Source organism: Lissotriton helveticus, chromosome 5_1, assembly GCF_964261635.1.
Source record: "Lissotriton helveticus chromosome 5_1, aLisHel1.1, whole genome shotgun sequence".
Classification (NCBI taxonomy): domain Eukaryota; kingdom Metazoa; phylum Chordata; class Amphibia; order Caudata; family Salamandridae; genus Lissotriton; species Lissotriton helveticus.
Genome location: NC_136065.1, coordinates 1,481,639,573 through 1,481,783,751, shown reverse-complemented (window position 1 = coordinate 1,481,783,751; position 144,179 = coordinate 1,481,639,573). Strand labels below are relative to the sequence as shown.

Genomic DNA, 144,179 nt, shown 5'->3' with positions numbered 1-144,179 from the left:
ATTTACCACGTTTTCTCCGCTTGACCTGAGCATTAATCGATCTCGATTATCTGCCATTTTAGCCCCGCCCCATTGAGTAACATTAGCCACGCCCCTTTATTTGCCATGTTAGCCCCCCCCCCGAAATTAAGACCTAGTTGTGCTCCTGGTTAGTTGCATAAGATAAATATCTCTCTCTTCGACTCCTCTCTCTGTTTTATCCATGAAAGTAGGGAGGTTTTTGTCGAGACCTCTTGCGAAGCCCCAGGCAGGACAGTAAGTTGGGATCTGGACTCCGGGAGCCACTGAGGGGCGATAGGGACAGTAAGGATCACGAAGGAGGGATGAGGCAGCAGGCAAACGAAGGTAGTCGAGAAAGGACTGCAAGAATTTCACAAAACAAGGAAAAGTCCTTCCAAATACTTTTATCTGCGGATTCCGCGCTGCCTGCGCTCCACCACGAGTGCCCGGACAGTCTTGACAGTTGAAAGGATATGAATGGATAAGAGTCAAGTGACATCGGGGCAGGTACAAAGCTCTGCTCATGACCAGTGAGTGACAGTGAGAGTGAGTGACAGTGCCCCACGATATCTCGTCAGGAGTCATTTTGCATCAACCCATTTCTTCTATTTGCGCCGCCTAAAACATAACAATTAAAATGGGGAGAGGATGTGGCCAATATGGGCAGAGTTACTGACTTTGGAGCTGGGGAATCCGATTCCAGTCTCGGAGATTCTGGGCAAATAACTTAATCTCCCCATGCCGCCAAACAATGAATGTGAATGTGTCCTTAGCTGGTGCTCATGAAAAGCGCCAGTGTTGATTAAGTGCTGGGGCTGAGCAATGGAAACCGGTGTAAATCTAACTGCATAATATTTTTAAAAGAGCTGCTTGCATACCAGAGGATCAACAATAGTTGCTCTTGGAAATGCACCCCGAATATTAAGCTACAATTTCAAGCAGATGTCAACAGCAAGAGACTAATTATAGCGTAAGTAATTAAACAAACTGTGTGCGACACCACAAGGCTCTCACAGATCTGATTTTAATTCAATCTAGCATTTTCCGGTAGTTTGTACTTTAATATTTAGTTTATTCTCTGTTCAAAGGACACAGGTGTAACTAAACCCTGAAAGAAAGCGGACAACAAGGTGGGCTCTGTTAGCTAAGCGGAAAAAGCCTGCTTCCTTCCTCATACTCAGCCGCGGGCGAGAAACACAGGTCTGCTGCTGCGGGATTCTCCAGGAGGGTAAGTGGTGGCATAAAGTCCCCAGAGAGAAGCACACCTAACCCTTCGGCTAACCTGCATCTGGAGCCTGCTTTTTCAGGGATTTCCGAGCCACCACCTCGGTTCTGGGGATGAGGGGCCGAAGGGCACCAGAATGAGAGGGTCAGTCCCATTGAGGCGGAATTTCCACCCTGTTCTCTCTGGCTGTGTGAGACACGCATTGCTTTGAATTGTTTTCACATGCTTACGCTGCCTCAAAGCGCTCTGAAGAGGCCACAGGGGAGCAGAGCAGCGTTACAACAAACACCTAAACAGCCACTATCTGCCTTATCGCTGTGACTGCAGAGGCTGCAGGAGGAGGGGAGAGAGGAGGATGCCTGAGCCTGTTTCCCTTGCAGGAGCGAGCAGGAACCATCTGTAAATTACAAAGAGATGGTTTGAGAGCTCGCTCCCACAGCTCCGGGACACTCAATCGAGTAGCTGTGCGCTCTACAAATAAACTTTTAACATAACATAACAAGGGAATTGCCAAACGTGCACGCGTTGCCATTCAAAGCAATGCAATGCGTGCACGTTTTTGACTGCAAAACTGAATCGATTTGTAAAGGTATTTTTCCTATGCATGCGTGCTGTGTAGGCAAGACCTAAATAGGTCCAAACAATGAATTTGAAAGCACATTTTGTTAAATATGTTTTAAAAAAACTAGAATTTTAGACAAATGTCTGAAGGGGAACTTAGAAAATACGCCATTACTGCAATCTTCTCAGCAAATTTACGGAATATCCAGACTATTATGTCGGTGAATATAGAGCCAAAAAGCATAAGGCACCAATTGTGGTCCTCTGGTTGTGTCGGACTGGGGCAAAGTCACAAATTCAGTCTGACTGTGAAGGAGCACTGGTTGGCTTCAGGGACCCAGTTAGACCCACTGAACAAGAGAACCTTAAACACTAGTTGCGAAGCATAAAGAGGTTCCGAGTCAAGAAAGCGCATCACAGCCAAGGCAATGCAAGGTCCATGGTCAGAGATGTATATTGCAGCTTCGGTCCTGGGTAATGCGAGGTCCTGCACAATTGTCAAAGATGGCATTGATGAAGGGACCTGCGATGTGAAGCCCTGCGTTGAGGGTACGTCATCCGCTGACTGCTTACGAGAAAGCTGTGCGGTTTGCAATGCAGAGTCCTGCATTGTCATCTAGGCTGAGCCCAGTGAGGGGCTTGTGATGCGAGGGTGATGTAAAGTTCTGAGCCTGGGTAAGTCCATGAAGAAGAAGCAATACGTTGGGTCGGGTCTGCTCCGGTTTGCTCTGAGCAGCAGAGGAGGTGCGTCTGTTCTGCTTGGTCCACAGATGGACTGGCAGAGCACCATCAGGCCCACTTCCAAGGGTCCAGGACTGAGGAGGCACTACTTGACATAGTAGGACTCACTGTTGCAGATTCCAGATGCTGGTTTCAAGAACCTAGCACTTAGAGTCACTCTGGTGGTCCTGGGTTGCAGGTTCTTGTCCTTCCCACCCAGGCAAGCGGTAGCAGGGCAGTAGTTCTGCATAGTTGAGCAGTAATCATACAGGGCAGTAGTCCAACAGAGTGGCAGTCTTTCCAGCAGCATAGCAGTCCTTCTTCTTGGAAGAGTCTTCCACAGGTCCAGAAGTGTACTGAAGAGTTTGTGTCCGAGGTGCAACATTTACACCTGGTGGAATCTTTGAAGTGGGAGAAGCTTCTAGAGGATTACCTATGAACTGCTGAGGTTTCTGCCTCACCAGCTCTGGCTCAAGACTAACTACAGGGGTATGCAATCCTTTGTGTGAAGGTAGCACACAGCCTGTTCAGGTATAATTGGGGCTGTGGTCAGCTCCGCCCTCCCATCCTGTCAGTGATGGCCCATCTTGGCACTCCTAAGCTCTCTATTGTATGTGGCGGTTTAGGAGGAATACACAAAGACCAACTGTCAACTGCACCTAGTCATGTTACCCAGAGACAGAGTGTAAGCACTAAGGGGTTCATTATGATGTTGGGCGGAATCACTTCTGCCTGACACCGCCTTGGTCATGGGACTGACGACACCTGGTTGACAGTCTGACTACCCCATTAGGATGCGTCCAAATACTGTTTGGTTGCATTCCTATATTCCACTTTGGGAGCATGCATGACGGCCATAAACCGGCCATAATGCATGCTCCCGTAGTGAAATGAGAGGCGTGGTTCATCCCTGCGCCCCATGGCAGGCACCTCAATATGCCTGCCACAAGGTGCAGGGATCAACATGGGGGCACCATATGCACCCCCTCAGTATCCAACCAGAGGCCATGTACCAAAGGGGGCCCTGCTGGTGGCCCCCTAACACGCTTTCCGACATGGTTTCCAAGTCGGACAGACCAGCATGGAAACCATATCGGAAACCATGCATTGTAATCTCAAGGGCAGAAAGAGCCACCCTTGAGATTTCAGGCCGTATTCCGACTGGCGGACGGGCTCTCTGAGCCCGTCGGAAGCCAGCTGGAAAGACCATCCACTTTCCTTTACGACCGCCTCCATCAAAGTGAGGCAGTTGGAAAGGAATCCGACCGGCCCATTGTGATTTGGCCCTAAAAGCTCTGACCGAATGGCTAAGGCAGGGAAATGCCAACTTTCTAAAACCTTTTGGCAGACCTTAACATGAAGAATCCAAAGACACAGTTCACACATCGCATAGAGAGACAGAGTATTACATAATTGGATATTGAAATAATGATTAATAGCACAGACATCCAGACTAAAGTGTTTAAGAAACCACTTACAGGAATAACTCTTTATTGTATAGTAGTTTTCATCCTCCAACTCTTAAAAAGCATATACAGTTTTCCCAATTCACCAGCATAAAACGCATCACATCAAGTAGTGAGCATTTTCTCTCATCCATACATGAGTACAAACAGAGATTTCTTAATCATGGCTATCCGCAAGATGTGGTAGACCGTGCAGAACAAAGGGCGCGCCCGACTTCATTCTTCTCGCCAGTCAAGATTCTGACAGATACGTTGGAGGATACAAATTACACATGGAATATTACTTGGCGTGAAATAGACCGTATTTTCGAGGAGTTAACTGTTTTTAAAAGTGTAATCGGTCTTAAATATGTTTGCAAAATCATATGACAGCGCTACAAATACATACTGCGAGCCCTGAAGAAGTCCGTGAAAGGACGAAACGCGTGGCGGTTGCATAACGTTTTAAAAAAGAAAAATAAAGGATGAAATTTAACACGACCACATAGTATCGTTTCTTCATTGGAATACATTTGCATCTTGAAAACTGTTTATTTTTTATTATTTGACCTTTAAAGTGTGCTGGGATAACTTTGTCTGTTGTGGATTTGGGAAAGCCGGTTGGGTGACGACTGGCTACCCAACTTTTGGAAGTATAGGGGATTGTGCCTCAAGCCCGTTTTGCAGCTTTTGTATTTGATAAATAGGGATGCTAGGACATGGGCGGGTATCTAGGCTTTGATCCCCAAAAACCTGTGTAATTCAAACAATTAAAAGGGAGGCTCTGCTGATGAAGCAACCAAAAGTTGAACAAACTAGAGAGGTGTTTATTTCTATAGTTTCCATTAAGTTCACTGTCATCAAAAATATTATACTTATTTTTAATACTTGACCTTTAAAGTGTGCTGGGCTAACTTTGTCTGTTGTGGATTTGGGAAAGCAGGTTGGGTGACGACTGGCTCCCCAACTTTTGGAGGTATAGGGGATTGTGCCTCAAGCCCTTTTTGCAGCTTTTGTATTTGATAAATAGGGATGCTAGGACTTGGGCGGGTATCTAGGCTTTGATCCCCAAAAACCTGTGTAATTCAAACAATTACAAGGGAGGCTCTGCTGATGAAGCAACCAAAAGTTGAACAAACTAGAGAGGTGTTTATTTCTATAGTTTCCATTAAGTTCACTGTCATCAAAAATATTATACTTAAGCGGAGGGAGCTTTTACAGGGATATTTGCTAACCCTCCATTATTCACCACAACAGATCCAGAAATCTTAATTATGTTTTGTCTAGAGATGTGAAGAAGGAAGAGACTACATATAGGCATGATGAAATGCCACAATTGCAAACATTGTAACAACGTATTAGTAGGGAACACAATTTGGCATCCCCTGACAGGCAAGCAGATTACACTTAAATATACAGCAGATTGCAATACACAATTTGTTATTTATACCATTAAGTGCCCCTGTAGGCTTTTCTATATGGGAAAGACAGAGAGACAGATCAGAACGAGAATCACTGATCATTAGAAATTAAGCCTTGAGTTCACCTTTGGCAACACATTGGACTGAGTTCAAACACATCATTGCCCAAATGCGCTTCACCATTTTAGAAGTAGTGGCACAGACATCTGATAGGAATTTGTCAAAGCATGTATTACAACATGAGATCTATTGGATGCGGTTTTTGGACACTCTCAGCCCTAAGGGCATAAATGATAAATTGGAAATGTTATGTTTTCTCTGATTGGGTTACATTTCTGATGGATGTTTAGAGTTTGTCACTTAATGAACCATTATGCTCATGATTATTTGTATTTTTATGCAGATGCATGTATTGCACCTTTCAACTTGTTTGCTACTGGCACAATCTCCTGTGGACACAGTACTTGTTATTCAGGATTATGTTTTTTGAAAACATGGTATTTGTCGATTATATATTCATCATCAAATTGACCAGTAAGATATATGTTACATATTTTCAGCATGTCCTAACTATTCTCAGTTTTTTACTTATATTGCACGTGTAATGATCGAGGGAACATTATTTTTAGACTTGTGTTCTGATTTTCATCTAATTTTGATTCGACCACAAACTACCATCATAAATGTCAAATATACTTTTTTACATTTTTGTATTTTCTTTTGTTTGTTTGTTTGTCATACTTCATTGGGACTCTCTCTTGGTGTTTTTTTTCTCTCAACTCAAATTTATTTACCTGACGATCAGTCTACAGAGGAGTCTTTTCTGTCTTTCGTTTAGTCCATTTTCCATTTTGTTTATTTTTCAATTCCACGCTATCGGGGTCATGCGTACTACGTTGCACTCTCCACATAATGGAATTCAAACCGACTCGGAGGATCCACAAGTAAGAATTGTTTGACCATAACTAGCCACTGTTTAACTTCACAAGCATTTTTTATTGTTAACATTTACAGATGTGGTTCTGAATGGCGTGTCTCTGTTTTCTTTTTCTTTTTGTCGATTAGCGGTAATTGGATTTCAATAGTACTCACCAGCAGTGTGCTAAATGTACTTGAGTATTGCTCTGGTAAGATTTCGTTTCACTGGGTTTTCAGGTTTCACGTCACTTCGTGCAGTAAGACGTTTAAGGTGCGATGCACTTTTATTTAAAGGTATGGAGTCGGATTTAATATGGTCACAGGTTCAATCCCCTTTATAATTTTATCACCGGTTTCCAACACTTCAGAAAAGCAGTAATTGATTATCACTCAGGTGGTTTCAAATCTTTCACTACTCTTATACTGATGCCACTTGCATGACGGTGCATAATTTTTCCTCTTTCCTTTTTCTGTGGAAGATGTATGGAGTACCACCATGTGGAAGTCACTCTTTCTTTCATTTTTTAAATTTTTTTCTCATTTCACTTAGTTTTAGCTGGGTTATGACAATTTGCTAAGCACTGCATGTACATTGTGTCATGGCTAGTATTTATTTTCTATGAGGGTAGATGGCATATTCTCAATGAGGAATGTCCCTTTTGGGGCAAGGTTGTATAGTCACTTTGTTGCAAGTTCATAGCTTAATTTCCCTCTGTAATTAGGACTTTATGTTTTTGTTTAGAGATACCCCTGATGAAGGGCATTAGTGATAGCCCAAAATACATTGGGACACATTCTACAGCTAGCCTATGAAGAATGATGAGACTAGTCGATTGATAGAAACTATTTTTCAAAGATCCCGTCCTTCAAGTTAAAGAGACTTGACCTACGACAGCGTCTACGTGTGCTCAACTATATATGATTGTTGTACGGACATTGATATTCACGAGTGGCCGAGATTTCATTATCTGAATAAAATATATTGATGTACGTTTGAATCATTGAGTTTCCCTGCTTGGGAATCAGTAGTGCACACTGTGTCTGGAGCTATTGTGCCAGGTACTTCCTCCATTCAACTTTCTAAAAGTAACATTTTCAAATTTGCTATTCAAAATATGACTTCACCATAAAAGAGGATTTTTCATTACAATTCTAAAGACACAAAACATGAACTATTCACCTCCTTCCATTTAGAAGATATCTTTATTAAATGTAATAAGGAAACTCCAATGTTATCCTATGGAAGCGATTGGTCTTGCAATAGCGAAAAACAAATTTAAGACTTTAACAGGTAACACATAAATTCTGGGTAAGGTGATTAATTGAATTTCACTTAATGACCAATTTGTTCTTAGTGTTTTTAAACATACCAGAGGTATTCACTGAATGAAAAATATTTTGAATATACCTCTAGGTGTATTTTATATTCACTCTTGCCCCAAAAAACAAGGATCTAGTGTACTGTCCTGAGTTGAGATTTATAAGAGCTCCCAGGGATAGATTAGCTTTCCCTGGTTGAATCACCCGAGGTGGCATTGTTCCTATCCCGGTGTGAGAGGTCATCTAATGATGACGTATGACTCGATAAGTTGAGGATGAGACAACCTCTCAAAAATCTTTTGATAAACGACAGCCAGGACTAGTCATAAAACTCAAAAGGACATAGCTGACTCAAAAATCCCCTCAAGTATCTTTCTTGAGTTTAAAACTGCACACACAGACAGCAATGGCAGGTCTGCTATACATTTCAAGAAATATTTAAGTGGCTGGCACAATAACTGCTGCAAGCTCACTAGTAGCATTTAATTTGCAGGCCCTGTGCACATGTTGTACCACCTTACTGGGGACTTATAAGTAAATCAAATATGACAATTCAGGATACGCCAATGTTGCCATGTTTTAGGGAGTAAGCACACACACTTTAGCACTGGTTAGCGGTGGTAAAGTTCTCAAAGTCTTAAGGCCAACAAAAGCGAGATCAGAAAAATATGAAAGACCCCAAAGATACCAGACTCAGCTTCCAAGAAGGAATGAAAGACATTGCAGCCTGGATGAGCAACATCTGCCTAAAACTGAACTCTGAGAAGATGGAGGTCCACGTCCTTGAACCCTGCCACACTGCGTGAGACAGCCCTTGGTGGCCCCCTGTACTCGGAAACCTCGGCATCATTCTAGACTCCTCCGTCACCATGACTCGCCAGACCAACGCCATCGCCTCAACCTGCTTCAACTCCCTCCGCATCCTCCGTAAGACCTTCAAGTGGATCCCCCCGAATGCAGAAAGACCATCACGCATGCACTCATAACCAGCCGACTGGAAAACGGTAATGGCCTCTACGTCTGAATCAACAAAACCCTGCTACACAAGCTCCAAACTATCCAGAACACCGCAGCCAGACTCGTCCTCGGAACTCCACGACACAATCACATGACCCAGCACCTACAAAACCTCCACTGGCTTCCCATTCAGAATAGAGTAACATTCATGCTTCTCACCCACGCCTACAAATTCCTCCACAACATCGGACCCAAACACCTCAATGAAAGAGTTTCCTTCCGTGTACACAAAAGGAACCTCCGCTCCGCCGACCTCGCACTTGCATAGACCCCTCCCATCCGCAGAACCAGAGCAGGCAGTAGAGCTTTCTCCTACATCATGGCAAAAACCAGGAACGAGCTCCCAGTCAACATCAGACCCTCCCCTACCCTGCACACCTTCAGGAGGATCTTCAAGACCTGTCTCTTCGACTGATCCGGAGTTTCACCCTCCCCCTAGCGCCTTGAGACCCTCACGGGTGAGTAGCGCTCCTTATAAACCCCTGATTGATTGATTGATTGATAAGGCAAAATGTCTTGGGGGAGACCACCTTAAGGCTGACTAGTCTAACATGTGTCCCCCTCCAGCTGAAAGTGGGGATAACTACCCAGCCTCTTGGATGTTCTTACACTAAGGCGGAAGAACCTGGATAGGCCATCAGCAATGGCATGAGCTGACAAAGGAAGGTGTTCCATGGTAATATCCAATCCCTGTAGGGGGATGGACATCCTCAACAGTTTGGGATTTTCACCCCTCATTTGCATGAACCATCTGAGGGGCCTGTGGTCTGTCTGAACCCAGAAGTGAGTCTCAAACAAGTATGGTCTCAGCTTTGTCAGTACCCAGACCACAGCAAATGCCTCCCTTCCTGGTTCCCTGGGAAGTAGCCTCCTACAAATGAAGGCTCTGGGTTTGTCTAGGCCCTCCTCAATTAACTGTGCTAAGACAGACCCTATGACATGCTCTAAAGCATCTGTCTGCATAATAAACTCCTTAGATAAATCAGGAGTTCTGAGTACAGGTGCTGTACTCATGGCTTCATAAGGGTGTTAAAGGCTTTCTGGCAGGTATCTCTCCATATCACCTTTGTGGGCCGCTTCTTAGAAGTCATGTCTATTTATAGGCCAAAAATAGTGCCATAGCCCTTAATTAACATTCTATAGCTTACTGCAATGCCCAGTAAGGCCCTTACATCAGTCTGTACTTTAGGGGTTTGTCAGGGCCAGGATAGTTTCAATCTTGGCTGGGAGGGGCTGCACCTTGTCCCAACCCACAATGTGGCCCAGATATGCCACATAACTCTGCCCAATCTGGCACTTACTAGCCTTGACCATCATGCCTGCCTTCTGCAGGAGATACAGGTATTCTTCTAACTGTCACAGAAGGTCTCCCTCCTGGTAGGACCCAGTTGACGAAACTCTAAAGGGTGGCAGGGGCATTCTTTACAATAAATGGATTCACCCAAAATTGTAAGTGGCCTTCTGGGTCTAGAATGCAGACCTCTCTTTCACCCCTCAGTCAGAGCGATCTGCTAAAACCCTGATGCAAGATCAAAGGTACTGAGACAGTTGGCAGCGCCCACCCTGTCTATAAGCTAATCAGCTGAGGGATGGGATGTGCCTCAGTCTTAGTGACAGAATTGCGTCCCAGGCAGTCCACATCGAACCTGAGTTCTGGAGTGGTACCCAATGGGACAGCTTTGGGTAACAGCAACAGCACCATAGGGCTGGAATAGGGACTGCTAGGGGGCTCAACCACTACTATCTTGGAGACCTCCTCCTTTATTCTGGCCATCACCTTGTCTCTCTGCCTGTGCATTGTGTGCTTTACAGGCAGACTGGCTCCAGTGTCAATGTCACGGATGCACAGGTTTGTAACTCCAGGGGTGAAGGAGAAAGAGAAAAAAACGGCTCCACCACTTGGGCAAAGTCACTCTGCTGCCCTAAGGTTAGAGTAGGGTAGAAGTTAACACCTTCTACTGACCCATCGTGCTCCTGGGCAGACCAGAGGTCAGGGAGAGGATCACTCTCCTCTACATCTCCTTCAACTGTCACCAGGAACATGTTGACTTTGGACCTCACAAAGTGGGGTTTGAGGTGGTGGTGGACTCCGCCCTCTGCTTCACCTTGTATGGGGCTGTCAAGAAATCATGGGGAGCTCTAAGCTCTACAGGCTCCATAACCTATACTTTTTAGCTACGGTAAAACTCTACCAGAGTTGCCTTCTGGTCATACCAGCGGTCCGTAATGTATGGAAAGGGGGACCCAGGGCAATTAAGGTCCAGAACACAGGCCCCATTGTATGAACTATAAATAACGAGGTATCCTGTTCCTGGTAGTGAGAAAGAAGAAGGGGGGTGGCTCCCATAAGGAGCAAGGGCCCTCACACATCCGAAGGGTGTCTTGCTTCATCATAAAGCAGCTCCTCATTGGGCAGGCACTGCAATGCCCAACGGGCCCCGCAGGGGCTCTTTACCTGAGATCTTTTATAGACGGTGGTCTCAGCCGTGAATGAAGCGTGTGTGGGTGGGACGTTTGCTGTATATAAAAGAGAGTAGAGTCTTTGGAGTGTGTGGATTAAAAATAACTATGGAAGCCATCTAAACTAACTTTAGTTAGTGAGTTACATGTCATGGTTAAGAAAGTGATACTTGAATGTAGAGATGCTAGAGGTCTCATCAAGTATTTAAGTGAAAATAACGGTCAACATGTTTCATGCCCTATAGAGTCAAAATGATTGTGGCATTTCTTCAGGACCTATAACATCTACTAACTACTCAAACAGGGGTGGTTTGCATCTATAAAATAGAGTCTGGTAACCATACCTGGACCAAATACACCATCTGCAGTCAGTACACCATCTGTAGTCAGCTTCCTCTTCATTAGGGACCAGAAGTGGTAGACAAAGGGAGCCAAAAAGCTCCGGAGTCACGGGATGCACAGTGGCGTTGTGCCCAACTCCTAAGGAAATGTCCAGCCAGGAAGAAAGAACAGCAGGAACACCAAAAGACTGCAAGCAGGATCTGTGTTTTTCAAGGGTCGAGGTCACTTCTGGTTAAGAGAAGGGAACTATAAACATAGCCAAACCCAAGACAGACCCCTTTCACGCGGTTTACCAAATCGTCCGGCTGCCTGTGGCGGCAGGCCCAATCAAATCATACCAGAGCTTCATCATGCCCTGACTGGTCTTGAGATTGTCCTTAGCATGTTTCCCAAAGTGTTGCATTTGGTTGTGGAATGCCAGCATGTAGCTGACTACCTCCTGAGGGGGTGTCCCTGGTATTTGCTCTCACTCCTCTTGCAGAAGGCTGTGAGGTCCAGTAACAGGGTGTTGATAGAGCAGTTCGAATAGGCTAAACCCAACCGCCTTCTGTGGAAATAGTAAGCATGACAGAAGCATGTCCCACCTATGCCTCAGATAGGTCCTTTAAGGGTCTTGTTTAATCTTTCCATATGCCTCTTGGTTTCCGGGGAGTCACTCCACACTCATCCCACATGGATTTCAAGTATGCTGACATGAAGTGAGTGCCTCAGTCAGACACTACCTCTTTGGGGAACCCTACACAGGTGAAAATCCCCAAAGGGGCCCTGGCCATCTTTGATGCACTCGCCGACCTCAGAGGGATGGCCTCTAAGTAGCAAGTGGTATTGTCCACCAAGACCAGGAAAAAACTGTGGGCTCCACCTCTTTCCAGATGATGTGCTCTAGATCATTGCCCAACAGACAATCTACAGGCATGGCTCACAGCTACTTTTAGAGAATCTGAGGCACCCTCCAACCTAAAGGGAACCAAAGTCACTGGTAGGTGACCCTCACGTTGTCTCTGACTATGATGTGGTGGGTTGTATTAGGTAGTTCCTGTTCTTAGGGCACCAGCTGACACCTCACAGTAGTCATGCTGACTCCTGTGTCCCTCAGACTCTCCACCAATTGCTAATTGATGGTGAACCAGTGCCTATACTTAGAAGTATTTGAAGGCATATCAGCTTTTGGCACCCTCTCCTTATCCACCAGGGAAACTAGGGTAACCTCTGACTGCTCCCCAAAGCTAGCTGGGACCACCTCCTCCCTAAGCGCTACACTCGCCCATCAAGGTGTCTGCACACCGGTGGGTTTCTGTGCCCTCTTGGGACATTTGCAACACTCAGTACATTGGGGAACAAACATCCCTATCTGTTTGTCGAAGAATTCCTTCTTCTTTGATTCAGATTGAGCCTGGTTACCACTGTTCCCTTGTGAATTGTTTTGGGGCCCTTATGAGAACTCCTGACTTGTAAGTTTTTCTTCCCTTTCTTTCTTCAGGTGGGACCCCTCCTCACCCTTTTGGAAGTTCCCCTCAGATTACTTTTTGGTGCTGACCCAGAGGTCCGACTCCTCAGCAACCTTCTAGAGGTCAATCAGCTTGTTGGTCACAAGGTGCTGGCACAGCTCTGTAAAACAAATATTGAGCATGTGCACCATGAGAATCAGTCTGTACAGCCCATCATCGTAATTGACCTTACTGTCCTTCAACCATCCTTACAGTTTCTTGCTTGAGTAGTACAAGAAATCCACCCAAGGCTTGATTTGGCAGATTTTGGTGGCCCCTGAACCTCTGGTGATGCTTTTTAGTGTCATCCCAAATTTACCTAGCAGGATGGCTTTCATGGGAATGCTGCTGGTTTGGTCCTCTATTTCTAGGGTGCCTCCCCACTGAAGGCATATGCTTCCACAGACCAACCCTCAGGGCTCCTCTGGGATTTTGTGTAGTCTCAGGGTCACCTCATAAACTGAAAACCATCTGTCAATGTCACCTCCAACCACATAACTGGGTACTAGGTCTTTGGGTATATGGACTTTCCAGTACTCTTCAGACACTGATGGTGTGTTGCCACCATTGCTGCTGGAGTCTGATTGCTTTGCCTTAAGCTCCAGAAATCAGAGATTATGCTCATGGGTAATTCTCCTTAACTCCATGGCCAGTCTCTTTTCTTCAAGTGCCAGTTCTTTCTCCATTTATATTTTGATCATCTGCAACTGAAAATCCCTATCTGCCTTCCTGTACCCCAGTTCTTCTGTGGATAGGCCACTGCTTTCTGCTCTGTCAAGGATATCCAACTCAGGAGAGGGATCATCATCCTCCTCCACCGGAGGCTGCATTTCAGTGCTGATGCCAGGGTCTGATTCAGGTGAACCTCACACCAGACCCTCACAGCTTTCTGCAGCTCCAACGTTTTAGTGCCCTTCTTGGTGGGAAGCCCCCACTCCTTGCAGGATTGCTTGAGTTCAGCCACTGTGGAATTTTCCAAGTTGGCCAGCTTGAACTTCATCACTGCAGAATTGTTCGCAGGCATTCATGTAGTAACAAGAGTAGATTTGGAAAAAACAAAAGATAGCCAAAAAGAATTTGATAATAGGAGAGTTGACTCTGATCATCTGAAGCTTTGACTAGCTGTACTACAATCATGCAAGGGCATTTCAATCTGTAATTGGGCAAAGGATGCAGTTGTAAATGGCCATGGATATTGTACTTTGTCACACTTAGGCACGTAATGGCTGGTGTTAGACCTGGCATTTCTTGGCATGATTACCCGTTTTTGCCTCTACCTCCTCTATTTTTTTGGGGGGAAAACATATTTTGTTTGTCAAAATTACACATATGATGCAGACCTCTGAATCCCAGAGACAGCTGCTGCATGTACGATACAAAATAAATTTACTTTGACCATTTTACTCATTTAAAACAGAAGAATATGAAAGGCAATACATATAAAATTGATCCCTGCAAACACCCAACATCCCCCCTTCCCTCCCCATCCCCCAGTACACCGTCTCCTTATTCTGGAACAGCATATCTCTAAACCAGACTGCCATTTCTCTACATAAAAGCCCAGTGTCTAAGATATCGGATCCTGCCATAGAGGTAAGGGTAACCCAAAAGATAATGTAGAAAAGGGGGAAGGCCAACAGGTCACGGCTCCGAACCTCCCACTGCGGCTCCAATTCCAAGCAACGATAATCCGCCCAGCGCCTCCAAAACTTATAGTGCTTATGGGGGCACCCTCTAGCTTCAAAAAGGGGAATCTCGAGGCCCATACAGAAGTCCAGACCTTTCTTCCAGGTCGAGACCGAGAGAGCAACCACCGCCTTTCAGGCTCTAGCTATATCTCTCTTTGCTAAGGTAAAGCCTAGGCGCATAAGGTGTTATAGATGTTGCCCCTGATCCCTTCCATCACATGAAAGAGGACCAGTCTCGGTGAGTCAGGGAGCTCCTACCCCAGTTCTTCAGAGAATCATGCCAGGACCCACCTCCCAAATCGTGAAAGCGCTGTGCAGCGCCAAATAGTGTGTAGCAGGGTCCCCTCCTTGTGCCCGCAATAAAGACACACCAGGGAAGCCACCAAGCCCGCCTTCCAGAGCCTAACCCTGGTAGAATAGACCCTATGAAGGTATTTAAATGGAATAAACCGCAGGCTCACCGCAATAGCCGCCCCACGCGGGGAGGGCAAAAGCTTCTGTCCAGTCCTCTTCCTCCATCTGACCTACATCTCCATCCCAGGTCTCTCGCAGACGCTGCAAGGAGGGGGAACAATGCGTAACCAGAGATTGATTCATTTTAGCGATCTTATGGTCTTGGAGGCTGAATCCGGTAATGAGTCCAGGTCCTCCAAGCTGGGGGAGATAGCATGCCTAAATTGTAAATATTTGAAGAATTGGGTCTTTGGCATCTGGAAATCCTTCTGGATATCCTGAAAGGATTTTAAAATCGTGCCCTGCATGACGTCCCCCAGAGTGGAAATCCCAATGTTGTCCCAGTCTTGAAACCGAAAGAGATTCAGCAACTGCGGGAAGCGGCCATTGTGCGAAAGTGGGGTCTCCCGAGTCAGTCTATTCCACCAACCCGTGTTTCGCAAAGCCTGCCTCCAAAGCTGAAACACAATCTGCGTGGCAGACAGCAGGGGACGCCTCAACGGGGCAGAATAAAGGAGAGTGTGTAGGGAGTGGTCACCCATACAGCGCCGCTCCACGGCGTAGGCTGCGTCCGCTCTGTCCCCATACCACCACTCATTTAAGACAACTAGATGCGATGCAACACAATAAGACCAGATATCGGAGGTTGCCAGCCCCCCACAATAGGTAAATAAGAAGCATGTCCGGATCGCTACCCTCACCGCTCCCCCACCCCAAAGAAACTGGCCTAAGGCAGAGTTCAACTGCCAAAACCATTGCGGGGGAATTAGGTATAGATGATTTTGTAATTGATACAATAATCGCGGGAGCGACACCATCATAAAAATGACTGATCGTCCGTAGATGGACAGGGGCATATGGGACCAGGTCTTAATCCCCCCTCGCACATGCTCCCATACAGGTGCAAGATTGCGCTCCCAGGCAGTGGTGGAAGAATCGGTCAGATACACCCCCAAGTATTTCATGCCCACATACACCACCTGGACCGACGATGCCCAATTACCGACGTGCCCCAACCCCCCAAGGTGGATTTCCGAGGGTTCATATATAGACCCGATGTTCCCCCAAAGATCTGCATGATACGCAACAATTGGGGGCCCATGCGTTCCAAGTTGGTAAGAAAAAACAATACATTGTCTGCATAAAGGGTGATGCGATCAGAGAACCTGTGTGCCCACTCAAAGCCGGACACCTGAGCGTCCATCCGCACCCAGGCAGGCAGGGGTTCCATTGCTAAAGCAAAAAGATATGGGGAAAGCGGACACCCCTGCCTGGTGCCCCGCCCAATAGAAAATCCTGAAGAAGCGAAGCCTACAACACGCACTGATGCCTCCTCTATTTTTGATGCTGGTAATGCAAATGCAAATGCTACTAGAGGGCCTGCAGCACTAAAAGTGCCACCACCCAAGTAGCCCCAAGGAGCGATCTCAGGCCTGCCACTACTGTGCCTGCATGCAGTTTGTTAACTGCCTTGTTGTCCTGGTAAGTGCATCCACTTGCCAGGCATTACCTACCCTTTTTGTTAACATCAGACACCCCTATAGTTGACCCAAGGTACCCCCCTGGGCAGGGTGCAGTGTATGTGAAAGGTAGGACATGTACTGAGGTGTGTACCTTGTCCTGACCGTGAAATACGGCCAAATTAGTTTTTCACTGTTGCAAGGCCATCTTGTCCATAGGACAGAATGGCAAATGCTGTGTCCCATGTTTCCAGCATATCTACCCATAGGCATAAGATGGAGAGATGGAGTTCTGTGTGCCTGAACTCAGAATTGAATAATACATCTTTTTGTGAAGATGGTTTTTGAATTGTGTGTTTAGAAACCACTCTTTTAGAAGTGGCTGGTTTCTTGTCTTAAACCATCCTGTTTGCCTCTGCCTGGTTGTGCTTTGCCTGCCTGGATTTGGATGTGACAGGGTCCGGGAAGTGTCCTGACCCCAGGGAGGAGTAGGTGAGACAGCAACAGGCTGGCTGTGTTTGATGTGGGGGGAGGTGTAGCCCCCTGGATGTGAAGAGGGCTGTGTTTCTGCCACCGGAGGATGGCTCCACCTCCTGCTGAGGGTCTGGGCCCCAGACCCTGACTATCAAAGGAAGAGGGTGTGCACTGGCAGGAAGACACCCAGTTCTGGTTTGGACCGGGGTCAGAGCCCCCTGAACACAAAGACTTCAAAGGCATTTAGGGGTATAAATGTAAGAGCTGAAACCCCTGAACTCAAGACTGAAATCCATACTGAAAAAGGATTGAAACTACTTCATGATCAAGAGGAACCTGTACCAAAGAAGAACAGCTGAAGAGACTGAAGAGAAGGACTGCCCTTGCTGTGTGTTCTGGGGCTGGCCTACAGTTTGCTGATTTGACTAAGCAGAGGACAAGGGACTTTGCTGTGTGCGGTGTCCCCCTGCTTGAGAGGACTTTGCTGTGTGCTGTGTCCTGAAGTAACTTGTCTCCAAGGGCCCGAGGAGAGCTGGTTCCCTATTGTGGAAACTCAGGAACATAAAAGTTTTCAAGTGTGTCTCAGTGACGCTGTGTGAGTGTGCTTTTTGCACGCCTGAGACTGCTGTGGGGTCCGTGGTGCTGTTTATGAGGTGCCCCGTGACCGCATTGCCCCGCAGCGTGAAACATCATCCGCGCTGCTGCATTGCTGTTTGTGGCCCGAGCCGTCAAAGTAACTGAGGCTGTGAGTAAAGATCTCCGGCCTGAGCTGCAGCGTGCTAAAGGATTTCTTGAAGCTAAGGAAGCTACAAGATGAAAGGGATCATGATCGTTGTTCTTTGAATGGAATCTGCCCAAGATTGTCAACGAAGGAGAAGGCAGTGCCGTAAGCCGTCCGGCTACAGCGTCGCCTAGCAACAGAGCCGCAACGTGATCACGATCACCCAGCAGGTTGTCTGAGGACCCCCCAGGTAAGGCTTGGACTCCAGTCGGGAGACGCAAGCGTGTGTGGCCTGGGAAGGCGTGCCGGAGTGCTCCGATCTCTCTCCCGCTGCACCGTGTTAGATGCGCGGAGCCCCTGAGTGGCCCATACCTGCCCAGCAGTACCGGGGCAGCCCCTCTAAGCTTACAACCGTTGTCTATCCTGTTGGGGCTTAGTGGTGCACGAGTTGACCATGCAGATTAGCTTACTGCATAATTCTTGCATTACGAACTGTCTGATTCTTGCATTACGAATCGCATTATTATTGCACTACGAACTGCCTGATTGTTGCATTACGAATTGCATTATTCTTGCATTACGAACTGCCTGATTCTTGCATTACGAATCGCATTATTCTTGCATTACGAACTGCCTGATTCTTGCATTACGAACCGTATTATTCTTGCATTAACGACTGTCTTATTACTGCATTACGAACTGCATAGCATTGCATTAGGTCTGCATTAGAGATCATGAATTGCTCATTAATACCGAAAGAACATACAAGGGATTGCTGGCCCAATAACTGGCCAAGCGAAAGATTACGAATACACATATGTTGGATTTCTGTCATTTGGTCTCATTGTATTCCTTTTTATAAAGACATCGCAATTTTTATGAAACCAGTGTGGTGTCCATTTGTGGTGTTATCACTGTGTTAGTGGGAGTGTGGTTGCAAATACTTTACACATTGCCTTGGAGATAAGCCTGGTTGCTTGTGCCAAGCTACCAGGGGGGGAGCAGGGGTTATCCAAGAGTGTGTCCCTCCTTACCCTGACTAGAAGCAAGGGTCCCTATTTGGACTAAGGTACCTACCTCAGCCAACTAGAGACCTGTGCCCCTCTCATAAAATTGCTACATCCCTGGCATAACATGACTGCACCTCTGTTATATCATGGCAGAACCATAGTTATTAACTGTGTAGTAATTACAATGTACTCCTATTTGCTTAAATATCCTGCCATGTTTTATATTTTAAGCAAACACATATATCTTTTATCGTCGGTGATGTCACTTTCTGTGATCTCTTCAGTCAAAAGGTCATGTGGCATTTGCTGTAAATTCACCAGTGGCGCAGGTCATGGGGTTGCACAACCCATAATGTCAACTTTGGCAAAAGGGCATGTGGAGCCCCTTACCCTACCATTGACATTTTTAAGAATTGTCATCCTTGGGAGGGATCTGCTTGTTTAGTTGCTCTTGAAAGTATAGTATCTGTGTACCTTTTTCCAGAGAGCTATGTAACAGATACTCATCTGTTCTCTGGCAGTGACACGAGTGCTTCTCTTAGAGAAAATGTCAAAAAAAATATTCAAATGACATTTTTTGTCTATGTTTTGGCCGAAGACAAAACATATCCAAGTTCAGGTTGAGCATAACAGTAACACCGGTTTTTACTTCAATAAATTTATTAGCGGCCGAAAGGGCTTATATTTAAAAAATCCAATCGCATTTCCTGATGTAAGCATTATTTACAGCTTCCTCAGTCATTTTTTTGTCTGTTCAGTTGGTAAGTAGACAGACCGTACATGGGAAAACGAACATGGGAATCTACAGTGATCATCGCGAGGATGCTGCAGGACACTCAAGCATCCAGAACCCTGAGCAAATGTCTGCTCTTTTTTCCGTGAAAACGAGGTAACTCTGAAGACAGGCTATGAGAGGAGAACCTGTTCTACAAATCCCCAACTATAGACTATTAGCATTGCCAAGACCTAAGAGCCCCCACAACACAAGAGCATCCTTTCTCATGCACAGCTGCTGTGTTCCATCAATGTATTCATTTAACTCCTTCAGTGCTCTTGACGGCTCCCGGCCGTCATGAGTCACGGTAGGCGTGTGCTCATGACGGTCAGGAGCCGTCAGAATGCTGCCGCTCCCTCTACAGGGTGTTAATTCCCCGCCTGTGCGAGAGAATTAATCAGTGGGCGGAGTTCTGACGGCTCCTGGCCGTCATGAGCACATGCCCACCATGATTTATGACGGCCGGGAGCCCTCATGAGTACGGTAGCACCACGCCCAACCCCGCCCCCCCTCGCACCGTGGCGGAATTCACACAGTGGCGAAGGGGTTAAAAAGCAGCAAGATATTTTCTATAAGCAACATGGCACAAACCAACAAGGATAAGCGGTCACTACACACAGAGAGAAGGCAGCATGTACGATTAGTGTTAAAAATTATAGCAAGACATTAAACACAAGTGATGCTTTACTGTTCGAACCGCTGCAGATGATATTGTGTTTGCACCGTGTAGAATATTGGTGCAAACTCAATTACAAGCTGCACTCAAGGGATGGACCTTTAACCCCGGGTTGAGGTTTAACACCAACAGTTCAACAAAGCATTAATGATAGTGACGCACATTTGGTCTCACTAGGATGAGTGAGAGTAGTAGTTTTCCAAACCATGAGGGTGTATTGGTAGATTATCAAACTTACAAACTCACATGATTCAAATACAGCAACAATGAATTTTAATTGTATAGGTACTTTGCCCAGTATAATCCAAATTGATTCAAAATATAGCAAATACAGAGACAGACTGTTTAAAACTGTTTAAAGTTGTTCCAAGTAATTCATGCAGATGCACTTCTCATGAAAGTAAGTCCCTACTATGCAGAGAGTCCAAGGGTTGTGGAAATAGAGCAGAAGGTTTGGACTAATAAAGCCTCTAAAAGTCAGAATCAAATAAACATTTAGTTAGACAAGAAAAAATTAGCTTGAGTATGAGTAAAATTAGACATCTAGGGGCATATTTACAATGAAGTGACAGAGTGCAGCTTTAGCCTTCCTGGCTTACTGCTACACTCCGCCACTTTAGAAACGCAGGGATGCACCATATTTACAACAATATGGTGCAGCCCTGAATTTCCCCCTGCGCTGGCACTAAACTTAGCAGCCTAGCACCAACACAGGCGCACAAGGGTGTCTGGTTAAGGGGGAGAAAGGTCCCCCTTCCTGCGGATAAACAATCTTTAAATTATGTTTTGTAACTTTTATGTGTGTGCTGATTAATGCAGCACACATAGATGGTGCAAAATGTCATTTCTTTTTTTTTATTGTTTATGTGCAGGAAGGGATACCTTACTGTACATAAAAAAATCAATGGCAATTTGCTGTTTCTATGTGTGCTGCACAATGGAGAGGGTGGTTGACAGACTGGAACAAGCCAGAAAAACAGGTGGGGGAACATCAATAGCGCCTGCACCGACTGCCTTGGAACAAATGGTGGAGTCCACCCTTCAGCCGGAGAGCGTCAGTGGCATTGGAGACGTAGACAGTTTGGCCACAGGAGCCAACAGACAAGGTAAGAAGCATGCACAGCATGCTGTGCCCCCCTCCCTAACCCCATCCCTAATTACCCTGCAAGAATCCAACTCCAGTCCATACTTTGCCAATATCCAGCAATGCATCATGGGAGATGTAGTCCCAATCAAATAATAGTATAGCAGTCAATCAATCAATGCATTTCCAAAGTGCACTACCTACCCGTGAGGCTCTCAAGGCGCTGGGGGGGGGGGCTGGAGGGGGGTGGCTGCTACTGATCGAAGAGCCAGGTCTTGAGAAGTCTTCTGAAGGCCAGTTGGTCCTGGGTCTGTCGTAGGTTGGTATGGAGAGTGTTTCATGTCTGGGCGGCGAGGTAGGAGAAGGATCTGCCGCCAGCGGTGGTTTTCCGAATACGAGGAACTGCGGCGAGGTTGGCAGAGCGGAGGCTGCGGGTGGGGGTGTAGAAGCTGAGTCAGTCCACTGACCCCAAATGCATGTCATAAACATCAGTAGATAAGCAAGAGGGGGCTAGACAGTTAGATTAGCAGTCATTCATTTATTGTAAGGCACATGCTGCAACACAAGTGAGTAAATGGACATTCTTATCCTTAGGTGAGCCATCACGCCAGGCTGCAGAAGGGGAGACAGATGAGGCAACCAGGGAGCCCAACACAGGGGAGGAGGATGTCCTGTCACTTGCTGAGGTCACACCACCACCATCATCACCATCACCACCACCACCACCACCACCACCACCACCGAGAGCCAGGAGGCACACAGTGGCTAGCCTCCAGGAGATGGAGGGCTCAGAGGAGGAGAGCATGGGAGTCCAACAGACCCAGCATGATAAGAATGGACAAAGAGCAGGAACACAGTCCCACATGGAGCTTATGTTTATGTTTATGTTTTTGAGATTTTGTATTGCGCACAAATACCCTGGGGTGTCTCGGCGCATGCAGAACTTCCTAATAACAGAAGGCATCTAAAGGGATCACTGGTTGAATAACCAAGTCTTCAAGAGCCTGCGGAACATAATGAGAGTAGGGCAAGTTTTTATAGCCAATGGGAGGGAGTTCCACAGCCTGGGGGTTGCTACTGATGAAGCAAGATTTCACATATTACGTGACTTGCTTGAATTCATGAACCTCGAATAACATGTAACAATGTAATTCAACTTGTGTGTCTTACTAATTTCTTTTATTTTGGATGTGCGTGTATATTAGTGATGCTTGCCTATGTGTTTTACTAATACGAATAACCCTTGTCCTTAAAATGGCCGCCGCTTGGGGATTTTCTACTGCGCATGCGTTAGTCACACTCACGTGACGTGACGTAGTTGCAGTTCTGGTGGGAAAATGTGCGCATGCGTATTTGCCTCTTAAATGGCTGTCTGTATACTCACATGGTGAAGCTTGCGCTAATGCTCTCGTGTTATTGTCTGTTGCACTAATTCGTAATTGCATAGTATATTTTTATAGTAAGGAGTATAAAGTGGCTACTCATGGTATATAGTACATTCATTTATTTCTATGTTTTAATTTGTTTTCGCTTACTTTTCATGTACCGCGATATTGGGGGTCTGAGTGAGACGTGAACCATCTTGAAAGTCCCTTCTGCGCATGACACTGCCGCAGATAGAAGGCAACCTTGAGCAGTGGGACTCAGCCAGCTGGCAGCCAGAGTCAAGATGCTCCTGTGAACGCGACCTATGAACTAGCGGGATGGAGCTGCCCGGTTCCTTAGTTGTTACAATTGTTATTTCTCTATTGTATTCTCGTGAGAACCCCAAATCTGTTAGGCGGTTCCATAACATGCAAATATGAGCTTGTAGAAGTTTGTTCTGATTGGTGTGTTAACCTATCCTACTTGAGGACCAATCGAAATTGGGGATTCTGACACTTGCAACATTTGGGGGGTGGTACACTGACCCGAAAACAGTATATCTAGCCTAGGTTTAGCTAGAGAAATTGTCCGCCTTGTCTGAATAGCTGACCTGTCACTGACCCAACGCACTCAATAGGTGACTGATACAGAGGTGCTGCGGAGCACTCTGTCCGAAATATACCATAGACTTCGGAGGTTTTACTAAACTTTAAGTGCTGGCGGAGCACTTTGCTGGGGAGTTCGCTAACCCAATCGGGGTTCTGACTGATAGCTGCAGAGAGGGTGGAGCGCAGGCGTTGCTTCCAAACTGCGGGTGCTGGTCGTGCCTTGGTGGTACTGTCATGATCCTAATCTGGTTTTCCTGTCCTGTCCTGGGGTGTCCATTCTGCACCTGCTGTCCCATTGATGACTGTCCTTCCTTGGGGTATTTCCTGTCCTTGACTGATCCGTGGCCAGGGTTGGTCTTCACACCATTCTAGGTAAATATAGTGCTGAACTCTATACCGCACCTTCTATTTTTCTCTCTTTTTGCTTCAATAAAGACATACCTTTGCATAGTTGATTTTCCATGCTTTCGCAAAACTACTGAATGAAAGCTCATACGTTATTGCTGTTTTTCTTAGCATGTTCCTATGTTACCCTACCTTTTAGAGCACATTCTCTCCATACTGTTTTGAATCATAGATGTGGTTTATAATTTTCTCTTTTCAAACTGATTGAAGTAAAAGTTGCTAAAACTTAGCGTGTTCCATTTTTCCCCTTACCTATAGATGCATAGGATTATTCCAAACTTATTTAAACCTTTGTCGTATTTCCCAGTAGTAAATTCTTAGTATGTGCATAAATGTGCCCGTTATAGTTATCCAGTCTTGAATTCCATTCCTGAAACCTGCTTAGCATATTTTCATGTTCTTACCCTCTAATAACTCATAAATGGTTGCCCTTATATTTTTCCTGTATGGTTATGTACTTTTCGTTATTCTGATTATAGACTACCTTCTTGTTATCAACTGTATGCTCTCAGATACTGATTTCTAAGATAAACTTTTAAAACTTCCCAGTAGTCTGTGGTTATTTGATGAATACAAAGAAATAAAAGTCGATATTGTATTTTGCCTGCCTTTCTTTTACAGCTAGCTCCCTGATCCATTGTGGTCATAGGTACCCGTAAACGGTGGATTGGTAAGTCGGGTACACTAGAAATAAATAGGAAGGAATCAGGGTTACTGGTAGTAGAGTGTTAGGTCACCTGATCAAGGTATATGATAAATTGGAAATATATGGGCCTGGTACGTGAAATGGTGACATTATTTGGCCGGGTGACCTGCGATCTCTATCAGTAATTTTCTGGTAGCAGAGGTAATGGTTAGAGACTAGTTAAAGTTAGGTAGGACTAGTTAAGCTAGATAGGTTGGATGCTGCTAATAAAATTTTATTGCTGCTAAAAAGGTAAACATTTGGTGAACTGATCACTCACGTGAAATGCTTGCTTTGAAAAATTATGAAATGTTTTAAATTGTTTTTTTTACTGTTATATTGATAAATGTACTAATCCATTCGTAAGTAAATGTTTTATGTTTGTTGGGAATCCCCGGGGAATTGAATAGTGAGTGGTGAAGAGAATCCACTTGCTTTGAGGTCACTGGCCCAAGGAAAATTGGTGCAGGTTAGGCAGAACTGGAAGCACTGATTAGGGTTTTCTGTATATATGCTTGAATAAATGGTAGCAACGACTTCACTGGCAAAACTTCTATTGTGATATAAACCTAGTGAGGGTCACACCGGAAGGAGTAGCAGGCTCGTCGGAGCTTGGGTGACAGCAAAGGGGTTCGCTGGTGAAACTTTAGGCTCTGTATATATCCCGAAAAGAAGTGGATGAGTCGAAGAAGTAGCAGGTTCCCTAATGCTTGAGTGAAGGGTAGGCAGAAGAGATCTATCCGTAGTGCGTGAAAAGTAAATGGAAGTAGTTTACTTGCAGTGAAACAAATCTTACTGTCTAGACACTTGAGTACAGTGGCGAATGTGTATTCGTTGTTAAATAACCAAGCACTAGCACTTTAGAAAGAAATAAAGTTTCCGTTACCTTGTAAAGGAGGAAGGCAGTTGCGGAGCTGCTCTGATGTCACTCTGTGCCGCGCTGGGATTGGTAGATGCAGCGGGTGTGTAGCGGAGCTGGAATTGTAAAGGAGGGGTGAGTGCCGAAGCGTGAGAACTGTCTCGCGAAAAGGCCGCGCACCCATTGGTCGAAATAATTTGAAACCGTGCACTTCATTGGTCGCACGAAAATAAAAGACGCACTTGGATTGGGAGTGATTTTGTAAACAAAGTCGCTTGTAGGAAGTTATATGTGGCATTCGTATAGACCTGCGACTAGACCCTATCCAAGACTGTTAGGGTTTGAGAACGATCAGTGGAAAGGTCATAAAACCGACATTATGTACGGAAATAAGAGAAAATTGTCCCTTGTAAACAAAGTGAAGAATTATTTCAAGAAAGACAAGCCTATTAGAACTCGAGAAGGTGTTGTCATTCCACCACCGAATATTACCGCATCTTTCATGATGTTTGATAAAGGGTACCACTCGTGTGTATGGTTGGAAAACTGGGTGGAATACACCAAGGATGACGGAATTTTGGCTTTTCCGTTAGACAGTACATTTAATGGCAGGATTCTATTTAATTTGAGAACCCGAATGAATGATTTACATCCCAGACCTAGATTAACGCAGTGCGAAGCACTAGAGGAATGGGAGATTGAGGCTTTTGAGAGAGACAAGCCCCGCATGGATAAAGGTTTAACAAAATGGTATCCGAAACTGAAACAAGAGACCCGAGATAAAAAGATGAAACAGTGGAGACAGAATATGATTGTAGAAGGACTGTTTCCAATGATGCCAGTGGGTGGTCATCCTGGGGGGGAGAAGAAAACAGAAAAGTGCAAACATTGGGTGCCCATTGGGGAGTCAGATGATGAATTATTAGATGACCTGTTTATGAGAAGTCCGCCTCCTTATAATGAAAGAAATAGACCCTCTAGTGTAGGGAATACTTCCCAACAACCTCCGTGTCAGGAAGGGAATAGATCTGTAAACCCAAGAGACAGTTGCCAAATGCCTGCTTATAATGAGGGCCTAGGACCCAAAGGTGCTAGAGATACCTGTTCAAGACTACCATTTAGTGGGGAGTCAAGATACGCAGGTGAGAGAGATTTCAGTCCCCGACCACCCTATGAAGGTGAGGCAAGACCCCCAAATACAGAGAATCCGTTCTCAAGACCTCCATATACGGAAGAACCAAGATCCTTAAGCACAGGAAGTTTGTTCCCGAAACCTAATTATGGTGAAGGGCCTATTATGACGCACCCAACTGCCCCAACATTGACTCCGCAAATAGTACCTGAAATAAGCCTGGATAGACTACTGCAGGAAAGAGAGCGAGAGGCTCTAGCTCAACAGAGAACTGAGATAATTCAGAAAAATTCCCAGTTAAATACAAGTCCTGAAGCATTGACAATCCCGGTAACTATTGGACCAGTGGTTCCGTTGTATGGGGACCGACAAGGGAGTCCAAAAACTCCAGTTATTACCCCAATTATAGCACAGCCGAGACCAGAACCCTTAATCGTAGATGACCAGACCAGTGAATGCGAATCTGAGGTCTCGCTAATGGATCTGCCCATTAGGGATGCAGGAAAAAGGATGCAGAAAAGACATAATCCTTTCAACACGAGGGAGATTCAAATGGAATTGACTTCGGGTACTAAGAGTGTCACGTTAGTGACTCCTGAAGAAATTGAAAGATGGAGTCGAGAATTAGAAAAACAAACTCCACAGTCGAAACCTTTAGATCTCTACAAACTGAGAGTAGAAATAGAAGAACTGATGGCAGGAAACGTAGGATTAGACAGATTAAATACCTACTCTGAAGAAGAGCTGCTGTTCATCTGCAAGAGTCTTACCCGAAATGCCAGAGTGCTCCATGAGAAACTAACAGACACTGCAGCTAGTATGGGAATAGATATTTCAAAATCAAAACCATTGCAAAAACCGTACGGAGCAGATTTCTCAGACAAAGATTTGGAAAACCTGAATGTGTCAGGGAAAAAGGCCCAGGTCAAAGAATTATTGACAGTGCTGCAAAAATGGGGAGATGTAGAGAGATGGAAAGCCAGATGGGCCAAGAAAAAAGATGAGGCTAGATCCAAACAGGCGACTCCTGAATTTGTTCTAAAAGAAGCTGACAAACCAGAGCAGTTATACCCTATGCGCGAAGTGCCAGGTGGAAAGTATGTGCACGTTCCATGGTCCAGACAGGATATTGTGTCCTTTACCAATGACTTTCCAAAATTACGAGAAAAACCTGTGGATTGGTACAGGCAGGTGGAAAGATTTGTAAAGGTGCAAAAATGCCTATGGAAAGACCTGGATGGGTTTTTCGACATAGTGGTTCCTGTGGATTTATGGACCGAATGTAAGATTGCCATTGGTTGGCCTAGTGAGGAATACCCGAGGGACTCTAAAACAGGAGCTCCTTCTGATGAGGTAATGAAAAAATACGAACAGGTCATGTTACACTTGAAGAAAATGGTGCCTGCAAAGGAAACTGATTGGACCAAGATAGATAGGACCACGCAGGAAAGGGATGAGACTGTGCACTCCTTTTATGAAAGATTGTTACAGGTGTTTAAAACATACAGTGGTATAGATAACATCGAGATGAAGGATATGACTCACTTCATTTACAGGTTTGTAAACGGTTTAAGACCCGAAATTTGCCAGTGGATCAAAGATAACAAAATTTGTTGGCAGTCTAAGAAAATGGATGCAGTATTGCGTTATGCAAAGTATTGCGAGGATGAGATGGCAGACAAGCGAAAGGCCCTGAAAGAGAAAGTGATGTGGGCCCAGGTGAAATTGGCAGAACAACAGGAAAAGCAATTGAATAAAATGAATAAGAATACCCAAAATCAAAGCTCTGGGGGTGGGGGGAAGCCCAAAGTAAAAATGAGCAGAGAAGAAGCTAAAAAGAAATTTCCCTGCCACCAGTGCGGAGAAATCGGGCACTGGAGAGACGAGTGTCCATATTTACAGAATGATAATAGCCAAACCCCTGATTTAACTCCACAGACGCAGAATGAAAAACCAAGAAAGACCCAGCATCAGGTAAAGGCTAGTCAATTGCCCCGAGCGCCAAAACCGAATTATAAGGGAAAATCGCCACAGGGTGATTATATAAAAATCTGGGGAGGCAATGAGAATAGGAATGCAGCAACTTCGCAGTTTCTGGTAAATGACACATTTTTCTGTGACGATCAATACTGACGGGGCCTGAGAGGGGAGGACAAGGAGTGCGTATTTGGCGCCTCCTTGCCGTTAGACCAGTCAGGGCCATACATTGAAGGAAAGGTTGACGGAAATGATGTCACTTTTCTATTGGACACTGGTGCTACCCGTTCTACTGTGAGAACAGCGGACGTTCCAAACCTACCCCTCTCAGGAGAAGCAATCCAAGTAGTGGGTGTGTCTAATCAATTGATTAGTACCCCAGTTACTGAGCCCATGGAGATCACAATAGGGAACTTCAAAGAAATGCATAGATTTGTAGTGTGTGATACCAGTCCAGTAAACGTACTGGGACGTGATTTGTTGTGCAAAATGAACTGCACCATCTTTTGCTCACCAAAGGGCGTCGAAATTCAAACCCCAGATGAAGATGGCATATACAAACTAATGTTAATCAGACCTGACTCAGAAATTAAACAAATGACTATACAAGACTTACCCGAAGAACTCCAAAAGACAGTGAAACCAGAAGTATGGGATTTTACTGGAAAGGATGTAGGATTAATGGCAAATGTAGACCCAATCCAAATAGCTATGAAAGAAAATGCAGTTTACCCCAATACCAAGCCATACAAAATGAGTGCAGAAGTGAGAGCAGGAGTTGCCATTGAAATAAAAAGATTGCTAGAAGCGAACATCATACAAGAAGTGATGAGTAGCCCGTGTAACTCACCCATAATTAGAATCAAGAAACCTAGTGGCAAGTACAGGGTAGTGCAGGACCTGAGAAAGGTAAACAAGATTGTTGTTCCTTGCTGCCCTATTGTCCCGAACCCAGCAGTAATCCTGTATCAGATTCCCTGGGATGCTGAGTGGTTCACTGTGATAGACCTATGTCACGCATTCTTTTCGATCCCATTGCATCCAGACAGCAAATTTCTTTTCTCATTTGCTTTCGACAGTCACATGTATGTTTGGAATTGTGTCCCCCAAGGGTACACGGAAAGCCCCTCGATCTTTAATCAGATTCTGAAAAAGTGCCTTGAATCCTTAGTTTTACCTGGAAACTCTGTTTTGGTGCAATATATAGACGACCTCTTGGTGGCGTCTAAAAGTCATAGAGATTGTGTTGTTGACACCCTTGCCCTACTGAATCACCTAGGTGGAAAAGGACATAAAGTATCCCCTGATAAATTGCAGTTCTGTACAAAGTCAGTGAAATATCTGGGGCACCAGATAGAAAAAGGCATCAGAAAAGTCACCTCAGAGAGAGTCAGAATAATTCAAAAGATGCAGTTACCCCGTACTCAGAAAGAAGTCAGAATGTTCCTTGGGGTGGTAGGTTACTGCAGGCAATGGATTGTGGGATTTGCAGTCCTGGCAAAGCCTTTGATAAAAATGACAAAGAAAGGAGCCAAGGACCCAGTGGAATGGGATGATGAAAGCTTGACAGCTTTTACTAAATTGCGAGAATGTCTGTGTACAGCCCCTGCTCTAGGTATGCCTGACTATTCCAAAGAATGTGTACTGTTTTGTGACACACAAGATAATTGTGCACTGTCAGTCCTAACTCAGGAGCATGGTTTGACTAGACGTCCAGTCGCATATTTTTCTGCTACGTTAGATCCAGTGGCTGCTGGATTACCTGGGTGTCTGAAAGCAGTAGCTGCAACCTGCACGAGTTTAGAACAGATTGAATCCATTGTTATGGGACATCCTGTAACTGTGTATGTTCCACATGCAGTTGTAATTTTGCTGACCCGAACTAAGACCCAGTATCTCACCCCTAGTCGGCTGACTAAGTACGAGAGGATTCTCGTGGGTGCTGCAAATGTAGTCATTACTCGGTGTAATATCCTGAATCCAGCTACCCTGCTCCCTGACTCAATGATGGTAGAAGCAGAGGGAGAGGACGAGCATGACTGCATTGACCTGACAGAATTTAGTACTAAACCCCGCTCAGACATTAAGGAAATGCCTTTGCCTGTGGAAGATGAGGAATTTTTCGTGGATGGCTCATGCATGAGGCACGAACTTGTAGGCCTAAGTGCTGCTTATGCTGTAGTCTCTATAGACAGCATTAAAGAGGCATCCTGTTTATATGGAGTGAAGTCTGCACAAGTAGCCGAATTGATTACATTAACAAGAGCTTGCAAAATTGGGAAAAACAAAAGAATAACAGTATATACTGACAGTCAGTACTGTTATGGGGTTGTGCATGACTTCGGCCAATTGTGGCTACAGAGGGAGTTTCTAACTTCTTCAGGAACTCCCATCAGAAATGGAAAAGTTGTACAAGACTTACTGGAGGCAATCCAGTTACCAAAAGAATTGGCAGTGGTCAAATGTGCGGCTCATAAATCTGGCTTTGATCATGTAACTTTGGGAAATCAATTCGCTGATGAGGTGGCCAAACATTGTGCCAGAAATCGCATGTCTGTAAATATTAAACTGGGGGGAACAGGAAACAGCTGCCAACTTATGGTGTTTGAAGAGGTGCCTACCTGGGAAGAGTTGAGAGATTGGCAGCATGCTGTGCCATCGAAAGAGAAGGAAAAATGGAGGAAACTTGGTTGTCGACAGAGAAGTGAGGATGGTGTCATTGTGGGCCCAAATGGTATGCCTGTGTTGCCTAGACATCTGCTTGCTTCTATGGCCAGACTGATACATGGAAATTCACACACTGGTAGGGACGCCATGGTTCTGGTTTTCCAACAGACATGGTTTAATCCGAAGTTCAGGAAGGTAGCAGAGTCACTCTCCAGAGGTGCTTGACATGTCAGCAGTTCAACGCTGGGAAAAGAACAGTAGTTGAAATGGGTAAAATTGGAAAATCAGGAGGTCCCTTTGTAAGAGTACAGATTGACTTCATCACCCTGCCTTATTGTGAGGGAATGAGATATGTCCTTGTCATTGTCTGCCTGTTTTCAAAATGGGTGGAAGCCTACCCTGCCAAAAAGAATGACGCCATAACTGTAGCCAAATTGTTACTAAGAGAACTAATACCTAGGTTCGGGGTGCCAGTCACAATTGAATCAGATAGAGGTAAACATTTTCAGAATGAGGTAATCGATCAGCTCTGTAAAGCATTCAAGATCACACAAAAGCTGCACTGTGCATATCGTCCAGAGGCTTCTGGAGTGGTGGAGCAGATAAATGGCACTATAAAATCGAGATTAGGAAAGATGTGTGAATCTACCGGCATGAACTGGATAAATGCCTTGCCTCTTGTTCTGATGGGACTCAGAAGTATTCCAGACCGAAAAACAGGCCTGAGCCCTCATGAAATCCTGATGGGAAGAGTAATGAGACAGGCATGGGTACCAGGATACAAACTGTTAAACATTTCTGATGATTTGGTACTTGAGTACTGCAAGCAACTGGGTGACCAAGTGCGTTCTATCTCTCGCCAGATTGGGGAAGACGCCGTCGCCAATCCAACAACTCCAGTCCACAAATTGGTTCCTGGCGACTGGGTTGTACTCAAGAAACATACTCGTTCAAGTTGCCTGGCACCAAGGTGGGGAAAGAAACGCCAGGTGATACTGGTGACCACGACAGCGGTGAAGTGTGCCGGCGTTCCAAAGTGGATCCATGCCAGCCATACACAGAAGGTGATTCCAGACGAGAAAACTGACGCTGAAGGTTGTCCAGCTGAGGGGTCTCCAGATAATGGTCCTGAAGTAGCTGACGACGAACACCCGAGCACCAGTCAAGATGAGTGGATACCTATAATCGACCTGACTGACGACCCCATCAGAACAAGAAGTCAAACACGAGCAGACAGAGAGTGGGATAGAGAGGAAGAGATAGGCACAGGCGAAGATCCTCAGAATATTGAGATTCACGTCAAGTCTGAGGAAGAAGAAGGTCAGACAGGGACAGAGCAAGTAATCGACACACCTCCACAAACTCCTGCATTTGAAAAGGGACAGACTAGAACTAGTGAAAAGGTTCGAGCAGAAGAAAATCAAGGGATCGAAGTGCTTGAACAGGATCAGATAGAATTAGAAGAACATGTTCAGGACACAGAAATAGAGACACCTGAAAGCCAAAACCAGAATTCACCTGAACAAGGCCAGCTTAGTAACCAGGCAGAAGAAATAGAGATAAGACCTGGAACTAGTCAGACAGGAAGGGAAGAAACAGAAGTAGAAGTGCCACAAACCAACGAAAATAAAAGAGCATTAGAAGAAAGTCAAATCACAGTGCCAGCTAAAAGACTCAAGAAAAAGAAAAATATCGAACCAAGATATATTAAGAGACTGAGACTGAGAATAAAAACAGTAGAAGAGAAACTTGCAGAAAGAAGAAAAAGTCCTCGTATTACAGAACAAGCTGGAGAAAGCTCCAAAAGAAGAAGTGATCGAATAAAAAGACTGAACGAAAAATACCAAGATCCTGAATGGACATATTTAATTTTGGAGGATTTTGAGGATCTTGATATAACTGACGAAAGTGACGGAGAACCGATTGCTGATCAGTCTGCGGAAGAAGAAGACGAACTAACCTGAAGTTGCGCAGAGTAAGCTACCTGTGAAAAGTTACAAAGAGGGGTTGAAAACTTCTACTGAGCGAAAATGTCTGATTCAAATGTGAATGGAAGGCCTAGACGCAGTTGTTGCAAAACATGCTGCAAAGTATGTATATGTAGTGTAGCTATAGTGTTAATAGTTTGGATAGGACTAACAGTTTTCATTCCTTATATGGTAAGCAAAAATACTAATATTGACCCTACAGAGACTGTGACTACTGATACTGAAGAGCTGACAACACGAAGTGTAGAAAGACGTGAAAAGGCACTCAGACAAACAAAACGAGACTTAGAAGCACCAGATGAGGAAGGACTACATTACCACGGAATTAAGAACCAGACTCATTTAAATGTTTTCGCAAACTTGTTAGTGCGTTATGTAGAAACAATGGAAATAGAAGACTGCTATGTCTGCATGAAGCTACCCACTTCTGTAGCTGAAGGCGTGACTTATCATCACCTACCCTTGACCTATGGAATTTCTTGTAGTATTTTAGCAAGCTTATTCTACAAAAGAGGACCATTACAGTACTATTACTCTAATTCAGACGTGATCTTTTCTGAACTTCCTATACATGGAAATCTGAATCCTGTACATACTAAAAGTGACGTTACACGTTATATGGGAGAATACTTTCTGACTATAGGTACCATAGACTTAAATGACGCACACAGAGATAACTTGACCTGTTCATTACATGAACAAGAGAAAATGTTTCTAAATATGGCAGAGAAAAGAAGGGAGAGTTTCCAAAGAAAAGCAAATGATAAAAGACAGAAAACTCCTAAATGGGCTGAAAACATGGAAAGCACCTCAGATGGTGGGAGTGGTCCTGCTTTGTTGCTGGATTTCGAAAGAAAGGGAAAACTCTGTCTTCACCGTGAAAAGACTAGTTATTATAATAACATTTTCATTGGTTCCAGTCAATGTGAACACAATTACAAAGTAATTGGAGGTTGGGGTTTCAAAAATGGGTCAGAACCTGTGTTTCCCGGAATTTATTATATATGTGGAAGCAAGGCTTATTTCAAATTGCCGGATCACTGGTATGGAAGCTGCTACTTTGGCATTGTCTTCCCAAAAATATACCATGTGAATGAAATTGCTGGAAGCAATGAAAACACTAATGGCTTAGTGCGTAGTAAAAGAGAAAGCGTAGGTGAAATAATGGGTAGTATTTTTAGTGCACGGATACCTGGAGTGGGAGTGGTTCTGAACACACACAGAGTTTGCAAATTATCCACAATAGTGGATGTGTTGTCTACTGACACAGCTCATGGATTTCTGCTGGTCAATACCGAAATGGTTGCGATCAGATCTATGTTTTTACAGAACAGACTTGCTCTTGACGCCTCATTAGCGAAAGAGGGCGGAGTCTGCCGGATGTTGAAAGCGCAACATTGTTGCACTTACATTCCGGACAAAAGTGTGCAAATCCAAAAATATGTAAGGAACATTACAAATTTGGAAAAGGAACTTAAACCACTGGAGGTTGATAGTGCCTGGAAGAGACTTACTGATGGTCTCTCCGCTGTAGGTCATTGGTTTGCTAATTTAGGTAAAGGTTTACTGTTTAAGGTACTGATGCCAATTGGAGTGATAGGTTTCATCATATTCCTTATATTTGTCTGCTGCAAATGTCGCAAACACCAAAGGAAGTACACTATGAATAAGAGAGGTGTGAAACGGAGTGTGGATGTGCTCGAATTGGAAGAAATGAATAATCAAATTTACAAAAGGGTGAAAAATTCTCACGCTAACAAAGATGTGAAAGAGAAATTGAATCGCCTGTTGAAAGAGATTGAGATGCACAAAGTGTGAGAGAAGTTGGCATCTGGTTCCATTTGTTGTGATGATAGTAAATATCATCAAAGAGGGGATTGATGAAGCAAGATTTCACATATTACGTGACTTGCTTGAATTCATGAACCTCGAATAACATGTAACAATGTAATTCAACTTGTGTGTCTTACTAATTTCTTTTATTTTGGATGTGCGTGTATATTAGTGATGCTTGCCTATGTGTTTTACTAATACGAATAACCCTTGTCCTTAAAATGGCCGCCGCTTGGGGATTTTCTACTGCGCATGCGTTAGTCACACTCACGTGACGTGACGTAGTTGCAGTTCTGGTGGGAAAATGTGCGCATGCATATTTGCCTCTTAAATGGCTGTCTGTATACTCACATGGTGAAGCTTGCGCTGATGCTATCGTGTTATTGTCCGTTGCACTAATTCGTAATTGCATAGTATATTTGTATAGTAAGAAGTATAAAGTGGCTACTCATGGTATATAGTACATTCATTTATTTCTATGTTTTAATTTGTTTTCGCTTACTTTTCATGTACCGCGATATTGGGGGTCTGAGTGAGACGTGAACCATCTTGAAAGTCCCTTCTGCGCATGACACTGCCGCAGATAGAAGGCAACCTTGAGCAGTGGAACTCAGCCAGCTGGCAGCCAGAGTCAAGATGCTCCTGTGAACGCGACCTATGAACTAGCGGGATGGAGCTGCCCGGTTCCTTAGTTGTTACAATTGTTATTTCTCTATTGTATTCTCGTGAGAACCCCAAATCTGTTAGGCGGTTCCATAACATGCAAATATGAGCTTGTAGAAGTTTGTTCTGATTGGTGTGTTAACCTATCCTACTTGAGGACCAATCGAAATTGGGGATTCTGACACTTGCAACATTTGGGGGGTGGTACACTGACCCGAAAACAGTATATCTAGCCTAGGTTTAGCTAGAGAAATTGTCCGACTTGTCTGAATAGCTGACCTGTCACTGACCCAACGCACTCAATAGGTGACTGATACAGAGGTGCTGCGGAGCACTATGTCAGAAATATACCATAGACTCTGGAGGTTTTACTAAACCTTAAGTGCTGGCGGAGCACTTTGCTGGGGAGTTCGCTAACCCAATCGGGGTTCTGACTGATAGCTGCAGAGAGGGTGGAGCGCAGGCGTTGCTTCCAAACTGCGGGTGCTGGTCGTGCCTTGGTGGTCCTGTCCTGATCCTAATCTGGTTTTCCTGTCCTGTCCTGGGGTGTCCATTCTGCACCTGCTGTCCCATTGATGACTGTCCTTCCTTGGGGTATTTCCTGTCCTTGACTGATCCGTGGCCAGGGTTGGTCTTCACACCCTTCTAGGTAAATATAGTGCTGAACTCTATACCGCACCTTCTATTTTTCTGTCTTTGCTTCAATAAAGACATACCTTTGCATAATTGATTTTCCATGCTTTCGCAAAACTACTGAATGAAAGCTCATACGTTATTGCTGTTTTTCTTAGCATGTTCCTATGTTACCCTACCTTTTAGAGCACATTCTCTCCATACTGTTTTGAATCATAGATGTGGTTTATAATTTTCTCTTTTCAAACTGATTGAAGTAAAAGTTGCTAGAACTTAGCGTGTTCCATTTTTCCCCTTACCTATAGATGCATAGGATTTTTCCAAACGTATTTAAACCTTTGTCGTATTTCCCAGTAGTAAATTCTTAGTATGTGCATGAATTTGCCCGTTATAGTTATCCAGTCTCGAATTCCATTCCTGAAACCTGCTTAGCATATTTTCATGTTCTTACCCTCTAATAACTCATAAATGGTTGCCCTTATATTTTTCCTGTATGGTTATGTACTTTTCGTTATTCTGATTATAGACTGCCTTCTTGTTATCAACTGTATGCTCTCAGATACTGATTTCTAAGATAAACTTTTAAAACTTCCCAGTAGTCTGTGGTTATTTGATGAATACAAAGAAATAAAAGCTGATATTGTATTTTGCCTGCCTTTCTTTTACAGCTAGCTCCCTGATCCATTGTGGTCATAGGTACCCGTAAACGGTGGAGTGGTAAGTCGGGTACACTAGAAATAAATAGGAAGGAATCAGGGTTACTGGTAGTAGAGTGTTAGGTCACCTGATCAAGGTATATGATAAATTGGAAATATATGGGCCTGGTACGTGAAATGGTGAAATTATTTGGCCGGGTGACCTGCGATCTCTATCACTACCAAGAAGCGTCTGTCTCCCCATGTGGTGGTTCTGGTGCGTGGCACCGGGAGCATGTGTGTGGAGGCTGATCGTAAAGATCTTTTGGGAGCATAGATTCGGAAGGTGTCCTTCAGGAACCTGGGTCCTGAGTCATGAATGGCTTTATAGGCGATGCAAAGAGCCTTGAACTTTATCCGACTCTTTACTCTCAGCCAATGTAGGTGGTATATGGCTGCGGAAGTGGGATGACAAGTTGGAACGCCGAGCAGTATTCTAGCTGCCGCGTTCTGCACTGATTGCAGCTTAGATAGAACCTGCTCCTGAGCATTGAGGAAAAGGGCATTGCCGTAGTCCATTTTTGAGAAGACAAGCGTGGTGATTAAGGTTTTTCACGCAGTTGAGGGGAGATACGGCAGCAGCTTCTTGATTTTCCTCAACATATAGAAAGAGGATGCTGCCACAGCGTTGACATGATGCTTAAAAGACAGTCTATCATCGAACATGATGCCGAGGTTCCTGACCTCGGTGGCTGGCGTGGGGGGGGGACCCATATCACTGGGCCACCAGGTCGTAGACCACTCAGGAGAGAGCCTGCCAAAGGTCAGCACCTCGGTCTTATCCGAGTTCAATTTTAAGCTGTTATCCGACATCCAAGAGCTGATGGCCATCATCCCTTCCTGGAATCTAGCGGCGACTGCGGGACCATCTTTTTGAACTGCCAGCACCAGTTGGGTGTCATCGGCATAGGTGGTTAGCCGCAGGCTGTGAGCTTTTATAACCCTCGCCAAGTCCGCCACATATATATTGAATAATGTGGGGCTTAGTGAGGATCCCTGAGGGACCCCGCAAGGAAGAGTGAAAGTGGGCGAGTAGAAATTGCCCAGTTTCACCGCTTGAGTTCGGTTGGCCAGAAACGAGGCAATGAGATCTTTTGCGCGATGAGTTACCCCCATGGATACGACACGGTCGACCAGGATGGAGTGGTCGACCGTGTCGAAGGCGGCGGACAGATCAAGGAGCACCAGGACCGCCGCCCCCCCGATCCATGATGGTCCTGATCTTATCAGATGCCTTTATCAAGGCCGTTTCTGTGCCATGATATTTCCTGAACCCGAACTGAGTATCATCTAGAAGATCGTGATGGTCAATGAACTCAGATAGTTGCAGGTTCATGACCGACTCAAATATTTTGGCCGGGAAAGGTAGGCAAGCAATAGGCCTATAGCTGGCCGAGTCAGTGGGGTCTAGAGACGACTTTTTCAATAGCGGTTTAATAACTGCCTTTTTCCAGACTTCCGGATAAATGCCTGTTTGGAAGATGGAATTGCAAAGGTCCGTTAAAGGAGAAGCTATGACCTCAGTGAGAGTGTTCAGTATCGCTGGGGGGCATGGGTCAAATGGGGAGCCGGACTTGATAGAAGTAATCAACCTACTGATGTGTTCGGTTGAGACCGGAAGAAAGTTAGTGAACTTGGGTATGTGAGAAGGGGGATCAGGGGCAATGAGACGTGTAGGGAGGGAGAATGACGAGTAGAACCTGGAAACCTTAGTGAAAAAGAAACTGGCCAACGCATTACACAGGACTTGAGAAGATTCCGTCGGAGGGCCTGTAGGGGGGTTGGAAAGAGTGTCAACTACCTGAAACAGCTTTCTGGCTGAGTTTTGAGCTGACTCAATTTGGGCCAGGAAGAAGGTACTTTTGCATTTTACAATGGATTTTTTGTATAGTGCTAGGGCTTCTTTATAAGTTTGCCTGTCTGCAAGATTATAGTGCTTTCGCCACCGCCTTTCCAGGTTCCTACAGTGTTGACGCTGTAAGCGGAGATCCTCCGTGGACCATGGTGCGGATGGTGATGCCCTGTTAGAAATAAAGGATTTAGCAGGGACCACATGGTTCACTGCATCACAAATCCATTCCTGGTATCTGCTGGACGTTACGCTGGGATTAGTAGAGACCTCATACCGGGAGTCTACTAGAGTCTGGGATAGAAGTGAGTGATCCAGATTTTTTCAGGCTCTAGAGCTGATGGAAATGCAGGGAATAGGTTTAGAGACGTTGCGGTTGTTAGCCTGGATGGTGAAGATCACAGCAGAATGATCCGACCATACGACGGGACTGACTAAAGAGAGGGAAAGCTTGGGGTTGTTGGTAAACAGCCCATCCAGCGTGTCTCCTGCTTGATGAGTGGGGACGTCCACCAGCTGTGATAAGCCGGCCACGTGTAGATCATCTATTAGTTGGGTAGTGTCTTTATCCCCTAGGTCCTCTAAATGGAAATTAAAATCTCCTAGGATGGTAAAGTCCGGATGGCTTATAGAGAGTTCTACAAATTCTTCCAGGGTCAAAAGGAAGCGCAAGTGCGGGCCAGGGGGTCGATATAACAAAATCCCTTTAAAGGCCTGATTGTGGTTAAGTGCGATAGAGAAGGCACACGCTTCACAGTCTGGTCGACCTAAAGAGTCAACTTTAACTCTTAGGTCTGCTTTATAAATTATGGCTAAGCCACCTCCTCTCCCCGTAGTTCTGTCCTGTCTCACCACACAGAAGTCCTCCGGGGTGGCTGAACAGAAATCCGGGCCCGAGGACGCAACTCCCCAAGATTCAGTGATGAACAAGATATCAAGCTCCTGATTTATAATGAATTCCCTTATTTCCCAACAGTGACTCGGGTGAGAGCGGACGTTAATGAGTGCTGCTTGGATGTGGCGAATAGGTCTTGGGCCAGGGGTGAGCTTTACAGGGGAGGGACGGGGGAGAGCAAAGTTGCAGCCTGGACAAGCGGCGGGTACGGATATTAGACAGGTAGAGGGGGGCAGACATAAACACCGGTTACTAGGGGCCCCAGAATTAAGATCCATCAGCTGGGCATGGGAGTAGCGTATCCTGGTGATCTGGGCAGCCCAGTCTGCACGGCCAGGGGGAGTGGCCCTGGGCCCGGAGCCGGCGCGGACGGGCGCAAACGGGCCCGCCTTTGGCTCGCCTTCGGCACGACAGCGGCGCGCCCGCTGCGCTCGTCCGCTGCGCGTCAGCGGGGGCATCCTGCTTTTATGCCGGTAGGGTCGAGCAGCAGGACTGCTAACCTCTGCGGCAAACCGGAAGTGAGGAAAACACACTTCCTGTTAGGCGCTAAATCCCTCCACACTAGCCAAACGATCGGTGGTGGAACGGGGAAACACGCCGATGCACAAGGTAAATTATTAAATCAATTACAGTGTGACATGAGCAAATAAAGTGACAATTTAAAAGGTGAACGAACACTTCTAAGTGAGTGTCCGTCGGCGATATTAAAATTCAAATTCAATTGCAGCAGCGTAATGGTGAAACGCGCATGTGAGCAGGACAGTTTCAATCAGAGCTCCGCTCAGCGCAATGTGTGATTGGAAAGAATCCCCGAGCAGAAGGCTTCAAGGGCTTTTATGCCGGTAGGGTCGAGCAGCAGGACTGCTAACCTCTGCGGCAAACTGGAAAGGAGGAAAACACACTTCCTGTTAGGCGCTAAATCCCTCCACACTAGCCAAACAATCGGTGGTGGAACGGGGAAACACGCCGATGCACAAGGTAAATTATTAAATCAATTACAGTGTGACAGGAGCAAATAAAGTGACAATTTAAAAGGTGAACGAACACTTCTAAGTGAGTGTCCGTCGGCGATATTAAAATTCAAATTCAATTGCAGCAGCGTAATGGTGAAACGCGCATGTGAGCAGGACAGTTTCAATCAGAGCTCCGCTCAGCGCAATGTGTTATTAGAAAGAATCCCCGAGCAGAAGGCTTCAAGGGCTTTTATGCCGGTAGGGTCGAGCAGCAGGACTGCTATCCTCTGCGGCAAACCGGAAGTGAGGAAAACACACTTCCTGTTAGGCGCTAAATCCCTCCACACTAGCCAAACAATCGGTCGTGGAACGGGGAAACACGCCGATGCACAAGGTAAATAATTAAATCAATTACAGTGTGACATGAGCAAATAAAGTGACAATTTAAAAGGTGAACGAACACTTCTAAGTGAGTGTCCGTCGGCGATATTAAAATTCAAATTCAATTGCAGCAGCGTAATGGTGAAACGCGCATGTGAGCAGGACAGTTTCAATCAGAGCTCCACTGATGCCCGAAGACGCCGACCAAGGGCACACAGTCCTGAGGTAGAGGAGTCCAGTGTTTTTGCAGGTCTGGAGGGAAAGATGCTGAAAGTGCAGCGCCTGCAAGGTAAGACAATAAGGGCATTGCAACGCCAGATGGTGGCGAACAACAAACACATGCGCGACATGAAGGAGGTCATATACTGCCTGAGCAACACAGTGGCTGAGGGCATGCGGGACATGTCAGAGGCTGTTAGGCTGTTATGCAGAAAGATGGAAAGCGAACGTGGGGCAAGGCTCAGGGACAGACAGAGGTTGGATGGGTACACCAAGGCAGTGAACTGGCTATGCAATGCCACCCATGTAATCATCAGTCGCTCGGTGGCCATGCAGCTGGAGATGGCCAAGTGCAACTGTGACATCACAAGGGGATTGGTAACAGTCACCAGTGCCCTGGAGGTGCTGCAGACCTTTCAATTCTCTGCCACAGGATCAGTGGATGGGGTGAAAATAAGGAGATATCAAGCTGCAGCAGCATCACTCCCCCATTAAAGGAGTCGAGGAGGCGCAGAGGGAGGCACGGCCAGCCGCAGCACAGACCGCTAGGGAGGACAGTGTGCCTAGTGAACGCAGCAGTGCTGCACGTGGGTGCAGAAAATAAACCAGGCGTCGCCTGGCATTGGTAGATTGGTGAAGTAACCCATCTGACATAATGACGGGATTGTGAACATTGCATGGGGAGTATCTATGCCATGTTGGGGTTGTTGAGGCACTGTGAGGCCATCATGGTGTGCGGTGTGCTGTCCTATTGCCTGACTGAAGGTCAATTAAACACTGTCACGCTATTGCAGTTACTCGCTTTGTCTCATTACTTACTCAGATATAGTTGTGTGTGATCTCAGCCCATCTGTGTCTCCCATCTGGTGCTGCAGTGACTCCTGCTGTGGTGTGGTCGTGGACAATCCTCTTCCTCTGAATTAGTCAGTTTCACAGGTGTTCCTTTCCTTGTAGCTAAGTTATGCAGCATGGCACATGTTGCTATTATTTTGCAGCAGGTCCCAGGGCGGTACTGCCGTGCACCTCCACTTTTGTGCAGGCAACGGAACCTGCTTTTGAGGAGTCCGAATGTATGCTCCACCTCATTCCTCGTTGATTTATGTGCAACATTGAATCACCTTTCACTTGGGGTAGATGGGTTGAGGTAAGGAGTCAGGATGAATGCTCGCACCGCACATGCGCAATCACCTAGCTGTTAAAGGAAGAAAGATTATTCGCAGTCAGCAATAGATACATCAAAGGTAGACATTAGGGTGTGTCACTTTATTTACCTAGCAGGTATCCTTCTCCAAATTCACCCCCAGCTAGACTGGTATATATACCACTGTTCCTGAAGAAGTAGGAATCATGCGTGCTCCCTGGAAATGTTGCTACGATGTCGGTAATGATGTGGGACAAATCACATATGACCTGTATGTTGATTGAATGTGTTGATTTGCAGTTATGGTAGATGTACTCAGTAGCAGCGGGGGGCAGATTGGTATGTGGGTCCCATCAATGCACCCTACTACATGTGGCCACCACCAGCCACATCTATTACCCCCTGGTAACTGCCGATGCTAGCAGGTGCAGGGAACAGAGGACCTGCACATGTGGAGGTATTGCATGCGCCCTTGGTATCTGGTGCTGCAGGAGTGGGTGCAGGTCACGTATCAGTGGTTGGGTAAAGCCTGTACTTCTCATGGATTTCTGCCTCTGTGAGTTGGAATAGTGTGATGCGCATTCTGTATACGCATTCCTGTCGTCTCCAGATCCTTTGAGCTGCAGCTTGTATCCGTATCCGCCTTGCAATGACATAGAGGGCCGCAATTGTGTTCACGCAGATACATTCTGGGGCTGTTTATAAGCTGTGCACCTGGTTACCACCTGCTTTGAGTTAGTGGTAATTTGCGACTCTTATTTAGCAATTTTTAATGGAATTGGTATTAGAGATTTTAGGTACATTGTTCTGCGACTTTATTTAGCGATTCCTTATCTAGCGATTCGATAGTGAGTCGGTGTGGCATAATCGCTAAATAAGGAATCGCTAGGTTCCTTCCATTAATTTTAGCGATTCCTTATTTTGCGATTCGGTGTTTCTGTCTCTACATTACGCATGGGGTTTTAGCGATTGCAAACGTGGAAATTCAGAAAATTTCAGCGTTTGCGATCGCTAAATCACTACCTACATCTGGCCCTTAGTTAGGATTTAGGATAATTTACAATGAGGCTAAATAATAGCGGTGGGTATTTGCAAACCTGATTGGCATTGGAAGAATCGTCTTTGTCTGACCCTGCAGATAAAACAATTGAAAATTCTTTGAAATGGGCATATGTGGCATCACATTTTATCCACATGGTTGCAACCATTGTGAACTACTCATCTCAAACTCTCTTGAAAGACTTTAAACTCCTTTTTGGTTGCCTTCAAGATCAGAAATACCAAGTTGTGATCTTGGCAGATATGGAGCTTCTGTCTAAGTTTCTTTCAGATGTCTCACTTGATTGTGTTTAATCTTCTTCTGCGTTGGTGGGGGATTCTATTGCAGCTCTACATCTGTTATGGTTGAAGATGTGGTAGTTGGAGCAAGTCCAGAAATACTCCTTTTGCGGATTCTCTTTACCAGTGATAAATCCTTCTCTTCTCAACTAGATGAACTGGTGAAAATGGCAGCAAAGGAAAGAAAGCTGCTAGAACCATTTGGGCCCTTTGGGAATAAGTGTTCATTTGTGAACAAGCATTTAATCAGGCTCTTCAAAATAAACAGCGCTTTCAAGGCTGGGCTTGAGGCTGGGGAGCTGTGGCACCTGGAAAATCCTGACTACAGCAACTGCAGGGTATGCAACAGTCGCAAACAAAATAATGACAATTACTTTCTTACTGTGGGAGGAAGAATACGCCTCTTTTCTTATCTCTGGTGAGAAATAGTGTCAGACAGATGGGTTCTGTCAGTGATTGATCATGTGTATATGCTGCCAAGATCCCTTTTTTGTCTGCAAAGTCCAGTGCCCAAGCATCAAGTGAGACACCTGGCAATCAGGGGGTTCAGTTGCTTCTACAGAAGGGAGTAATATTATTAGTTTCCAAATTGGAAAGAGAAACTGGATTTTATTCCATGCTCTTTTTGGTGCCAATGGTGGATGGCAGTTTCCGTCCAGCATTGGATCCGAAGTCCCTCAACAAACATGTGAAAAGGTGAATCTCCAGAGGATAATTCCTCCAGTGTCTCAGTGGGATTTTCTCATGACACTAGACTTGCAAGATGCATACTTCCACGTGCCAGTTCACTTTCATTTGCAGAGTTTCTTTCACTTGCTTTGGGGGCAGACCAATTTCAGTTCAGGGTGTGACTTTTGGCATTTCCTCTACGCCTCGGATCTTCACAAAGATATTGACAGTGATAGTGGCACATTTACATTTACTTGGAGCACAAGTCTTTTCCTACTTGGATGACTGAAGGCTTCTCCCCTCTCCAAGGCAGGGGACGATGTGTCCAGAGTGTGCCACATTCTCAAGTCCCTGCGGTTTCTCTTGAATGAAGTCAAGTCACAGCTGTATCCCACCCGCAAGAAACAAATAATTGGAGCTCTTTTCAATACGGAGAAGGCACAAGTCTTTCTACCAGAGGATCAGATGATAACTCTGCAGCATCATCTTCAGATCCTTCTTCATTCTAAGTCATCTCCAGATCATTAGTGGTTGAAGGTTCAGGGCCTCATGTCAGCTTGTTTATGAGTGGTGCCTTGCCTTTGGCACATCTCCATTTAAAGCCGCTGTTCCAGCATGTTCTGGCGCATTGGTCTCCAGCCTCACTGAATTACAATTTCGGTGTCTAGAACAATAGTTCAGAGTCTACAGTGGTGGCTGTCTCCTTCAAATCTCCAGGAAGGGGTGCAATTTGTAAAGCCATTAACGTTCATTCTTACAATGGATACAAGTAAGTGGGGTTGGGGTGCAACCTTAAGAGAGAGGGAGACACATGACAGGTGGTCCATGTTGGAGGCTCACAATTCTGCCAATTGGGGAGAGTTAGCAGCAATTGGCAGAGCACTTCTCAGGTTTGCTCCTGATATAATGGGCCAGGCAGTTCTTGTGAGGACAGACAATCGGGTGGCGAGGTCTTATGTGAACAGGCAGGGGGGCATGAAATCCTCATCTCTGGCACAACTGGCCAATGAGATTCTCTCTTGAGTAGAAGTCCACTTAACCTCGATCAAAGCTACGTAAATTCCAAGAGTGGTCAACTTGAAGGTAGACAGCCTCAGTAGGAATATGCCTTCGTCTGTGGATTTTCATCTCAGTGTTCAGGCTTTTCAGATGATAACAACCAACCTGGGTGTAACCTCTCTGGATCCTGTTGCACCTCCAGTGAATGCTTTGTTGCCTCAGTTCTGCAGAGAGAAAGTATGTCCAGAAGCATGGGGGATAGATGCATTGGCAGTTCCATGGCCTCATGACCTCCTCTATGTCTTTCCTCCAATTCCCTACCTCCTGAGGGTGATTTAGAGGAATCGGAGGGAAGGAGGAACAATAATTCTGGTGGCACCTTTCTGGCCCACTAGACCATGGTTTCCATTGTTGAATCTCCTGACAATAGAACCTCCCCTGCAGTTTCTCTTCTCTCCCTACCCCCTCTGGTTCCCGGATCACTCTCTGAAGTAGATCAACCAGTTAAGATTGATGCCCTGCAAATTGAGAGTTGCAGCAATTAGGTTGTTCATGAGAGGTTGGCCAGGGCGTTCAGTCAGTGAAGAAGAATTGCACACTCAAAGCATACACTGGTGAAATGTTTGTATTTAGTGCTCCAAGAATTTCTGCTGTCCAGTCTCTGGGGATCTATTACATATTTTGGGGTGTTTGCGAGATGGCTTCTCAAAAGGTTTAGCGCTTTCCACTTTAGCTTACCAGTGGACTGCCATTAGGTCATGGAGGGAGTTTAGGCATGATATTTTGTTGGTCCATCCTTGGCAAAAAAGCTACTGAGGAGTGTTAGGTTGAGGAAGTCGGTTGCTTCTTGTCTGGTTCCCTCCTCGGACTTGTCAGTAGCTCTAGAGTGACATTGAAAGCGCCCTTCAAGCCTCTTGAGCAGGTGAGTTTAGTCTGGCTTTTTTTAAGGTGGCATTCTTTTTGACCATTACTTTGGCAAGAAGAATTCGAGAATTGTCTTCCTTGACTATCACCTATCTTTACATGAAGTTTTTTCTGGATAGGGTAGTACTGAGGCTGGATCCTAATTTCCGTCCAAATGTTCAATCATCTTTTCCTTGATCTCAGGAAATAGTCCAACCAGTTTTTCAGTCTGCAGACAACAATCCATCCTCCTTAGATATACGCCAAGCTTTTTTTAGTGTAGTTGGATCGTATTAAGCCCTTTAGATCCTCTCAGTCCCTTTTTATTCTTCACGGTTCTACATAGAGAGACAAAAAAAGCATCTAGTATGACTAGCAGTAGATGGGTCAGGCAGGCGATTGCTCAGACCTATTCTTCTAGGCAGGTAGATTTACCAGAGGGAATTGTGGCCAGGTTCACCAGAGCAGTAGTTGCTTCTTGGGCTGAGGCTGGTGGGGTTTCTCTACAAAATATCTGCAGGGCAGCTACCTGGGCCAATTCCAATATCTTTCTGTCACATTACAGATTAGATCTGTTCTCATGAAATGCGGACAATATTGGTGAATTGGTATTGAAAACAGTGATGAATGAATTTTTGTAAATATATTTCTGAATCAGATGCATACGGTTGTCTCATTAGTGATTTTTTTACTCGGGTACATCATCACATGTTAGGACCATGATGAGGAGGACTTCCATGGGGGTAATGAACTACCAGTGATCTTCATTACCCTTAGGAAAGTTCTCCTCCTCATAGTAGGTTTCTACCCTCCCTCTCTTACAGGACCCAATTCTAAATGCTTGGAAACAACAGAAAGTGGAGCTTCTATTTACAACCAACAGCTTTAAAACTTCTCCAGTCCCTCTTGGTTTTGTGACTTCAGGGAAAGTATAAAAGCAAATATAAAATAAGGAACGTTGTATAGTTGGTAAGAGTTAAATGTGATGATCTTGTTCATCTGAGTCGTTTGAATATGAACCAGAAGTGAGTTTTGTTGCACTCAATACTTAAAAGTCACTATGCTTTAACAATAGATGAGGGGGCTGAGGAGGTTTGAAACCTCAATCTGGTGTCAATGTATGGTTAAAAGTATTGTGAGAAGAAGGGGTGATTGCAGCACCAGAGTTAAATGCCAGTGGCAGGATTTTCCAGATAGCCAATAATCTCAAGATTCTTATCAAAGTTGGTAGGATTGGTATTCTATTTTTTACTGCCCATTTGAATAGAATGAGGCAGGTTCGCTGTGATTTCAGGTTGTGTAGGTGTGTCTGAGTGTGTCAGGTATGTTTGAGTGTTAGTATTTTCTTCATTTTCCTGTATGTTTGTGTGTACATGCAAATGTTCGTATGTGTAGGTTTGTATATGTGTGTGTGCGTGTTTCAGCGATAGAGAGAGGGAGGCTCTCCCTTGTGTGTTTTTTTCTGTACTTGCTACAGTGATGCAAACAGCTGATGCCCATTGAAAGATAGGGGATAGTATTTTCTCCTCCTGGTGGGGTCTCTAACCATCTGCTCTGCAATAAATGTTCTTATAATCTCATCCTGTCGTTTTGGTAATTTCATCAGCAGCGGTTCCTCTATGGGAGCGGAAGAGTGCCGCCCCCCTTCCCACCCAGCTGCAGAAAGCTGGAAAAACAAAATAGAAATGAAAAGATTTTATTACCATTTTAGTTATCTAGCTTTCTGCTGAACTGAGAGGACAGGGAAGGGCCAGTGTGCCATTGCTGCTGATTGGCAGCAATGGCGAGTGGCTTTTCAGTGTGAATTGGGCATGTCGGTTTGGCCAGCTAAATTATTACGGCCAAACAGACATGCATAATTCAACCTCTCCATCCCTGCTGTCATAGAGAGCCAAGTTGGAGAGCAGATACAGGCCTTCAGTGCCCGCAGCAGCCAATCCAGACAATACTCTCATGCAGCATGAGAGCAGTGTCTGGATTGGTTAAGGAGCTGAGTGACCTTGCTCTGGTGGAGTCAGGAGCCGGCTGGAGAACACTGAGGACAGGCCATGCTGCAGGCTGAAAAGGCAGGTGAACAAAGCAAACACAAGGAGATGATGGACAGAGCGCTGAAACTTTTCGGACACTCATCCCGATTAACAGATCTGGGTTGAATCCATCATTGTTCTGTAGCTCATTTTGCCACACCAGTTCAGACACAGCTATTTGCAAATCAGTCTTGATCCTGTGCCTCATGGGAACAGTCCAGCCCGCACTGCCAAGCCAAGTCATCCCTGGACCGTAAACAAGCATCCTGGGTCGGGTTTCTAGATAACAGCCGTCATCAGCCAGGCTAGCTTGAATCCAGTGGCAAAGTGAGCAAGGGACCCAAGTCTGGGCATACCCTGCCTAGTACAGGACATGCTACAGGCTGAAAAGGCAGGTGAAACTTTTTTTCTTCATTTTAAAATGTAAATGTTTATTTTATATTATTACATTTTATCTATATTGACTCACCATTTTCGTGGGTCACTAACCGCCACTGAATTTCATGACCATTTCTGAAAAAGAGGCATAGGCATTTGGATTTAATTACATTTTCCGTGGTAAAAAAAAAAAGACTTTCACTAGATCCTGACAAATGTGTAAGCAATGTTCACTGATATTAACTATACGTTATAACAAACTAAAACTGTCAGGAGTGCAAGGTCACCTGCACGTGTTTCTGTGCACGAGAGTCTGTGATTGGGTAGACTGTGTGTTGTCGGTGTACATATGTACCTCCAGGTATGTTTATTTTGTTGTGCATAGACGTTTTCAACAGTCTTACTCTGTCTCCTTGTGCGCATGTGTCACTATAGGTTTTATGCTTTTGTGTGCACGTACAACGCAAAAGCCACTCCTATTGCCTTTGTCAATACTTGTTCTTTAATGTTTCCAATGTATTTACTGTCATTTGCATCAATTTCTATAAAAAGGCCGTGAGTTTGTAACAGGTATCCACAAAGTGTTTGCAGTCTTTCTATATGTTTTTATCCTGTTTCCTTGTAGGCATTCTCTTACAGTATTGATAAAATACTATACGCCGTGCACTCAGGCGCGCAACACCCATTGGGCTCACCGGGCTTCAGCCCCCCCCGTCGTCTTCTTCAGCCCGGGCTAATTGACACGCACTGAGATGACTGCGCATCGGAGCTGAGAATGTCATTGTTATTGATGCATTCTGAGAGGCCCGGCAGCCCGAGCCAGCCAGCCTCTGAACAGTATCAAGTAAACCCCCAGCCCCCCCCTCTTGTTTTCCTTTACTAGCGCCGAGGTGATATCCTTGCCTGAAGGCAGGGATTTCACCTAAGCACTTGATGTGTTCAGCATGGGGTGGGAGTGGGAAGATGCACACAGCAGGGGGAAAGGGCTGGCCAGTGCAGGTGACGCTTTTCCTTTGTAAAGGAATTTCTGCTGGTGTCATATCCCAGGGTTTGCTGTCTGTGCACTTGTATGGATGTGTATTCCATACAAGTGCACAGACCGCAAACCCTGGGCTATGACGCCAGAAGGAATTAATTTACAAATGAAAAGCTTCACTTGCACTGGACATCCCATTCCCCCTGCTGTCCATGCACTTGTAGGGAATTCACATCCACAGCGCACCTCACCAGATAAATGGTGAACAGGGCCATGTATCTTTCTCTAAAGAGGAGAGTCCCCTCCGAATATGAATATGTAGTGTAAGTTTGTAGTGTTCATTTTTTGGGGTGCTAGTGGGTAATTTTAGGGTTCAGGGTGGGTTACGAATTGGGGTGCCAGGGGGTAATTGTAGGATTCTGAGTGGGTATGGGTTTTAGGGTGCCAGGGATAATTTTAGGGTAGTAATGGGTTTTGGTGTGCCAGGGGGCAATTTTAGGGTTCAGGACTGGTATGGGGGCCAGGGGGTAATTTAGGCGTTCAGGGTGGATGTGGGTTTTGGGGTGCCAGGGGTAATTTTAGGCTTCAGGGTGGGTATGGGTTTTGGGGAACCAGGGGTAATATTAGGGTGCAGCGTGGGTATGGGTTTTGGGGTGCCAGGGGTAATTTTAGGGTTCAGGGTGGGTATGGATTTTGTTGGGCAAGGGTGTAATTTTAGGGTTCCAGGGGTAATTTTGGGGGTCAGAGTGGTAATGGGTTTTGGGGTGCCAGGTGTAATTTTAGTGTTCAGGGAGGGCATGGGTTTTGGGGCTCCTGGGGTAATTTTAGGGTTCAGGGTGGGTATGGGAATTGGGGTGCCAGGGGGTAATTTCATGGTTTAGGGTGGTAATGGGTTTTAGGGGGCCATGGGGTTGTTAGGGTTCAGGGCAGGTATGAGTTTTAGGGTATGAGGGGGTGGACATTTTAGAGTTTAGGGTGGGTGTGGTTTTCGGGTGTCAGGGGGCAATTTTAGGGTTCACGGTGGGTATGGGTTTTGGGGTGCCAGGGTGTAATTTTAAGGTTTAGGGTGGTTAAGGGTTTTGGGGTGCTATGGAGTTAATTTTAGGGTTCAGGGTGGGTATGGGTTTTCGGGTGTCAGGGGGGCAATTTTAGGATTCAGAGTGGGTATGGGTTTTGGGGTGCCATGGGGTTCATTTTAGGGTTCAGTGCGGGTATGGGTTTTGGGTTTGTGAGGGGGGGACATTTTAGGTTTCAGGGTGGGTGTGGGTTTTCGAGTGTCAGGGGAGCAGGGGGGCAGTTTTAGGGTTCAGGGTGGGTATGGGTTTTGGCAGTGGCGTCACTAGGTGGGTGCGGGGAGTGCGGACCGCACCGGGTGACACCAACACATGGGCTGACACCAATCTGCACTGCAGCCTCACATCTGCTCTCACCTTTACTGTCGCTCCCTGTGCAAGCTTGTTCCTCATGCTGTTCACACTCGCCAGCGTCTCGCAGGAGATCTGCAATTCTTGACTACAATTTTCTTTGCTCACAAGGCAACTCTATAGCAGCCTAGCTCACCTGAGGGTGCATGGTTTCCTATTTTTCAGTATCTTGCACAGTCTTCAGTTTTTCAGTGAACCAGTTCCAAATTTCAGCTTGCTTTTCACTACAGTGCAACCTGTTGATCGCACTCTTGTTTATACAAATCCAGGGAAGACAGATGGAGTAAGAGAGAGAGGGAGACAGAGGGAGCTAGAGGGAGTAAGACAGAGAGAGATGGAGCTAGACAGAGAGAGGGAGCTAGAGGGAGTAAGAGAGAGAGAGGGAGCTAGAGGGAGCAAGACAGAGAGAGAGAGAGATCTAGAGGGAGTAAGACAGAGTGAGAGAGAGATCTAGAGGGAGTAAGACAGAGTGAGAGAGAGCTAGAGGGCGCTAGACAGGGAGAGGGAGCTAGAGGGAGTAAGAGAGAGAGAGAGGGAGCTAGAGGGAGTAAGAGAGAGGGGGCTAGAGGGAGTAAGAGAGAGAGAGAGGGAGCTAGAGGGAGTAAGACAGAGAGAGAGGGAACCAGAGGGAGCTAGAGGGAGTAAGACAGAGAGAGGGAGCTAGTCAGAGAGAAGGAGCTAGAGGGAGTAAGACAGTACCTAGCGCCGTACATTTCTGACAGAGGTGGTCCATGCGGTAAGTCGTGAGGGGGTGACACCATGAGTTACCCGCACCGGGTGACACCAACCCCAGTGACGCCACAGGGTTTTGGGGTGCCAGGGGGAGAATTTAATGTTCAGCATGGGTATGGGTTTTAGGGTGCCAGGGGTAATTTTAAGGTTCAATGTGGGTATGGGTTTGGGGGGCAAGGGTGTAATTTTAGGGATCAGCGCGGGTATGAGTTTCTGGGCTTCAAGGGGGTGATTTTAGGGTCCAGAGTGGTAATGGGTTTTGGGGTGCCAGGGGGTAATTTTAGGGTTCAGGGTGGGTATGGGTTTTGGGGTGCCTGGGGGTAATTTTGGGGTTCAGGGTGGTAATGGATTTGGGGGGGCAAGGGTGTAATTTTAGGGATCAGTGCGGGTATGGGTTTTGGGGAGCCAGAGGTAATTTTAGGGTTCAGGGTGGGTATGGGTTTTGGGGGGTAAGGGTGTAATTTTAGGGATCGGCGTGGGTTTGGGGTTCTAGGTGGATGATTTCAGGGTTCAGGGTGGTAATGGGTTTTGGGTTGCGAGGGGGTAATTTTAGGGTTGCATGTTTTCTCCACTTGACCTGAGCATTAATCGATCCCGTTTATCTGACATTTTAGCCCCGCCCCATTGATTAACATTAGCCACGCCCCTTCATTTGCCATGTTAGCCCCCCCCCCAAATTAAGACCTAGTTGCGCCCCTGCGTGCACTACATCGTGAAACAGAACAAAAGTGTATTTTACTATTTCTGAGCAATATTGTTTACACTTTGCTTTCTCTAAGCTCAAATTCCACTGCCCCTTTATTCTGTCAGGTTTAAATGCCAATGCCCAAATCTAAGGATATGATCTAAGTTGTGAACCGAAGTACTTTTTAAAGGATTTATTTTTATTTTTATTGAATTCGTCATTTGAGTCTGCTGCTCATATTGTCTCACTGTGGTCTGCTTCAAATCTCCGTCAGTGGGCAGGCAAAGGCGACGTTACAGTAGAGGCGTTTGCATGACTGTTGTCAATGTTTAGTTAAGGAGTGTTCCGTGGAATTGCCGTGCTTTCAGCCCTCTCACGAACTGCATGAAGTTTGTTTCGATGTAAAAGAACAGTGTGAGGGAGTTCCCTTGACCTCCTTCGCCTGAGGGATTAAACTATTGATCACTGAATGCACTTGACAATTCATTTTTTTTCTTTCCAGTTTCTTTGCAAGATTTTTTTTGCCGCAGTTTTTATATAGCGCAAACTCGACCTGAACACTAGTTGCATTACACAAGGACACATTCATTTTTGGTAGGCATAGGGAGATTAAGGGATTTCGCCCAGAATCTGGGCTCTGAGTGTATCATCCACTGTCCATGTGAAGTGGTCACCACCGAAAGTCAATCCATAGTTCACAGCTAAGATATGGGATCTAACGAGTTCTCTTCACTAATACTCAAGGATTCGCCACCCCTCCTAAAGACGACCTTGCAGACAATGTCCTTGTAGGTTTCTCTGAACTTCTGTATTTTGAAAGCATACACCACAGGGTTCATGGCCGAGTGGGAGTGAGACAGGAGGATGCTGCAATAAAGTGCATAAATGAAAGCTTTACCCTGACAAATGTGTGGCCAAAAGAATAACAAACAATTGATGAGCGAAATGGGCATCCAACAGAGAACAAAGAGGAACAGGACCAATGCTAGAGATTTTGCAATTTTATATTCCCTGCCATAAAAAGTGCCGCTTCTCCTTGATGTCATGCTTCGGTTTAAGTTCTTCCGGATCAGGTAGAATATTTCAAGGTACAAGCCTGAAATCAGAAGCAAAGGCAGGAGGACCCAGCCAAGGAAATTGAAGTAGAACATATAATCCATGCTCATCACAGTGGTGAAGCGGCATTGAATGAAGGAGGAGTCATTTGTTTGTATGGTTGCACTGTTGTTCCAGCCAAACATCGGTACCAGTCCCACGACGAAAGATACTAGCCAACAGGCCAAGAGGCAGAGCCAAATATTTCTCTTAGTTGTCAGAGTCCTGTACCTGTTGGGAAAAAAGAGTCTTCATAAATACAAGAATGTTATTCAGTACAAGTCAGCGTGAGTAAAACACCAGAATTATGTAGACTTCGTAAAAGTACAATGAGGTAGTAGAAGAAAGACACTATTGGGATGGTGGTCCCCTCAGGCCCCTTTGTCTCAGTGACACTGTACCTGTTGACCTGATGATGGCTACGCTCACGTAGAGTGACATGATATCTGTTAGAACTGGGGGTCTCTAGTTGGCAGAGGTAGGTACCACTGTCCAAATAGGAACCCTTGCTTCTAGTCAGGGTAAGGAGGATACATCTTTAGATAACCCCTGCTCACCCCCTTGGTAGCTTGGCACGAGCAGTCAGGCTTATCAAAGGCAATGTGTAAAGTATTTGTACCAACACTTACAGTAACACAGTGAAAACACCACAAATGGACTCCACAACAGTTTAGAAAAATAAAGGTATTTAATCTAAACTAGACAAGACCAAAATGACAAAAATTCAACATACACAGTTCAAGAATATGGTTTCAAAAGAGTTCTTAAGGTTGCGTTAAAATACTCCACAGTTGTGTCACGTTTTAGCCAACAGTACCTTGAAATGCGACAAAGTTCCAAGTGAAAAGCTGTAGCGATGAAAAGCAAGCGATGCGTCACTCCTGAGACCCTGGGGAGGCGATGCGACAACCCCACTCGATGTAGCGGGCGTGTTTCGGTGACTCCGGTCTGTACGGGGAGGGATGCGATATCTTGCGTGGATTCCGGTGCACAGGTTTACGAGGAAGCGGTTCACAAAAGGGACGATGCGACAATCTTTGGGGCAGCGACGATCCCCGGTGTAGCGACGATGCGTGGTTCAGCGACGATCTTCTACTGTCGCGGCCCCTCGATGCGTTGGCTCTACGACGACTCTCGCAGCAACTTGATGCAGTCCGCAATCAAGCGGTGTGACGATCTCACCCAGTGACGGCCGGCTCTGCGATGATTCTCGCAGCGATGCTAATCTTCCTGCACCGGTCTGGTGCGTCCCGCAAACGAAGGATGCGATGGCTCTGGCAATGGCAACAGGCGCTGCAACGATCTGGGCCTTCGTAGTGGCGTGAATTTCCTCGCACTGAGGAGGATGAACTCCGCAAGCGAGTGAGGGGGTTTCCCGCTTCACAACACAGGTACACCTCCCAGAGGCACCACAACTGGCCCAAGCACTCTAGCAAGGACAGAACTCTCTCAGCAGAGTTCAGGGAAGCTGGGGGTGAAGTCCTTTTGTTCCTGGGACTTCTTAACAGGGAGCCAGATGTTCTCAGGCCCTTGGAGATTCCTTCAAGAAAGCGGACACAGCACAAAGCAAAGTCCTTCCCCTCTCCTTGGCAGCAAAGCAACAGCAGGTCAGTCCAGCAGAGCAACAGCAGGTCAGTCTTCCTTCTTCAGTTTCATCTTTCTCCTTGGCAGAGGTTCCTTCTTGAATCCAGGATGATCTAATTTTCTGTAGTCTGGGGTACCCCTAAAAGTCTTTGTTCCCTTTGTGCAGGAGGGCTCTGAGCCCGGTCTGAACCAGTTCTGGGTGTTCCCTGAGCACTTTGTTTTCCTGGCCTCTCCTTTCCTTTCAGAGAGAGGGGCAGGGTTGTGAGCCGCCCAGCAGGAGGTGGAGCCAGCATTGTGGAAGGCAGGCATAGCCCTATTCAGGCCCAGGTGCTATCCCCTCCCACCACTCAAGATGCAGATGCAGTCATTCAGCCTAGGGCTGATTCAGCCAACCTCCTGGGGGCTCCCCAGCCCCTGTCACTCTCAAACCAGACAGTCAATTCACAAACAGGCCATGGCACACAGAAAGGTCAGACAAGAGAACAGCAACTTTCTAAAAAGGCTGTTATCAAACACAGTATTTAAAAAACACCTTTCCTAAAAGATGTGTTATTAAATTCTGAGTTCAGGGATACCAGACTTTTATGTCCTGCCTTGCTCCTATGGGAAGATATGCTGGTAGCCACTGTAGCCAACATTCCCCATAATAGCTTATGGGCAAGGTAGCCTTACAATAGTGAAAAATGAAAATGGGCTGTCATTCACCTCCAGAGCATGTCACCTGCACTAGTACATGCTCTACCTTTCACATACACTGCACCCTGCCCAAGGGGGTACCTTGGGCCTTCCATAGGGTTGAGTAATGTGCACAGAAAGGGAAGGGTTCGGCCTGGTCGGTGGGGACACTGACCAGGAGGACATGGCAGTTCACAGACTGCACACAGGCACTGTGGTGGCAGGCCTGAGACACCATTTTAGGGCTACTCCTGTGGGTGGCACAATCAGTGCTGCAGGCCCACTAGTAGCATTTGTATCACCAACCCTGGCACACCTAGTGCACTTTACTAGGGACTTCTTGGTGCTACAAATATGCCAATCATGGATAACCAATTTACAATAACAATTTACACAGAGAGCACTTGCACTTTGACACTGATCAGCAGTGCCAAAGTGCCCAAAGCATCTATGCCAGCAAAAACGAAATCCAGCACAACGTCAAAAATAAAGAAGGCAGAGGCAAAAAGACTGGGGAAACCACGCCAAGGATGCCAGGTCCAACACGTGTCCCCTCCAGCTGAAAGTGGGGAGAAGTACCCACCCTCTTTGGAGTTCTCTTCACTAAGGAAGAAAAACATGGACAGACCATCAGCATTGGCGTGTTCTGAGCCAGGGCGGTGTTCCAACATAAAGTCCATTCCCTGTAGGGAGATGGATCACCTCAACAGTTTTGGGATCTCACCCGTCATCTACATTACCCATCTGAGGGGCATGTGGTCTGTCTGAACATGGAAGTGAGACCCAAACAGTTAGGGCCTCAGCTTCGTCAGAGCCCAGACAAAAGCTAAAGCTTCCCTTTCAATTGCACTCCACCTCTGCTCCCTGGGGAGTAGCCTCCTACTAATGAAAGCTACAGGTTGGTCCCAGCCCTCGTTGTTGATTTGTGAGAGTACTGCTCCCACACCATGCTCTGAACCATCTGTCTGTACTATGAACTCACTGGAGAAGTCAGGTGCCTTGAGCACAGGTGCTGTGCACATGGCTGTCTTCAGGGCATCAAAAGCAGTTTGACAGGCATTGGTCCAATTCACTTTCCTGGGCTATTCCTTTGAAGTCAGCTCCGTCAAGGGGGCTACGATGGTGCCATATCCCTTGACAAACCGTTGGTAATACCCAGTGAGACCTAATAAGGCTCTCACCTCTGTCTGGGTCTTGGGAGACTCCCAAGCCAGAATGGTATCAATCTTCGCCTGTAGGGGCACCACCTGGCCGCTCCCCACCTGGTGTTCCAAATACACCACAGATCCCTTCCCTATCTGGCACTTGCTGGCCTTGATAGTGAGGCCTGCCCTTTGCAGAGCCTTCAACACTTCACAGAGGTGTTGCAAGTGTTCTTCCCAAGTGGAGCTGAACTCAGCAATGTCATCCAGGTATGCGGTGCTAAATTCCTCCAGCCCGGTCAGTACCTGGTTAACGAGTCTCTGGAATGTGGCAGGGGCATTCTTCAACCCAAAGGGCATGACTCGGAACTGGAAGTGCCCCTCTGGCGTTGAGAATGCAGATCTCTCTTTCGCCCCCTCAGTTAAGAAAATCTGCCAGTACCCAGACGTTAAAGCAAACATACTGAGGTACTGGGCAGCTCCCAACTGATCCACGAACTCTTTAGCTCTAGGATGGGGTGTGCGTCAGTCTTGGTGACCGTATTGAGCCCACGGTAGTCCTCACAAAACCGGAGTTCTGGAGTGGCACCGGGCGCAGCAGCTTTTGGCATTAAGACCACTGGGCTAGCCCAGGGGCTGCTGGAGGGCTTAATTACCTCTAGCACCAACATCTTGGAAACCTCTTCCTTGATGCTGACCCTGACCTTGTCAGCTACCCTGTAAAATTTCTGTTTCACAGGCAGACTATCTCCAGTGTCCACATCATGGACACACCAATTGGTGACACCTGGGGTCAGGGAGAACAAGGAGGCAAACTGACCCAACACCTGGCGACAGTCCCTCTGCTGTTCTTGGGTCAGGGTGGGCAAGAGGACCACACCATCCACTGACCCATCTTGCTCCTTGGCTGCCAGGAGGTCAGGGAGAGAATCACTATCTTCTTCCGTTCCAGCATCTGTAGCCATGAGCATTGTCAATTCAGACCTCTCAAAGTGGGGTTTGAGGCGGTTCACATGCAAGACTCTTAGGGGCTGCCTGGGAGTCTTCAAGTTAACCAGGTAGGTTGCTTCGCTCTTGCGCTCCACCACCTCATATGGCCCAGTCCACTTTTCTTGGAGCGCACAAGGCTACACTGGCACCATCACCCACACTTTCTGCCCAGGTTGAAATTCGACCAGAGTGGTATTCTGGTCGTACCATCTTTTCATTTCTTCCTGGCTAGCTTCTAGGTCCTCCTGAGTGAGTTTCCTGAAGAGTTGTGTCTAGTTGCGGAAGGCCAGCACATAGCTGAACACGTCCTGGGGGGTTTTCCCACGGGATTTCTCCCACCCCTCCTTCAGCAGTGTGAGAGGTCCTCTAACAGGGTGGCCATACAGCAGTTCATAGGGACTGAACCCTAAGGACTTCTGAGGCACCTCCCTGTAGGCAAACAACAGGCATGGTCGAAAGACGTCCCACTTCCATCTCATGGGCCCTGCTAGGCCCATAATTATACCTTTCAGGGTGAAGTTGAACCTTTCAACCAACCCATTTCCTTGCGGGTGGTAAGCAGTGGTGAACTTATAAGTTACCTGTTAGAAAGGCGATCCCAGGGAAGGCAGAAGATGTCTGACTGACCACCCCTGAGTCCACCCCTCCGTCTAGAAGGAGCCGAGCGGTATCAAGAGGCCTCCTGGGTGAGGGCACTCTCCTAGGATCGTACAGCAGAGTAACCGCACAACTACAAATGGACACCACACAAGAGGATAAGTTCTTAGGCTTTATCAGGAATAAAGGTTGCTTGTCTTCATCGATATATACAGGTAGATCGAGGGATCTGAAAAGTCTCGTAAATAAGGGACAGGGTAGCGGGACAGTCTCAGTACGAGGGAAGGAAGGGATACCCTGCGCACAGCTCTCAATCCTCGAGCCGGGGGGTCCCGAGGGGTTGAGCCGCGGCAGCGCCAGCAGGCCTCGAGGTGGTTTCGGTGAAGATGGGCCGCGGCAGCGCCAGCAGGCTCCAAAGATGGTTTCGGCAAAGATGGGCTGCGGCAGCGCCAGCAGGCTCCAAAGATGGTTTCGGCGAAGATGGGCCGCGGCAGCGCCAGCAGGCTCCAAAGATGGTTCAGCGAAGATGGACCGCGGCAGCTCCAGCAGGCTCCAAAGATGGTTCAGCGAAGGTGGACCGCGGCAGCGCCAGCAGGCTCCAAAGATGGTTCAGCGAAGGTGGGCCGCGGCAGCGCCAGAAGGCTCCAAGGATGGTTCAGGCTTCAGGGTAACTGAGTTCTTCTCGGGTCAGCCGCGACAGCGTCAGCAGGGCTCTTGACTCCAGGATAAAACTGCCGTCCTACTCCGGGGCTGGCCCAGATATAGGACTGGAGTCCTTTGATGTCCGGACCCTCTCGCCTGGGGGTCAGAGGGGCCGGGATGGTGGTGTCCAGATACCCAGCAGGGGGGTGGAGCCAGCGCCCAGGGAGGCCGGAGGCCGATCGATACCAGGCGTCCTGGGACGACTGGAGGGCCATCGAAACTTCCCTCCTCTAGGATCTTTGGAGTGGCCACTCTACCACCGGGGGGGATCTTGGTGCCTTGATGTCGGGGCTTCGCTGGGGCCTTGGCCGGGGCCGAGGCCACGTGCTCGGGACGTGGTGGTCCAAGATGGAGTCGGACGAGGCCTTGTGCTCGTAACGTGATGGGCCCAGGATGGCGTCGGGCCGGTAGGGTTGGGGATATGCTGGGTCCGCCATGTTCCAAGGGAGGAGAGCGATGGTGTGTCAGGGGGGTTGCTCTCGTTGGTAGTTCGTGTAAGGTCAGGCCAAGGGGCGCCCGGGGTCTGATGGAGGGCCGTTGTCGTCCTGAGCCCGCCATGCGGGGAGGGTTAGGACCTCGCCGTGGGGCCCGGTCCAACACGCGTCCCCCCCAGCTGAAGGCAGGGGAGAGTCACCCATCTTCTTGGGGGGTCTCCTCGCCGAGGCGGAAAAACCGCGACAGGCCATCAGCATTGGCGTGGTCGTTGCCAGGGCGATGCTCCACAGTGAAGTCCATCCCTTGGAGGGAGATGGACCATCGTAGTAGCTTCGGGTTCTCACCCCACATCTGAATCAACCACCGCAGAGGCCGGTGGTTGGTCTGCACCCGGAAGTGGGTGCCGAAGAGGTAGGGCCTGAGCTTCTTTAAGGCCCACACGACGGCGAAGGCTTCCCTCTCAATGGTGCTCCATCGTTGTTCCCTAGCCAGCAGGCGCCGACTGATGAAGGCCACGGGAAGTTCGATTCCGTCAGGGTTCACTTTTGAGAGGACCGCCCCAATGCCGTGCTCCGAGGCGTCTGTTTGGACCACAAACTCTCGGCTGTAGTCAGGGGCCTGGAGCACAGGGGCGGTGCACATGGCAGTTTTTAGTGTTTCGAAGGCCGCTTGGCACTCGGGGGTCCAGTGTACCTTGTGGGGGAGTCTCTTGGAGGTTAGTTCTGTGAGGGGCCCCACAATGCTCCCATAGTTCTTTATGAACCGCCGATAATATCCGGTGAGCCCCAGGAAGGCTCGGACTGCGGTCTGGGGGACCGGGGGCTCCCAGGCCCGGATGGCGTCAATCTTCGGTGGAGGGGAGCCACCTGGTTGCTCCCTACTTGGTGCCCCAGATAGGTCACAGACCCTTGGCCTATCTGGCACTTGCTGGCTTTTATTGTCAGTCCGGCCCGTCGGAGGGCCGTCAGGACCCCCCAGAGGTGGGTCAGGTGTTCGTCCCAGTCGAGGCTGTATACTGCAATATCATTCAGATACGCGGCACTGAACTCTTCTAGCCCCGCCAGCACTCTATTCACGAGTCTCTGGAAGGTGGCCTGGGCGGTTTTCATGCCAAAGGGCATCACGGTGAAATGGTAGTGGCCATCAGGGGTCGAGAAGGCAGATCGCTCTTGGGCACCAGGGGTGAGGCCGATCTGCCAATACCCGGCCGTGAGGTCGAAGGTGCTGAGGTACCTGGCGGCCCCCAGGCGATCGATCAGTTCATCCGCCCGGGGGATGGGATGGGCGTTGGTCCTGGTGACGGCATTCAGCCCCCGGTAGTCGACACAGAACCTGAGCTCCGGGGGGGCACTGGGGGCGGCGGCTTTAGGGACCAGGACCACGGGACTGGCCCAGGGACTGTTTGAGGGTTCGACTACCCCCAGAGCCAGCATCTTGGCCACTTCGGACTGAATGCAGGCCCGAACTCGGTCGGGAACTCGAAAAGCCCGGTGTCGTACAGGCGGGCTGTCCCCAGTGTCTACATCGTGCACACACCACCGGGTGACTCCGGGAGTGAGGGAGAAGAGGTCTGCAAATTGTCCCAGCAGCTTCTGGCAGTCCTGGTGCTGTTCTGGGGTCAGGGTAGAGGAGAGCGTGACCCCTTTGACGGAGCCGTCTTTCTCGGTGGTGCTCAGGAGATCTGGTAGAGGCTCGGAGTCGTCTTCAGCTCCGTCATCGGTAGCTAGCAGTAGGCTCAGTTCGGTGCGGGCAAAGTGAGGCTTGAGCCTGTTGGCGTGCAGAACCCGGAGGGGGTTCCGGGGGGATTCCATGTCCACCAAGTAAGTGACGGGGCTCTTGCGCTCCACCACTTTGAAGGGCCCCGTCCATTTGTCCTGGAGGGCGCAAGGTTCGACCGGGGACATGATCCAGACCTGCTGGCCCGGCTCGAACTCAATGGACGAGGCATTCTGGTCATACCAGCGTTTCATTTCTTCCTGACTGGACTCAAGGTTGGCCTCGGCAAGTTCCCGGAACTTCCGAGTCTGGTTGCGGAGGGTCAGGAGGTACCGGTAGACGTCCGGGGGTGCATCTTGGGCAGCCGTCTCCCAGCCTTCTTTGACCAAGCTGAGGGGGCCTCGGACAGGATGCCCATACAACAGTTCGAAAGGGCTGAACCCCAGGGACTTCTGGGGCACCTCTCGATAGGCGAACAGGAGGCAGGGCAGTAGGACATCCCATTTGCGTCGTAGCGGCTCTTCGAGGCCCTTGATCATCCCCTTCAAGGTTCGGTTAAACCGTTCTACCAGTCCATTTCCTTGGGGGTGATACGGGGTGGTGAACTTATATGTGACCCCGCACTGTTGCCACAGGGACCGCATATATTTAGATATAAAGTTGGTGCCCCGATCGCTCACGACCTCTCGGGGGAAGCCGACTCTGGAGAAAATCCCCATTAGCGCTCGACCCACCACGGGGGCCGTGATGGTGCGGAGGGGGATGGCTTCTGGATAGCGGGTGGCATGGTCCACCAGGACGAGGATGAAGCGGTGCCCCTGAGAGGTGCGGGGGTCCAGGGGCCCCACGATGTCGATCCCCACTCACTCGAAGGGAGTGGTGACCACGGGAAAAGGCTGGAGCGGGGCTTTGATTCTCCCCCGCTCTTCCCGCTGGCTTGGCAGGTCGGACATGTTCGGCAGTGGTTATTCACGTCGTTGCGCATTTTCGGCCAGTAAAAATGGGTCACCAGGCGGCTGTAGGTCTTGTCCTGCCTAAGTGTGAGCGGTAAATCCGTTACGCCCACGGATTTTTCGGATTTTTGGGGAATCCGCAATACGCGTATTTTACGGATTTCCCACGAAATCCGGAAAAAAATCCGCGCGGACGTATCGGGTTCAAAAGTTGAACCCCCACAATTTACAATGGCGCCAGCAAGCTGCCAGCGCCGTTGTAAAATAGTTACAAAGTTAGCTTGCACAGGAACCACTAGATAAAACGAAGCAGGTGCTGCTTTATTTTATCTAAGTGCTTCCTGTGCAAGCTAACTTTGTAACTATTTTACAACGGCGCTGGCAGCTTGCTGGCGCCATTGTAAATTACAGCAGCAGCTCACCCAAGGGACCCCTGCGCCCTTCGGGGCGATTGCATAGTAACACACACATGGTCGCTGTAGACAACTCTCTGGCACTTTAGGAAGCTGTAGTATAGTAAAAGCACTATACATTTACCCAACGAGGTAGCACTTACTGATGATTATCCAGTAGAAAGTACTCCAGTTGAGTAGAGGTATGGCACAAAACGGTGGCGTCTTCTTGAATAAATATGAAGGGCAGGGTTCATTCTGGCACGATGGTCCTGGCACAAAAATTAAACCTCAACAGGAAGCACTTACAGATATCAATAAAGCATGTGCCCTAGTTGAAGCTTAAATTCAGTGACTCATTCATCAGCCCAAAAACAATCGTAAGCGTTGTCAAGGCTGGGCAGATGTGCCTTCTTCCTAAATTTACTGTCGAAAATCAGCTGTGATGCTGGATAGACTTTGCATCCTTGACTTTCACGAGCGCAATACCCAGGCACATTGTGTTCGCACGGGTTTCTGCACGTTCGCGAGCGTTTTGTACAACAAAACCCTCGCCAACTTGCAGAAACCCGTGCGAACACACAAAAAAAAAATACGCTAGGATCCGCGGATTTTGCGTATTTTCGAAATACGCAAATCCGCAAATCCGCAAATCCGCGGATTGCCAATACGCAAAATCCGCTCATGCTTAGTCCTGCCCTAGGTGCCCGGTGAGGGGCACGTCATGTGCCAGGTTCAGGAGAAAGTCTCGGAATCGGAGGGGGACCACCAGCACCCGGCCGGCCCCCAGTTCGGCAATCTTCTGTTCGCTGTAGAGGAGGTCGTGGTCCCAATAGACCCAGTGGGACCCCGAGGGGGTCTCCGGCGGCTTGAGTGGCGGCTTGTTGACGGATTCCCTCAAGGGAGGGACAAGTTTTCTGTTCCTGTCGGAACTGTTCGCGGGTGGGGCCACCTTCTTGGCGCCATTGAGCTAGTTCTGGAAGGTGGCCGAGCTCGGTGAGATCTTCAGCGTCGAATTCCTGGGGCCCGTTTTCAGTGTTGGCGTCCTCGGAGACGGCGGGCGGCGGAGGTGCCGGCCACTCCGGTTCATCAGGTGGGGTGTCTTCGTTCGGGGCGGAGGCCCGGGCGGTCATGGTTCGAGTGGTCGCACAGACCCACTCGGGCAGGCCGAGCATCCCCAGATGCTCTCTCCTCTCGACATGGGCCCAGGGGGAACTTTCCAGGTCGTTCCCGAGGAGGCAGTCCACAGGGGCATCGTCCCGGACAGTCACTTTCAGCATGCCCGACAACCCTCCCCACTCGAAGGGAATGCGTGCCATCTGGCACAAGCTCTCGGAGTTGTCCGCCGACCTTACTGGGCACAGGATGTTGGGCAGGATTTGTTCAGGGGTCACCAAATGGCAGCGGACCGCCGTCACACTGGCTCCCGTGTCACGGAGGGCTTCAGCCCGGTGTCCATTAATGGTGACCCACTGGCGGTACTTCTGGGTGTTGCCTGGGATCGGGGCTCGGGGGATCATGTCTCTTTCGCCCAGGCACACCGAGGATATAGCTGCGGGCTCCCACTCGGTCTGTTCGGGGACTTCGTCCTCTTCCTCGCCTCCTTCTTCACCCAGGGCGGTGGCCATGATCTGGCGGTTTGGAGGACCGGTGGTGCCTGGTCGCTGGTTCATCGGGCAGAGAGGGTCATTAGCATAGTGACCCAGCCGCTGGCATCTGTGGCAAGTAACCTTGGGGCTGGGCCCCTGCCGTGCAGGAGGGGCCCCCCCTCGGCCCAGGGGTGGCGAAGTGGAGGTAGGGAAGGACCCTGCGGGGGCGTCTCGGCCCCTGCTCTGGCCTCCTCCACCGCCTCGTGGTCGGTGGTTCCCCGGGGATCCCCTGCCGTAGTCTCCCATCGGGCTCCGGGGGACTCGGGTGCTCACCCATCTATCCGCTTCAACAGCAAGTTTTCGTGGTTCCCTCAGTTTGCTGTCGAGTAGATGCTGCCGGAGTTCGATGAAGCAGTTGTTGGAAAGATGTTCCCATATAATGAGGTCGGCCAACTGCTGGAAGGTGGTGACCTGACTGCCTTTGATCCACTCCTCGAAGGCTCTGCTAAAAATGTTCACGTATTCCACCCAGGTGGTACCGGGGATTTTTTTACAGTCTCGGAATCGCTGCCGGTACATTTCGGGGGTGAGTCCATAGCGAGTGAGGAGGGCGGTTTTCATGTGTTCATACGAGGTCATCTCGGCATCGGGAAGCTCTAGCAGAGCGTCCCTCCCTTCGTTGACGAACTTCCCCCGTAAGCCGGCGCCCCAGTCCTTGAGGGGTACTCGATGAGCGGTCATGGCTACCTCATAGGCTTTGACCCATTGTTGGATGTTGTCGTTCTTATAGTACTCTTTGACGACATCCTTGGGTATCTACACCTTCGTGTCCACCGGAGGGAGCGAAGTCTCGCCCCCGGAGGCGTTGGCCTCATTTGTCTTGGCCTTGAGCTCCAGTTCCTTTAAGCCACGCTCATGCTCGTACGTGAGTCTCTTTTCTTCGAGTTCTCTTTGTCTTCGTTTCTCCTCCAGGTCTCCCTCTAGTCGTAGTTGCTCGAGGGCTATTTTTTTCTCGGCCAGCTGTAGTTCTCTGTCTAGCCGGAGTCGGGCTAGGTCTAGTTCGTGCAGCCTGTTCCTCTCTCGTTCTCGGGCGTCTTCGTGGGAGAGGCCCGTGTCTAGGTTTGCAGGTCTTTCCCCCGCCGGGGGCGCGTTGGTCTCCGGACTTCCGTTCGGGGACGGGTTATCTTCATTCCGGGGTGGCGAGTCTCCGGCTTCCACCCATGCTTGTAGGGCCAGTTTAAAGTCTTCCTTGGTGCTCAGGCCAGTGGTAGCGATGCCCAGATCTTTGCAGAATTGTTTCAACTCCTTATGACTATACTCTTCCATTTTCTCTTTCCGGAATTCTGCAGTCGGTCTTGTTTCCTGAGTAGTCATGTTTGCGGTGTGTTTTTCTCGGTAGTGGTTAGCTCATTCTCTGTACGAATTGCGTTGGCTCAGATCGCACCGCCTGCCACCAATGTTAGAAAGGCGATCCCAGGGGAGGCAGAAGATGTCTGACTGACCACCCCTGAGTCCACCCCTCCGTCTAGAAGGAGCCGAGCGGTATCGAGAGGCCTCCTGGGTGAGGGCAATCTCCTAGGATCGTACAGCAGAGTAACCACACCACTACAAATGGACACCACACAAGAGGATAAGTTCTTAGGCTTTATCAGGAATAAAGGTTGCTTGTCTTCATCGATATATACAGGTAGATCGAGGGATCTGAAAAGTCTCGTAAATAAGGGACAGGGTAAGGGGACAGTCTCAGTACGAGGGAAGGAAGGGATACCCTGCGCACAGCTCTCAATCCTCGAGCCGGGGGGTTCCGAGGGGTCGAGCCGCGGCAGCGCCAGCATGCCTCGAGGTGGTTTCGGTGAAGATGGGCCACGGCAGCGCCAGCAGGCTCCAAAGATGGTTTCGGCGAAGATGGGCCGCGGCAGCGCCAGCAGGCTCCAAAGATGGTTCAGCGAAGATGGACCGCGGCAGCTCCAGCAGGCTCCAAAGATGGTTCAGCGAAGATGGACCGCGGCAGCGCCAGCAGGCTTCAAAGATGGTTCAGCCAAGGTGGACCGCGGCAGCGCCAGCAGGCTCCAAAGATGGTTCAGCGAAGGTGGGCCACGGCAGCGCCAGCAGGCTCCAAGGATGGTTCAGGCTTCAGGGTAACTGAGTTCTTCTCGGGTCAGCCGCGACAGCGTCAGCAGGGCTCTTGACTCCAGGATACAACTGCCGTCCTACTCCGGGGCTGGCCCAGATATAGGACTGGAGTCCTTTGATGTCCGGACCCTCTCACCTGGGGGTCAGAGGGGCCGGGATGGTGGTGTCCAGACACCCAGCAGGGGGGTGGAGCCAGCGCCCAGGGAGGCCGGAGGCCGATCGATACCAGGCGTCCGGGGACAACTGGAGGGCCATCGAAACTTCCCTCCTCTAGGATCTTTGGAGTGGCCACTCTACCACCCGGGGGGATCTTGGTGCCTCGATGTCGGGGCTTCGCTGGGGCCTTGGCCGGGGCCGAGGCCACGTGCTCGGGACATGGTGGTCCAAGATGGAGTCAGACGAGGCCTTGTGCTCGTAACGTGATGGGCCCAGGATGGCGTCGGGCCGGTAGGGTTGGGGATATGCTGGGTCCGCCATGTTCCAGGGGAGGAGAGCGATGGTGTGTCAGGGGGGTTGCTCTCGTTGGTAGTTCGTGTAAGGTCGGGCCAAGGGGCGCCCGGGGTCTGATGGAGGGCCGTTGTCGTCCTGAGCCCGCCATGCGGGGAGGGTTAGGACCACGCCGTGGGGCCGGGTCCAACCTTACCCCACAATCCTCCCACAGAGACGTCATGTGCCTAGAGATGAAGTTGGTAACCCAGTCGGAGACCAACTCTCTGGGGAAACCCAAATGGGAAAAAATCCCCATTAATGCACGGCCTACCACGGGTGCTGTGATTGTCCTGAGAGGGACTGCTTCCAGGTACCGGGTGGCATGGTCCACCAAGACCAGGATGAAACTGTTGCCTAAGGCTGTCTTGGGGTCCAGTGGCCCCACAATGTCGCTGCCCACCCAATCGAAAGGGGTACTCACCACAGGAATGGGTTGGAGGGGTGCCTTGCACTTCCCTCTGCTCTTGCCACTGGCCTGACATGTCTGGCAAGATCTACAAAAGGTACCGACGTGCTTCTTCATCTGGGGCCAATAGAAGTGGGTGACAAGCCTTTGGAAGGTCTTGTCTTGCCCCAGATGTCCTGCGAGAGGCACGTCATGAGCCAGACCAATTAGGAAGTTCCTCACGGGTACCACCAGCACACGGGCTGCACCGGGGTCAGTGAACTTAGGCTAACTATAAAGCAAATCATCTTCCCAGTAAAGGAGATGATCCTTGGACGCTCAACTTGCTGCCTGGTCTGCAGCCTGTTGCTGCACACCAATGAGAGAAGGGCATTCCTTCTGCACCTTGCAGAATTCCTCCCTGGAGTGACCAACTACTTGCTGCCAATGGGTCAGCTCAGGTAGGTCTCCCAGTTCAGCCACCTGTTCCCCTGTAGGTTTCAGGGCATCCCCCTCATGTTCTGTACCTTCTTGGACCATGGGAACGGCTGGGGCTGGTTTCCCGCGCCCCTGCCTCCTCTCCTGGCAGGTTCCTGGACCACTGTTTCAGACTCCAGTTCTGCTGAATCACCCCTACTGGCTGCCAAAGATCGAGTGGTCACACAGACCCACTCAGGCAGACCCAACATCTCCAAATGAGCCTGGTGTTCCACTTCCTTCCACGGGGAACCCTCCAGGTCATTACCTAGCAGACAGTCTACAGGCATGGATGGACGTACAACAACCTTCAAGAGACCTGAGACCCCCCCCACTCAAAAGGGAACTGCGCTACTTTGCAGAGGCGCACTCAGTTGTCAGCTGCAATAATGGGGTGGAATACATTGGGAATGACCTGCTCTTCAGACACCCACTGACACCTCACGGATGTTACCTGGCTCCTGTGTCTCTCAGAGCCTCTATCTCCCTCCCATTGATGGTCACCTTCTGCCCATATTTCTTAGTGTTAGCTGGCAGGCAGGTATTCTGGACCATCTCTTGGTCTCCTAGGGAGACAAGGGTCACGACTGCTAGTCCCTCCTCTCTACTGAAAATGAACCCCCTCCCAAAGCTAAACTGGCTAACACTGGGGCTGGAGCACCAGTGGATGCTGGAAGTTTTTGGGGCATTTAGGAGCAAAGTGGCCCACCTCATTGCAGTGATAGCTAGTAGGGGGACCCCTGTTGTCCCTGTTGTCCCGCCAGCCCCTAGGGGGCCATGGCTGTCTAGGTCTGGGGGGTTGGGATTTCTTTTGGGGCCCTTGAGGGAACTCCTTTTGGTTACCTTGTCCCCCTCACTCTTCTGCTGGGGACCCTGCCCACCTTTGGCTGTGGTACCCACAATTCTTCGGTGGACCCTGGTACTGGTCCAGCGATCCGCCTTCTTAGCAAGCTCAACGGGGTCTGTCAGCTTGCTGTCTAAAAGATGCTGGCACAGCTCTGGAACACAAGACTACTCAAGTGCTCCCAACTAATTAAATGCAACAACCCCCTGTAATCAGTTACTTTGCTGCCCTTCATCCAACCTTCCAGTGCACGCGAGTACAAATTCACACACTCCATCCAAGTCCCAGACTCTTTCTTCTTAGAGTTCCTAAACTGCAATCTGTACTGCTCTGGAGTAAATCCATACCTGAGACATAGGGCCTCCTTCATATCGGGGTAGGTCATGGTACCTGTTAACTCTAAGGGCTCTAGAGCACTCCTCCCAGAAGCTTCAAAAGGTTTCCACAGGCCCTCCCCAATGCTGTTCAGGCACATCATTCATTCTTAATGCAATCTCATAAGAAGTAAATCAGGCATGCATATCCTCACTTCTATGGTAATTCTGTACCAGATCCTTGGGAATATATTCTTTACCCCCTACACTGGCAGTGCGCTCCACCATTTGAACTGGAATCCACCTGCTTGGCCTTGATATCCAGTTCCCTCATGCTCAACTCATGAGCCAACAGCAATTTCTTCTCCTCCAAGGCACAGGCATTAGTGCTCTCCCCCACAGCCTTTTCTCTCTCCTTCTCCATTTCCAATTGCTTCATCTTTAATCTCATGACTTCCAAGTCATAGTCTCTTACTCTTTGATTCTCTTCTAACTCTTCTGGGGTAAGGCCCCGGCTGGAGTGGTGACTGCCAGCCCCTGAGTTTGGTCTGCCCTCTGGCAAATCCTGGGGTTGAAACCCCCCCTTCCACTTGCATCATTTCCCTCTTGGGCCTCCCACCAGGCCTTCGAGATGCTCTGCAGCTCTTCCTTCCTGAAGCCGCTCTTTTTGGGGCACTCAAACTTGTTGCAAAATTGTCTGAGCTGTGTAACTTTGTAGGAATACAAATCTTCAATTACAAACTCCAATTCTGCTTCCACACTGGGTGCCTTTCCATTCACAGACATGAGGCTTTGAAGAGTTACTCAAAAATAGAATCAACCCCGAAAAAAAACGTAGTATGCGGTGGCGTAGTGGTCTGCACTCACTAGTGATGTACACCAATCACTGTGGGTCTAGTACAAATACAAGTTCAAATCCCACCGCTGCCACCAATGTTAGAACTGGGGCTCTCTAGTTGGCAGAGGTAGGTACCACTGTCCAAATAGGGACCCTTGCTTCTAGTCGGGGTAAGGAGGATACACTCTTTTGATAACCCCTGCTCACCCCCTTGGTAGCTTGGCACGAGCAGTCAGGCTTATCAAAGGAAATGTGTAAAGTATTTGTACCAACACTCACAGTAACACAGTGAAAACACCACAAATGGACTCCACAACAGTTTAGAAAATAAAGGTATTTAATCTAAAGTAGACAAGACCAAAACGACAAAAATCCAACATACACAGTTCAAGAATATGGTTTCAAAAGAGTTCTTAAGGTTGTGTTAAAAAAATCCACAGCTGCGTCACGTTTTAGCCAACAGTACCTTTAACTGTAACAAAGTTCCAAGTGAAAAGCTGTTGCGATGGAAAGCAAGCGATGCGTCACTCCTGAGACTCTGGGGAGGCGATGCAACAACCCCGCTCGATGTAGCGTGCGTGTTGCGGTGACTCCGGTCTGTACGGGGAGGGATGCGATACCTTGCGTGGATTCCAGTGCACAGGTTTTCGTGGAAGCGGCTCGCAAAAGGGACGATGCGACGATCTTTGGGGCAGCGACGATCTCCGGTGCGGCGACGATGCGCGGTTCAGCGATGATCATCTAATCGTGCGGCCCCTCGATGCGATGGCTCTGCGACAACTCTCGCAGCGACGTGATGCGGTCCGCAAGCAAGCGGTGCGTCGATCTCACCCAGTGACGGCCAGCTCTGCGAAGATGCTCGCAGCGATGGTAATCTTCCCACACTGGTCGGGTGCATCCCGCAAACGAAGGATGCGACGGCTCTGGCAGCGGCAACAGGCCCAGCGGCGGTCTAGACCTTCGTAGCAGCGGGAATTTCCTCGCACTGACGGGGATGCACTCCGCAAGCAAGCGATGCGTGAAAACTTGCAGAAAGTCTTTAAAATCTTGGATTCCAGCTTCCCAACACAGGTACAACTTCCAGAGGCACCACTACTAGCCCAAACCTCTAGCAAGGACAGAACTCTCTCAGCAGAGTTCAGGGAAGCCGGGGGTGAAGTCCTTTTGTTCCTGGGACTTCTTAACAGGGAGCTAGCTCTTCTCAGGTCCTTGGAGATTCCTTCAAGCAAGGGTACACAGCACAAAGCAAAGCCCTTCCCCTCTTCTTGGCAGCAAAACAACAGCAGGTCAGTCTTCCTTCTTCAGTTTCAGCTTTCTCCTTGTAGAGGTTCCTTCTTGATTCCAGGATGATCTAATTGTCTGTAGTCTGAGGTCCTGTACGTATACCCCTAAAAGTCTTTGTTCCCTTTGTGCAGGAGGGCTCTGAGCCCGGTCTGAACCAGTTCTGGGGGTTCCCTGAGCACTTTGTTTTCCTGACCTCTCCTTTCCTTTCAGAGAGAGGGGCAGTGTCGTGAGCCGCCCAGCAGGAGGTGGAGCCCGCATTGTGGAAGGCAGGCACAGCCCTTTTCATGCCCAGGTGCTATCCCCTCCCACCACTCAAGATGCAGATGCAGTCATTCAGCCTAGGGCTGACTCAGCCAACCTCATGGGGACTCCCCAGCCCCTTTCATTCTCAGACCAGACAGTCAATTCACAAACAGGCCAAGGCACACAGAAAGGTCAGACAAGAGAACAGCAACTTTCTAAAAGTGCTGTTCTCAAACACAGGATTTAAAAAACACCTTTCCTAAAAGATGTGTTATTAAATTCTGAGTTCAGGGATAACAGACTTTTATGTCCTACCTTGCTCCTATGTGAAGATATGCTGGTAGCCACTGTAGCCAGCATTCCCCATGATAGCCTATGGGCAAGGTAGCCTTCCAATAGTAAAAAACGAAAATGGCTGTCATTCACTACCAGAGCATGTCACCTGCACAACTACATGCTCTACCTTTCACAAGGTATAACAAAAGGGGGGAGAGAGAGAGAGAAGTGGATTCGGTCTCCCTGGGCAATACGAATAAACAAAGTAGAATCCACTCAGAAGGGGGGAGGGGGGTGTTTGTGATCCCTAAAGTGATGGGGAACACACAGTGTTGTTTAAATGCCCCTCACACACCAACAGGCCCCTTGGTGTCATGCTTCATCATCGGGGCCTTCGCGTCCCTCTACGGGAAGCGGCGTGCTACGACAAACGACTACGTAGGAGCACTAAGTAGTGAGCTATGTGAGGGTGTGTGTGTACTAAGGGGAGTGAGTGAGGTGATAAAAGGGTGGATAAAAATACCTGGCACGTGGGCGAACAATTATTTATTATGTCCCCGGCTGGTATTGATAAAAGGGTGCAGAATCTGGTTGATAGTATACGTATTAGGGTATATCAACCATCAGGGTGTCAACATGTTTCGGAGCGCAAGGCTACCTTTCACATACACTGCACCCTTCCCAAGGGGGTACCTTGGGCCTTCCATAGGGGTGACTAATGTGCACAGAAAGGGGAGGGTTAGGCCTGGTCAGTGGGGACACTGACCAGGAGGACATGGCAGTTCACAGACTGCACACAGGCACTGCGGTGGCAGGCCTGAGGCACCATGTTAGGGCTACTCCTGTGGGTGGCACAATCAGTGCTGCAGGCCCACTAGTAGCAATTGTATCACCAGCCCTGGCACACTCAGTGCACTTTACTAGGGACTTCTTGGTAATACAAATATGCCAATCATGGATAACCAATTTACAATAACAATTTACACAGGGAGCACTTGCACTTTTACACTGATCAGCAGTGGCAAAGTGCCCAATGCATCTAGACAAGCAAAAATGAAATCCAGCACAGCGTAAAAAATACAGGAGGCAGAGGCAAAAAGACAGGGTAAACCACGCCAAGGATGCCAGGTCTAACAATATCATATATGATTTTCTCTCCATCTTTGGCCACGACGAAGAATGAGTATAGCATGCTAATAAACAGGCATTGATAATATACAAATGGTAAAAGTGGGAAAAACCCCGATTTCCGCAATTAAGCTCTCATTGCGAATTTTGATATCCTACGTGGACCATTAACTTTCTGGGTGGTGGGAGGGAGAAGGAATTCCACCCTGGGCCATTATAAGTAGACTAACGCTACAGAGGACTAGTTCCCCCCAAACCTTGCATGACAACAACCCTCTCACTGATATATTCCACCTGCCCTGAACAGGTGGAAAATGGCCGCTGATTTTTCCCTGGAATTGCAGAAAAACGACCAGAAAAATATCAGTTGTTCCCACCTCTTTTTGATTACACTCGTAATTGCTGGATTTTGGTGGGGGGGGGGGATACTAGCCACAATAGGACATTACAGCCCACAGTATCCCTGCACCAAAATCCATCAAACTTGTAACAAGTGCTTTAGTGTTTGTATTAGTTTCAAATTTGCGGAACAAATGTGGGTTTGGAGTGGCACAGACATGTTGAAGGTTTTACTGTGTTACTGGAACATTGTATTGAACTGCAGCATTTATATAATGCTTACTACTGCAACGTGGGGCTCTAAAGTGCTTGCCTACATGGGTAGGATGTTACACTATGTATGGTGTCTGGTTGGAAGTGTGGTGTCTTTGTCTTGGTCCTAATTAGAACGTGGTTTAGGCCATGTGTGATGACCCCCTCAGTGGCAGTTATCGTATCATGGGATGCATTGCTTAGTAATGTGATAGGTGATGATTTGTGTGAGACAGTGGCACAGTTTATGTTTTTATAGTAAACACAGCTTTGAGCAGCTCTCTAGGTCTTTTTATGGTGTTATTTATGATCATAGGCTACTTAACTGGTTACTTCACTGGTTGTCCATTCTGCAACATTTTGTTTAAAGTTTATGGTCCTGAGCAGCCATAGTTTAGAGGAAGAAATGATGGAGAGATCTGTTGAGAAACACCTGTCTGATTGATGTCAAGGAGTGGTCATAGTACGTAGCATTTCGGGACCAGCAGTGGTGGACTAAATAAAGTCTTCCATTGGCCAGCTGCATGTGGCAGATCTCTTCAGTTATCCCATACCTCTTCACTTTCTGTGGACTGGTACACCACCGGACAATGAACATAATCCATACTAGTTCTGTTTTATGTGAGTGTAAAATTGTTAACCATTAAAAGGGAATTATTATGCAGCCTGTATGAGCTGCAATCAACTGCCCGAATGCTGAGTTTTATGGTATTACTGTGGGGCAAGATGGTTATGCCTTGTATTGTATTGTAGTTGCATTTATATAGTGCTTACTGCGGCTGACAAGGAATTGAAGAGCTTTACGCTGGTGCTCTGGATCTAAGGTTAGTGGTTAATCCAGATGTTACTAGGATTAGTCTTGTTCTCTTAGACTAACCATTCAATGCATTCACTTCAGTTTCATTGCAGTGGTTTATATTAACAGGAGCAGGGGTGTTTCTTGGTCAGTAAGATTGGGGAGGATTTCAGATTTTGCAACAATCAGGCTGGCATACAATATTAAAATACATAATAAGACAAGCAGGGTGCACGAGAGGGGCTGCAGGAGAAGTGGAAAGGGAGACGAATGCAGATGGGTACGGATTAAAAGTGAGAGATAACACAATATTTTGTAAAATAACGAACATTTTTGAAGATTTTTAGAACAGGGAGGGAGAGAGTGTATGCATTTTTATCTGTGTGAATGGAACAATTCACGGTGAAATCCGACAGAAACCACACTACACACGACTGAAAACACCTGGACCTAACGATTTACCAGAAAATACATTTACTGGAAGGGTGTAACACCCAAACACCCCCCCCCCCATCCGAAGCTATGCCCCAGAACAGGAGATAGGTGTGATCAATAGACTGTGTGTGTGAGTTCAAGCTGATGGTAGATGGGATTTACAGATGAGATAGAGGGTGAATTGGTATTATTAGGATGTAGGTATCATTTTCAAAGAAGAAGAGGTTGTGATTTTTGGAATGAAACTAAGGCAATTGGCAGAAATACAGTAATAATGAGTAAGGCAAAGTGGCATGTGACTTAATGTAGGCTGTGGTCAGAAATAGGAGGCAGGCAGAGGAGGGAAAGTATAGACATGGTCACTCGTGAGAAAGGAAGAGAAGAGATTTTCATGCAGGGTTTTGGGAATACAGAGGAGGCTTTTCTAAACAACATGCAATTGGAAGATGAAGAAATGTAGAAAGAAACAACATTATTTGCATATGATATAATACTGTAATGTACTTTGATACGTACTGCGATAGGCAAACAGTCTATCCACTGCCAGGCTACCACTAGTCCTCTGCTTCATCAAAGACAGCTAATCTGGTCAAGGATTGAAAATGTTAGTTAATGGCTGGATGAATATATAGGAAACTTTCAAGAGCTTTAGCTGCACTGGAAGGAAGAAATAACCTTATGATAATAGCCACATGGGGAAATATACAGTATAAACCATCCAAACATCGAAAATGAGATTTGAGAACCAGGGCAGTGATTTTGCCTTTAGAACATGCCAAAGCGAGTTTCTAAAACTGAATCTCCCTTCTTGCATGAGGCCCTGCCCAATGTCCTCCTAACCCACTCTCTGAGGGTTCATAGGGTGGGCCACATCGATAAGCGAAGCAGCTTACACAGGAGCTGAGCCTGTGAGTCTGGTGAGACCAGTCCAACTCTCAAGGAGAGTTGGGGAATGGGAGGTGTTTATATCATACCATGTCACACTCACCCAAAAATATAGTTCTCTCATCACAAACTAGATCGCCCTCAATCCAAAAATATATCACCTGCACCACCAAACCTGACCATCCTTACTTGAAAACAAAACAACTTATGACTGCAAACCATACCACGTGCATCACTGCAACACAGCTTTAAACCCGAATCACCTAACCCTCATACCTTGATCTCCGTCACCTAAAAACCAAAGCAGCCTCTCCCTCCTCCCACACTGCACAATATCTCTCATCCAGAAACATGATATTTAAGTCCTTATCACAAAATCTTAACATATACCATTCAAAAACAGACTATCACGGGTCCAAAAACCTTGTCACAAAGCGCCAAAACCAGCCCAGTGAAGATGGAAGATAGAGTGCAGAGGAACCCCCAGCCTCATATCACTGGAGGACTATGATTGCCGATTTACATTTTTACAGTTAAATCATTTCAGTGCCCAACTCAGAAAACAGCTTTAGGGGCATATTATCAAGAACCGGCATTAAAATTATCTCCGCTTTAGCGGCGATAATGGGCTTGATAATATGCCCTTGCGAATTCCCATAGAAGTCCAGGATCTGGTGTGAACATGGGCTTCTGTTCGAATTCTCAAGGGCATATTATCAAGCAGTTTCCTGCCGCTAAAGCGGTGATAATTGTAATGCCGTTCTTGATAATATGCCCCTTAGTTCCCTAATTTTGTGCTCGAAAATAACGCATCTAGCTCATACATCCTTGAAAATCAACTGCCCAGAAAGTGCCAAGCAAGAGCATCATGAGTATTCAACATGGGGAGGTAGTTTCGTGATAGTGATCAGCAGTGGAAGCCGGCACAGGTAAGAAATCGGTAGGGCAGTGGAGTGGAGCAGGAGCAGGGTGGGGTGGCGTGGCAGTCAAGATTACGGATAGGTAAAATTAAATCACAAAAATAAATAAAACCACTTACCTTGCTCGCTGCATCTCCAACTCCGTGATGTGGTGAGTGAAAGGTAAGTGGTTTAATTAATAATTTTGTTTAATTTCACCTATCGCATCGTCTGGCCACTCCCCCCGCCCACTCTAACCCACCTCGCACCACCTCACCACTCTTACCTGTGCCAGCTGCCACTGGTAATCAGGGAAGGGCACGAGATACCTCTGCAGTGACAAAGTGCAAGAAGGACAAAAAGGCAAGAATTTGTAGAGAAAGATAGACGGGAATGGAAAAAAAGAGAACGGAACAAATTAAAAAATAAAGTAAAAGGGGAAGGAATGGGAAGCAAAGGGAGGAGGAATGGAGGGGAGGATCTTGTAGCAGGGCCATCTTAACAGCATTATAGGCCCCCGGGCAAAGCAGTGCACTGGGTCCTGCCTACACAACCACTCACAGGAATACAAATGTAAATTATCTATAAAATATGCTTATATTTAATGGTACCTCCAACAGTGTCTTGAAATTAAAAATAGATCAGCATGGGGCACCGATGCTCATCGGGACCCCGGGCAACTGCCCAGCTAGCCCATGCGTTAAGATGGCACTGTCCTGTGGTCTCTGTGCCCACATGAAGGAGGTCACTTTCAGCTAGAGGTGGGCGAGCTGTCAAATTTACAGGGAGAGTCGAGCCAAGGGTCGGGCTCGTATCTTAAAGCCCCTGCATGAGCCTAGCCCTGAAAAAGTTTGCTATGTAAATCACACAACAAGCATTGTGTAAAATACGAAAAATTTACTTCACATATAAAAAAAAGTCTATGTCTATTTCTTTAACATGTGAAGCTTTGACATAGATATGTCATTTTATACCACTGCACTGATAAGTACTTGTTAAAAATGATAATTTTTAAGGAAAAACCATTAGTGCACTAAGAAGCAAGACAGTTGTCATGTAAAACTCCATCCCTCTGGAACTCCCTTCCACTCTCCCTTAGACTTGCACCTTCATACTCTGGTTTCAGATCACTCCTTAAAACCTTCCTCTTCACTATCTCATACCCTTAGATTCTGTTTCACATCCTTTGTCACTACGCTCCAGCACAGCGGAAAGAAACCTAATGGTGTTAGCCGCGCTCAACAAATCAATTTAACATAACATAACATAACATAACATAACCCATATGTGGCCCAGATTAGTATAGAGCAACTTGATAGTCTATTAAATCAAGCACTATATGCTTTTACACAACTGCTATTCTGAACTCACATATTTGAAAGTGCTTTCTTCCACGATAATGAAAGAAAAAGAGTTTTGATGAAATAAAATATTTCCGAAGATCACATAATTTAAGCGGGGAAGCCACAATTACCCTAGGTTTCTAGTTTCATTTTGTACAATTCAGCCAAGAAATGGGTATCTATTTGTCTTTCATTATGTTAAGGCTTTGCAAACCTTCTGGGTGAATGTGCGCTTTACAAATACACATTATGTTATGTTGTGTTTATATTTGTACCTCTTTGTGTATTTTCTGAAGTTTTTAATAGCTTGAGCTCAGCCTGAAGGCATTGGAGTGCTTTTCAAGTGCACTAGTTACATTACCCAACGTTGCATGCATTGTTTAAAGGCACGTGGAGACCAAGGGGCAGATTTACAAGCCCCTTGCGCTGCCAGTGCATCACGTTTTGTGAGGGAAACATCCTTTACAACGCAACTTTTACCACGCAGTGACTTTACGACGCAACTTTTACAACGCAAACCATTACAACGAATTGCGCTGGGGGGCGCTCTAGGATAGGGAATGTGTTTAATGTACTATCCAACACCTTCCCTACTATCCACGGGGACTGGAGTTGGAATAGTAAATTAAACAATTCACTATCCAGCGCCTAAAAGCACAATGCGTTGTAATGGTATGCGTTGTAAAAACAGCGTTGTAAAAGCATGCGATGTAAAAGCATGCGTTGTAATGTCATACATCCGTTTTGTGATGCACCGGCAACGCATCTTTTCTGCTCCATATTTACCCGGCCGGCTAAAGCCACCCTGCGTAGCTTTTTCTGTCCTTGTAAATACGGCCCCTTTACATGCAGCACTTTGCGTGAAAGGGGCGTTCCATGAGTGTTGCTGTGGGTGTTCCCACGCAACACCCATGGAACCAGACAGATTTCCAGATTTACAAGAAATAGTAAATCTGGAAATGTGTCTGAATGCTACACCTCCCCAGGGGAGGCGCAACTAGAATAAATGTATTCAGTTCTCCTCGGTTTGTTCACTCTTTCTATGCTTTCTGCAATCTGCAGCACACATAGAAAGAGGAAATAACGTCTTGTGATTGTTTATATACAGGAAGGTGTCCCTTCCTGCACATAAACAATCCTTTAAATAAAGACGTTTTACAGGTTCCACTTGTCCTAATGCAGCACACATAGAAGTTGAAAACCACATTGTTGTAAATATGTTGCATCCCTGTGATTCCAAACTAGTGCAGCACGGTGCAGCAAAATCCCTGGCAGCACCATTCAGCGTTAGTTTATGGTAAATGTGCCCCAAATTATTTGCCCAGAATCGCAGGATGCTGAGCCGACGGCGAGACTCAAACCTGGTTTCCCAGTTCCAAAGTCGGCAGCTCTGGCTGTAATGCCACATCCTGTATGCAGGAATGGTGGTAAACAGAAGCCACATGAAAGCTCGGCTCGTTACTGGCTCGAGGTTCCAACAGGACTTCAAACTGAGTCAGAGCCCGATTTACGGCTCGGATGTGGCTTAGGCTTTCAGTGCTAGCCCACCTCTACTTTCAGCCAAGGACCCTGCTGTCCTGCAAGCCAGTTGGTTACGATCCTTGCCCTGGTCCTATGCAGCCAATCCAAAGAGCACTGGAGGCCCTCACATGGCAGCACCTGCAGCACATGCTACTCCTCTTCAAGGCAGGGTGCTTCACGTTGGAGCTGGTGCTCCACTGTCTTTATTTCACCTCAAAACATAGGCAGAGAACGGGTGTCGTAAAGTGTGGTGCCAGCCAATTGTTTTTCCTTTCTCTTTATCTTTTAGTAAAGGTTTGGGTGCTGCTACTTACCTTGTTCTGGTAAATAGCGCCTTTTAGCATATAGTTTGCTTTTTCCAAGGGGTATTAATGTAAGCCCATTAACAATTAACAATGAAATGCTAGCATTTGCATTTGAAAGGCAATCTCTACCCTTTCACCGACTGAGCTGGTTAACCATATATTTTCTGCAAGGAAAAAGGCAGTGAGTCAGGAGCTACATTTTATTTTGCATTTCACATATCTACTAACTGGTAGTTTGACATTTAATACTAATAGCATGTACAATGCAGGGCTTGTAGTTTTGATATTAATCCTTCCATTATGGATCGAAAACCCTGGAACACACAGTGTGTTGGCTCAAATGCCTGAAATGGTAGAAGGTATTCTGCATGACATGGAGACACATGTTAGCTATGTTTTAAAATTTTACTAAAACTTCTAGTTCACTTCAAAAACTGCTTGTTTCACATGTAAATCAACATCACTTAACTCTCTCACACATACATGAAGGTACAGCACACGTAGCTAACACAGTAAAGAGGGAGGTAGAGGACATAAAGGGCTGCTCTTCAATCTATGTAAACTGACATAAACACGCAAGAAGTACAAGGCGGCCAAGTCTCTTATTTTTTTTTATAACAATCTTTATTCATTTTCTCCAGTAACAGTACAGAGTAAGGAATTTATCGATGATCTATTTCTACGTAGTAAGATCATACAAATATACATGATAGTGACATAACTTGCGTACAATCATAACATATTGCAACCGAGTACCACAATAACAGTCACACCTTCTTGGCACCCAAATTGATAGTTATCATTCGAATATAACATTTCTTCCCATCATGAAAATGAAATGAAATGAAAAATTATATTTATATAGCGCCAGACTACCCGGAGGCCTCACAGCGCTTACACTTATTGCTAAGGCGGGCTACCAGAAGAAATTAACATGTTTTTGCGTACAAGTGTGTTTTCAGCGCTTTCCTGAAAGCCATCCTATTTGGGTTCCCTCTCAGGGCGAGGGGAAGGGAATTCCAGAGCCTTGAAGCCGTATGGGAGAAAGAGCGACCACCCCACCGTGCTTTGTTAATTTTTGTTGTGGTCACTAGATGCAATGATCCGGAGCGAAGGGCTCTGGAGGGGATATAAGGCACAACTAAGGGGAACAGGATGGCAGGGCCAGTTCGATGGAAAGATTTGTGCACAATGCACATGGCCTTAAACTGTGCTCTTGCAGCAACTGGAAGCCAGTGCAGATCTTTTAAGGTATACTTCGACTGACTGCCAACGAGGAATGTTGTACAGTAGTCGAGCGGCACAGTTTTGTGTAACCTGAAGCCTGTTGGTCACTGCTGCCGGGGCTCCTAGATATAAAGCATTTCCATAATCCAGGCGAGAGAGGATCAAGGCCTGAACCATGACCCTCCTCGCCTGGAGAGGAAGCAGAGGGAGCACTTTGCGGAGCATCTTCATAAGCCCTACACAGGTAGCAGCTGTTTTGGTGGCTTGAACCGAGAAGTCGAGCGCTTTATCGAGCCAGATGCCCAGGCTCTTTATCTGAGGTTTATGGGGGGGGGGACACCGAGGCAGGTGGGCCAAATGAAGGCCAAAGGGGTAGGCGGGGAGTTGCCCAGAAGCATAATCTCCGTCTTCTCTCCGTTAAGTTTGAGACAGGAGAGTTGCATCCACTTAGCAACAGCCTCCAGACAGGGACCTAAGGTGTTGGACGATCCTTCCGTGTGGTCAAGAGAGACCACCAGTTGGGTGTCGTCCGCGTAGGTGACAATACGCACACCAAAGGGTTGGACTATCCCTGCTAGAGGTTGCATGTAAACGTTAAAAAGCTTGGGGCTCAGGGAGGAGCCCTGAGGCACCCCACAGCTAAGAGGATGTTTGGGGGCGACTACCTCATCCTCAAACACCTGGAAGAAACGCTCATCCAGGAAGGCGGACAGCCACTCCAGTGCCGCGCCCGACACACCCAAACCCATTAGACGATGTAATAAAGTGGTATGGTTAACTGTGTCGAACGCGGCACTGAGATCAAGTAAGATGATGGCTGCCTTTCCTCCCCGGTCCAGCACGGCTCGGGTTTCCTCCGTCACCGCTATAAGGGCAGTTTCGGTTCCGTGCTGGGGGCGGAACCCTGTCTGAGAGGCACATAGCAGACCCCCTGATTCCAAGTAGTCTACTAAGATGGTGTTGACGTGCCTCTCAAGCAGTTTACTCATCCAGGGGAGTAAGGAGATTGGGCGGAAGTTGGCCAAGTTGTTCTGGTCCAGAGAGGGCTTTTTTAATAGGGCCTTGACCATCGCACACTTCCAAGGGGCAGGGACAGAGTTAGTGGTGATGGACGCATTGAGAACATCCAGGATGACCGGACGGATAGCATCCAGGGCCTTGATAAGAATCCGCGGAGGTGCAGGGTCAGTAACTTTGGAGATCATTTTATCTAGTGTAAAGGAGTCTAAGGGAGGGAATTTGTCCAACGTGCAAAGGGCAGTGGGGACAGGCTCAGTGGTGTTGGTAGATGCCCCAACGTCATTGCCACAAGTGAATGAGGAGTAGATGGTCTGAATCTTCTGAAAGAAGTAGGTGGCCAGGTTATTGCAACGGGATTGAGCGCCCACTGATGACAAACGCTCAGGAGCAGGAGAAATTAAAGATTTTGCTATTTTAAAAATTTCTTTGGGAGAGTTTGCGGCTGAATTAATTTTAGAGTCATAGAATAAAGCTTGTGCAGATTTCATTTCATGTTTATATTATTTTCCTGGACATATATCTAGTCAGTAATATACATTTTATTAACTCCCCACCCCTGCTGATGGGCTGTCACAGAATGTTGAAAGTTCTAAATAATAAGAGTATGTCCAAGACCTGAATTGGGTAGGAAAACGTTGGGGGATCCACGCAAGCCTTACCTTATTGGACTCCCCTGGGGGTCTAGTTTTTAAAAATATTTGAGTTTGGTACTTTCCCAAGATGGCCGCAGAGCCCAGGGCCAAAATCTCAGGTGACCCCCCCCCCCCAAAACCAGGTAGTTTTCTTATAGGAAATTTTGAAGTCTCCACAGTACAATTTGGGCCATTTCTTGTTGCAGCCACTATGCCCACCCACGCGAGTGAGGTACCATTTTTATCAGGAGACCAGGGAGGAAATTTGTGGATCCACACAGATTCCAGAACATTCCCACACAGAAATGTGAGAAAAAAGTGATTTTTTTAGCAACATTTGAGGTTTACAAGGGATTCTGGGTAGGAGAATGTTGGGGGACCATACCTCGCTGAACTCCCCTGGGTGTCTAGTTTCCAGAAATGTGTTGGTTTGATAGGTTTCCCTAGATGGCTGCCGCGCCCAGGGCCAAAAACTCATGGGAACCCCTTTGCAAAACCAGGTTGGTTTGTGATAGGTAATTTTGATGTCGCCTCAATAGGTTTTGGGCCCTTTCCTGTCGCGGGTCTTTGACCCACCCACGCAAATGAGGTACCATTTTTATCTGAAGACCTGGGATAACGCTGGGTGGGAGGAAATTTGTGGATCTACACAGATTCCAGAACTTTCCCACACAGAAATTTGAGAAAAAAGTGATTGTTTCAGCAAAATTTGAGGTTTGCAGGAGATTCTGGGTAAGAGAATGTTGGGGGACCCAGGGAAGCCATACCTCACTGGACTCCCCGGGGTGTCTAGTTTCCAGAAATGTATGGGTTTGGTAGGTTTCCGCAGATGGCCGCCGAGCCCCGGGCCAAAAACTCATGGGACCCCCCACCTTGCAAAACCAGGTTAGTTAGTGATAGGTAATTTTGATGTCGCCTCAAAAGGTTTTGGGCCCTTGCCTGTCACGGGTCCATGACCCACCCAAGCAAGTGAGGTAACATTTTTCTCGGAAGACTTTGGGAAACGCGTTCTGGGTGGAAAGTTGAGGATCCGCGCAGATTCCAGAACTTTCCACCACAGAAATGTGAGGAACATATGGGTTTTTGGACAATTTTTTAGGTTTGCAAGGGATTCTGGGTAACAGAACCTGGTGAGAGCCAGTCAATTCAATCCAAAATACTTTATTCAGTTTTAAAAATTGAAAAACCATAAAAGTTACATTACATCCAGTAAAATGTATAGGATTTATGAGAACTCATATACCTAATTTCTAAACACAATGCATAAATGTTCATTCCTATAAATTTAAAGGGGTATTTATACAATAAAATCCATCGACTATAGAAAACATGTAAACTCTCAGGGGATAGCTACTGGGGTGACAGCTGCAATATGGGGATCTATTAATTCACCATGCAGTTTCTGATTTTCAATGAAGATTTCAAATAACCAACCACAAATAAAATGGATTCGGTCTTCAACATTTGTAAGAAGCAAAGGGCTGGGCAGACCTGAATAAAATTCAACCTTATTAAAAGTGGCTTTAAAAAGAACCTCCGGGGAGCGTCATAGAAGTGGCAAAAAAACATAAAGTGCACCAGGTCCTGAGGAGACACTCCGTCGCAGCCACAGGGTGGTAGCACCTGGCCTCTGTGGCATCCCTTCGGTACTGCAAGTAAAAAATGGAAATAATCCATTCGGAACCTAGTTAATAAAAACCGCTCGTAGGCCGACAAGGGCCACAAAAGATATAGCTCCGTGGATGGTGTAGTTTTAAGCATCAAAAATTTATGGATGCTTGGTTTGCACAGATCTACCCCATCTCTATAAAAAATGTTGAGTGTGATAAAAGACTTCTTTACGAACTCCACATCCGCAGCGGTAATAAAATAGGGTCTTAAAAAAAGGCCAGATCGCCCCAGCTCCGCAAAACAACCTTTTAAATATTTTAGCCATGGAATATTAAGCATATGATCCAGGCACAAGAATTCTTTCAGTATCTGATGGTTAAGGTCCAGTTCTTTATTTAACCAACAGTTAAGCCAGAAAAGCAAAGGGCGCATTGCCAGGGTATCGCAAATAAATAATAACCCTGTTTCTTCATGAACTACTAAGTTTGAGGTTCCTTTTGGTACTCCCAGAAGCTGTTTTAAAAAGTTATTCCTGGCCACCTGGATACCCTCAGATGCTGCATAGCCCTATAGCTCGGTGCCGTAGCTAGCAATTTAGACACTTTTTGCCTGATATATTTTCAGCATTGCCGCAATTGGGCGCTTACCCATTTTAGCGACAAAGTTGAAGATAGCTGTGTTCGCTCTTGTGATCTCCCCCCTTTTTCTCTGAACTAGAGCGCTCCAATTTAAATGGTCATCAAAAAGGACGCCCAGGTATGAAAAGGTTGACGTTATGGGCACTTTCTCAGCGTTCACTATGAAAGGGTACTGCTTCTTGGGGCGCGAACCAACCTGCATTATATAAGATTTAGAAATGTTTATTGCTAGGTCACATTCAACCAAGAAGCTACGAAAGGTATTGAGTAGAGACTGCAAACCTCTGGCGGTTCTGACGAGGAGGACCGCGTCATCTGCATAAAGCAGGATGGGCAGACCCCTACGCCCCACACAGGGGAAATCGGTCCCAGTTTCTACCAAAGTCTTGTCCAAATCGTTACTGTGCAAGTTAAAAAGAAACGGGGCCATGATACACCCCTGCCCTACTCCCCTTTCGGTATTGAAATTCCTAGATACCCTATGATCCTGAGCGAATCTTACGTTTGCCTTTGTGTCCCTGTGTAGATCCCTCAGGAAGTCAACCAGGCTAGCCTCCACCCCCATGGCCCTCATGGACTGCCACAATTTCCCCCGGTTAATGCAATCAAAAGCAGAGGAAAGATCCATGAACGCCATGTAGATCGTACCCTGGCGGGCAACCGTGTACTTCCCGAGAATCATGTATAGGTTAAGGCATTGTGCTAAGGTGGAGTGCCCTGGGCGAAACCCATATTGAATGTCAGGAATAATCCTATTACCTTCTGCCCAGGCTGACAGTCTATTAAGCACAACTCCGCCCATGACCTTGACCACAGAATCAATAAGGGAGATCGGTCTATAACAAGAAGTACTATTGAGATCGCCCTTCTTGAATACCGGGACATATGTTGATGTACACCATGACTCTGGGCAGCCGCTCCCCGCCACCGCATTAAACACGACCACGAGGACCGGGGCCCAGAGGGATGGATTTGATTTAAAAAGGTCCGGCGGAATACCGTCCGGGCCTGGAGCCTTGTTACATGTCAACCCAGAAATACCTTTCTCCACCTCACTCTCCGTAAATGGGATCAAGGATTCCTTTTGAGCTGCAGTATGGGGATGTATATGGGTTATGGCACTCTTGAATATAGACCCGAAGTGGGATACCCATTCATCTTCGTTTATATTGGAGCCTATATCCTCTGCCCCCTCCCTCTCAAACAAGGGTCTATTAATTAGTCCCCGAAACCTTGTGCTCCTACCTAGCGTGCTTGGATCTAGAAGTTCAACATGACCACAATATTGTCTAATAAAGTTACTCAACTGAGCAATCTTACAAACCCCCGGGGTATTTACTGCATTGTAAAAGCTAATCATGCACAGGCTCATGTTTCCTCGCTTTAAAATGAGAGCTTTAAGGTCATTATGATTGGTGGCAAGTTCCTTGATCCTGCAATTCTTAGCTAATGCTGTAAAAATAACCAAACCGCCCCTAGCTCTGCCACTATCTGACAGGGATGCCGGCACGAAAAAAGGCTTTATAACCCTCTAGGAACAAGTTACAGTTCACCGCCAGGTCTCCTGGAGGCAAATCACAGGGAATTGCCTGATGAACTGCACCCACATCGGATCATGAAACTTCCCCGCTAGCCCTGCAATGTTTCAAGAAAGAACAATACAATCAACTTGCTCCATTGACTCCCCTGGGGGTACAGTAGATAAAACCTCACTTAACTCAGGAATAGGCGCCCTGGGTGACATCTGCATAAGGGGTCCAGCACTATTGAGGGGGGGTGGTAGGACACCTGGTGTTGGACAGAAGGCACAATGGGTTCTAAACTTGTATTCAGTCAATCGCAGTCGTCCAATCTCAAAAGTACTGCGAATCTATTTGACCCCTGACAAATGGGGGAAAAGTGGCGATCCCCCAGAGTGTTATGCCTCGCTACCATGGAGATAAATTGTCTGGCCCCAAATGCTTCAGCAGGTCCTTGAAGCTGCCAATTACGTAATAAAGTTGAGTTATTAGACCTTGGAAGCTCAGGCTTATAAAAAAAAAACAGCGGCAGAATCTCGGTGCTGTGGTCCCTATTAGCCAAACTGCCAAGGACCTCCCTAAAGAGTCTCTCCACAATCATTGAATTATTCAAATTCACGATTATGCAATCACCCCCTCCTGTTTTCTTAGTATTACCCAGCCAGCCTACGCCGCGCACCATGATGATATTTCGTTCTACTGCTAGGCCCACAGCGGTGTTAGTAGACAACCAGTGGGTGACCTTGTTCTTGACTTGTCCTCATTGTTACCCCGTGAGAGTGGCGGGACGTTCCCAAGGATGACCACCAAAGGGGTGGATTGGGGACCTAGGTTAATGACTACGGAATTCGGCAAGGTATTGGTGGAATATCCCTGCGGCTTTCCCGTGTTTTTCCCCGGGTCCTGAGTAGCTTGATCATCTTGCCTTACTGGTCGTGCCCCATTCGTCACCAACCCTATATTGTAGTATCGGCATCCCCCCTAAGCTACTATAATCCGAGTTTATACCACTGGTCAAAGTAATACTAGAAGAACAAGGGTCCCTAGATACCCCTGATGGGCCCGGAATGTCTAATGTAGTTTTGAGATTGGTTAACACAGTGGTAATTCTATCTGGTGGTCGAGTTGATTGCAGAATTTTAAACTGATCTGCTATGTTTTGCTCTATAAAATTTAGCTTGGCCACTATGGGGGACAACCTTTCCTCCAACATAGAGCTCAGAATGGATATAAAAACTTCCAACGTGGGATGTTCTAACATAGGGGCCACTACTACCGGAGATACCCCTATCTCAAATGGAAGTTTTAACGACGCATTAGGTTTTGTCTTTTTGTCTTGGCTACCGATTGCTTTACATTTTCTTTTCAGGCTTCCAGCGGGACGACTAATCTCTCCCAATTGTTGAGGTAGTATAGGGCTACGGTGTTCCTCTGTTAGGGGGTCAATAATCTTCCCACCAATCTCCCCCTTCCCTGCTTTAACCCTTCCTATATGCAATTATCACTACTGGGTACAAGGGCCTGGGGGGTACCTCCCCCAGAACTTCCGGAATGGGGAGAAGCAAATCCTTGGCCTGTGTATCGCTGCCCAACCCCGGGGAAAGAGAAGTGCCCTGTAATTTGTCAATATTTTCCTTAGAACCGTTGTTGGGGCCACCCAGAAGGAAGTAAAGACCACTGGAAGGGGATCTAGATAGACGCCTATTAACCAATTCAATCTCTTTGTCAATGACTGAGGCAGCCCTTGACAAAAAGGCGTCCATGCTGGTTACTGTTGCTCTAGATGCAGCTGTAGACCCCTCTTGATTTACCTGTGTCTTTCTCCTCCCCGCTATTTATAACCTTTATCGGGTGTGGCCGCAATACCAGAAACAAACAAAATGAGAATCCTCTTTTTTTTTTTTTTTTAAAGACCCCCAGAAAGATCCACTTATCCCACCTGCAGGGACTTGAGTAATAGGTTTTAACCACCTGCTAAAACCAAAAGAAAGAAGGCATCAACATGTAATTTAAAAGCTTAACCATAAAGCATTAATCGAGGAATGAAAATGACATGGCCCAGCCCGGCCTCTTCCAGCCCCTGACGGGCACGGTCGGGCCTGCCCTTGGCCCAGGTTACACCCGCGCGCATCCCGCGCTGCTGGAGCGCTGGCCCCCCTTATGAGCGCCTCCTGGCGCAGAGCGTTGCGGAGACCGGCGTGCGCGCCGCACAGAATGCCGGGGAATGAGTCCCAGGGCTCAAGCAGCAATGGCGGCAGAAGCGGATCTCGTCGCCGGGGACAAGCCAAGAGTCAGCAGGCAAGTTGGTCCGGGGCTCGGGCAGCAATGGCACTCCCTGTCACAGCCAAACACAAAACAATGTCAGCAGGTAAGAGGGCTCCCGCCCCCCTTATGAGCGCCTCCTGGCGCTGAACATTACAGAACGTGGCGTGCGCGCCGCAAAGAATGCCGGGGAATAGAGTCCTAGGGGCTCAAGCAGCAATGGCGGCAGTAGCGGACCTCGTCGCCGGGGACAAGCCAAGAGTCAGCAGGCAAGTTGGCCCGGGGCTCGGGCAGCAATGGCACTCCCTGTCGCAGCCAAACACAAAACAATGTCAGCAGGTAAGAGGGCACTAGACCTATCCACACAAGTGAGGTACCATTGTTCTCCCAAGACTTTGAGGAACGTGGTGGGTGGAAATTTGTGGATCCACGCAGATTCCAGAACTTTCCACCACAGAAATGTGAGGAAAATTTAATTTTCTCAGCAAAATCTGCGGTTTGCAGGGGATTCTGGCAAGGAGAATGTTGGGGGACCCACACAAGCCATACCTTGCTGGACTCCCCCCAGTGTCTACTTTACAGAAATGTGTGGGTTTGGTAGGTTTCCCTAGATGACCGCCGAGCACCCGGCCAAAAACTCATGGGAACCCCCTGGCAAAACCAGGTTGTTTTGTGATAGGTAATTTTTATGTTGCCTCAATAGGTTTTGGCCCTTGCCTGTCGCGGGTCCTTGACCCACCCACACAAGTGAGGTAACATTTTTCTTGGAAGACTTTGGGGGACACGGGGTGAGTGCAAATTTGTGGATCCACGCAAATTCCAGAACTTTGCACCAGAGAAATGTGAGGAACAAGTGGGTTTTTGGACAATTTTTTAGGTTTGCAACGGATTCTGGGTAACAGAACCTGGTGAGAGCCAGTCAAGTTACCCCATCCTGGATTCCCCTGAGTATTTTGTTTTAAAGAATTTATAGGTTTGGTAGGTTTTCCTTGGTGCCAGCTGTTCTAGGGTCAAAAACTACAGTTAGGCCAAAAAAGGGTCATTTTTCACTGTGAAATTGTGGTGTGTCAACATTGCAGTTTGTGCCATTTCCTGTTGCGGGCACTAGGCCTACACACACAAGTGAGGTACCATTTTTCTTGGAAGACTTTGGGAAACGCGGGGTGGGTGGGAATTTGTGGTTCCACACAGATTCCAGAACTTTCCAACACAGAAATATGAGGAAATTGTGTTTTTATGGACAATTTTTTAGGTTTGCAAGGGATTCTGTGTAACAGAACCTGGTGAGAGGCAGTCAAGTTACCCCATCCTGGATTTCCCTGGGTGTCTAGTTTTAAAAAATGTATAGGTTTGCTAGGTTTCCCTCAGTGCCGGCTGTGCTAGGGTTAAAAAACTACAGCTAGGCACTTTGCCAAAAAAGGGTCATTTTTCTCTGTGAAATTGAGGTGTGTCCATGTTGCATTTTGCGCCGTTTCCTGTTGCGGGCACTGGGCCTACCCACACAAGTGAGGTACCATTTTTCACGGAAGACTTTGGGGAAAGCGGGGTTGGTGGAAATTTGTGGATCCATGCAGATTCCAGAACTTTCCACCACAGAAATGTGAGGAAAATGTGTTTATTTTGACAATTTTTTTTAGGATTGCAAGGGATTCTGGGTAATAGAACCTGGTGGGAGGCAGTCAAGTCACCCCATCCTGGATTTCCCTGGGTGTCTAGTTTTTAAAAATGTATAGGTTTTCTAAGTTTACATAGGTGCCGGCAGAGCTAGGGCTCAAAAACTACAGCTAGGCACTTTGCCAAAAAAGGGTCCTTTTCCTGTCGAAGGCACGAGGCTTACCCACACAAGTGAGGTACCATTTTTCTCGGAAGACTTTGGGGAACGCAGGGTGGGTGGAAATTTGTGGATCCACAAAGATTCCAGAACTTTCCGCCAGTTTTCAAAAATGTATAGATTTGGTAGGTTCCCCTCTGTGCCGGCAGAGCTAGGGTTAAAAAACGACAGCTAGGCACTTTGCCAAAAAAGTGTAATTTTTCACTGTGAAATTGTGGTTTGTCCACGTTGCGTTTTACACCATTTCCTGTCACGGGCACTAGGCCTACCCACACAAATGAGGTGCCATTTTTCTTTGAAAACTTTGGGGAACGCAGGTTGGGAGGAAATTTGTGGATCCATGCAGATTCCAGAAATGTGAGGACAATGTGTTTTTTTGACAATTTTCTAGGTTTGCAAGGGATTCTGGGTAACGGAACCTGGTAAGAGCTAGTCAAGTCACCCCATCCTGGATTCCCCTGGGTGTATAGTTTTCAAAATTGTATAGGTTCGCTAGGTTTCCCTAGGTGCCGGCAGAGCTAGGGTTAAACTAGGCACTTTGCCAAAAAAGAGTCAATTTTCACAGTGAAATTTTGGTGTGTCCACGTTGCGTTTTGCACCATTTACTGTCGCGGGCACTAGACCTACCCACACAAGTGAGGTACCATTTTTTTTGGAAGACATTGGGGAACGCTGGGCGGGTGAAAATTTGTGGATCCACGCAGATTCCAGAACTTTCCACCACAGAAATGTGAGGAAAATGTGTTTTTTTGACAATTTGTTAGGTTTGCAAGGGATTCTGGGTAACAGAACCTGGTGAGAGCCAGTCAAGTCAACCCATCCTGGAGAACTGTTGGTGTCTAGTTTTAAAAAACTGTATAGGTGTTCTAGGTTTCCCTAGGTGCCGGCAGAGCTACGGTTAAAAAACTACAGCTTGGCACTTTGCAAAAAAAGGGTAATTTTTCACAGTGAAATTTTGGTGTGTCCACGTTGCGTTTTGCACCGTTTCCTGTCGCAGGCACTAGACCTACCCACACAAGTGAGGTAACATTTTTCTCTGAAGACTTTGGGAAACGCAGGGTGAGTGGGAATTTGTGGTTCCACACAGATTCCAGAACTTTCCAACACAGAAATATGAGGAAAATGTGGTTTTTTGGACAATTTGTTAGGTTTGCAAGGGATTCTGTGTAACAGAACCTGGTGAGAGGCAGTCAAGTTACCCCATCCTGGATTTCCCTGGGTGTCTAGTTATAAAACATATATAGGTTTGCTAGGTTTCCCTCAGTGCCGGCTGTGCTAGGGTTCAAAAACTACAGCTAGGCACTTTGCCAAAAAAGGGTCATTTTTCACTGTGAAATTGAGGTGTGTCCATGTTGCATTTGCGCCGTTTCCTGTTGCGGGCACTGGGCCTACCCACACAAGTGAGAGGTACCATTTTTCATGGAAGACTTTGGGGAAAGCGGGGTTGGTAGAAATGTGTGGATCCATGCTGATTCTAGAAATTTTCACCACGGAAATGTGAGGAAAATGTGTTTATTTTGACAATTTTTTTAGGATTGCAAGGGATTCTAGGTAACGGAACCTGGTGAGAGCTAGTCAAGTCACCCCATCCTGGAGAACCGTTGGTGTCTAGTTTTAAAAAACTGTATAGGTGTTCTAGGTTTCCCTAGGTGCCGACAGAGCTACGGTTCAAAAACTACAGCTTGGCACTTTGCAAAAAAAGGGTAATTCTTCATTGTGAAAATGTGGTGTGTTCACGTTGCGTTTTGAGCCGTTTCCTGTTGTGGGCACTATGCCTACCCACACAAGTGAGGTGCCATTTTTATCAGGAGACTTAGGGCAATTCAGATTTGTAAAGCAACTTTTATTACCTATTAACTTTCGATGCATTTCTGCCTTCCAAATGGAAGACAATGTGTAAAAAAGAAGTCATTTTAAAAAATGACCGATAATTCTCATGCTAGTATAAGTATTCCCAATTTCCGAAATGTGCAAATATCTACTGTTTCTAAACTCTATATTTTATTCCCATTTCAGAAATACATAGTGTCTTTCATACCGATTTTTCCATGTATACATTTTCCCAGAATAATTGCTATATACCCTGGACATAATAAAAAAACATTGCAAGTTGTGGCTCAGTTTTTGACTCTGGGTTTGTTGAGTTCTTGGTTAACCTACAAGTCCTATGTATTCCCACAACCATAAAGGTCCAGCGGATGTGATGGTACATTGCCTTCAAACAAATGTCATAATTAGAAGAAGTTACAGGTGAAAACGTTGACACAAAAGGCTGTTTTTTTCAACTCATTTTCAATTTTTCCTATATTTAACTGCTAGTTTCTATAAAGAAACCTTGATGAATCTACACAAATGAACCCATGCTGAATTCAAAATGTTGTCTATTTTTCTAACATGTATAGCAGGATCCATTATTGCTTTCATACCCATTTCTACCATTAACTGGAAGGAGGTGGAAAGCACGAAAAATAACAAGAATAGGCTATGTCCCAGAAAAATGGCAAAACTGTGTTAAACATTTTGGTTTTCTGACAAACGTCTGTCATTCCCTAAAAGCTGGGAAAATAGTAATTTCAGTCCCACAAACCCTTTTTTGATACCATTTGCAGGGAAAAACCCAGACGCTTTCATTTGCAGCACTTTTTTCCCATTTTCCCCCAAAAACCCATAGTAAGCATGCACTGAAACAGTGCATGCTTACTATGAAAGGTTATGACAAGTGTTAAAACAATATAATGGAATGGCGACTGTATCAGAGAAGGATATGGGATATATCGCCTACCGATTTGTGTACGGATTGAGACTTGAAATCATCAACATGATACAGCAGCATTTGATTTGCTGGCAAAGCAAGCCCATAGATGAAATTCTTTGATATGTCAAATATTGCGGAGATGAACTTGAATCCAAACATAAAAGACTAAAGAGAAATTGATGATAGCTCAAATGATAGCTGCCAAGAAAGGTTGCAGTAGTGATTTTACAAATGTGGTACAGGGAAATGATCAGTTGAATTCTGGAATGCAAGGAGTAAATGGAGGACAACAACAAGGTCTGCAACTGCAAGGTAGGGGCCGAGGTGTTTCTATTGAAATGATGAAAAAGAGAAATGTGTGTCACGTTTGCGGCAAATATTTGCATTGAATGCGCGAGTGTCGATTTAATCCTCTTAATCAGATAAATGGACAGGGTCAACAAGCTGCAGATGTACAATCAAAAGGAGGAGATATGGTACAGAGTCAGCAAACTCATAGTTAGAGAAATCAGAGTCCAATCATGCCTCAAACCCCGTTGCCTCAAATGAATGGTCAGGTTCAGAAATATAATTTGAACAAAGGGTTTCATACAGATTTTCAGGGCGATCCAAATCAGAATGTAGCTCAGTAATATCTGATGGATGACACAGATTCAGATATGTCACAATGATGGTGCCTGGGAGGGGAAGAAGAATGCGTACTTGGTGCATCCTTGGAGGTTGACCACTGTGATCTCTATAAGGATGACAAGGAAAAGGGGTCTCATTTCTTGTTGAAACTGGTGCTACCTGTACCACTGTGAGAACTTACCCCTCTTGGGAGAAAGAATTCAACTTGTGGGCATCTCAAATTGATTAATGTCCATCCCCAAAACTAGGCCATACCAGTTCAAATTGGGTCCTTTGAGGACTTGCATTCATTTGTGGTATGTGACTAAAACCCTGTGAATTTGTTGGGATGAGACTTACTGTGAAAGCTCAACTGTTCAATGTACTGTCCACCGAAAGGGAACAGTTCCATACTAATTATATGAATATTGTTTTTGAAGTGGCAAAGCAAAAATCTGGAGTTGAAGGATTATTTCCTGTGTTAACCAATGATAACTTACCTAATGAATTTAGAGAAAATGTATTTCCAGAAGTGTGGGATTTCACAGGGAAAGACATTGGTTTGATCAAGGGGTGACTTCAGTACAAATTACTGTGAAGCAAAATGCTCAATTTCCTCGAACACCTCAGTACAATCTGAGTCCAGAAACTGTTGCAGGAATTACTCCATTAATTGAGTCATTGATAGAGCAGGGAATCCTATAGAAAATAAAGGGCAGTCCTTGCAATTCTCCTATTATGTGTATGAAAAAACCCAATGTGAAGTACCAGATAGTCTAGGGCCTGCACTGGATTAACCATATTGTAATACTAAGTTGCCTAATTGTGCCAAATCCAGCTGTGATGCTTTTCCAGATTCCATGTGAAGCTGGATAGTTTTCTGTCTTTGATCTGTGTAAAGCCTTGTTTTCTATCCCATTGTATGAGGATAGTCACTTTTTATTTTGCCTTCCGTTCGGCAATCTTATTTTGGCATGGTGCAGAGTCCCTCAAGAGTGTACAGAAAGTCCCTCGATTTTCAATCAAATCTTGAAAAATATTTTGGAGTCATTGATGGTGCCAAATTACTCTGTCCTTGTTCAGTACACTAATGACCTGTTGGTAGAATCAGGTACAGAGGAGACTTGCATAAGTGGCACAATAGCATTGTTGAATCATTTGGCAGAAAATGACCATAAAGTGTAACCAACAAAATTGAAGTTTTGCAAAAGGGATGTTCTACATTAGGGACATGAGGGTAAATGTGAGAGGTACCCCTTAACAAAAGTCAAGGGAAGTAGGGTTATTAGACCAGTGAACTAGGAGTATTCCCTTGAGTGAGAATAATTGGGAGAAGCCCAAAAGGGGTCAGGGTAAAACAATACCACAATACAAATATATATAAAGAATTCTTACAATTTATTGAAGTATACAAATGTTAAAAGGAGAGTGAACCAAAAATGGAACTCACTCAGCATTAATAAAACAATAAAAACAATTAATAAAAAGGTTTCAATTTTGGCCAGCAAGATTGAATCACAAAAGACAGAAAAAACAGTAAGACATGAAATTAGTGCAATACTTCTTGTATATTCGGACTCTATTGTGAATACCTAAGCTATATGTACTATAATACAATATTTCAGCAAAGATGTCGAGATCCTGAATTATACTGGTATGAAGCGTCGACGCGTTTCGGTGGTTTTCCAAATTATTGTCCACCTTTATCAAGACACCTTTTGGTTTCTGTCGTGGTGTTGGGGTCTATATAATTGCCCTTGAAGTCCGTATGTCTAAATTGAATTTCTATATTGTTCCATTTTTAAATGCCGAATGTATAGGGCTGTGTCTCTGGGTTGTGTATCCGGTATGGTACTCCTGTAGATATAGGTGCCCGGCAGAACCAGAGAAGCAGGCAGTCCGTCGTGAAACAACAGAACCACACAACTTGAGGACATTATAGTAATGCCCCTGGTTCTATATTTTTAAGACTATCTATAATCAGAGAAGTGAGCAGTCCTTGGCGGAGCACTGGAGAAACAGAACCAAATCCTGCAAGGACAAGACTTAGGCGCCTCTGGATTTTAACCAAGTAAAGAAGACCAGCAATATATATTTTAGGCACAACAACTCTGAATTGATTATACGCCTAGGTACCTATATCTACAGGAGTACCATACCGGATACACAACCCAGAGACACAGTCTATACATTCGGCATTTAAAAATGGAACAATATAGAAATTCAATTTAGACATACGGACTTCAAGGGCAATTATATAGACCCCAACACCACGACAGAAACCAAAAGGTGTCTTGATAAAGGTGGACAATAATTTGGAAAACCACCGAAACGCGTCGACGCTTCATACCAGTATAATTCAGGATCTCGACATCTTTGCTGAAATATTGTATTATAGTACATATAGCTTAGGTGTTCACAATAGAGTCCGAATATACAAGAAGTATTGCACTAATTTCATGTCTTACTGTTTTTTCTGTTTTTGTGATTCAATCTTGCTGGCCAAAATTGAAACCTTTTTATTAATTGTTTTTATTGTTTTATTAATGCTGAGTGAGTTCCATTTTTGGTTCACTCTCCTTTTAACATTTGTATACTTCAATAAATTGTAAGAATTCTTTATATATATTTGTATTGTGGTATTGTTTTCCCCTGACCCCTTTTGGGCTTCTCCCAATTATTCTCACTCAAGGGAATACTCCAAGTTCACTGGGCTACATTAGGGACATCACATGGAGAATGGAGCCCGGAAGGTGTCACATGACAGGAGTACTGCGATTTTGCAGATGAAACCTCCCAGTACACAGAAAGAAGCCTACATGTTTTTGGGAATGGTTTGTTACTGTTGACAATGGATTCCTATATTCTCTATGACAGTAAAGCTTCTTCAAAGGCTTACGCACAAGGATGTGGACGATCGACTGAAGAATGCATGCTCTCATTTACCGAACTGCGAGAAGAACAAGTTACTTACCTTCGGTAACGCTTTTTCTGGTAGATACAATATCTGCCTGTGGATTCCTCACCTTGTGAATATCCCCTTGCGTCAGCAACATTCGGAAATTCTTTTTTGTAGCCTCGCGCCAACGTGGACTCGGACGTCATAGAGACACGAACTCGCTCGCGACTCCGCTGACGTCACCGACGCCTATAACAGGCCCACGCCGGCATGATGACATCAGTTCCGCCATTTTTTCCGTGCCATCAAGGCACACGGACGGACCAATGACAGTAGAAAGGTATACAGTATACACAGTACACAATAGTCAAGGCAAAACACACAGTGTAAAGCAAATGCAGGAAAGCAATTGTAACATTACCTTGACAACAAAATAAATATACATTACATTACAGTAACTCTGGCATAGAAGAGTGGACAACGGGGAGGCGGGTGAGTCAGTGAGGAATCCACAGGCAGATATTGTATCTACCAGAAAAAGCGTTACCGAAGGTAAGTAATTTGTTCTTCTGATAGATACATCTGCCGTGTGGATTCCTCACCTTGTGAATAGAGTCCCACAGCAGTCCCCACTCCCGGAGGAGGGTGTCCACTCTTCTAAACCAGGAAATCCTGAAGGACAGAACGAGCAAAGTAGCTGTCCCTCCTCACTTCGGAATCCAAGCAGTAATGCTTCGCGAAAGTGTGGAGGGAAGACCAAGTTGCCGCTCTACATATATCCTCAACAGGCACAGCTCTAGCCAATGCTGAGGTCGAAGATTTAGCTCTAGTTGAATGAGCCCTTATACCCTCTGGAGGTTCCTTACCGGCCACAGAGTAGCAGATCTTAATGCAGAGGACGATCCATCTTGACAAGGTTCTTTTATGGACCGCTCTTCCTTTCTTGCAGCCAGCAAACCCAATGAAGAGCTGGTCATCCAAACGAAAGTCTTTAGATCTGTCCAAGTAAAAAGACACCGCCCTCTTGGGGTCCAGACGGTGTAGTCTCTCTTCCTCAATAGAAGGGTGAGGGGGAGGATAGAAGGTAGGTAGGGTAATGTACTGTCCTAAATAGAAAGGAGTTACCACCTTAGGCAGAAAAGCAGCCCTGGTCCTAAGAACCATTCGATCAGCATGAATGGTCAAGAAAGGGGGCTTGAAACTAAGAGCTTGAAGCTCACTTACCCTCCTTGCCGAGGTTATTGCAACAAGGAAGACTGTTTTAAAAGTAAGAAGTCTCATGGGACATTTGTGAAGAGGCTCAAAGGGAGTACCCATCAGAAAAGTCAAGACAAGATTTAAGTCCCACTGAGGCACAATGAAAGGAGAAGGAGGGAACTTATTTGTGAGGCCCTTCAAAAATCTTAAAACCGCAGGAGACTTAAAAAGAGATGGCTGGTCAGGCAAGCAGAGAAATGCCGACAGCGCAGAAAGATAGCCCTTCACTGTGGCAACAGCAAGCCCCTGTTGCGCCAGAGAAAGGGCAAACTGGAGAACATCCGACAAATGGGCTCTCAAAGGGTCAATAGACTTTTCCCCACACCACATGACAAATTATGGCCATCTATAAGAATAAATGGACTTAGTGGAGTCACGCCTGGCTGACAAGATGACATCCACAACGTCAGGCGGGAGGGAAAAGGAATTCAGGTTGCCCCGTTCAATCTCCAGGCATGAAGGTGTAATGTCTGGAGGTGGGGGTGTAGAACCTGCCCCTCCATCTGAGAGAGGAGGTCTGCCCTGAGAGGGAGACGGAGCGGCGGGTGAGAGGAGAGGTGGAGAAGATCTGTATACCACACCCTTCTGGGAAACAACCTTTACAACGCAACTTTTACAACGCAGTACCATTACAACGAAACTTTTACAACGCAAAAACTATTACAACGCATGTATTTACAACGCATGTTTTTACAACGCAGGTACCTTTACAACGCATACCATTACAACGTAAGTATTGGTAAGTATATAATTATATTTAAAATGTTATATGTTTGGGTTTTGTTAAGGGGTATTTTTAGGGTTCAGGGTCAGTTTTCAGTTTTTGGGTAAAGGGGTATTTTTAGGGTTCAGGGTCAGTTTTCAGTTTTTGGGTAAAGGGGTATTTTTAGGGTTCAGGGTCAGTTTTCAGTTTTTGGGAAAACGGGTATTTTTAGGGTTCAGGGTCAGTTTTCAGTTTTTGGGTAAAGGGGTATTTTTAGGGTTCAGGGTCAGTTTTCAGTTTTTGGGAAAAGGGGTATTTTTAGGGTTCAGGGTCAGTTTTCAGTTTTTGGGTAAAGGGGTATTTTTAGGGTTCAGGGTCAGTTTTCAGTTTTTGGGTAAAGGTGTATTTTTAGGGTTCAGGGTCAGTTTTCAGATTTTGGGTAAATGGGTATTTTTAGGGTTCAGGGTCAGTTTTCAGTTTTTGGGTAAAGGGGTATTTTTAGGGTTCAGGGTTAGTTTTGGGTTTTTGGGTAAAGGGGTATTTTTAGGGTTTAGGGTCAATTTTGGGTTTTTGGGTAAAGGGGTATTTTTAGGGTTCAGGGTCAGGTTTGGGTTTTTGGGTAAAGGGGTATTTTTAGGGTTCAGGGTCAGTTTTGGGTTTTTGGCGTAAAGGTGTACAGGATAAATTAAATTAAATTAAATAATTAAATTAAATAAAATTAAAAAAAATTAATTAAATTAAATAAAATAAAATAATTAAATTACATTAAAATTAATTAAATTAAATTAAATTAAATAATTAAATTAAATTAGAATTAATTAAATTAATTAAATTAAATTAATTAAAATAAATTAAATTATTTAATTTAATTACATTACATTAAATTACATAAAATGAATTAAATTAAATTAAAATAAATTAATTATATTAAATTACATTAAATTAAATTAATTAAATTAAATTATTTAAATTAATTAATTTAATTAAATTACATTAAATTAAATTAAATTAAATTAATTAAATTAACTTAATTAAATTAAATAAATTACATTAAATTACATTAAATTACATAAAATTAATTACATTAAATTAAAATAAATTAATTATATTAAATTACATTAAATTAAATTAATTAAATTAAATTATTCAAATTAAATAAATTAATTAAATTACATTAAATTAAATTAATTTTAATTAATTTATATTTCAAAAAAATTATATACTTACTAATACTTACGTTGTAATGGTATGCATTGTAAAGGTATCTGCGTTGTAAATACATGCGTTGTAATGGTACTTCGTTGTAATGGATCCTGCATTGTAAAAAATGCGTTGTAAAGGTAGTCGTTGTAAAAGTATGCGTTGTAACGTCATACATCCCACCCTTCTTGGCCAGTCCGGGGCGACCAATATGACTTGGGCCCGGTCTTGGCGAATCTTCCTCAGAACCCGAGGAATCAAAGGTATGGAAGGAAACGCGTAAAGGAGTTGATTTCTCCAACTCAACTGAAACGCATCCCCCAAGGCTCCTTGCATCGGATACTGGAGACTGCAGAACGACAGGCAGTGAGCATTCTCGCGAGTGGCGAACAGGTTCACCCGAGGAGTCCCCCACATCCGAAAGATGTTGTGAACTACCTCTGGGTGAAGCCTCCACTCGTGGTCGGCAGAGAACTGCCGACTGAGACTGTCTGCACGAACGTTCAGAACCCCGGCCAGATGATTTGCCATCAGACAAATCTGATGGTCCTGAACCCAGGACCAGAGACGCAGAGCCTCTCTGCAGAGACACTGCGACCCCATCCTCCCTGTTTGTTGATATACCACATCGCGGTCGTGTTGTCCGTCAGGACTTGAACCGAACAACCGCGAAGGGAAGGGAGGAAGGCCTTGAGCGCCAAACGTATCGCCCGCAATTCTAGAAGGTTGATGTGAAGCAACCTTTCCTCTGGAGACCAAAGACCCTTGACCTCCAGATCCCCCAGATGAGCACCCCACCCTAGAGTGGATGCATCCGTTATCACTGTGGCCACCGGAGGAGGCAGCTGAAAAGGCTTCCCCTGAGACAGGTTGCCTTCCACGCCCCACCAAGACAGATCCGCCGCAGCTTCTCTGGAGATCCTCACTGACTCCCTGAGATCTCCGTTGTGCTGATACCACTGCCTGCGGAGCCACCACTGGAGCGCCCTCATGTGCCAGCGTGCATGGTTGACCAACAGAATGCATGAAGCCATCAGACCGAGCAGGCGAAGGACCTTCAGGACTGGAACAACCGCTCCATTGTAAAATAAAGGAATCATTGCCTGTATGTCGTGAATCCTTTGCAGTGGAGGGAATGCACGACATACAGTTGTGTCCAGTACAGCACCTATGAACAGGTTGCGCTGGGAGGGCACCAGGTGAGACTTGGGTACATTTATCGAAAAACCCAACCTGTACAACAACTGGGTTGTCTCCTGCAGATGATGGAGCACTCTCTCTGACGACTCTGTCTTGATCAGCCGGTCTTCCAAATAAGGGAATACAGGAATCCCTGATCTTCTGAGATGCGCCGCCACCACTGCCATCACCTTGGTGAAGACTCGAGGTGCTGTAGTAAGACCAAACGGAAGGACCGCAAACTGATAGTGCTGCGATCCCACCGTAAAACGGAGATACTTCTTGTGCGACTTCAGGATTGGGATATGAAAATACGCATCCTGCAAGTCGAGCGACACCATCCAGTCTTCTTCCAGCAGAGCCTGAAGAACCTGAGCAAGGGTGAGCATCTTGAATTTCTCCTGCTTTAGATAAAAATTCAAGATCCTGAGATCCAGGATTGGACAAAGTCTGCCATCCTTCTTGGGTATCAGGAAATACCGGGAGTAGCATCCCTGACCCCTTTCCTGCTCCGGAACCACCTCTATCGCACCTTTTCTCAATAAAGTTTGAACTTCCTCCTGAAGGAGTAACAGGTGTTCCTCTGAGAAATATCCCTGACAAGGAGGGTAATTTGGAGGGAATTCCCGAAAGGGAAGGGCATACCCATTTTCTACGAGATTGAGAACCCAAAGATCTGATGTAACCGATTCCCAATCCCGTAGAAAGTGGGTAAGCCGACCCCCCACCGGACCCACATGATCCTGAATGGCGGATCTAGGGCTGCTTTTCTGTGGCTGGGGGGTTGGAGGAGGTGGAGGAGGAAGAGGCTTGACGTCCTCGAGGACGTGCTCTCTGCTTTCCCCTGTATGACCTATACAAGTTATTCTGCTGCTGTTGCTGCTGCTGCTGCTGACCTTGTCTATATGAACGAAAGGAAGAGCGACCAAACCCTCTGAATTTCCTGGTTGTAGAACCTCTGATCTAAAGGCCAAGAGATCTAGCGGTTGCTCTGCTATCCTTGAATCTCTCCAAGGCCGTGTCAGCTTTCTTTCCAAAAAGTCCTTCACCATCGAAAGGCAAATCCAATAAAAAAGACTGCACATCAGCTGAAAAATCAGATGACTTCAACCAAGCAGAACGCCTTGTGGCAACCGCTGTGCCCATGATTCTTGCCACCGAATCAGCAGTATCGAGGCCGCTTTGTATGACCTGACGGGCTGCCGCTTGAGAGTCAGATAAAACTTCCTCAAAGTCTTTTCTGCTATCCTCCGGAACCTTAGGGATCAAAGAACGCATAGAGTCCATAAGTGCATGTACCTATCTACCCATAAGGCAAGTGGCATTAGATGATTTTAATGCCATACTAGCAGAAGAAAAAGTCTTTTTGGCGACTTGATCCTGTTTCCTGGCCTCTTTGTTGCCAGGCACCTGCGGAAAAGCACCAACCAACTTCTTAGAACAAGCAGCCTGAATCACCAAGCTCTCAGGAGAAGGGTGAGATGACAAGAAGGCAGGATCTTCAGAAGCCACTCTATACCTCCTAGCCACACTCTTTGAAACTGCAGGAGCAGAAAAAGGTTTCTTCCATACTTCCATAATGGGCTCTGTTAAAGCATCATTAAATGGTAGTAAAGGTTCCACCGCTGAGTTTGGAGAATGAAGAACCTCAGTCAATAAATTTGACTTAAATTCGACAGTAGGTAAAGTCAAACCTAAAAGTCCTGCTGCCTTCTTCATAACAACGTGGTATGGCTGAACATCTCTAGAGGGTGTATCAGACCCCGAAGGTAAAGCCCATTCTGGAGAAAATTCAAGACCACTCGCCTCTGCCAGGTCCTCGAAATCATTCCCATCCAGCTCACCTTCTTCCAAGTCTGAATGAGACTCACAAAATCTCTGTTCATCTAGGAGACGTTGAGCCTCTCTCCTAGACCTCAGTTTAAATCGAAGTGCAGCCGGATCCAAAGCCGAATCCGACGGCGCTGGAGCCGACATCGGAATCGAATCCGAAGGCTTGGAAGGATGCCGGAGTCGTCGACTTCGGTCGAACCGGCGTCGATAACGGCGTCGACCTCGGTGGAGCCTGGTACTGCCACAGCGGGGTCGGGGCTGGCATATATGGCATGAAAGGTGCCGGAGCATATGAGTGAGGTACACCCAAAATAAAAGCCATTGGACCCATGGGACCCGAAGGTGCTCCAGAGGGGTGCCATGATCTTGAGAAAACACCATACATTGCGTATAGAAACGCAGAAGGGTCCTGACCTGGAGCTGGAAATGGTGGATGCTCAGGTTGACCTCGAGGCAGATTAGAATCTGTTAATTTAACAGGATTCGAAGTCTCCTCTTCAACAGGAACTCCATCGGCGTCCTCCGGATTCGAACATGGAGCCGGAGACGGAGCCGGAGTCGGATCCGGAACCGGAGTCGGAGAATGGACTATCGACTCCGAAGGTGAGGCCTCACCTTCCTGATCAGACACTTGTGCAGGAATTACCTTCGACTTCAGTTTCTTTGGAGATTTCGATCTTGAGCCAGACCTATCATCCGAATGACCTCGGGACTCATGTCTCCTCTTCTTATGTTTTCTACGAGAGCCGGAAGCATGATCAGATGAAGACTTCGAGACCGACGCCTCACGAGATCTCGACCTGAACCTCGACTTCGACCTCTTCGAGTGTTTTGAAGATCTTCTAACTTTACTCGCCTTCAGCTTAGCCACAAGAAGTTTTGACTCCCTTTCTCGCAGAGCCTTCGGATTCATTTTCTGACACGACGAACACCCATCCACGTCGTGGTCAGAGCTCAGACACCAAATGCAGTCTTGGTGTGGGTCCGTAACGGACATCATCTTTCCACATTCTCTACAAGGCTTAAAACCTGTTTTCTTTGTCGACATGACAATCGAAGAAAAAGGGCAGAGAATGGAGAATCTAAGAAAAATAGTAACAAAGTCACTAGTAAAGCTACAGAGTATCCCGAAACCGTTAGCGTCGACGACGCGGAAAAAAGGGAACTGATGTCATCACGCCGGCGTGGGCCTGTTATAGGCGTCGGTGACGTCAGCGGAGTCGCGAGCGAGGTCGCGTCTCTATGGCATCCGAGTCCACGTCGGCGCGAGGCTACAAAAAAGAATTTCCGAATGTTGCTGACGCAAGGGGATATTCACAAGGTGAGGAATCCACACGGCAGATGTATCTATTAGAAAGTCTTTGTCAAGCGCCAGCTTTGAGAAGCCCAACTACAATAGAAGCTTTACTCTATTTCACAGTGAGCACAAAGGTTGCGCATTGTCTGTCTAGCCCAAATGTATGGTGCTGCCCGTAGACCTGTAGCATATGTTTTCGCCTGGATGTCTTAAAGCTGTTGCTGCAACATGTGTGAGTCTGTACCAGAGCGAGAGCATTTTAATGAGACATCTGTTGAAAATGTATGTGCCCAATTATGTTGAAATAATGCTTACTCATATGCAACATCTCACCAATAGCCACCTTATAAAGTATGAACCAGTGATTTTGGGACCCGAAAATGTGACTCTGATGAGGTGTAAGAGTTTGAATCTAGCAACATTGATGCCATTGCCTAGAAACAAAATTGTATTTAATTAAGCAGATCATGATTGCCTGGATGTGACTGAATTGTGTACAAAACCTCAACCTGATATCCATGATGTTTGTGAATGGATCATGTTTGCATGATTCAGAAGGAAACCTGAAAGCTGCATATGCAGTATGCACAGCAGTAGATGTGATTGAAGCTTTTTGGTTGCAAGGTGCATACACTGCCCAAGTTAATGAGTTGGGTGCATTGTAGAAAGCATGCAATTTATCTGAAAAATTGTGAGGTACCATCTTCACCGACAGTCAGTACGGGTTGGGAGTCATACACGACTTTGGGTAGTTGTGGTCACAGTGTGGGTTCATTACATTGTCAGGATACCCCTTCCGAAATGTGGAAGGCATAAGGATCCTTCTGCTGTCATTACAACAGCCTGCCCAAATTGCCATGGTAAAGTGCAGTGCCCATTGGCAGGGCAATGATTATGTCACAGTCGGCAACCACTATGTAGATGAGACTGCACACTATTGCTTTCTAAATGATTATACTTTCAATGGAGAACCCTTTCAAGAGAACACTGATGTTACTAAATGTAAACTGTAGTGGTCAACTGTAGAAACTTGGGAGGAAGTAAAAGCATTACACAATGAATTATAAAATACTGAGAGACAGGAATGGATGAGAGCAGGTTGCATCCAGAGACAAGAAGTTGAGGTATAAGCATACATAGATGGGGGCCTGTTCCCCCATAGCTCGTCACCACCATGGTCCTGCACATGTTTGAAGGAATGCTATGATGCAGCTCTTTAGACAAACATGGTTTAACCCCAGATTCAAAGCAGTAGCAGAAGCCATGTGTCAATGATGTATAGTTTGTCAACAACCAAATGTGGGTAGGAGAACACAAGTTATAATGAGTCAAGTAGGAAGCTCTGGAGGACCGATTAACAGAAATCAACTCAATTGTATTCTAGATGCCTACTTGTAATGGTCTGAAATACATCCTTGTAACTGTAGGTGTCTTTTCTCACTCGGAAGACTCCTACCCCACCTGCCATATTGACAGTTTGACTGTAGCCAAATTACAGTTGTCAGAGCTCATACTGCGTTTCAGATTTCTGACTTATTTGGAATCAGACCAAGGGGCTCACTTTAACAATGAGGTTCTAAAGATGACATGTGCAGCATTGCAAATTGATCAACAACTATATTGTGCTCAATGTCCAGAAGCATCAGGCATAGTTGAATAGGTGAACGGAATATTAAAATCAGGTTGGAAACGGTCTGTGCTTCGACATCCCTAAAATGGACTGATGCATAGCCTCTTGTGCTGATGAGTTTGTGATGAACCCCAGACAGAAGAACGGGACTCTTTCCTCATAAAATTATCATGGGGAGAGCCATGAGACAGCCTGCAGTCCCTTCGAGCCAATTAGTAAACATAACAGATGATTTGGTGCTCATTTACTGTAAAGGACTGGCTGACGTGGTACGGTCTGTGTCCCAGCAGGTTGGGGGAGCTGCAATTTTGCCTAAACAGGAGCAGTGTCACAAGTCCACAACCTCAGTCCTGGAGACTGGGTCCTGGTGAAGAAGCATATACGCAAGTCATGCCTGGAATGTTGTTGGCTTGGGCCATTCCAAGTGATACTGGTAACCACAATTGCTGTCAAATGTGGTGGCCTTCAAAACTTGGTTCTCGCTGACCTCTCTGACCGAGTCCCATGTCCCCTTGAAGATACAGTGCCTGTTTCAGATGTGCCGGTGAATACAGTCGAACAGCCTTCTCTTTTTAGCCAAACTTTTGAGGGGGCTCCAACTACTGAGATTCTTGCCACTAATCCCAAGAAGGGCCCTAGAGAATCAGATTTTGTAGGCACAGAAGAGGCAAGCAAAGAAGAGCTGACTAGGCAAGGTATTGACCCAAATGAAAGGAGCAGAGCAGCTGACACGTGAGTGATAAAAGTTCCTGATTTTCACCTTTGCTGCAAACGCTGCTAACATCTAATCCAAATTTTAACAAACTCACATAGTCTGATTCTGTTAATGTCATGGTATTCAGGGTCATCATCAGTGAAACGCAAACGCATTTGTGCCTGTATACTTGCTGCATTTTCTATAGTTCTTGTCATATTTCTTATAATTCTGAATTTGCCACATTATGTGTATCTAGAGAAAGCTAAACCTACTTCTGTTCCTAAATCTTCATTAGAAAATAATAATAACAGACTATGGGCCTGATTCTGATGTGGTTAGAAAATCTTCCCGATCTAATCGGTTTGGAAATAGTTCCCGATCAACTTGGATCGGGAGAGTCTAACCGACTGACTATGATGTATCCAAAAGCTTCTAGATAAGATTTGGTTGGACTCCCATTGACTTCTATGGAAGCCTATGTTCCTAACCGCATCATAATCTGGCCCTTGGTCAGGAAGACACGTTCCCGATTCGATTTGGAGGGAGCAAATGTCCTTAGGAGGCTTTCGTAACCGCATCCTTATCGGTCCCTAGGTGGGAATGTTTCCCTAACCGGATCGGAATCAGGCCCTACGTATGTTAGCTGAAAGGACTTTGCATTGAGATCAATCTACTAGTGATTTTTCATTGAATACTTTCACCAAGCTCCTCTATGAGTATGTGGAGACCATGGATGCACAAAATTCTTATGTGTGTTTACAATTCCCTACTTCGGACGTCTCAAAGGGAGTGACTTGCCACCACTTGCCTGCTACTTATGGAATTTCTTGAAGTGTACTAACTATTTTGTTCTATAGCAATAGGAAGAGGTGTGGCGTCGCGGCCAGGGCAACTGACGCTGGAATCTGGGGACCACGGTTCGATCCCCGGCACCGGCGGCAAGTTAGCCCAGCACCATGTGACTCTGGGCAATAACTTGCTTATTCTTCCCGACGGCCCCCAGCGCCTAGAGACCCTTACGGGTGATTGTGCGCTTTACAAATGTGGATTATTATTATTATTATTAGCAAATGACACTTTCAATATTATATTCTAATTATGATCTGCTCCTTTCTGAAGTACCTATTAGAAAGGGTTCACTGATAGAATATCGATGGTGAAAACCTTGATGGCAAAAATATCGAAAAAAAGATATTGATAGAAAAAATATCGACTCCCTATAATTAAACATGTAAGTAAAAAATATTGAATCAAAAATATCGAAGTTAAAAATATAGATGTAAAGAATATTGATTTGAAAATATAAATGAAATAAAATAATATATATTAAAAATATAAAATATAAATATTATTGTTAACAAAATAAATTAAATATATATTTTAACTAAATATGAAAATGTAACTTAATTTGAAAAATATAAACACAAATATACGAATTTATACATATACACATATTTACTTTAAAATATTTTATTAACTATTATGTTTGTTTAATTTTGAAGCTTTTAAGTTATAACAAAATAAAATATATACATATATCAATAATGTAAAATTAAAATAAATCATTCTATAATGAATTAAAACATTAAACTTCTAAAACAACATTAAAACATACATTTCGCAACACAATAAATACAATAGTAGGGAACATGTTGGATAGTGAAACAATTAAATGTAGTATTCCTTCCGCAATAAGTGCAACAGTAGGGAAATTGCTGGAGAGCAGAGGGGTACAAATTACTATTCTCAATCCAAAGACTGCAACTGGTTGGAAAGTGTTGGATAGTGGAGGGGTAAGATTTACTATTCCCACTCCATTGAGGTGCAAAAGTAGGCTAAATGCTAGATAGCAGAAGCATTTAATTTACTATTCCAACTCCAGTGATTGCAACAGAAGGGAAAATGTTGTCTAGCTGAGGGGTAAGAATTACTATTCCCACTCATGTGAGTGCAACAGTAGGGAAAGTACTGGATAGTAGAGGGGTAAACATTACTATTCCCACTCCAGTGAGTGCTACAGTATGGAAAGGAGTGGATAGCAGAAAAACAAAAAATACTAATAACATTTAAACAATTAAAAAATATCTTAAAAGTAAATAATATTTTAAAAATATACAATTATATATTAAACATATAAAAATAACACATATTATATTGTTAATTACATATAACAAAAACCTACAAATATTATATAAAAAAATAATACATACATTTATAAACCATATTTTTTTAAAAGGAAACAATGTTCTCAAACAAATTATTTAAAACATAAATGTATTCATTTTATTTCCGATCCTATAACACCAGGTCAATAAAAATAGATATCAACATTTTTATTGAAATGTAATTCCATACTTAACATAATTAAGAAATAATTTTAAATATATTCTTATTAAAAAAAGATGATAAACATTCATGAAGTACACATTCTTTAACGCTATAATATCCACAACACACACCTACAATTAATTACACAATTACGATTATTAATTACTAATTAATAATTCAAATTCATTAACAAATAATTAAGAATTCACCAATAAATAATAAATTACTTCCCATCTTCACACGATTTATACCTATAAACACCACAGCACACACCTAAAATTAATTACACAATTACCATAATTAATTACTAATTAACTAAACCAATTAATAATGTATCAATAAAAAATAAATTACTTGCCACCCTTCACACCATTTACACCTATAAACACCACAACACACACTAAAAATTTATTTCACAATTACCATAATTAATTACTAATAAACTAATTCCAAATTAACTAACAACTAATTAATAATTCATCAATAAAAAAATTACTTCACACCCTTCCCACCATTTACACCTATATCCACAACAACACACACCTAAAATTAATTACACAATTACCATCATTAATTACTAAGTAATTAATTTAAATTAATTAAAAACTAATTAATAATTCATCAATAAAAAATAAATTACTTCCCACCCTTCACACCATTTACACCTATAAACACCACAAAACACACCCACAATTATTTACACAATTACCATAATTAATTACTGAATAATTAATTAAAATTAATTAACAACTAATTCTTAAAGAATTATTAAAACATTACTTTACACATTTAACACTATAACATCACAATTAAACAAATATTATTACATAAAAATTATTCAATACATTTTATATAATTAAATTACTTCCCACCCTATTCCCCAATAAACCCACATTCCGCTACGGAACTAAAAACGCAAATGTCAAATAATTCTTTTTATAACTACTAGAAAAAATCAATCACATTTATTTTTATTTATTTATTTATTTATTTATTTATTTATTTATTTATTGAGCGCGAACAAATGCCCATGGGCGTCTCGGCGCTAAGACTTCTTGCGAAATTCTCCTTAATGGTTCATATGAGGGTTACTGATTAAACAGCCAAGTTTTTAGCCTTTTGCGGAATAACAAGAGAGAATGACTTGTCCTATTTGACGGCGGCAAGGTATTCCACAGTTTCGGTGCCGAATTTTTATATTTATATAATTAAATGTAAATCTGTTCCTTCCCCCGATAACTCTCGGAGTCCCCCAAGGACCAACTCTTTCCCCAGCCCTCTTCAATCTCTACCTTGAACCGTTAGGTGAATTACGAAGTACCACCAACATCTCCTTCCATATGTATACTGATGATAACCAGATCTACATCAAAATCTCATGTCTAGAGAAGATCTACTCTTTGAATGAGCTGACTGTTCAATGGCTCGCCTGCAACCAGCTCAAACTAAATGCACAAAAAACAGAGTTCCTTCTAATCTCCTCCCCTAAAAGTAACACTGAAATCCGGGAATGCACCAAGTCGATCACAGCACTAAACTGCACACCGACCATAGTAGAATCTGTGAAATCTCTCGGAAAAACACGACTGTGGCGCACAGCCATATCAAACCTACTTAACGTACATGAATCCAGGAACAGTCCATACGGCGCCAAATTCACGATCATGCCCCCCCATAATCAAGGAGCTGACCGTACCATTACCCATACAAAAATGTACCGTTCTGATCCAAGCGCCACACAGATCTCAACAAATTTGCTGACTTTTTTACCTTCCTTAAAAAACATGTGCATAACTCCTATCCCTCTATGCTCACCCAGTGCCTGCTGATGCCATCTGACTCTTTTCATAGCTCCGGTCAATGCAGCTCTAAGGACAAGGCTAAGGGTTTCCCATTAATATCCCTCAAAGCTACAGTCACTCCCCCTTTTACCCCCTCTCCTAAGGTTCAGACTGACCCCACTCTACCCATGGTGTTCCCAACGCAAGACAACACTATGGGCAACATATCCCCTATCTGTTCCTTCACCGATATCGATCGGAGTCCCCCAAGGATCAACTCTTTCCTCAACCCTCTTCAATCTCTACCTTAAACCGTTAGTTGAATTACTATGTACCGCCAACATCTCCTTCCACATGTATGCCGATGACACCCAGATCTACATCAAAATCTCATCTCTAGAGTAGATCTACTCTTTGAATGAAGCCCTAAAGCTGACTTTCAATGGCTCGCCTGCAACCAGCTCAAACTAAAACCACAACAAACGGAGTTCCTTCTAATCTCCCCCCCTAAAAGTAACACTGACATCCGGGAATGGACAAAGTCACTCACAGCACTAAACTGCAAACGGACCATAGTGGAATCTGCCAAATCTCTCGGAATAATCCTAGACAGCAACCTGAATATGCGAGACCACATCAACTCAGTGGCTTAAACTGCCAGGTTTCACCTGAGCTACCTGAGGTAACTAAAACCTTTCCTTGATGCCTTGGACCTAAGTTCAAGTTATCTCCAGAATCAAATACGGATGCTTAACCCTTTCAGTCCTGTCCAAGATCTCCACATCCCCCCTGAAAGCTTGCCTCAACGCTGCCACCAGACTTTTAACAGACTCAAGAAAATTCAACCGCATCTAACCGTATCTGAAGGCGCTGAACTGGCTTCATCTTGAAGCCAGAATCCAACTCAAACAGGCATTTATCACCCACAAAGCACCTCACACGAAATCCCCAGCATATCTCCCCCAGAAAATCATGGTTTCTGAAGGAGCCAGAAACTCCAGGTCCGCCAGAGACTTTGTGCTCCAGCCACCCCGCTTCCTAAAGGAAAAAACGTACAATCGTGCTTTCTCTGGGGCCACACCAAGAATCTGGAACTTGCTCCCGTCTCTCATCGGAAAAATTCCCTCTCTGTCAATATTTAAAAAGGAAGCCAAAACCTTCCTAATGGGAATGTTTCTCCCATAAATCATGCATTGCATATACCGTTCAGTGGCTTTGCTCATTTTTGTTGCCGCTAGAGTTTGGACTGACTGGCTGCTATCCATCTACTGACCTTGTACTCCCACAAATGTGTTTGCTGGATTTCTCTGCATTATGATCTGAACATTGTATACAACCTGTTATTCCCCAAATGTTTCACCTTCTTCTACTCCTAGTTATGTTATTTTTTTTCTTTGACTATTTCATACTTGTATACAATGTGTTATCCCTGTAAAACGCTGTGATACCCTAACAGGTCACGTTCGGCTCTATAGAACACTAAATAAATAAATAAACGACTTCCCACCCTATTCCCCTATAAACCCACAACCTGCTAAGGAACTAAAAACGCAAAATTCAATTAAAAAAAAATAATAACTACTAAGGGGCCGATTCTGATTTTGGACGGAAGGGCTCCAACCGACTTTCGGAGCCCTTCCGCCCGCATCGGAATGTGCCGGCTGGATTCCTTTCTGACCGAGCCATTCCGATGGGCTCAGTCAGAAAGGAATACAACTCAGATCCCCGGATGGCTTACGACAGACTCGGAGAGCCTCTCCTCCATTCAGAAATCCTTCAGTACTCCCCCAGTCGCCCCTTTACGACAGAGGGAGTACGATGGCAGTTTTTCACTGCCTTTTCGTACCAGTGTTTACAGCACGAAAAGGAGGTTGGAAACTGTCTTTTGGAGCCCCCAGTAGGGCCCCCATGGGTGTGAGACTGCCAAATGGCGGCCTGGAGGCACCTAAGGTGCCTCCCTGTTGATCCCTGCACCCAGTTGCAGGCACCTTGGGGTGACGGCCACAGGGTGCAGGGATGAACTGCACCCCTCCATTTCACAATGCGGGCATGCATTCCGGGCGGAATGCATGCTCCCATTGTTTGACATACGATTGCGATCAAACAGGGTTCAGTTGCATCCTACTTGCAGGGTGGTAGCCGACGACAGTAGGTCGGTCGGTCACGGTTCCCGACCAATGTCATCGGAATTGGGCCCTAAAAGTTTAACACGTATAATAAAAATACAAACAATTCTTATACAAAAAAACAAACATCACACACATATAAAGTATATACTAAAATACATAACATTAATTAAAAAAATCAATATTTTTAACAACTATATTTTTACAAACGATATTAAACACTTTGATATTTTTTAAATCGACAGTACTTGCCTAAAACTGATATTCTTGACCATGAGGAATTTACTGTTGATATTCCTGACCCACAATCATTTTATCACGATATTTGTGCAATTCGTTATTTTTACCTCAATATTATTTCTCTGCACCATTAGAAAGCATTTGAATCATGTGCCTGATACTCAGACTGCAGAAATCATGGGCGAATTTTACCAACCTACACAAAGCTTATATATTGCATAAGCATATCAACACAATCTAAACTACCATTTACATAGAGTAGAAAAGGAATTTATAGATTCTATAGAGGATAGACAAAGAGATATCACTGGAAAAGTTGCTAACAGACAAAAGTCCCACCATTGGTTTTTAGAGAACCTGCATTTAAACAGGCAGGAACACAAGCTGCTATCGCTTTGGACTGTCAACATAAAGGGACGCTATGCATATTACAGTGCAGAACTGAATACAGTAATATCTTTATTAGGTCCAACAAGTGTGATCACACTTTCCAAATTGTAGGTGGTTAGGGATTATACTTGGGTGGCATGGCTCCTGTATTTCCAGGTATTTACTATATTTATGGGACAAAAATGCCTGTTTCAAGCTGCCTAGGAAATGGTGTTATATGAGAATCGTTTTTACAAAAAATTAACCATATGGATCAGTTGAATGAAGTAAAACATACTTCCATTTAGTTGGGTAACAATAAACATATGTTATTCATCACCAAGATGCCTACAGGTGAACGTGCTCTTTCCAAGTACACATATCATGTTATGTTATGTTATTTTATGTTATGTTATGTTATGTTATGTTATGTTATGTTATGTTATGTTACTCAAAAGAGGTGCAGCTGCTGCTGAAGTTGTAGGAGATATATTTGGCGCAATAATTCCATCAGTTGAGGTAATATTAATATTCTAACAAAAATTCAGAAACTTACTACTCTAGTTGACAGATTGTCAACTGATATTGCAGGAGGGTTCTTAGCAATAGATACTGAAATTATTGCTTTGAGATCTATGGTACTCCAAAATAGACTTGAATTAGACATCCTTTCCCCAAAAGAAAGCTGTATGTTGAATCCTGAAGGTTCAAAAATGTTGCACGTAGATCCCTGACAAAAGTAAAGATTTGAAGGGGTATATTCCCAACATAATTCACCTGGAAAAAGATTTGAGCGGATTAAAAATTAATGGTGCTTGGGAAGGGAATTTCTTCAATGGAAAAATGGTTTACTACCCTGGGAAATGGATCAATGGGACAGATTTTGAAGCCCATATTAACAATTTCTGCTTGCATACTAATATTAAAAATCTCTATTAAAATCTACAAACGCTTAAAAACAAGCAAAGAGACAAGAGGAGTGAAAGGAAAGAGAGATGAGATAGAGTTAGAAGATAGACAATGTGGTTATTACGAGGAGATGAAGGCTCGAGAACAATCTAGATTAAAACTAATGAGAACAACAGAACTATGAAGTGAAATCGAATGTGCTAAAGATAAGAGTATGATGGCTCAAATGGGGAATTGTTACAAAGGAAAAATCATGTTTACCATTAATGACAAGACCAACTGAATATGACACTTTTTTAGAGAAAAATTAATAAACGTGCGTCAAATACACATAATAGAAAAAGATGGCAATAATAAAGAATTTTAGAATTTTAGTTACTGCATCATAAAAGCATACAGAAAAAGAGTAGTTTTGAAGATGTCATATGTATAAGTAACATATGTTGTGCTTTACGAAAAAAATAACTATGGGCCATATTATCAAGAAAGGGTGATACATTATCGCCACTTTTATCAGCGGGGAAACTGCCGCTAAAGCGGCGATAATGGGCTTGATAATATGCCCATGTGAAATCCCATAGAAGCCCAGGTTCTGGTGTTAACCTGGGCTTCTATGGGAATTCACAAGGACATATTATCAAGCCCATTATCGCCGCTTTAGCGGCAGTTTCCTGCCGATAAAAGCAGCGATACTGTATCGCCCTTTCTTGATAATATGGCCCAATATGTTATTAACATGTGTTAGAAATTGTGTTAGAAAACGTGCGTTACATGCTCTCCTTGAATCCTGTTTAGAGTCTGCCACTTTTACTATTCTGGGTGATTTTAATTTTCACTTAGATCTTAACAACAATAGTGACACCACAAGGCTACGTGATAACCTGGCTGCCTACGGCCTTACACAAATTGTATGGGACTCAACCCACTTGGCCGGCAACACACTCAATGGCATTTTTACTAACAACCCAGATATTACTTTGGTCAAAATCGCCCCACTACCCTGGACTGACCATAAGGCTGTATACTTTAAACTCAATCACATCAACTCCAATAATTCCACCCTAAACAGACTCTCTGTGGTAAAAACCTTACCTGGCATAAAATAGAGGGAAGTGAGCTAAAACAGGCGCTCAACATCACCCCGCCCCTACTGGTCATTGACAACAATAAAGCTTCCCAATTTGAGGACTGGATTAGACAAGTGGTAAATCGGGTAGCTCCGGAAAAAATCTCTAAAACTCAAAGATGTCAGGCGACATCTCCATGATTTGGACAAGGTCTTAAAAGCATTAAATGTAACTGTAGGAGAGCTGAACGATTATGGAGATCCAAATATAGTAAGGAGAACAAATTAGCTTATAACTTAGCTTTGGAGCAATACAAGGAAGGTATTATAAGGGCCAAACAGGACTACTTTACGGCTAAAATTAGGGAGGCCAAAAACTTCTCTAAGCAACTTTTTAAAACAGTCCAAGCTCTATCCAAGCCGCAACAGTCCAATTAGTTTAGGCCTGATCAAGCCTTCTGTAACAAGCTGACTCGTTTTTTTTCAAACAAAAGTCCAAGGTATTTATGATGATCTCCTTCTCTCAGTAACCCCCGCAACTGCTTTTACTAAGTCACCAGTGGAGGAGTTTAGCTCTCAGAGCCAACTCACAAGTTTTCTTAGCTTCTCACCAGAGAAGGTGAATCACCTTCTTTTAACTACTAAGTCAGGCTCACCCAATGATCCCTGTCTCCCGCGATTTTACATTAAGTTTCAGATACAATCAGCAGCTACTTAACTCCCCTCATTAGTAAAGTAGTTGACTCAGGGAGCTTCTCATGTGCCTGGAAAAAAGCTTGTATCAGGCCGATCCTAAAAAAAACTGACCTGGACCTGACTGAGGTTAAGAACTACCGACCAATCTCTTGTTTGCCAGTAGCTGCCAACATTTTTTAAAAATCAATGAATATGGAACTGACTCAATTCCTTGAATCTAACAATTTACTAGATCCTAGTCAGCATGGCTTTTGATCATGCCAATCTACCGAGTTGGCGCTGATAATGGCTACAGAAAGGATTCGCAGTCAGGTTGACAGGGGGGGCCAGACCATCCTCGTCCTCTTAGTCCTATCTGCAGCATTTGACACTGTGAATCACACGGTGTTAGTGCAGCGGCGGAAGGTTCTTGGGATTGGGGGTATGGCCCTGGCCCTCCTCACCTTCTTCCTAGCCTCCAGAGAGCAGAGTATAGTCTGGGGCAATCTGCAATCTGACACTTTTCAGCTTCCTTGCGGCATGCCACAGGGCTCGGCCCCATCACCCACCCACTTTAACATCTATGTCACTCCACTGGCCAGAATCATTAGAGAGTATGGTTTCACCTTGGTCTCCTATGCGGATGATTCCCAACTCATTATATCTGTATCAAAAAATCCAGAAGTCACTGCTCATAGCTTCCATTCCTGCTTGACTGAAATGATGAGCTGGATGGGTCAAAACTTCCATAATATTAATGCCGAGAAAACTGACTTGATGGAATTTGGTAAGGGCCCTTCCGTGTGGAACCAAAATTGGTGGCCAACAGAGGAGAGTTAGTGTCCCTGTCCAACAGCCAAGGTTCGGAATTTAGGAATCATCTTGGACAATGAATTAAATTTCGCAGGCCAGATAAACCGCCTCTCGTCTTCCTGTTTTTCCTTGCTAAAAAGTTCTATGATAGATTTTCCTCTTTATCCCTCAGGAACTCAGGAGAACGGTGGTGGGGGCTCTTATTCTATCCAGAATTAACTACTGTAACACTCTTTTTGTGGGCATTGACAAAGCTCAGTTGTCCAAATTACAGTCTCAACAAAATGCAGCTGCTCATCGGCTTTTAAATATCTCCAAAGATCATTCTACCTCAGCTGGAATTAGAGCATTACATTGGCTCCCCATTCAGCAACGAGTGGAGTTTAAGGCCCTTTGTCAGGTCTATAAGGCACTTTATGGTGACGGAGCCACTGACATCCAAAAATTGTTCCCACGGTCTGTACCTATGAGGAACCTAAGATCAACTACTGTGGATCTTGTTCATACTCCCAAATTTTGCAGAGCCAGATGGGGTGGCAGGAGTTTTTCCTACTGTGCATCCAAGCTATGGAATAAAATGCCAACTGTCATGAGGCTGCAACCTAACTTGCAGCTTTTTAGGAAATCACATAAATACTGGCTGTTTCCCTCCCAAATTAGCTACATCATCTGCAGACCACCACTGTCTCACCACTTTCAGCGCCAAGATGCCACGGCATTCGAGCGCTTTATAAATTTAATTTTCATTTCAAATGATGAACCTTTGCATTATAAAGTTTACCTTAAGTTTTCTGAACATCATTTATATGAAAGCATAACTAATAAGATGTATCAAATAGTTTAAAATGTACTAAAGTCTACCTCTTTGTGTGTGTGTAACCATGTGCACCAAAAATGACAAATGAAAAGTAGGTGCTACCCATTTCTATTTGATGATGCTTCCATGAAACTTATAGAGAATGTACTTCATCTATGTTACAATCTTATTTGTCCAAACCAATATTAAAATTGTATGATTTGAAATGTATTTACATGTTGGGACATGCAAAAGTTATAAGTACACTATATTGGCACGTAATATTTGTAATCCTACTAAATGTTGCTAAGTGCATCAGAAGACATACTAAAACGTAACATTTTCATATTCTTTTATGAATGTAAGCTTATAATGCAATATACTGCATTATATTAGCTCAAATTAATATATGCCTGAATACACTCACAAAGTTTTCTGCCTTGCTAAGTTCACTGCCTGTGAGAAATCTCACCAGTATAACAAATTGTGTGCAACAGCGTTTTTCCTTACTGAATTGACATGTATTGAATAAAAGATTCTGGCAACGTGCCCTCTTTAACTTTCTTCTATGCTCTAACTAAAGGAGCATTGTTCTAACATTTCGAATACTGGATGGCTTAAGGACTGCACAATTTCCCCATCTATTTCTCTGTATTTTGTGTCTACTTTATGTAGCCTGACACACACTCCATACGAGCTGACCAATTAGCTGAGTGGTCTGACCAGCTGAGGGGACTCCAGGTGGTGTCAACCTCGGAAATGCTAAGAATAAATTATTGTCTGACCGAATGGATGGCTGGCACTCTCTCTATTACTCTCTCTCTCTCGCTCTCAAACATTATTATGGCTATGAAGGTGGTGACAGAAGATCTGCTGTCCTGCATTGCCTGCTGATTACGAACTGCTAACAGAGATTTTTTCAGAACTTACCTGACAAATTAACTAGTCTGCTGCAGACTCATCTGGCATCTTTCCGAATTGACACATATGCTACATGTGGTTGTGGTCTCTTCCTTTGGAGGCTACTGGAACTGGCACAATTTTCCCTTTTCTGAACTCTTGAGATTTTGGTACTTATTTGGACCTTTCTTTATTTGTCTATTGATGCACTTATCTTTCTAATATTTGATAAATTAAACTACATGTATTACTTTGTCTCAGCTGTCATGTTTTATCCTTATATAAGTGAGAGTACATTTCCAATTTGAGCTTACTAATGACTAGAGGCGATCCGAATAGAGAGATGTCAGAGCATCAAATTCTAATGTTATTTTCCTGTATACCTTTAGCTGGACTCATGGTATGATTCATTTTGGCTCGCCTACATTTCTTCAAGAGGTGTGTGCTTGCATTGATAATTCTTGTTTAATGGGGCCCAGGAAACACTACATCAGAGTCTATGTCACAACTGTGCCCAAAGCTGGCATAATAATACATATCCTCGCATAATGGGACCACACTTGATATATTAAGTCTATCTCTCACACAATGGACCCTCACTTTTAATGTTGGTGGGCATTCTTGGCATATTGTAAGCATCATTTGCATGGCAGAGCCATCCCTCGCATAATGGTGACCTGGGCATAATGTTCTCCAATAGTGGCACAGTATAGGCATCTATAGCAAGACAGTGCCGACCCCTTGCAATTTGAAGGAGATCCTTTGCATTTTGTGGGCAAGCCTGGCATTATGGATGCCATTGCTGAAATGGTGGCACTGGCATAATAGTGGCAATCGAGACAGATTCTTGAGACGCTTGATACATTTGCTGCCAATCCTTTCATAAGGATGGCAGAAATCAGTGATCAACAACCTGTAGAGTTAAATGTTATCCAGAGTAATTAGCACGGCCTGAGATTAATTGAAGCATTACGTCCATCACATAGCTGCCTTTCTCAGTGAGACATCCTAAGTGCTAGGATCATGCCCAGATGTGGGTCTCGTCCTCCTCCTAAAAACCTCACTGCTGCAACATCTGTTGCATTTGCCCTCCGTTTGTTTTCTCTACATGTTAGGGAACCTTATATAACGTCGTCCTCGGTGAAATTCTAACCAAATTTTGATAATTAAATCACTTTTAAAAAAGCACTTCACTGTGCAAGTGCTGAACACTGTATGCCGTGCCTAGTGAGGGCTAGCCTTTCCCTGCCTAATTTGGGCAGATAAGTGTAGCGAACAAAATGTTCTCTGTGCCCAGACTTGCTTCTGTAGCAGTTGGCAACAATAGGCATTGTAGAATGTTAGTTTGGTGATGTTAGCTAGGGTTTTGAAATCAGATGTGACGTACCTCGGGTTCAACGTGCTTCATATATTCTTTTTTCATTTAATTTCATCATTTAGCAGATGACCTCAAAACTAAATTAAGCCCTAGGAGGAAAAATAAGTTGGCAGGATCACAGACCAGCCATGGTGTTGGGGACGTCTGGTTTCACAAATGACAAAGTAGTCACTGCACTTTGATTTAGACCGTGTCTGCCACTTGTGTCTTCCCACTCCTCCAAGGATGTGGCCATATAATGTAAAAATACGGTTAATTCTTTCTACTCAACTGTTGTGGCTTCTATAATCAATGAATAGCTTTAAATAGGGTTTCCCCAAACTTGGCATGGAGTATAAAATAAATATTTTAGATGGGAGGGCAAGAGTATCCTAACGTGGTACCATAGTTAAAGCTCATGTAGTAAGCAGTGTCTAATTTGAGCCGGTGATTTTTGGTGTTCAGCACCAGCATCGTAATTGTCAAAACTGGCACATCTGACATTATCCCCGTGGTGGCGCTGTTTGACTAGTTTAGAGATGAGCACTACAGCACCTACTATCAACCCAATAGATTTAAACGTCTAATTCCCAAACCATTCATACAGCTATTGGGGTCTGGAATAGTCAGGATTGTCACTCTTGGTTTGTAGTTTTGTTGGTACTGCTGTCATTGGCAACACTTGCAAGGGCAGGGGTGATGCAATGCCTGACGAGGACTCTGGCATTTTTTTTTCAATATAAGCACTGGTAGAAAGCTAATGATTAAATACAAGTTGCTCTACACCTTTAATGTGGAAACTAGGAGTGAGTTTGAAAACCATTTATATCACTCCACTATTTATTGGTATACAGTAAAACAGAACACATTCAGCGTGATCGAGTCCTATATCTAAGAATAATAACGAGGCCAATGTGCACCAGTGCATTGCGGTTATATATAGAGAAACTGAGACAGCCACTGCTCACAGGGTGCGCACATGGAATTTCTGCACAACCCGAACGTGCACCACCACCAACCAGGGCAAAAGTGCCTTCTTTCACCTCCAATGTATTTTTGCACTAGTTGGCCTTTGCAAATTTCAGTGCACAATTGCAATGCACCGGTGCATGTTTTAAGTAGCGTGGCTCCTTTACTGTCGAACGTTCTCTAAAATAAGTGCAACAATAAAAAAAATGAAACATGCTTCATCAATACACTAAAGCAAACGTCGTGTTTCTATACAACATTTACTGAGCGTGCGCAATTAACGGAGCAGCTTCTTACTAGTTCACCTGAACTCGCTGTGCGACCTCTCCAGGAGCAGGAAAGCGCTATGCAAACGTTACTTAAAATATAACACAAGCATGCTTAGTACACCTACCTGGTGGGCATCTTTATCCTTAAATACCTGTCCACGGCTATCGCCAGGAGAGAGAGGATGGAGGCGTTGGTGAATATGATCAGGTTGCAGCACATGAAGAGACACGCGTAGAAGTTGGTCTGGAGCGCGCTGTCCACCGCGATGGAGAGCGGGATGACGACGAGCCCCACGGCCATATCGGCCAGGGCCAAAGACCCGAGGCAGCAGAAGGTGACGTTCCTCAGGCCCCGGTTGCGCTTCACTGCCCCGATGACCAGTGCATTGCCCAGCACCGCGAGCCCGGCTATGATGGTTTCCACCGTAATGTAGGCCGCGTTGTACGGGCTCTCAGTCGCCGTGCTGTTGGCCATGGCTGGCGGTTACAGAGCAGCTCGCAGAAGATACAACACAGCATAAAGCTCCAGACGGAACGGAGAAAAAGAGTGTTTTTCTACTCCCATCGAAAAGTACAGAAAAAAACACTAGAACTTAAAAGTTTTGTTGTGCTCCTCCTTTTTCAACATTGATGCACGGTCAAAAGTAACTTTCGAAAGTAGTCCTTCAGATAGCGCTCGACTGTCTGAGGCACCTACAGGTACTGTTGTGGCGTACTAGCACCCCCTTTCGACAAGTACTGTGGTGGCTAGATTTCGAAATAAATCGTAGGCAGGTGGAAATTCCATTTTCCTAGTTGCAGGTGCCGAGTGTGAGCTATTGGATGTATGAGCTTATGGGACGAGCAGAATAAACAAGGCGGTCACTTCACTCCAGAACGGTGGGATGCTTCACTCTTCGGCAATAAACATCTTCAGACGCCAATAGCCGGCGCCAACATGGAACTGGTTTCAACTGGAACTTTCTCCCTGGATGTTGAGAAGATGTCAAGAACCCACTTGGTAACCGCTGCAACCAAACGAATTTGTAAATTGTAACTTCCACCAACAATTGTACTAGCAATATGGACTTCCGTAGTTTGGTTCCGTCACAAACAAATGGGCATTGGTGGTTTTTGAAACAGAAAAAAAATATGTGGCCGGAAGCATGGGTTCTGAAATGCAAGGGTGAGCCAGCTTTAGCGCTTTGCCATCACTTCTTTAGGTATCTGTCCAGCAGAGAAAGCTCTCAGTAAATGTCTGCGAGCATGATATTCAGCAGCTTCCACATTTTCAAGAAGATACGAAACCACAGCTTTGGTTGTGAGTAGAGAAGAAGGAGGGACTTATAGCCACTTCAAAAATGTATTTTGCTGAAATCAAATACAATTTTCCAGAGTACACTTTAACCACTCCCAAGGTGAATTGCATTGGGGGATAAAGATTCTATAGGTGGGCAGTTTATGTCTACGATTGAGGAGTAGTCCTTTTTTATTTCATTATTATTTGCAGCCCTGCTGCACAACACCCACACTGCTACACAGCACAGCTACAAATAATTGCCAAAGTCAGCAGTGTCCATGCTGTACAGCATGAATAAAGGCAACAGCAGAGCCAATAGTCTCTAAGGCGAGAGCTGTTGGCTTTATGCATGCTTGTTAGGTCTTGGCACAACATCCTTGTGATTCTGAGCACATGAGTTAATCTCCAATGCTTGAAAAAAAAGCATACAGCATTTGGCAAAAAAATCCTCTCACATAAAGAAAGCAATTGCACCCATGTCCTACGTTTGGAAAAAGATTACATGCACCACAATAAAAGTAGAAAACATATGTAATCACAATTAATACCCATTTCAAAGGAGAAAGAGGCTACTTTCAAGTACATGTGACATAGTAAAGCATAGCTTCAAATGGCAAGAGGTTTAACAAGGACGACAGGGTAGAAGAAAGAATAGTAGTGCCTCTATCACAGTATGATTTGAAAGGAAAGCCATAAAGCTGAAGCAATCAGTACTTGGTCAATGCTCCAGCCAAAAGAAGAGGGAGTGAAACCAGCATACAGTGGTCAATTAGACGACAGCAAATATTGTTAGAATTGCTATATCAAATAACTTTGTGAGTCTAAATGGGCGAGTGCCCGGGGACACCCCCCTAAAAAAAAGTTTCAGCAGGGTAATCAGAATTGCCCAATTGATCGCGTCTTTGTACTGGTATGGGCTTTTGAACTAACTATAACGTTTAAGGTTCTCCTGATGAAAGGGAGTGATCACTACCCATCAAGTACAATTCTTAGATTAGATATGGTACCTAGGCGGGCAAGAGACATTGTGTTAAAGGTTGGCTGGTCAAAGTGTCTGAGAACAAGTCTCTCAGAGAAGCATTTAAGATTACTGAAGACCCTTCAAAACAAGTTTAAAGGAATAAAACAAGGGATGATCCCGTCTGATTTTTTAAATCCTGGTACGATGAAGTAATAAGAAAGATTGTAGCTTGTTTAAAAATGGAAGTGTTGACCATTAATACTACACAAAATAAATTTAGATCCATGAAGCAGGCCAGAAACAGTTGGTTGAATAAAGAATGTAGAATCTTAAAAATAAATATTCGAAATCTAGAAAGACACACTAGATACTCAAGAAATAAAGTTGGTGGCTTAGTTTAAAGACAGAATTAAAAAATATGGTCACAAAGAAGAAGAGGGAAAATGCAAAATGTTAGGAATAAATGATGGTGACTACAGAAACGAAATACATTCGAAAATTTGGGAGGATGGTACAGAGTGGGATGGGAATGTCCCCTGAGCAGACAACCGGCTCCATGGGTGAAAACTCATGAGAATTGTTTTTAGAGGAGGCCTATAATAATGGTGCCACAATCATCCAGTGCCCACACAATCTAACGACAGTAGTAATAAAGTCAACTTCTTCATGGTGGTCCAGCTTGTTTCATTTCCTATTCCAAGAAATACTTGTGACAGGCATATATCCGGATAGTTGGAAGGGAGCAGGGATCAAACCAATATATACCAAGCATTGGCATAGCCAATAGGTCTAGCTTTTGGGACTATATAAGTATTTAGTTATGCAGCACAATATCCTTGGTGCAACAATATCAACCGTTGCATGGCTAAACAATTATAAGGTCCCAAAGGCGAGCCCTATTGGCCACGCTAATGCTTGTTTGTTTTGCATTATTGCATTGGGTTTTTGTTACATTGCACTGTCTGTTGTTTTGCGTAATTTTCTAAGTGTATTGTTGTGCTATGCCCTGTTATGGTTTTGTTGCGTTGCTTTGTGTTATATTATAGTCTTATAGCCCGCCGTAGAGGGCTTTACAGGCTATTAGAACATTGGAATGTTGGGAGCTCCATTGAAAACAATGGAGTGCTCTGGGCTTATAATGGCTGGTATAAGCCTGGAGCTCCAACATTCCAATGTTTCTTTGTTCACAGCTCTGGCTGTGAACAAAGGCTTCAGGGAACCTGAGGGGATTCCAATCCCCTCACGCTCCCAAAAGGTTTTATTTTTTTGTAACAACATTCTGCCCTCTAGTGGCAGAATGTTCTAATAGCCTTATAGCCCTTCGTAGATGGGCTATACCGCTATTAAAGTCCCTCTCCCTTGTTAAAGGCCCTCGCCTTCGGCTCGGGGCCTTTAACGCTGGAGAGGGCCTTTAATAGCCGGTATAGCCCTCTACGGCGGGCTATAAGGCTATATTAAAGGCCCTCTCCAGCGTTAAAGGCCTGAGCCGAAGGCGAGGGCCTTTAACAAGGGAGAGGGACTTTAATAGCCGGTATAGCCCTGCTACGAAGGGCTATAAGGCTATTAGAACATTCTGGCACCAGAGGGCAGAATGTTCTAACAAAAAAGAACAAAGCCTTATGGGAGCGTGAGAGGATTGGAATCCCCTCAGGCTCCCTGAAGCTTTTGTTGACAGCCAGAGCTGTGAACAAAGAAACTTTGGAATGTTGGAGCTCCAGGCTTATACCAGCCATTATAAACCCAGAGGACTCCATTGTTTTCAATGGAGCTCCCAACATTCCAATGTTCTAATATTGTGTAATGTTCTGTTGCGTACTTTGAAAGATTTCAACTAATACTGCTACATTTCCAACTAAAAGTAATACATCTCTAGTCACAATCAAGTGTAGAGAGTCGACCAGAGGTCTAAATGTCAAGTCACATTCTTTGTTTTGTGTTGCATTCAGCAGCAAGCAGCGCTATTAAAACGTACTTTGGCGGAAATGGAAGATCAAGTAAAGGAGTAGAGAAGGTCTCTAAAGCAGGTTGCGACTCAGCTAGTGCTATAAAAAGCATAAACAAAATAGTAGTCTTACTAAAGGTAGTTTTCTGTGTCAGTTCCTTAAGGAATCTCCTAGTTACTTTTAAACTTGGGTTTTGGCTGCAGAGAGTACTCCCTGTCTGCCCTCGGCCACACTGCAAGGAGCCGGTAAGATTCATACTTATAATTACTGGAGGGAAGCAGAACAGCGACAAGCACACTGCAGGTGACCCGAAGTGAATTGTTAGACCCAGGTAGGACCAAGCAACATGTTTAATTTGTTTGCAAACCTTGAAGCCAAGCATTACGTGTTATTGCCGTGCTCACTCACAGTATGAACAACAGTTAATGCCCGCTGTTAAGGGCCTTAACCAAAGGCGAAGGCGCATCATGAGGTAAAAGGGAAACTTTTAGCTGTGAAGGCCTCACTGCCCTTGGGTAATAAATGTGCAAGCACCCATCTCACCATCATGATAGATCAAAGGGCAATTAACAGCTTATGAGCAAGTGGACAATGAGCCAATTAGCACACGTCCTCTATTGCCACCCACCACAGACATACAGACTTGCCCCCATTCTCTGACTGCTACATGCTCATGACTCACCCTTGCACTGAGCTTAAAATGCAGATAAACAACTGTGTGGTGCATGCCAGCATGCTAAGCATGTGTGTATCTTAGTCAGACTCACCATTAGGTGCCAAGGTGGCATTCAGAACAGGTGTCAATAACAGCAAGTAAGCAGGGAGCACGCTTCACAGTGACTTACACATTAGCATTCAGATTGGTTACATTACAGTCCTTCCAAAGTATTGACAGTGTTTGCTCCTAACAGCTGTCCCTAATTTACTGGACAGCTGCAACTTCATGATAAAATATGAAGTTTTTGAAGGCCGGGACTCGTAAACATGTGTTTGCATGCTTTTACGAATTTTAAATCCCTGCAGAAACTCCACGAGTAATGCCTGGATTATTTAAGAGTAGTGTTCATTACACCGCGCCCTACTCATTCCCCATCTCAACCCTTAGAAATGAGAATTGTACTCTACAAGGGACAGAAGTCTAACAAGCGAAACTTAAAAACAAACAATAACACCAGACCCAATGCACTCCCCCTTAGCTATCCATAACAAGTGCGTGCGCCTCGAGCTAAAAGTTTAAAAAACAAAAGTGTCGGCAAAAGTGAAAGCGTTTCCCTTGCGGGAGAGAGCAGCACCAGGAGCGATAATTGCTAACACATGGCGCCAAAGCTTGCTCCCGCAAGGGAATCGACAAACGTGCACGCGTTGATATTGAAAGCAATGCAACGCATGCACGTTTTTAGGGCGAAAAGTGAATCGATTCCAAAAGGTCTTTTCTCTATGCTGCCGAGACCTAAAAAAGGGGAGAATGCCCCCACTGGAAACTACTGGCAAATAAACCTGTTGGATGTAAGTGGAAAGATCTTTAAAAAAAATTCTGTTGGGGATGTTAAAGGAGTGGGTTAAAGTAAATTCTATTATTCTACACAAACAGGGTGATTTGAAGCAGAACCACTCAACGATTGAGCACCGCTTTAGTCTATGGGCTTTTGCCAAGAAGTCTATGGAGCAGTGTGGAGTCCTGTATTGTTGCTTTGTAGATTTTAGCTCTCCGTTCGATTCTGATGATCGAACCCTGCTATGGGAAGCGTTATTGCATATGGGATTCAAACAGATTTATTTTAATTTTACAGGAACTTTATAGAGATAATTGGGCTCAAGTGGAACTGGATAATGATGGATCCCTTACCAAAAGAATAAACATGAAATATGGCCTGAGACATGGGTGTGTATTGACACCACTACTATTTTCCTTGTTTCTGGCTGACCTTTCCAAAATTCTCAATCAATCAAATACGTTTAGCCACATAATAAATGGTCAGCACATTAGCTGTCTTTTATAAGCAGACAATTTTGTGATTTTTTTCTTTGACAGGAATAGGGCTGCAAAGCAAATTTGATATATTTGCAGATTATTGCCAGAAGAAGAAATTTAAAAGAAATATGAAAAAAACAAAGTGCTCTTGGTAGGGAAACAAAGTCACAGCTTGTGTTGGGCAATAAATAAAGCCAAGATCGAAAGTGTTAAAATATACAAATATTTAGGGGTATGGGTCTATCATAATTTTAGGATGGAAGGATCACCTCTACTCGACACAAGCCTAAACACTTTCATCAGTAGGGGATCTGAAGAAATGTGATAATCGTTATGGAGGACCCTCCCTGCGGCCAGCGCTGGTGGAGTACCAGGAAAGAATACAGCCTCAGTTTCAGTTGGTGCTGAGGTGATTGGCTAAGGGGACAAACATTGGTGGGACCTTGAAGAAGGCAGGTGCCTGAAAAGGCTACTCTCTCTCCCATCATCATCTATGTTTAAGGCACTCAGAATGGAAACAACATGGACGCATGTAGGACATGCAAAGATAATACATTTTGGTTACAAATAGATAGAGCAGAAGTCTAAAAAGTCTCCCTGTTATGTAAAAAGGAGATATTGCGAAGCAAGCTAGCCTGCACCCGTAAAGCTAGAGGGAGAATACTAACCCCCGGCTCAGGTTAAATATGCTCAAACCAAATTGAGGAAACACGTGCAGGTAAACATCCATCATCCACCACCTGCAAAGAGAAGACGGAAGGGGGGGGGCCCGCTAAAGCCAAAGATCAGCCATTCGGACTTTGGAAAATCTTCTAAATTAATCACCAAAACTGACCTGGCCTCAGTGGTAACCCATGCTAATATCCCTAAACCGGTTTCCCCGCAACTATTGGAACAAGCTGGACAACCAACGACCACCAATGGCCCAATTGACATTCTTGCTGATCCCTCTCCAATGCTTGTTTCTAATGTCGCCTCCCTGGATAACTTGGAACATCTAAAAAGGTCTTTCATTTTACCTATTATAGAGAGGCTGAGGAGGGTGGAGAAAAAGCTTGAAGCGCTCGAAGCTGCGGCTATAAACGGACCGCCGAGTAGTGTCCTTGTACCGTCAACTGAGGTGACCTCCTGCACCTCTAGCACCTCTAAAGGCACTCCTCAAATTAGTAGTATTACGAACTCCAAGCAGCAGAAGGCTCCCACCACCAAACAGATTACTAATCCAGTTCCCTTGCCATCTAATTCAACTCAGGCTCGTCCGGTAAAACCCTCTGCTGGGATCCCACAGCAGAATACAAGGGCTTCTATCAGACCTACCAGACCACCTCAGAGAACCCATCAAACAGAATTGCCCCCTGAAGCTGCCCCATATGTGGTTGTCCTGATGGGAGTACCCACCCTTCCAGTCAATAAAAGGGAGGGGTATTTCCAACTCAAAAATAAAATATTGCACTGGCTTGCCCAGTATAGACCACTTACGCATAATATCAATGGGGATATTGTGCATGTAAGACGACTCTCATGGTTGGGTAGTAGCGTCAAGGACAACGATGGTGATCTTGTTGTCATAAATTTCAGGGACCCTCGAGCAGTTAACTATATTCTAAATTGGCCTCAGGGTGGTGGCAGTAACTGTATCATCCCACGCTCCCTGACCTATTTTTATCCTAGATCTCCGTTGCTTCCTCCTACCTATATTGGTGGTCAGTTACCCATCCACATTGCCCCCCAACTGCCTTATAATCCCACCTACCCGCCTCAAATTCCATATTTCCATCACGCTACCGATCCCTTTGGGTGGAACACGATACCAGTTCGGTCAAAGAGTAATCCTAATAGTAGAATGGATCACTTGAGACCTTTTACACCCTTGGAGACAGCAAACAGGTTTGATGTCTTTTCTGGTTTGGACAGTTGCGATTGAAGTTTACAGCATGATCAGTCCACGGGTGTCCAAACCAAACCAATGGTCGATGGTGTGTCTGGTGGGGGAGCCTATTTTAACGATCCGTCTTATGAGCCGACACCTACCACTATGCCTCCGCCATCTGACCAAGTTCTGGCTATAAGCGGGTGCACTTCAAGTGTGTCTATTCTCTCCTGGAACGTAGCGGGGTTACAGAACAAACTAGACTCTCCTGATTGGGGATCCTTTATCGACACCCAAGACGTTTGCATGTTCCAGGAGACATGGGCACGGGAGGACAAATGGCGCTTGGGATATGCGAGTTTTACCATCCCAGCAAAATGGGAGGGGAGAGGACGGCCCTCGGGGGGCCTCTGTATCTGGGTGGCATCTTATTTGGGTTGCAAGGCTAGGGCCCTCAAAACTACCTCACTGGATGTTCAGTGCGTACTATTGGAATGGCTCAACCATACAAAACTCGCACTGATCAATGTCTATTCCAGACCGGTGGGTCTAACAATCCCATCACCCACCTTTGAGGAGCTCTCTGCATTCTTCCCACACCTCCCAAAGGGCGCTAGGATTTTGGTAGGGGGAGACTTCAACTGTCAGTTCGAGCCGCTCACCCTGATGTTGGAGGGAGCATTTGGGAAAGAGGATGGTCAGTGGGGAATACCGCAATTGGTGGGTCCCCCAGCAAAACCATCGACGCCTTTAGCGACACAAATCCTGGCATTTACCCTTAGCAACTCTTTGAGGGCCTGTAATGGCAGATCTGGGAGGGATATCCCTTCTAAACCGACCTTCAACAGGCCCGGCCAGGAGTCCCACTTGGACTACATCTTGGTACAGACCCTGGACTGGAATAGGGTCTTGGCCTTTGATGTGGTACAAAGAAGTGAGAGCGACCACAATGCGCTGACTCTCTCGTTGGCCCTGCCATCTGGGCCCACGGATGACCAGCTGGACCAGGCGACATCAGTGAATAACTTAACTTTAACTAATGACAGGCGCAGAGTTTGCTGGACCAAACTTCTAGATAATCCTGCCCACATTTCGGAGCTCTACGAGAGGATACTCCCCACATTAGAATCCGTGGGGACAATTATAAACCATCCTCCCTCCGAAGAATATTTTCTGAAGTTGGGCACTCTTCACATGGACCTGGTGGGCACCCTTGCGGAGCTCTTGAACCCAGTTGTGAGCAAAGGGCCCCGCAGGGCACAAAGGCAGTCATGGTACAATTCAGCTTGCAGGGAGGCAAAGGGTAAACTGATCGCTGCACTGAAGCACTCTAGGGACTCTGGGGCAATCAGGTCAAGGAGGGTGGAGTTAAAGCAAGCCATCCACAACGCGAAGGTGGCATGGAACCACACAAACTGGGAAAACATGTTGACCACCCTTCAGACAAGAGACACTCGCAAGTTTTAGCAAATTGTGAAAACAGGTTCAGCTGAGCCGACTCAAGCAGTTGAGGCCAACATTGCGGCTGCGGTCTGGGAGGACCATTTCCGCTGCCTTTATGAAGAGGCTGCCCTGGGTCTGCCCATGCCGCATGCCGGTGTACTACTGGAACATCCTTTGTCGCCGGGTGGCCTAACTATCTAATCTTCAAACGTGGAAGGCGTTGACCCTTTGCAGTTCTCTTTAGGTGAGGTAATTGTTGCAATATCTAACCAACCGTCAGGGAAAGCCCCCGGATTAGACAAAATCCCGGGTGATCTATTTAAACATCAACCCATGGTCTGGGCTCAATATCTGTTAGCGGTTTTTAATGCAGTCCTGGCAGGAATGGCGGTTCCTAATACTTGGCTGGGAGCAGAGATTGTACCAATCTTCAAGAAAGGCTCTCCTCTGCTCCCAGCCAACTACAGGCCAATCAGCCTCATTGACGTCTCGCAAAAACTTTTTGCGAGGCTGATTCTTGACCGCCTCCAGGATTGGATAACAGACCACTCAGTCTTGAGTACATACCAGGCGGGCTTTAGGAGCAAGGTCTCAACTACGGACCAACTTTTCCGGTTGGCCCTTATTTTTTGGAAGACTGTGAGGGTGGAGGGGGGTACCCTATATACCGTCTTTGTCGATCTCAGAGCGGCATTTGATCTTGTTCCGCGGAGTAAACTCTGGACGGTACTGGCTAAACTCGGGCTCCCCCACGCTCTCCTAGATGTCATCATTTGCTTGCACACCCAAAATTATGCACAGGTAAGGTGTGGGAGGCTGGGCTGTCTCTCCAATAGATTCCCTGTTGGCAGAGGGGTAAGGCAGGGCTGCGTCCTTGCGCCGACCCTGTTTTGCCTCTTTGTCAATGGGGTAATCGATTTTTTAAATAATGTTAACAACACAGATGCACCCAGGCTTGGTGGCACTAGGGTGCCCGCGATTATGTTCGCGGATGACACCCTACTGCTCTCAAAATCCCCTATGGGGATTCAGCGTATTCTGGAGGGGTTTGAGGCATTCTGCCGAGAGCATGGGCTTGAAATAAACGCCATGAAAACTAAGTTTATGATTTTCAACCCCCCCAAAAAGACACATCCCAATCCGTCTATAGGCCCTAATAAATTAGAAAGAGTCTACACTTTCTATATCTGGGCATGACTATTAATGACAAACTGGAATGGGGCGATCACCAGGTTAAGTCACAGCTCAGACTGGCGCCATTAACAGGGGGAATAATTAGGCTAGCGAATTCCAACAGATCATCCATCAGGCCGCTAGCCCCTCCCCTGGAGATCTATAGACTCCAGGCCAGAGGAGCGATCCTCCATGGTAGCGAACTCTGGGGGTATGCTTGTAAAAAAGATCTGGTTACCTTAGAAAATAAATTTCTCAGGCAATTATTAAAGCTACCGTCAAGCACACCGCTCCTGCCACTAAGGCTGGATTTGGGTCTAAAGCCTTTGGATCAAGTGGTGGGTGTGAAACCATTAACCTTTTGGAGAAGACTATGGTCTACCCCTGAGCTAGTCAACTATAGGCAGGAATTGCAGGGAATTCTTGCTCTACCAGCTGTAGAGAATATCCCATGGTTCAAATATATTAAATCTGAATTTGACCGGTTGAGCCTTCCGTCCCTGTGGAGCGATCCTCTAGTCGCCTGCCAGGGTATGCCCCGGAAACATCTTGTGGCAACTTACTATGCATGCAATCTGGCATCCCACACACAGGGCATACGCCCAGATTCACTGGCTAACACATTTCTTGCGGTGAAAGATTCCTACAGGTTCGAGCCAGTCCTCGATGACATCTTCCCAAACCTGGCCCGAAAGTTATTCCTCCAGTGGCGCTACAGTACTCTTCCGTTAAGAGCATTCACGAGCAAATGGAAGCAGTCAACCCCGGAGAATTGCCCGGGCTGCAATTGTAGGCTGGAAGACGAACTTCATCTAGTCTTCTTTTGTCCTGCCTACACTGCTGCCAGAAGATCTTGGGTAATCCCTTTATGTAAGAACCTTGGGTTTTGCAAATGCTCCGAGGCCTTTAGAATCCTCAAAACTGACTTGTCCAAAGTAACTGTGTTTGCAATGGCCAAATTTCTAGAGGCAGTTTGGCACAAGAGACTGCTCCTAATTTCCAGGGCACCCTAACTTTAGCCCGTGCTTGTGTTATTCAAGCTCGAAATTATGACACTATATGCATGATCTCAGCCCTATGACATATTGTTTTAATGTATTTCAGCATCATTTTTAGTATTCATGATAGACTGTTTTTTTTGCATTTAGTACCATTGTAGATGATTGAGGCATCAAGCAGTGATTTTGTATTGCTTTCCAGAATATGTGATGGCTTCCTTTTTGCATCCTCTTTTGGTTTGCTATTGAGTTAAAAGTATTGTTGATTCTTGTATCATTTTATTGTATCTTTTATGGCAGACTGCCGAAATAAATATTAATGAAAGAAAGAATACTAACTATTTGTAGGGAACTAAAAATAGAATTAGCAGATGGGATTAGCCCGATAGCCGTGAGGAAGGAGGGACTGAGAATAGTAATAAAACAGGTCTCATGAGAGGAGGATCTCATATATCTGAGGAAGAAAACATCTATTTTCCACTTGATTAATTCAAAGTTGGGAGGTGATATGGAAAGCCTTCGCAACATTAATATGCGTAAAAGCCTTCTGAGATTTAGATGTGGGATAAATCAACTTTTGTTGTCTGAAAGATATGGTGCATTGTTAAATGCAGGGAAAATATGTGATTCTGGTCTCGATTCAAAAGGGAATCTAATTCATACCCTCGTGGAGTGTTTATGGTATTTAGCCCAATGGAAGTTTTTTAAAACTCATTTGTATTAAATATAATATTAAGGATAGGGGCAAAAGAATCAAATTATTGGGTGAAATGAGATTTTTTGACACGACGTATGCTATGGATTGATTCTTATTGTGTGTGGATACCCTATTATAGCTAAACTAAGACATTTAATTCAAGACAAAAGAAAGGTGCACTACATAAAAAGTCAATAAGAGGTAAGTGCTTTGAAGGTTCTTCTTTTTATTGAGTTTCTTTGGAAAACAACAACAGCACACAGACAGCCAACGCATTTCGTTCTCCCGTGCCACGGGAACTTTGTCAGGGCTAATAGGATGAAAAGAAGGGTTTCCAATAACCGGACCGAAGTATAGTGTGTATCCGTACGTGGAAGCCAAATGAGCGTCACACAAGAAAAGCGATAGTAACCCTACTGGAAAGAAGAAATTCTTTAGCAGTGCAAATGAGGGAAACCCGACGATTCCAAGAATTTCAAGTGAATACAATGGGCAGCAATATCAAAGGAGTAAGGTCCCAAAAGGTTGAAAAGCAATATCCGTGCAAGTACAAATCAGCAGTTCCATGATAAGAAGCCAATGGGCATAATGGCCCGTCTCTCCAACGGCGATGCCACTATGCCCGTCGGCTTCTTATCATGAATGCTGAATGTAGACCCTGAACCGCAGTCACTGGAGGCTATTGCTGTAATCATTTCTACTATTGCTTATGTTATGTCTGGTATTGGAGGAACTGTTATATCTTTCTGTTGCGTTAATTATGATGCAAACTGGTCCACTCCCTTGTAGTGCACGGGGGGTTTGATTCCATGATTGCGCACCACATTTGTATTTTCAACAGACTCAAGTGGACTAAGGATTTGAGCCGGTGCCCGGGGGGGCTCCTGGTCACTCATGATTTGATGCAGGAATGTGTTCATACTACCAATCCCACCACACTTACATCTTTTACCCCCCCCCCCCTGGGGTGAGGTACTGTTGAGCCATCGGGTGGCAGTTTTTTAGTGCACTATGGTCAGGCAAATGACTGTTCACCTCCCTCTTAGCGTACGCACCGTTATTTGTTTTGTATTTTTTATACACCATTGTTGGGCCCAGGGCAGTTCAAGCGATGTGCCAGGTTTAGTTACAGTTGTGGGGAAATGGGGCTCCTGGTCAGATCTGCCTGGTTACTTGGCACGATGGGGAACAACACCTTATACTAGGGAGCATGGAAGGGATAGCTAAGACCAAAGGGTCCTATAATCTACTCACATGGAATGTGCGGGGACTGGGAGCAATTCAGAAGCGTCGCCGAATTCATGCATTTCTCCTTAGACATCAAGCACATATTGCGTTCCTTCAGGAATCCCATCTCACGGATTCTGAAACACAGAAGATGCGGAAAAAATGGAGGGGATATATTTATTCTACAACTTATTCCGCTTTTGCTAGGGGGGTGACTATCTGGGTACGCCATGGGATCCCATTTGTGGAGCTTGAACCCCGAGTGGATGATCAGGGACGATATATCCTAGTGAAGGGCACTCTTGATGGTTCTCTGTTGGTCCTAGGGAGCATTTAAGTTCCTAACTTTGAACAGGATCAGTTCTTGTACAAGCTGGGTACGGTTTTGGCGGATTGGGACGGGATCCCCTGGGTGCTGGGAGCAGACTGGAATGCAGTATTAGACACAGGATTAGATAGATCACATCCTCCACTTCAGGCCTCTTTTGCTAGCAAACTGGCCGGGCAATTCACTACCTGGCCAAATGGGTGGACACTCTCTGATGCCTGGCGGTGTCTCCACCCAAACCATAAGGAATACTCCTTCTACGCTCCGGTGCATAGCTTCCATACTAGAATAGATAGGTTCCTGTGCTCCAGATCCATTATCACTAAAGGCTCATGAATCCATGTATCTGGCTAAGACCTTTTCCGATCATAGACCCCTAAAACTCACACTTCACTGGGGTAGGGTACCGACCCCAGTGCCCGCCTGGAGATTGCACCTTCTCCTACTCGAAGACGCTCCCTTCCGCACGTCATTGTCCAATGCTATTTCTAACTACTTGAAGGAAAACTGGAACACTGCTTCCTCGAACCTGATCGAATGGGATGCTCTGAAAGTAGTGGTAAGAGGGGCGACGATCGGACAGTTAGTGGGGGCAGGCAGGAGGTACATCAGAAACTACATGATGTTGAGGATAGGCTACAGACACTGGAGAGGGAGGCAGCCCTTGATCCTGGAAAGATGGGGGCATTACAGTCCGCCCATATAGACCATGCTGAAACGCTAGAGACATTACGGACAATTGACTATAGGGAGTATCTCCATCGGAAACACACTGAGGCTGACAGATACACCACACTGCTTGCCCACCTGGTAAGGGATCGACCTGACTCGCCAAATATAACCAGCATTCGTAACCAGACGGGATAATTGGTCAATACACAATCAGATATAAATGCGGCATTTCATGACCATCTTAAGGCACTCTATGCACCCTCCGCACCAGTAGACGTTGCCTTGATTGATGAGTTCCTACAGGAACTCCATTTCCCGGTGCTCCCGAAGGATATACAGAAAGATATTGACTGCCCCATTACCCAACAAGATATACGGCAATTAAAGGTCTGAATCATAATAAGACACCTGGGATGGACGGCCTCCCTGTAGAGTTTTACCTAACCTACTCGGAGTCCCTAGTACCTGTGTTGGAGACTGGCCACCTGCCTGATTCCACCATGCAGGCACTGGTTACGTCCATACCTAAGCCGGGACGGGACGTACTAGAAATGTCCAACTATACACCTCTCTCTTTACTCTCCACTGAATATAAGATTTTAAGTAAGGCCCTCGCTAACCGTATACAACTACACCTCCCCACACTCATTCACCGGGACCAGTGCGGATTCCTCCTGGACCGCAGCACATCCCCGAACACTCGCCGATTACACTCTATAATGACGGCTACCGCTTGTGACCTCCCCTGAGTGGGATGTATAGCATTAGATCTTAGACAAGCATTCGCTTCTTTATCTTGGGAAGTTATGTTTGAGTCCTTGAAACGATTCGGGTTCCCAGACAACTTCCTTAAGTGGGTTTGCCTATTGTACACGTCTCCAACAGCCAGGGCCCGCACCGGCCGCTATATCTCAGATCAATACACTGTTTACAGAGGCACGAGACAGGGATGCCCTCTGTCCCCATTGTTGTTCGTGCTCGCTCTTGAACCCTTGGCCCTAGCCCTCCGGAGGTCAGCAGACTGCCTGGGCATCTCTGTCGACGGGATGCAGCATCTGATATCTATTTACGTGATCTGACAACCGACAACGCTCCGCTCCCTGCCATATTTGCTAATTTTGAGCGGCTGTCGGGTCTGGCAATAAACCCCGTAAAGTCGACCAGTTTCTTCTCCCGGGAGATGCCACACTTAACTTATCTACGGTTTAGCACCTACTCCATCCCAGTGGCCCCCACCACTTTTGAATACCTTGGATTACAGGTATATAGGACACTAGAAGATCAGATAGACGGTAATATTCTACGAGTAATAACAAGGCTCCGTACTAGTGTGGGGTTCTGGTCTTCCCTATCCTTATCAGGGATGGGCCGAATTGCCATTTCAAAAATGGTGATGCTCCCTCGCCTTTTATATTACTTTGTGAATCTACCGGTGGTCTTCCCTCAATCTCTTTTTAATACACTGAACACCATTTTGATTAGTCTTATCTGGGGAGCTGGCTGGAGACGGATAAGCCTTCGGAAACTCCAGCTTGGGACAACGATGGGCGGTTTGGGGGTCCCCGATTTCTGAGGATTCTACTATGATAGTCAGCTTCAGTGGCTTTCATGCCAGACTGCGGGTAGGAATTTGCAAGAAATCGGCTTCACACCGGAGAGACTAGACCGAGGAGAGCTTCACTCTTTCCTGCTGCCAAGGGCCCGGGTTCCCCTGGACTGTCCCCCCCTGCTAAAGACCGCCTTGAGCTGCTGGAAGAAAGCCCTATCCTACACGTCGGCGGTAACACCATATGCAGCAAATATTTCTCTATTAGGCATTCCTACACCACATGGAAGACTTACACGAACCAGACTACAGGCTGGACGGATAGTGGGGTGGAAGATGTGGGAGCGTTTTTTGGAGACAATGCTCTGTTGAACCACGACTCTTTCGTGCAGGCCACTGGAGCACTACCACGCCTGTATTTGTTACACGCCACGGTGACACATTATATCAGGACCACATGGGCACCACAGAGAACTGAATCCAGACAACATGAACTGGTACGCCTTTTATATTATATGGGAGCGGGGAGTCATTTAGTGCGTTGACTATATACGGGGGTACCGGCACACACAGCGATTCCGCTCACATCCCTTAGGAGACACTGGGCGGATGATTCCAGGACTGAGATTACGGACAAGGCATGGAAGAATATGCTAGAACACCCCAAAAGAGTATCACGTAATGCAAGACTTAAATTTATTCAGACGATGGTACTTCATAGATCATATCTTACACCCAAGAAACTACATCGTATGTTCCCGGACTCCCCTCACTGTTGCCCTCGCTGTAGGGGGGACGAGGTGGATTTTATTTACATGATGTGGTCCTGCCCTCGGTTACGGGGATACTGGGATGGGGTCCGTCGAGCCCTCACTACTGTGACACAACTACCGGTCCCCGATGAGGTCCTACTCTGCCTTACGGGACTGCGTAGACTCTCAGGGATGCAAAAAGTTAGGCTGTGATTCTTGGATCTAGCACTTATTTTAGCGATCAGGGCTTTAACGATGAGATGGAAGTCTCCCAGATCCCCTGAGGTTGCCACTTGGCAGGCGGATATGCTGCAGTGGGGTCAGGCGGAGGGAGAGGCTCCCTGAAAGGAGGAGGGGAGTGGTCTGAGAAAGCAACCTATAGCCCGAGATTGGGAAGCCATGCTGATTGCGCTAGAAACACTTGATTTGTCCCCAACACAAGAGGCTGCGTCCCAGTAATACGCACGGGCATACAGGAGTTTTTGAGTAACGGGCCCTTTCAGCTCAAAACATGGTAATTTATTATGGCTAATGCACCCTATAGCTTGAGAATTGATACAGAATTACCACTGGCAATAAAGAAGCTGTGGCCAGATAGACTAGGAAAGGGATGGGGTGGGTTAGGGAGGGTATGGGTAAGGGGTTTCTATAAGTTCCTGTTCAAATATATAAAATGCACATCACTGCACTGACGCCTAGGGTGTACATTGCCTATTCCTCAAATGATACTGAGGGTTATATTTGGATGGCATTGATTGTCTTCTGACAACATGTGTTGGACTGAGCACGAAATATTACTAGGGTTTGCTTAATGGGGATTGTTATAAATTGGAAAAGACTGTATCGATTGAATAACCCTGTTACTGTAAATGTCATCTTTGCAGTCGCTAATAAAGTGTGTTAAAAAAAAAGTCATTGTCAGCAATACATTTGCAAATAAAGCATTGCAAAACAAAATAACTTCTGTGTCTTTCTTGAACCACTTTAGTCCACATTTCGTGTAGCCATAGAAGTTAGAACCAACCACTAGAGGTCTCTGCACTCTCAGGCTGTAGACCAAAAGTTCTAGCCTTATGAGAGTTTAAAATAGTGAATACAATTCTGGGGTCATGGATTCTAGACCCTGGCAACTTAGGGTCACTTTTAATATTCCTATTGGGGGGCTGCTGGAACTCCTTCCGCCCCCTACATCTCTATTTTGTGGCGTTGGTGGAGCCTCTTCCCTCTTGGGCTCACCAAAAGGAAGCTAGCTGTAGCCAAAAAAAGCCCCAGAGAGCAGTATGAGGCATTCTCTCCGAGGAGCATCAAGGCTGAATGAGCAGCTTCAACCAACTTGTCCTGGGGTCAGCTGCAGGCAGAGACCATAGTCCATTAGGGCAGCAGAAGTCTTGTTCTTCCAGCTCTCCATGGTGTTGCTACTGTCTAATTCCAGTGTCCAATGCTCTGTCTCTTCTGCGCAAGAATGTTTAAGTTGGGGTGGAAAGTTCTAGATGCAAAGTACCCCGGTCAATCCTAGAGTTCCACATCCCCCCTCCACCCCGTCCCAACTCTCATGCACAGCATCACAGTCCAAAATGGTGCCTTCAAGTGGTCTCTGTGCATAGCTCATCTGGAGGCCTCAGCTTCAGCCCTCGCTAATATCCCTGCCAGGCACTTTCCAACAAAAACATCAAACACTAGCACCGCCCTATGTTTACTTCAGATATCTGGGGCTCCTCCTTTGTCGTATAATTTCTATATTACACATGCAGGACCTGCGCATTTAAATAACATAAACTGTGGGATTGGTGGCAGACTGGTTCCGTGCACCCCCACAGAGAATGTTAACCTGTTTGCATTAGCTGGCTCACAGTGCCACTGGAATCTCCTCTTATTGTGGAGAGAATAGTGTCTGGCAACCTAAGATCATGACAACCCTGATCCCTCAGGACCATGGAAACAAAATCCTACTTTTTGCTCAGTCACTCATACTAACTTGTTAGGTCTCAGAGGGTTACACAGAAGAAACAGTTGGGCGTGTTACAATAAGAATTTATTGCACAGTTGTTCTTCTAGTGTAAAGTATATGTGCTGCAACAACCGTTAGACAGTCGCAGATATATATGATTAGCAGTACAGTGAATATAAAATATAGTACAGTTCTACAATCTTGTAATAATCATGAATACATACATGAATATAAAATGCATGATAAAAAGGTGCACGTACTCCTACGGTGCCTATGTAGACGTACCTAAGTGTAACAGCATGTGAGTAGGTGTGAAGCCAAGAATCCCTCCAAGATTTTGTCTAAATCTATTACCTGAATTGAGAGAGTATGAGACCACGTCCGGGTCTCGATTTGGACACCCCACAAGGGATGTGTTAGGCCACTGTCAGCTTGAGCGTCTGTATGCAGGAGCCTCAGCATCTCTGGTCAGTGTGTCGGCCTGGAAGACTTGGTTCCCTCTGTTTAGCCCTAGCAAGATATGCTGTATTTATACACTGAAGTTTCTAGGGTTCTTTTGTCCCTTGCTACTTGTAGTTAGCCATTGTTGGATTTGAGGATGACGTATGGGTTGAACCTTGTATGTAAATATTATGTTGGTGGTGTGGAGCCCCTGCCTGGTTTCCAAGAACCCTCATGAATATTCATTCATACTGTGTGAGTCTATTGATAAAGTCATAGAACACTATTGTTCAGGAGAAACCCTCTTTCTGCACCCAAGATTCGAAATAGGTAAAGGTTCAATCCTAAAGGGTTGTTACTGTGCAATATAAGGGAGGTAATGTAGGTGATGGTGTATGATATTACCCGGGCCTATATTAGGGTACCTATATGAAACATAATACCTTTGTTCAGTGGACCTGGGCTGTCCCATCCTAAGTGCAGGGTGACAGCTAATTGCCAGATGCAGCTTCTCCCTGTAACAAATTGGGTTGTTGGTTGACTTGAGTGTGAGCCCTCGTCATGCAGCAACCACAATCCCTGTCAGGGTGTGGCACAAGCACACCCCAAATTAATCTGTGCGCAACCCTCTGGTAGTTTAGCACAAAGCAGTCAGGCTTAACTTGAAGGCAAATGTGCACAGTATCTGTGCAACACTTCAAACATTAAAACATTGATAACACCACACAAAGAGATCCCACAGATCCTGATGAAGTCATAGAACACTACTGTTCAGGAGAAACACTCCTTCTGCACCCAGGACTAGAACTAGGTAAAGGTTCAATCCTAAAGGCTTGTTACTATGTAGTATAAGGGAGGTAATGTAGGTGAAGGTGTATGTTATCACCCGGGCATTATTAGGGTACCTTTATGAAACCTAACACCCAGTCCTCTTCCGAACAGACAATAATGATAAAAAATGCTAGCGAACCATTCTTTGCACTAGGTAGCAGTGCATAAAAACAATCAGTGAGCTTCATAAAATATTGTTTTAAAAATAGTTTAAAAGGTATAATGGGGGTAAATATTTCCGTGAGTTAGTATTGGAAATGTCACTCTAAGCCAAAGTTCTAGTTGAGTTCGTTTATATAAGTCAAACCACTCCAAGTGTCAGAAGGCCATGGTTTTGTCAGCTACGAGTGTCAATTTTTAGGAAAATGTTCCACACTTAGTAGTAGAGTTTTTTTGTAAAAATTTTTTATTCAAGACAAAAAGAAAATAATACATTATCTTAATTTTCCAGACCCCACAAACCCCCCCACCCCAAGTCCAACAGAAACCATTGTCAATACATAAAGCAAGCAGTAAGAATAAGTAAATCAAATTAACAATTAATCAATTAGACAAAAATATCAAAAGAGGGTAAGGACGTAAGAATTGACCGTAGAGCACAAAAGGTCCAGAGACAAAAGACGGAGGAGATGAAAGACTCCAGGTAGAAGGGGATGGGGCACAGACATGTGACAGAATAAGAGACGAGGGCGACAAGTAAAACTAGGTTGCATATCAAAAACCCATTACTACCTGTTTCCAAGCGTGGCTACACCTCCTCTATATTCAATGTGTTAAGCCACCTGTTCAAAGGTACCCATATCTCTAATCCCTTTTTTTTCCTGGCCCTGCCCTTCCTAGCATATATAGCTGACTCTAGTTTATGAGTGGAAAGCCGTCGAGCCTGCCATTGGGCAAAAGGGGGAGGGTTTGGATCCTTCCAATTAGAGGCTATACAGATCCGAAGAATAGTCATGGCCAGGAACAGAAAGGCACCCCCAGATTTTAAATTAATCATGTTGTTTAATCCTATCAACACAGTAACTGGCATCAGTTGTATATCTTGTAAGAGAACTCTGTTGATGAATTGTTGCACCCTTTCAAGTAATGGGGGCAATTTTGAACATGTGGCAAACATGTGCACTGAGTCTGCACTGTATACAGCACATCTCAGGCAGGTTGTTCCGTTGCCAGAGCCCCATTTAGCCACTCTGCTTGGAGTTATATATAAGAAGAAGCCAGTTTTTTAGAATTGTGCTTGCAGCTTTGAAGACAGGAGGTGTGTTTGTGCGAGACTTAGGGCATGACAAAAGGTTTTAGGAGGTACATTCAGTTTCTGCTGCCATTTTTCGTCAATTCCATTAATGTCATCTGGCCTCCGCTCATTTAGCATTGTGTAGATGCTTCCGATCCGTGGTCTACTGGGAGCTAGAATTTTATCTATTAAAGCCATCTTGACGAATCCTGCGGGACCACCACTTTTGTTTGTTAGATATCCTGAAATTGCATGTTACTGAAATAATTGTCAATTGTCCAAATTATACAGAGTTTTCAGGATACTAAAAGGCAATATGCCTTCAGAGGTGATCACATCGCCTAGTTTGGAGAAGCCCGCTTGAAACCACTAATCAGTAATTTGATTTAGTAAGCCCAAGCGATTTACGTATGTTGGAAAAAACTTTATAGGCATTCAAAAGAGTTTTGAATTTGACCCATTTGAAGTAGCCATAATCTAGCTGTCACCAAAGACATCCTCTTACCCTTTCCCCTAGGAGGCGACGGGAGACCAGAGGGGTTCTCGGTAAGAGAGTCTTGCAATAGCTCAGATCTATATTGCAAAACCGCAGCCCAGTAATATGGTTTGATATTGGTGAAAGCCCACCCTCCTCTTTCTCTGCGCAGTGAAAGAAATCTAAAAGCCCTTCTTGGTTGAGCATAAGCCCAGATAAACTGAGAGAAAATTTGATCAAACATATGGAGCATTATATTGTTAAATTCTAGGGGAGTGGTCTTTAAAAATATATAGCAATTTGGGAAAAAAGTCATTTTTAAAACATTACATCTCTCCATGATTGTCAGGAGCATATTGTTAATCCTTTTAAGTGATTTTTTCATATCGGATACAGCGGAGACAGATTGGATCCAAGTTGGAAACTATATTGACCCCAAGGTATTTAGCCTTCTTGGTTACTCTATCATCATTCCAGTTTATGTATTCATTCAGCCCAATATGAGTGTTAGATTTATTGAGGGCATAGCCAGAGATCTCCCCGAATTCTTGGGCCTCTAGTTCCATAGCCTTAATGGCCCTTTCTGCTTCTGGAGTTACCAAGGCTAGATCATCGGCATACGCCATAATCTTTGTGTCAAAGCCAAACCAGCTCACTGCTACTATCTCAGGGTTAGATTCAATTTTCCTAAACAAAGGATCAATAAATACGAGTGCCACACGTAGTCGAGTTTTGAAATGAAAAGGAGGAATCCGAATTCTTTCCCAGCACACGATGAGACAATTACAGATTAAGGGCCAGATGTAGGTAAATCTCATTTACCGATCCATAAATACCGAATTTTACCGATTCGGTATTTATGAATCTGTAAATGAGATGTAGGTAAAAATTCGGTATTTTTTACCGAATCGGTAAGATTCGGTATTTACCGAATCGGTAAATACCGAATCGGTATTTGCTATTGAAACCTATGGGCCTTGAAGCCCATAGGATTCAATAGCAAATACCGATTCGGTATTTACCGAATCGGTAAAAATACCGAATTGCTAAGGGGGACAGGGTGTCACTTTGACACCCTGTTGCACCCCTGTAACTGGCGTTTGCGCCATGTGGCACACAGACATGCCCCTAGGCACACAGACATGCCCTGTGCCACGTGTCACAGGTGTGCATGCACAGATGTGCATGTACACAAGAATTCTTAATTTACCATGCAATTTTATTGCATGGTAAATACCGAATTCTAAAGGCCCTGTAGCACTGTTAGAAGTGCTACCTACATCACAAAATACATTTTCGGTATTTTTACCGAATGGCAAATTTACCGAATCGGTAAAATTTACAGAATCGGTAAATTTACCGATTCTGTAATTTTACCGATTCGGTAAAATTACTGATTCGGTAAAATTACCAAAAATGTACATTTTTCTAGCCCCTACATCTCCATAGCCCTTTACTGGTCGAAAACGTCAGAAAATCGGTATTTTCGGCCGTTTCAGACCGGTAAAGGGCTACCTACATCTGGCCCTAAGTGTCATGGCGGGGAGACGCATCATAGCTGTTGCCCGCCGCTACAGAGGATGGTCCCTGTAACACCTT

General features: G+C 45.6%; 1 protein-coding gene across 2 annotated transcripts; it reads right to left on the bottom strand.

Moving 5' to 3' along the window:
• Window positions 1-52,356: 52,356 nt before the first annotated feature.
• Window positions 52,357-121,993, bottom strand: LOC144755496 (adenosine receptor A3-like). Of its 2 annotated transcripts, XM_078644478.1 has the most exons (3): window positions 120,916-121,993; window positions 74,956-75,024; window positions 53,527-53,662 (listed from the first exon to the last, which is right to left on the bottom strand). In XM_078644478.1, the coding sequence occupies exons 1-2, from the start codon at window positions 121,263-121,265 to the stop codon at window positions 74,994-74,996; spliced, it is 381 nt and encodes a 126-aa protein (XP_078500604.1). In that variant the 5' UTR covers window positions 121,266-121,993; the 3' UTR covers window positions 53,527-53,662; window positions 74,956-74,993. The 2 variants fall into 2 exon arrangements, with proteins under 2 accessions (XP_078500602.1, XP_078500604.1); XM_078644476.1 differs by lacking the exon at window positions 74,956-75,024 and having other exon boundaries at window positions 52,357-53,662.
• Window positions 121,994-144,179: the final 22,186 nt, after the last annotated feature.

Excerpts from the sequence above, each read along its gene's own strand:
- LOC144755496 (XM_078644476.1), bottom strand. The coding sequence starts at position 121,265 with ATGGCCAACAGCACGGCGACTGAGAGCCCGTACAACGCGGCCTACATT. Across the intron at positions 53,663-120,915 it reads AGGATAAAGATGCCCACCAG|GTACAGGACTCTGACAACTA; the intron begins GTAGGTGTACTA and ends TTTTCCCAACAG.